The 129200-nt window shown below is 38.0% G+C and overlaps 1 protein-coding gene across 1 annotated transcript; it reads right to left on the bottom strand.

Moving 5' to 3' along the window:
• Window positions 1-36134: 36134 nt before the first annotated feature.
• On the bottom strand, window positions 36135-118933 carry SCIN (scinderin). Its single transcript, XM_047849898.1, has 16 exons — window positions 118652-118933; window positions 111018-111172; window positions 106650-106811; window positions 89741-89890; window positions 67477-67569; window positions 64338-64470; window positions 63284-63372; window positions 62226-62441; window positions 58567-58688; window positions 53178-53268; window positions 50326-50496; window positions 44042-44219; window positions 43663-43784; window positions 39599-39676; window positions 37588-37648; window positions 36135-36954 (listed from the first exon to the last, which is right to left on the bottom strand). Exons 1-16 carry the CDS (start codon window positions 118848-118850, stop codon window positions 36827-36829), a joined length of 2148 nt encoding a protein of 715 aa, XP_047705854.1. The 5' UTR covers window positions 118851-118933; the 3' UTR covers window positions 36135-36826.
• Between the last annotated feature and the right edge of the window lie 10267 nt (window positions 118934-129200).

The raw sequence follows: 129200 nt of genomic DNA, 5'->3' as shown, positions 1-129200 counted from the left end.
TTTGAGGCAGTAACTAATTATGATTTTGAGAATAATAATTTCCTCTACCTTCAAACCAAAAAAAACATATTTTTTTTACGTTTATTTATTTTTGAGAGACAAAGAGCATGAGCAGGTGGAGGGGCAGAGAGAGAAGGAGACACAGAATCCGAAGGAGGCTCCAGGCTCTGAGCTGTCAGCCCAGAGCCCAATGAGGGTCTCAAACCCACAAGCCATGACATCATGACCTGAGCCAAAGTCGGACACTTAACTGACTGAGCCACCCAGGTGCCCCTGTGGCAATCACTCTTAAAATGACTCTTTATTTTATTTAAAATATTTTCTTTTTTAATATTTATGTATTTTTGAGGGATGGGGAGGGGCAGAGAGACGGAGACAGAAGATCTAAAGCAGGATCCGTGCTCTCAGCACAGAGCCCAACATGGGGCCAAACTCATGAGCTGTGAGTACGTGATCTGATCCAAAGTCAGACACTTAGCCGACTGAGACACCCAGGCGCCCCTTGAAATGACTGTTTAGAACAACCATGTATAATTAAAGTGCTTCTCCTTTTGCCAAACACAGAATAAGGGATTTAGATAACTAATTTCAAATTCTCTAATCTAAACTGGACCTCTGTGTAGTTAGGAAAATTAGTTATTACCCAGAATAGAATTTATATCATAGCACTTTGGGGTATTTTAATTAAGACAAAACAACACTTTAATATCTAATGAAAGGATACATAGCAGAAATATTGCCTCATATCCTCCCCCATTATTGAAGAATTCCTAACAGTTTAAGATATCTTTAAATGAGTTTTATGAATATACATAAAACAAACAATAGATTAGTTCTCTTTGCAAGAAACCATCTAGTAAGTAATTTTATTAGGACAATTTAGAAAAACTATGGCCTAATATCTTAGAGAAAATGAGAAGAGAAAGTTCTGTTACATTACTCTTGAGCCCATTTTTATTTGTTTATTAATTCCCTTACTAAAACACCAATTTCATAAACAGTTTTTAGAGCAGTAGTCTAGTAATAGAATAGATATTTAGAAAACCACAGTTGATCTTTGCCCTAATGTGTATGTGCGAGTGTGTGTGTGTGTGTGTGTGTGTGTGTGCGCATGTGAGTATATCCGTGTGAGTGTGTGTGAGTGGGTATATGTGAGTTTGTATAACAGCATTAGAGTAGTTGACCGGGTGAGGCAAGTTATAATGTGGAAGGGAGGCAACGAAGAAGTCAAATAATCAAATATGATTTATAATCCTGAGGAAGGAATGACTTATTTACGATGCAACTTTTTCATTGTCTTACATTTAGCATTTAAGGGAAGATTGAAGTGTGGTTTATTTTAAAATTATAAGTCAAGTAGAATCTTTGCTTCCCTTCTTTGCATTCTCATGTACTAATGAAAAACAAAATGCTTTACTAGGAACTTTGTTGTTGACAGATGAAAATAAAATATTTTTTAATCAGGAAAAAGATAATGATTGGGGCACCTGGGTGGCTCAGTCAGTTGAGTGGCTGACTTCAGCTCAGGTCATGATCTCATGGGTCATGAGCTGAAGCCATGAGTTGGGCTCTGTGCTGACAACTTGGAGCCTGGAACCTGCTTCAGATTCTGTGTCTCCCTCTGTCTGTGCACCTCTCCCACCTCTGTCTGTCTCTTGAGAATAAAAATAAACATTAAAAACAATTAAATTTCTACTCCCTATTTTATTTTACATTCCAAGTTTACATTGAGGAAATCTTTGATCACATCTGAGATGTATATTGAATGCTTCCGTGCTACCCTATGTACATCAGTTATTTTACTTTGATGTTCACGTTGCTGAGCATAAAACTTTTTTATGGTTTAAAATATAAGTGATGAAAGTGTGCCTGGGTGGCTCAGTTGGTGAAGCGGCTGACTTTGGCTCAGGTCATGATCTCACAGTTCATGGGTTCGAGCCCCGCGTTGGGCTCTGTGCCAATGGCTCAGAGCCTGAAGCCTGCTTCATATTCTGTGTACCCCTCTCTCTCTGCCCCTCCACCACTCATGCTTTGTCTTTGGCTCTGTCTCTCTTTCAAAAATAAACAAACATTAACAAAAATGTAAACAATATAAGTGATGGCTGATAAAATGACATGTGTACAAAGTACCATGGTTAATCTTTTGAGATGGTATTTTAAGAATAAGTCAATGCAAAGTGATAAAATGATACACAATGGATATAAAATGAAGATAATAATCCAATGTAGAAAAAGATAAGGGCTATAGCAGGATACACACAATGTTGTGAAAACGTCTGAAGATGCGGACTTACCTGCAGTCGGGAAGAGCTGTCACCCACCGCTGAAAAGGTGTTGTTGAAGTGGAGTCCCACAAGAAGGCTTTGAGCCTGTGTGTGCTGGGTGAGGGCAGGACAGAGAAACAGACCAGGAGAAGGAGCTGTGCTCCCGGAAGAAGAAGGAACAGCAGGAGCAAAGGCACCAGAGAGAACTAGGGTGTGTTCCAAGGAAACAGCAAGTAATTTATCAGCTAAGAACAACATAGGGCTCTGTGGCATGAGGCAAATTCAGAAAGTAAAAAAAAAAAAAAAAAAAAGGGCCCTGATGGTGGATAGTCTTTACATCTTGGTAAAGGAAGTTGGACTTCAGCCATTGAGGACTCCTTAATATTATCATGCCGCACCCAGTCAGTTCCCAAATCTACATACAACACTTAGTAGAGTGAGTGCCTGGCCAGGGCAGTCACTCCTTAAAAGTAGACAATACTGTTCTATTTCTTCACAGTAGTTACATAGATGTGTTCACTTTCTTATAGGTTGACAAGCTGCACATTTATGATTTTTGTTTTTTCTTGTATGCATTTTATGCTTTTTTAAAAAGTAAGAATGAAAAAGAAAAATGAAGTATAAGGTGTTACAAAAGAATGATATTGGATTGGGGCAGAACTCAATTGGGGCAGGTACAAAAGTGCCTTTGTACTTTTTATACAATGCCCACAATGTCCCATATCCATCCCCTGCCCAGCCGTGCACTACCCCTTGTCGCCTTGGAGATCTATTTATTGTTCAATACAAGGTTCCAGAGCCTGCACTTTGGTGCGGCTTTCCTCAGTTTCCCAACCAGAGTAAGTTGCTGTTCTCTTTGCACCACTTCCATTTCATGTATCTACCCCTACTTAAGCGCCAATCCCTTTGAAATTCTGTTTTCGTGTCTAATTCTCCTGCTAGACTCTTTGATCTCCAATGTCTTGAGCAATGCCGGTACAGAATTTATCACAGCCAGGTGAGCTATTAGACTGATTATTTTTTAAATCCAGACACATCTGCCATATAAAAGTTGCCAGCTGCCTCTCTGACTGGGAGTGAGTGTAAGTCTCATTGAGGCATATCTTTGGTTGTAAAGAAGCAGCTTAAATGTCCTTTTTAGTTAAATAAATGCAAGGCAATTAGGTAAAGATTGACTGGGGAAGAAGACAGAATGGGCCCTATTTTTTGTAAACAGTACTGCCACCCCGAATGGAATTGCTAGCTAGGAAAAGGTACAAAACCTTGTCTAAAGCCAAGGAACATCTTGGTTGCAGAAGGAATAAAAGACATGTATCTGATTGAATCTTTTTTTTTTTTTTTAGATTGACATGGCCTCAGCTAAGGTCTATAGCAGGAAGAGGCTTCCAGTGGGAACTTGTGTAAGAGAAGTTAGGGGAAGGTCCGCCCTGGAGACCTGGTCTCAACAACAGGGTTTGAACAGTCATGGGAGAAAGGCCTGGTTCCGGTGTGCACCACGGATGAGTGCAACAGCCTGCCCTCATCCTGTCTTCCTAGCATGGTGGACTTCTGCCACAGGTAAGCTCACTCTTCCTTTATGTCAGAACTACTGCCGTCTTTGAAGAAATCTCAACCAATCATCGCATGATGATAGTAAGTCTTGTTCAGAACAACAACACTACAGCACAGACGGAGATAAAGTGGTTGAAAACCAGGCCACTAGGAGACTGGTCATATGGTCATATTATCCTCAACTCTATCGTCAAAAAGTATTTAAAAAGAAGGCTGCTTCTTTAAATTCAGTTCCTATGGTTATGAGATCCTTCACGGAAAGGTGAGAGGCCCCAAGAGGAAGATACCGGTCTTCCTGCTAACCTAATATTTGATTCTGAGGTGGCTTTATTTTGTGTATTTATTTTGAGAAAGAGAGAGAGAGAGAGACAAGGAGAGCGAAAGAATTCCAAGCAGGTTCCATGCTGCCAGCGCAGAGCCTGACATGGACCTCTAATCCATGAACCATGAGATCATGACCTGACACGAAGTTGGACGCTTAAGTGACTGAGCCACCCAGGTGACTCTGAGGTGGTTTTATTTTGAAAAATAGTTTTTGTGATCTTACTTGTATCCTCAGCTCTTGAGGTGGGTCCTACCAATTACAGAATAAATGGTCAAAGTTGTTTTTTTTATTTGTTTGTTTTTTCATTTGAAGATTGCCAATTTCAGATCTGTGGTTTAGAAAGATTACTCTGACAAAAACTGGTTAAGAACAGAGTGAGGAGGAGGGCTAGTCAGGCAGCTCCGTAAGACTCCTGCTTAGAGGCAATCGAAGTCCGAAGAAAGGTTAGTAACAGAGAGAATGGATTGATGGGAAAACGGAAGTTAAATAATTTGGAGAGAAGATTGACAGGTCCTAGAAACTGATACCCGAGGTGGGAATAGTGTCATATGGCTCCTGTGTATTAAGCAGAGTAACCAGAAAAATGTTGGAACCATTAACAAAAAATAGGAAGCACAAAGGTGAAATCAGCATGGGAGAATTTAACCGGTCTGAAATAAGAAAGCATGTGTCACTTGGTGGTGATGTGGGTATACACATACAGAGCAGTCTAGCCCAGCGGTTTTCAAAACTGTTACCAGAATCAGATGGTGAGGGGTGTTTGCTTCTTTACTGCAGAAAGTTCTGTCACAGTTGGAATTTTTAGATTGCAGTTCAATATGTCATGATGGATTAAGCAGGTAACACATTCTGGTTTCCTCACACTGCTACAAACTGCCATTGATTATAATATGACCATGAGCAGAAAGTAGCAGATAAATAATGATTGGAAAACAGCAGCAGACACTAAAATAAAAGATGTGTTCTTGGGCAACAGCCACTTCGTGTGGCTTTGTGCCTCCCATGTCAGTAACTTAAGTGCTAAGTTGTATCTAAGAATTCCTGTGCTAATAAGAGTTCTGGAAGGGCAGTAATAGGAAACTCTATATAAAATCCTATCCAGATTTGCTTGATTTTGTATCTATTATATAGCCATATTTATTAGCATTTTAAAAAAACATAGAAGAAAATGTTTTTCTATATGCCTAAAAATTTTTAGATTCTAATTCTCTTTTTTATTTTTCATTGAGGTATTTGCTTTAATACCACACTTTGTGATAATGCATGGTCTCTTAGGAATGTAACTCTAACGTATGGTCAAAAGATTTTACAATTTTCCCACCCAAATCCACCAAATCAGACCACCTAAGGCTAAGTTCTTAAACAACTTCTAGAATAAGAAGCAGCTGGCAACTACTGACCGAAGTTGAGGACAGAAGTCGGTATGGAATAAATTTCTAGAGTTACTGGCATAGATGCATGGTAGGTGTGATTACTAGAGACAAGGGGAGGACAGAAACTTGGAGGAAAGCCTGTGTGTTCACGTTCATAGAAATTTCTAAAAGTTGCACTACTTTGTACAATTGTTCAAACTGTCAGGAGGAGGTCAGACGAGATGGTGCCCGCGGGATGGGAGTCAGAACGGGTGTGTTTGCTCTGGCAGGGGAGCTTTTCCATCAAGCATAGGATCCAGGCCAGAATGTATGAATATTGTGATGTTTTGTGCTCGAACTGAAAGGGGGCGTGGGCAGAGGCCCAGGGGGGAGTTGCTACTGATCGGCTACATTTAATCAACAGTGTTAAGTACCGATGTTGGGTCTTCCTTTCAGAAGGGAATGTAGGTCATCCTCCACCCACAGGCCGTGCTGCCAAAGTAAAATCAAGTTAACAGCAGAGCCCTGAGACAGGAGTGAAAGGGCGCCCTCTGTAGGTGATACCAGATCAGGGGAAGACTCAAACAACCTTCGTTCTTACGGATTCTACTAGTCCCATACCTGCCAACTGATAGATTTAGAAAATATTCAGAGTGAATAAATAAACAAATTAAGTGTGCCTCAGGATCGAGTGCCTCGTTTCCTCCTCGGCTTGTTTTTGGGCACTGAATAAAGTTACTCTGCATAACGCCAACAATTGTTAGATAAAATAGTACTTTATGTGATTTCATAGCATAAAAACAGTATTTTATTTATGGTTACTTTTATTTTTTTCGCTTTCTGAAGAGCACAGAACTTATTAACTAAACAGCATTTTAGTTACAAGTAATTAAGATTTAAAGATTACTCTAGGGGCGCCTGAGTGGCTCAGTCAGTTAAGCAACCGACTTCGGCTCAGGTCATGATGTCACAGTTTTTGAGTTGGAGCCCTGTATTGGGCTCTGTGCTGACAGATCAGAGCATGGAGCCTGCTTCAGATTCTGTGTCTCCCTCGCTCTCTACCCCACCCCCTCCCCTGCTCATATTCCCTCTCTCTCAAAAATAAACATTAAAAAAAATTAAAGATTACTCTAAACTACTGACATTTTTGGCACTAAACAGACAAACTCAGCAAAGATGCAGCATCGTGCCTGATGCATTGAAAAGAAAAATAAAATTGTTGGCTATTTGCAAGTAATTTAATGAAGAAACTGGGTCCTAGATTTGATATCTGATAAATCATTAACATTTTACAAAAATCAATTTGTTAATGAATACATGAAGAGCAATTATAATTTACAGACTTATTTTGTTTTCTTAAAGTTTATTTATTTATTTTGAGAAAGAAAGAGGCAGTGCCAGTGGGGGAGGGGCAGAGAGAGGGGAGAAGACAGAATCCCAAGCAGACTATTCTCTGTCAGCTGCACAGAGCCTGATGCGGGGCTCGAACTCATGAACCCACGAGATCATGACCTCAGCCAAGATCAAGAGTCAGACACTTAATTGACTAAGCCACCCAGGTACCCTTACAAGCTTATTTTTAAAATAAGGAGGTTTTTTTTTTTTTGAAAAGGAGTTTTCCACATTTATCAATTATCCTCCAAACTGCCTTATAAGCAAGAGCTATGTGATTTATCCCAATTTTATAAGTGAAGAAACTGAGGCTCTGTGAGGTTAAGTCATTTATTGGCCAAGGATCACTAAGCCAGTGTTTTAGAGTTGTAATTTGGCTTAGTCCAGGTAAGAGCTCTATGACCATGTGCTGACTTACTTTGGGACGTGGAGAGCAAGGGAGGGAAGAAAGTTATTTCACAAAGTTTCCAGTATAACAGACTAGAGGAGCAAAAAAACAAGGAAGGTCAATAGGTTCTTGTATTGAAAGTACACTTTCTGGTTTTAGCTCATTAATTCGTCAGTATGCTGCGTTTATCATGAAGACATAGTATTTGAGGATAAGTAACTGTCAGTCTGGAATCTATTGAGAGTTGGTAGCAAATTTGTGATATTCTCAATCCAAAAGGACTGGCTGGTCTTAAGGCATATCCAGATGTAGTTTCAAAACAGGGGAATGAAATCAAGGTTGAAGCTTACCATTCAGAAACCACGAGCGCTGAGGGACTATCCTGCTTTTTTCTATTTAAAGATAACACTGCCTTTTAGTAGAAAATTGGGGCTTTTCTTGATGCCCCATGTGATCATCAGTTGGTCTTCATGTGTTCTTTAGAATAATAACTCTCTGTGATATAAATTGAAAGTATGCTGGATGACTTATTAAACAGAGCATCAATATGCTTCTTCAGAATCTAAAAATCATCCTAATTGACTGAGAAATCACTTCTGTTATAACTTATAGCTTAAGACATTGCATAGACATATGGTACCAAGCCAGGTTCTCATTATAATTTCTATGATGCTGAAATTAAACTTATCTCTGTGATATCTTCATACTAAGTAAGTATAATAAAGCAATGTTATGTTTCACAAAAAATCTGAAATTTAGGAAGCTGTGCGTGTGAATAATTACAAAGATAAAGAGTATTCAGTTTGAAATTCTGCTTGTAATATAGAACAAAATAGAACCCAATCCTACCTTTTTTGTCTCATACCGGAAAAAACAAAAACAAAAAAAAGATTCCATTCTAAAATAGAGGTAAGGGGAAAGTATAAATGATTCACCAAAATCTGTTAATGTCGGACTGTATTTGCTAAGCTATTAGCATCAAAAAGTCAGTTTAAAATGTAATGTTTTATATCTAGGAGTAGAATTATACTTAGTTCTGTTTATTCATATATATAAATGGTAAATATATCTGGAAAATAACTTTGTATATTCTATTTTAAAAAGGAAGTTATATGTGATGAGTGTGGTTAATATTTTCTACTTTTTGTCAGTAAATGGGATTTCCATTTATTTAGCCAGAGGTTAGTGTAGGGCATTCGATCAGCTTGTAATTCAGGAATGAAAAAGCAGAATGTCATTTGATCTTCTAAGGTTCCTATACAACTTGTAAAGTTATAAAGTATAATTATATGTAAAACAGCCAAAAAAATTGTTACTTTCTTTGAAGAAATGTATATTAAAATGAGGCTTCTAAAATTCAATTACCGTTTAATATTTTATATTCAAAACTCTAATTTCCAAAGAATTAAAAAATTCCATTTGTTTAGACTTTCCTCAAACATTGCAGATTATTATATTATTAGGTGCAGAGATTCAAACGTAATGAATTCCAAGAATATGTAAATATTTGGATATTCAAAATCATATGCAACTGCTGATGGGAATACACAATGGGGCAGCTGCTGTGGAAACTCTGGCATCTCCTCCAAAGGTTGAACAGCATTACCGTAGATGCAAGCAGTTCCACTCCGGGGCATATTCTCAAGAGAAACGAAAACATGTTCAAGCAAAAATTTGTATATGGATGTTCAGAGCAGCATTATTCATAATAGCCAAAAAGTGGAAACAACCCAAATGCCCATCAAATGATGAAATGGATAAACAAAATGTGGTGTATCCACACAAAGGAATACTATTTGGCAATAAGAATAAATGAAATATTGTCGCATGCGATGCATGAATGAACCCTGCAGACATGCCAGGGGAAAGAAGTGAGTCACAAAAACCACACATTATATGATTCCACTCACATGAAATATCCATTATGGGCAAATCTATAGAGACACAAAGTGTATTTATGGTTGCCTCAGGCTGGAAAGAGAGAGGGATGGGGAAAAAATAGTAAGTGGGTTTCTTTTTCATGGTGATAAAAATGTCCTAAAATTGATCTTGATGATGATTGTACCACTGTGAATATGCCAAAAACCATTTAATTGTTTTTTTTTAAAGGAAGGCAATAGTAATCTCTCAAAAACGAACCAGTTTTTCCAAGTAAATCATGTCTTTTAAAAAGACTTCCATGGGGGTGCCTGGGTGGCTCAGTCGGTTAAGCTTCCGACTTCGGCTCCGGTCATGATCTCACGGTTCGTGAGTTCGAGCCCCGCGTCGGGCTCTGTGGTGACAGCTCAGAGCCTGGAGCCTGTTTCCGATTCTGTGTCTCCCTCTCTCTCTCTCTCTCTGACCCTCCCCTGTTCATGCTCTGTCTCTCTCTGTCTCAAAAATAAATAAACGTTAAAAAAAAAATTAAAAAAAAAAGACTTCCATGCCTGTTCAGATACAAGGATATTTAAATCTAGCACAAAGCGGTAAAAAAATAAAATCAAAAAATACAATACTCCAATTTTTCGGGATGGATGTATAGGCTATCCTTCATGGTGTGTTCAGAAGAACAGACATATGATTGAATTCATTGCAGTTCTTTTACTTCAAAGGGCAAATAGTATCAGGCTTTCATAGATCTTGAGTCTTTGTATCAAAATGTCTGGTCATCTGAGGAGTGATTGGCTGACAAGGAAATAATTAACATGTACCAGTTTCAGTTACATATGCAAGCCTCCAAGAAACAACAGGATGCCTTGGAGGGGTTGAGTTTAGGATTGTGTCTGCTTTGTGTTTTCATCTCACAGATAATTCATTCCAAATAAAGTATAAAAACTACACTGCTACAACATCAAAGAGGACTAAACAAAGATTAAGCAAAGGTATTTGGCAATCCATTGTGCCAGGAGACGGAGACACAAATCTCAGTTTTGGCAGCTGTGTTTGTATACATTCTAATCCAGGCTGAACACTCGGACTCTTTACCAAGCTGAACACGCATGTGACTGGTAAAACTCTGGCATAAACACAGACAGTGTTATGTATATGAATTCCTTTTGCAGCCTGATATTTATCTCTTGGAAATTAAACATGCATGTGTGCAAAGGCAGAGTATAACCATACATATGTACAATATTTATAGTCTCTTCTTGCCAGCACGGTGCTAGGCTCTAGGGAAATAAGATGCATATTGATACCTATTTATGAAAAACATGCACAAAATACAAGATGTTCTTTAGCCACTTATAATAGGTCTCACCACATATTATCTTCCTTCATGATGTTAGTGCTAAACACATTATAAATTATTTGATCAAATACATAGAACACTAAAATTTAAATTTGCTTTGTTTCTCCCGTGCCTCTTCTATGTACATAACTTGTGACTAAGTGACTAAAAGGGACCAGGACAACAGATTTCCCTTTTTCCATCCTGAGGAGCTCTGACAACAAATCATTTCACCCATGGAAGAAAGAAACTTTTGGTTCTTTCTTAGATTTTAGAGATATCTGCAATTATCTACCAAAGCAACTCTGGGGATTCTCCTGAGATGATGGAGTTTTCTGCATTATCCGCTGATGTTCTGGAATCACAGCCCTCACTGAGGTAAGAATTAAAGGTGACTGCGTCAGAAAAAAAAAATTTTTTTTTTTCAGGAAACCCTTAACTCCAATACTTTGGTCTCTGTGTAGCAGTTGAGGTTCCAAGCTGCCAACAAATGAAATCAGTTCCAGTTAGTTAAGCAGAAAGGGAACATGTAAAAATGTCAGATAGTTCTTTGAATCTGTGGGAGAACCAGAGACCCTGGCTTAGGGGCTACACAGCCAAAACCCATGCCAAACTTCTCTTAAGAATTTTTTGTACAAGCTCTTTCAAGGATGTCACCTCACGCTCCCTCCTCAGCCCTTGAGCTCCCATGGTAACTGTTCTCACAGAAGTCAGGAAAGGCGATTAGAGCTGCAGCTGACAGACAACGCTTGCATTGTATCCTCCTTGATCGCTCAGCCCCTTTGACACCGTAGACACTTCTTTCCCCCAGATTTCTCGGCTATCATGGTCTTGTTTCCCTCTTCCTCTTTCTTTGGCCTCTTCTCTTGGTGTCCTTAGAAGTCTTCGTTTCCCTAATGTCTATTTTTAAATGGTATCATTTCCCAGCCTTTGACCTTGACCTCAACTTTTCCTTCTCCATGTGCCTCCTTGGGCTTCTGCATTTCCTCTCATGGTTCTGAATATCATCTAAATGATGACAACTCCCAAATCTATATCCTCTACCTAGAGATGTATCCCAAGTTCCTGATCTGTGCTTCCAACACTTTACCTCGCATGGTCTCATGGACATCACAGACTCTGAATGCTCCAATCCAAGCTCATCTTCCTCAAAGCTTGCCTGTTTCCACACTCGGTCTCTCTTTCATGAAATGATAACACCACCCTCTCAGCTGACTGAGTCAGAAAACTGCCATCACCTTTGCTCATCTATGTGTCTCACCCTTTATACCCAGCTATAGCTGCAACTGCAAAGTTCTTCCTACTGATTTACTACTTCAGTATCTCTCAGAACTTTTCACTTCTCTCCATCCCTGCAGCCACTACTCTAGTTTATACTATTACTATGTCAGGTCTGGATGGCTGCCCAGCTTCAGTGGTTTTCTGCCTCCTGTCTTGCCCCTTCCAGTACATTTGCCACACTGCAGCCAAGGGAACTTTCTATTATGCAAATTTTGTTACTGGCTTCTTTATCTAAAATCTTTTAGTGGTATCCCAAAGGCTCCAAGGATAAAGTCCAAACTCTTTAACATGTTTTAAGGTCTTTCATTGATCTTGTTCCTGCTCGCTTGTCAGCCTTAATCTTTTTCTTTTTTTCTTAAAGATTTTATTTTTCAGTAATCTCTACACCCAACGTGAGGCTTGAACTCACAACTCCGAGATCAAGAGTCGCATGCTCTTCTGATGATCCAGCCAGGCACCCATTGTCAGCCTTAATCTTCACACACAATGCAGCAGCTGAATGGACTACATGAGATTACATCCAGCTGTATGTAAATAGTGACCCAAGTCACTGAAATTGGGGGTGGGTTCATTATTATCATTTTTTAAATATCAAGAAGTTCAAGGGTAGACAGTTCAGGGCTAGGACACTGGCTCCATGATATCATCAACTGCCCAGTCTCCTTCTTACACCTTTCTACACCACAGCTCACAGCTCAGGCTTTTCTCCTTATGGTTCCTTCTTGGTTTCAAGATGGCTGCTCCACCTCCAGAGATACATCCATACTCCAGACAGGATATGAGGGAGGAAAAATAAGGAAGAAGAGACAGCATGCAGATCAGGAGAGAAATACCTACTCACAAATCCACTAAACATCTGTTTATGTCTCATTGGCCGGAACTCTGCCAAATGGCCCTTAACTATGAGTCAGAAATATGTTGTTTTTTGGGTTTGTTTTTATATCTTTTTAACCTACACGGTTTTCTCCATTGAACAAAATCTGAGTTCTGTTCATAAGAAAGAAGTAAAAGTTACATATGGGCTAAATAATAGCATTTACCACAGGAGCTTACTCTGAATTCCTGAAATACGAAACATTCTCTGGAAGATCCTTTTGTCATTGTCCCCGTTACTCTTTCCCCTGGAATAGTTTTTCAGAAAACTTATTTGCCTGGCTAACGTCTATTCTTCAGGTCTAGCTTAAATGTCACTCCTGGTAGAGGGTCTTCTTTGAGGTCCTCCTATCCTACCTTCCCTCAAATTCCAGACTACCATGATTGGGGTTTTTATGTACTCTCAGCATGATTGGGATTTTAAAATGTGATATAATTTTCTCTTTAATGGTCCAACTTTTCCACTAGACTGTGCCTATTTTGATTCCTGCTGCATGCTTGTAGCACACAGTATATGTACTCAATATAAATTGTTGAGTTGATATGAAATATACATGAATAGGATAATGATGGTAAGGATATATAGACTGTATATATTATAATATATATTTAACACAGTAGAAAGAGATCCACAAAATTAGAACATATTTGAAAATAAATATGGGGTGAATCGTATGAGGTGGATTAATTTTTTTTATAATTAGGAATATGCCCCTCTGCCCCCCATTATGGTACTGGAATTATCCTTCTCTGGGCTACTTGCTTATTTTTGTCAGAGTTTTCAGACTCCAGTGTTGGTATATTTAAAACAGTTCACTGAGATTTAAAGGAGCTAGTTACTTTGAAGAAATAAACAACTAGTATAAAGATCAAAATTTAAAAATATAGCAGGTAAGGGATCAAAGGAGAGATTCTAATACTTTTCTCACCTGGGCAATGAAAGCTTTCTAACTAGACAACATAGTTTTATTTCTACTTTATGAATTCACTCTTTTCTTTTCTTTTCTTCTTTTTTCTTTTCTTTTCTTTCCTTCCTTCCTTCCTTCCTTCCTTCCTTCCTTCCTTTCTTTCTTTCTATTTTTATTTGAGAGAGAGCACAAGTGGGGGCAAGGGGCAGAGGAGGAGAGAGAATCCCAAGCAGGCTCCATGCTCAGCACAGAGCCCAATGTGGGGCTCAATCCCACGACCCTGGGATCACGACCGCAACTGAAATCAAGAGTCGTTCAACCGACTGAGCCACCCAGGCATCCCTCCACTTTATGAATTCTTATGCATGTTTTAAACTATTAAAATCAACTTTCAAATGTCATTATGAATCTTTTCACACTTCCCAAAATCTTAGCAGATACTAAATAAATATTTGTTGGATGAAATATGTACCAGGAACATGGCATTTTCCTCATGTTAGGAGAAAAATAATGAAGATTTGGCAAGACTTAGGTTAGAAATTCCTGTCTAGGGATTTTCATGTTGTATTGTGCAGAAGGCTAAGACTCCATGCAGGTTCCTTAGGCCTAATTTTTTCCTAGGGCATAATTCTGTCCTTCTTTGCTCATCATTCTCTTATGACCTGTACTGATGATTTAATACAGGAATCCTCACGTTTGGCTAAACATGGGCTCAAAATCTAGATAAATTACTTATGAAATAATGCTTTCTGAAAATTAAAGAAAAATTAAAATATAAACTGAAAATTAAGACTCAGGATGTGTTTATATTAGCTAATGTCATTCTAAATGGAACAGCCACCAGAGAATATGTTTTGGGAAAACAAGCCTTAGCTCTGAATCAAATATAAAATTTAACTCTAAAGTTTTCACTAATATGAATAGGTGATGACATCTGAGGCAAAGCATTTGTATTTTCATGGAGTTATCATAAGGTTGTGAACACAGGATGAAAACAACTAAATAACAGGGAACTTGAAGGCATAAGCGAAGTCAAAAGTCAACTTGTAAATAAACCATTGCTTACGCATTCTATTTATCTTTATCTAAATTTCTCACATGCTGTTACATGAGGGGACTTGTGTATTTTTATGAGCAAATGTTTGCTCCAAAACCTAGAACCAGTGTTTCTCCAGTTCTTCTTATTTTCCCCGTAAATTTATTGAGGTATAATTGGCACATAATATCATGTAAGTTTAAGAGGTACATGTTAACATATTGCAAAATGATTACCACCTTTTTTGTGGTGAGAAAATTTAAGATCTGCTCTCCTAGCAATTTTCAAGTATATATGACAGTATTATTAGTTATAATAATGCTAAATATTAGGTCCTCCGAATTTTCCTTGCTGTTGAGTCCTTTCAGTAGGTTACTGCCAAATCAGCTCAGAGCCCTTACTGGCTCCACTGGCTATTAGGAAGCGTACCTCCATACCTGTCATTGCTTCCCCATAGAACTTGCCAGACTCTGCCAGGGGAATTATTTTTTTGTGCTTTTATTGTTTTTTAATCAACTCTTTGCTGTGGATTCTACTCTTTTTTCTTAGCTTGTTTTCTATAGCTTTAATTTTAATTTATCCTCTAAGATGCTTATGACACTTCCAACTCAACTTCCATGTTAGGCTGTGCTTCTCAGTTGCTACCAGTTTTCCACTAAGGCATGAAGAACTTCAACTTTAGTTTCCTGTCCTTACCCTATTATATTGCCTGGTATCTTAAAAAGGGTGCAAAGGCTAGCAGAACCTTGCTCTCTATTTAACAGGAGACCAAACTATTGGTACTTTTTCTCTCTCACTATCCAAAATGTTTTACTTCTTCCAGTCCAGATAACCCCCTTCCCTTATAACTGAATCTCCCTCAAAAAAAAAAAAAAATTGTCCCACTGATAACTGACCTTCTTCCCCCTTTAGATGTCCTTGCATGATAAATACATCACTCAGGCTTGTCTCTGGAGGAGTTGGCATGGTTTATGGTAGCCCTGCTTCCTCCAAGCTGATTACTGGCCTCTCAGACTCGCTGAGGCCACATTTGGGGAGACACGGACACCAAAGCACTAGATGATGCTGAGCCATACTCACTCCTCACCTTGTCCAGTATCTTTCCTAAGAAGGTTTCAAGCAACTTTTTTCATGTTCAACTGTTACAAGGTCATAGTCTTCTTCACTTATGAGAGATAAACATATAGATGGTCCATTGATGTCAGCAGGATTTCTCCATGTGTTTAAGCAAGTTCCCTCCTCTCCTGACAGACAGGGATGGGTAGTGATTCAAACTTTGCCCTGGCAGATAAAAACTATCTTGTTATAGAAAGACCCTCCCATCTTTCAGTTTCTGCTCTGAAATATATTCTCTTTTTCAACTCTAGAGAAGCTGCTCCAGGGGCACCTGGGTGGCTCCATCACTTAAGGGTCCAACTCTTGATTTTGGCTCAGGTCACAATCTCACAATTTGTGTGATCGAGCCCCATGTTGGGCTTTATGATGACAGTGTGGAGCCTGCTTGGGATTCTCTCTTTCCCTCTCTCTTGGTCCCTCCCCTGCTCGTGAGGCCTACTCTCTTGCTCTCTCTCAAAATAAATAAATAAACAATTTTTCTTAAAAAAAAAAAAAAAGAAAGAAAAGCTACTCTACGTTCTAGGGTAGGTCTGGGTAGTGGGAGTTTTCATTGCCAGGTAGACGCACTTAGACGTTGGCAAGTGTTGGCTAATAATGGGTCATAGAGGCCAAAAGTATATGCTCTGTGTTCAAATCACAGCTCGGCCAATTTTACCAGCTATACTCTGGACAATATCAGGGAAGACAACAGGGAAAGACAGATGTCCTTCTAGGCTTTTACTCTGTGCATAGTTAAACAAGGAAATGAGAGTTGTGGTGTTCATTTGTACCTGTGACTGTGACCTCATTTCGAAAATGGGTTCTTGCTCTAATTAAGGCTCTTGAAATTAGATCATCCTGTATTAACTGACTGGACCCTAAATCCAATGACAAGTGTCCTTATAGAAGGAGAAGACACAGTGAAGGAGGCCATCTGAAGGAGTCAGAGCTTGGAGCTGTGTGCAATGAGCCAAGAAACATCTGGAACCTCCTGAATCTAAAAAAGAAGATTCTTGATGATGAAGAGTCTTCATAGTGAACATGACCCAGAGGAAACCTTGATGTTGGATTTCTGGCTTCCAGAACTGTGAGAGAATAAATTTCTGTAGTTTTAAGCCACCAAGTTTGTGATAATTTGTGATGGCTGCCTTAGGAAACAAACAGTTTGTGACAATAATAAAATAAATACAATTAAATAAGATTTTTAATCCTCCTGACTTCCCTCCCTTCTAAGGAAACAAGCATTCTTGTGTCGGCTCAGCCCTCTAGTGTTTGTTTTTGTTGTTTTTGTGCTTGATCATGGTGAAGGGTGCAAAGGAGAATCACATTAAGAGCAGGAATCGGGCTGGAAGCTGAGGACAGGGAGGGTGGCAAGAGAATGAGAAAAGTGGGCAACACGAGCAGCTTCTATGAACAGATTCGGAAGGAGTCCTGCTCTATGTTCTAATATGTTAATTCCCTTTTGTAGCCTTCTCAAGAGAACTTCGACAAACACTGGAACTATTTCAGAGGCTTCCTGGAGCTGGGTCTTTGTTTCTTTAGGATGCATTGCTATGCTGAGATTAGCGTGGTGGTGAGGGGCACTTAAATTAGGTTACACTTTTATAATCAGAAATTTCTCTTTGACAAAACAAAAATGTGTGTGTGTGTGTGTGTGTGTGTGTGTGTGTGTGTACACACCAGGGTACTCTTGATACCTTGTATTCAGAGATGGCTACAGGTGTTCAGGAGAAGAAAAGATTCCTCTACTTCCGCCCGGACCAGGGGTGCCCTGACCCATCCAGACGGACACTCCCAGGACCTCTGCCTCCAATTGGACAACAGATGTTTTCTGCTACTCTTAGGAGCTTCCATCCCTGCATGATTTTCCTGGGAAACTGACCCCCAAAGTCCTATTCTCTTATCTAAAAATGGAAATTACTTGTCAAATCTGCCTTCTAGGCGCTGTAGCACTAATCTGATTATAATCCGCTGTGGCCTGGAGCAGTTGCACAGCCCCCAGACTCTCCCTCCTTAGGCCCCATAGCCTGCATATCCTAGCACTGCAAACGTGCCATAATCTCCATGCGGGGCATCCCCCCAAAACAACAAGAGCAGTACCAGTAGCAATATTATGGAACCCCTTGAACCCCAGCAGTCAATTTATAGACAAGGCACAAACATGAGAATACTTCTGCTCTGAAAACTTTGCTTTTGTTAATTCCCATTTGATACTAAAAGAGTGAAGCCACTGTGTGTATCGAATACATACAGCAGGCTATGTATATAAAAATTCCAAGGCTAAGTGTGATGTGATCTGTATAAAGTGGGGAACTGTATATTTGGCACAGGGCAGCCTATGGGCAGGATTTGCCACTGTGCCCTCTTAGCCGAGCACTGTATTAAACATTTTAAATATGTTTAGAATAGGGACAGCGTTTTGTATTATGTCTACTTGTGACATCTGTCTCCAGGTTAAGTAGTAGTAAAATGGATTGTTTAAACCATCTTCTTCTCCTGGATGACCATAGAGACACTTATTCTGGATTTTATCTCCTTCATTAATACAAAGCTATCATGGTGGTATTACGTACCCACACCAAAATGTCACATGGTCTCTAGTACACCTCTTATCTCCACTCCAAACATCACCAGCTCATCTCCTGACTCCATAGACAAGTCTACCTACCTGATGTATGGCTTCTAATTTTTAAAGATGGTGTTGAGATATAGTCAAATCAGTATTTACCTCTCCATCGTTTACAATCCATAAAGAAGTGGATTCAACCCACAGACAAACAGGTCAATAAATGTGCTTTCCAGAAAGCATATGCAGTGGTAGTGTTGTTGACATTCACCCCACTGAATTAAAAAATCTAACAGCTCCACCAGAATGGGTTATTCTCTGTAGCAATTACATTTTCTATTTCTCATATTCCACGAATTCCGCAACTTCGTTGTTACCCTGGAGGTAATCTGTATCTAAAAGAAATGATAAGATTGATATAAATACCTCCAGAGTTCCTTCCCATACACAAAGGGCAGTAAGAAGAGATTGTACCAGCTAGAGAGAGATCTTATGAATGAGCCTTGGTATTACCTCACATCACAAACACCCTTTCCAACATCTGGTTCCTTATAAAATGAGGGAGACAGTCAGCCTCACTTCAATTGCCTGCCTGCCTTTTTTCATCTTATTCCATGAACTCTGTCTGACATGAGCTTCATTATGCATAGCAAACACCTAAAATGTTAGTGAGACTCTATTCCAAAAGACATTGTTACTGAAGACTCCATATTCAGCTGTTATTTCCAGTTCATTGGAAAAGGAAGAGGTCAGGAGGGTTTCCACCTGTATGGCATCTTTGGTGGGTCAATGTTCCAGTGAAAACTTGTCCCCATTCGTCGCTTCGTTTGATCATTCTAAGGAGTTGAGGTCATCCCCTGTTGCTCCCTTCCAGCCAGAGATCATCAGTCCCCTGAGAGGAAAGACTTTATATACCCCGATAAAGATCTAGCACAAGGTAATGCCAATGTCAGATAATTAGGAAAATTTAAATTATCTCATTTTTGTTTATTTGTTTACTTAGGAGTTGACATTAGCCAGAATCATTTGGATAACATCAACATTAATCTTAATTCATGAATTATTAAAACCTTAGACTGTGTTATAGTAAATTTGCAGGAATAATATTTTAATTCAGTAGTGTTTGCAATCAGCATGGAAATGTATTTTATGATCAAGCATTTTTAATAAATGTATCATTTTTCTCATAATAACATTAAATATAATCCCTGTAAAGAAAATGGACTTTGTTCTATTAGCTAACTCAAAAGGTTACAAAAACCATTATGACTACTGAATTCTTATTCTGGCATCAGGAGAAAAAGTGTATTAGAGATCTCTCTGAAGAGATGGAGACCTGATGAAATAAATGCAAATGTTGTAGTCAATTAGATGCTGAAAATGACAGGACTGATGTCAAATAATAGTCAGCTGCTTTTCACATCGGCATGAAAGAGAAAAAAACAAAACAAGTTGCAAGCACAAGGGAAATAATACCTCTGATTTGCCTTCCACTGATTGCATTATACAAGGAAATTGCTATTCAGTATCTTCATTCCTTTGCCAATGCAAGACATAAATAAACAAATAAATTTATCGCTTATAAATTGGGCTGTATCCTTTGGTGCACTTCCGTATGCATTTCTGCTGGGTATGTACCACGGAGTGAAATTTCTGGGTCATAGGGTATATGGATGTTCATTTTAATAGAAAGTGAAAGTTTTTCAAAACGTGTCCATTCAAATTTGAACCAGCAGGGGATGAGAGTTCCAGATGCACCATATCCTCACTAGTGTTTTTACCGGTATTGTCAAGTAAAATACTTGATTTTGGCTATTCCCTAATGAGTAATCAAGTTGAACCACTTTTTATAGGTGTAATGGCTTTCTTTATATCGTTTTTCTTTTTTCTTTGTTTTTTTTTGGTGAAGGGCATTTATAAGCCTTTCTCCCCACCTCTCAGGCTGTTTTTCTTCCCCAGGGACAACAGCCAACTGGAATGAATGGTCATTCTACATATGCTGGGCATATGCAGACCTTTAAATTCAAACCCTGTTCAAATGCATCAGGCTTAAAATAAACGTTAGGGCTTTTTTTCTATTAATTCAAGGTAAGTTTCTAGTTACTATTTTTAGAAGAAGGGCCAGTTTTTCTGTTGCTTTGGGAAATTACTGGCATGAGAATTGTTGTGTGCCTGATTGATGAGCCTGGTGGATAGATGCTTAGTGTTCAAATCTATAGTGGGTTTCTAACCATTAGTGGAAGCCAAATGTTGCTAAAAATACAATGTGGAGGCAATGCTCTTTAGCAAGATTGTTAGAAGTGGGTGGTGTGAAGAATAATTTGATAAACTACTGAGATAGGAGATGGGAATAGTAAGCATTATGCTTGAGTAAATACAGATGATCTCTAAATGGCTCTCCAACACAGAGGGTAATGCAGGACTTCTGATTGGCTGTATTTCTTGTAGGAAAAGTTTGTTCTTTTATGCCTTCTGAGAGCATATGTTTTTGCTGTGATGCATTCAGAAATTATATAACTGTGCTTTCTTCTCTTCTCCTTCTTTTGGGTAGGTTAAAACTCGGCAACAGAACTGAATGATCATTTTAGGCTTTCCAACCATATCATCTTGCTGCCTATCCCACCCGAGACTGTCATTCAATATGTAGTAACTCAGACCCTACTATAGGCCTACAAATCAGAGATAAGAAAGAGCCACTAGAGAAACTACAGAACCATAGTCAAATACAATATACACTGAATCACTAACCTTACTCTTTATTAATTTTGCAGAAAAGTACTGTTTAAGTATTTCCTTCTCACCAGTCTTAAATAAGTATAATATTAAACTTGCCTCATAAGATGCTCATAAATATATTTTCATTGCTTTTCATTCCATTATTATTCCTAGAAATAGTTAAGTGCCTTCCTATCTCATTCTTGTTGAAAGCTCAAGTGCTATCTTTATTAGTATATGGGTCAATGTCTATTAGGTAAATGTCAGTACTGACTCATGTGGCCACAATGAGCTCCAAGGGAGGCTGAGAAATTTCAGTTCTACCTGGTCAGCCAAATATTTGCTAAAATTTTGGTTGGTTATATGATAAGAAGGAATTAAGGGATATTGAATACTAGGGGACCTAGTACTATGGCCTATTTGCAAGGTAGCTCAATTATCTCCTGTCTCTTTCATCCCACACTCTTCTTTTCTGAGGCCAAACAGTGTAGAGTTCAAACCAGTTTAGCTCAAAATCTAATCTCTACATGATGCAAAATTATTTCCATGAACTCTGATGAGGCTTCATCTGGTCCCGTGATCTACACCAGTGGATATTTTGACTGCCACACTCACAGCCCCCAAGTCCGCACACACAAGTACAAATACCCTGACATACAGGGATGAAATACAACCAGGAAAACTGCAAGAAAAATTTCTACTTGGACATACAAAGAATGGGAAACTTACAGAATCACTTATCTAGAGCAGTGCTGAGATCTTGCTGGGTGGAAATGGTGAAGCGTACCCTCGCCAGTGGTGGAGAAAATTCCTCAATTAAATTCTGCTCTGCTGTATGGAAAACTCCTTTGCCCGTTATCCTTTTGGTCTCCGGGCTTTGTTCTTTGGGAAACTCTCCTCTGTCCATAATCCCCAGCACAGCTACTGTGCATGTTGGAGACCATACCTTCTTTTCCACTTTAGGTGAGATGATAGACAAGGAGTTCTAGCTTTTGAGTAGAATGAAGCACAGGTTTCTGAACTCTTTGCTGAGGGGATCTCAGGAAGTGCTTTCTGATTAAATAATCACAGATATTTGTAGATTAGACTGTAAATTCTTCAGTGATACAATTTGCTCAAAACCAGAATTGACTCCCTGTCTACTTGGTTCCAGGAACTTGTATCTGAAAGAAACCACAATCTGAAGATTTATCTGGATATAACACTAACAACGATACCATCCCTCTCTCCCTTGAAATAAGAGCAGCTACACTGGGTAGCTTAATCTGATTTTGGATTGGCTCACATTCCTGGCTGAGAACACTTAAAGGAAGGCTCTTGAACAAACTCCTGAGTGACAACTTTATCTACTGTTATTTTGTTTATAGAAACAGTTGGCTTTTCCAAGTTACTAATCCCTTAGTCAATTTAGATTAAAGGCCACCTGCTGAGAATAGAGCAGATTTAGATCCCCTTTCATCCCTGCTTTAAACTGATTAATTCTTGCCTGACTTCATCTCTCTTACAGCACATTGCTAAAAGCTGCATGGAACAGCCAACACACATTAACATTCTGCATTTTCCCAACCTTAAGAGGCATCTGATCTGCCTTCTTAGTTACCACTGGTAACATTGTATTTAAGGTTTTACCATACGAAGGATTGACAGCATCTCCACCTACAATATGTATTTACTCGCTCTTAGCAAGTCTATCATTAAGGCAGGACGCCATACATTAGAACATATTTTATGAAAAACTCCACTTCTGATATCAGTTTTTATATTAATTAGGGTACAGGCTGACCTGCTCTAAAGAGATTCCACAATACAGTGGCTCAAATATGATAGAATGTTCTTTCTTTTTATTTATCCATCTTAAATTAAGCAGATCCAAGTCAAAGTAGAGATGATCTGTCATTTACTACTGTGGCATCAGTCTCTTGGCCCAGAGTAGGTATTCAAGCTCTCATCACTTTCCGGCTACTGGTAAAGAGAATAGAAAAATGGAAGACAAAGAACTTCCTTTTTAAGGAATTGACTAGAAACCTGCCCTTAAAACTCAAGGAACTTCTGCTCATTGGCCAGAATTTAGTCAGATGACCACACCTTGCTACTGGGAATGAGAAGAATGTGAACTATGAAGGCAAGTAGGTGAGTTTTTATTACTAAAAGGAAAAAGGGAAGAATGGATAAGAGAAATCAAGTAGCAAATACAGATATCACATTAATATGTGTTGTTCCTCCCTTGTTTGTTTGTTTGTATGACATCACTTTGAGGGAAAAACACACACATATTGAGAAACAATATTTTTTAGCTCCCAAGTTACATACAAAATTATTTCAATGTAGATTTCATATCTTTTGAATATTCAGACTATTTATCAGCACCAAGTCACTATCAATAAAAATATTTTTTATTTTCAATGCATTCTGCTTTTTTTTATTGTTCTTTGTCCTTCAGGATATTCTCATTTTTTTTCCAGAGCTAGAGAGAATGCCTCTCTAAACTTCTACCTTCTACCTTCTGAATGTTCAATATAATTGATGTGCTTGTCGGTAGAAGACTATACCTGGTAAATGCAAAAAGTGAGTGAATACGTCACATGTAGAACTTGAGAAACTTAACACATGATCATAAGGGAAGGGTAGGAAAATAAGATAAAAACAGAGAGGGAGGCAAACCATAAGAGACTCTTAAATTTTTTCTTTTAGTGTTTATGTATTTTTGAGACAGAGAGAGACAGAGCATGAGTGGGGGAGAGGCAGAGAGAAGGGAGGCACAAAATAGGAAACAGGCTCTGAGCTGTCAGCACAGAGCCCGACGTGGGGCTCAAACTCACACACCACGAGATCATGAGTTGAGCTTAAGTTGGACATTTAACTGACTGAGCCACCCAGGTGCCCCACAAGAGACTCTTCAATATGGAGAACAAACTGAGGGTTGCTGAAGTCAGTAGGGGAATGGGCTAAATGGGTGATGGGCATTAAGGAGGGCACCTGTTGAGATGAGCACTGGGTGGTATATGTAGGTGATGAATCACTGGATTCTACTCCCAAAGCCAAGACTACACTGTATGTTAACTAATTTGAGAATAATAACAAAAAAAATTAAGGGAGTGAATACATAAAATGTTTAATAGCATCCCTATAAGAGGTGGATTTTTTCTTCCAAAAAAAGAAGGACTTTTCCCTGCCTTCTGCATAAGTTTTGTTTATTTTATTTTTTTACACCTCACCTCTGCATATATAACAAATCTTGTCAAGCACAAAGTACTAGTAAATTTTCTGGCATTGAGTTTTATTCACTGTCACCCCACCCGCACCACCATTATTATTTTATTTATTCTGCTCAATCTTTGAGCTTCTTCCAACATCCCCTCCTTATCCCCAAGGTTTCCATGGATAGTGAGCAATTAATCATGCTTATAAATCCCTTCCGTAGCATATCCACTTTTTGACACATTTGTTTATTTTGGTTTGTTCAGACAGGTTTTCTTATCTTTTCATATTCTGTACATCCAAAGACTGGCCATGCTCTTGTTCATGGTCTCCTTCTCTTGTCATTTGGCCTAGCCTGGTGTGGCAGCTCAATGACCTGATTTCTGGCAGTCATGTTGTATTTTTTCCAAAATCCATGCTCATCAGTGAAGACCATCTTATATATGTGGATTGTAAGGTGAGTAGGCAAGCAAATGCATGCTCAACTGTTGGGCAAACTGAGGTTAAAAAGCAGTTAACTGATTCTGGGGCACCTGGGTGGCTCAGTCAGTTATGCAGCCCACTTAAGCTCATGTCATGATCTTGTGGTATGTGAGTTAGAGCCCTGTATTGCGTTCTGTGCTGACAGCTCAGAGCCTGGAGCCTGCTTCTGATTCTGTGTCTCCCTCTCTCTCCCCCTCCCCTGATCACACTCTGTGTCTGTCTTTCTCTCTCAAAAATAAATAAACATTAAAATTTTTTTTTTTAAAAAGCAATTAAGTGATTTAGCTAATACGTCGATCCCAACTAGTAATGATGGAGCCAGGATCCTTCCCAAGGTCGTTTAGCTAAAGGCCCTATCAAGACACCACATAGTGTTCTTTAGTGTTGTGTTCATATCCTAACCAACTACACTGCTTTCTGACAAAGCAAAACAAGTCCAACACATCAGTAATCTCTCCATTATATTTATATTAGGTGTTATCACAGGGACGTCCAGGAGGGAATCTGGTTCTGCTAAGATTGAGTAGTTTCCTTTCTGTGGCGAAAACCATGCCTGGAATGAAACCTTTTGGGTTTCACTTAATGATTATCCTAAAAATCAGCAAGTACTAAATACACTTAAAAAATAAAAACTCATAGAGCTAGACATTTTAGGAGCATAGAATATTTTAGCTGACTATAGGATACCTGTAATCCTTATGAGAAACTAGAACATAATAACTCTGTTTATTCATGTCTTTTCATTAAAAGCTGTGGAATCATTATTCTGTGGCTATTTTGGCCTATACAACATTCTGTCGAGCTTGTGACAGTTTGGTACTGGAATGAAGTGATTTGCACCTATGTGCCATTTGTACAATTCCCTGAGAAATATATTGTGTTGGGCAACAGCCTCTTTTCCTAAGGAATATCCTAAAGAAGAGGGTTGTGTGGATTCTATAGGGACAGGTAGACATTATATACATTTTCCGCTTTGAGTAACTGATGACCTCTTGGCGCCTAAAACATGACAAAGGCAAGAATCAAATGCAGCCTTAAATGAGCAGCCAATTCAAGGATTGTAAAACCAGATGTTCTCTGCAGTGCCTTCATAAAGGTTCATGTAAAATAATACTTGACCTGATAAAAACATGACCTTTTTTGAAGTACTTTTATATTCAGAAGTCAAAGTTTCCAATAACGATTCTTCTCATTCAAGCCTGGGTTGAATATTATGCACCATTAGAAGCCTGTTGGCTAACCTCACTGATGACCTGCTGAGAATATTATCATTCTAGCAATGTCTCTACTCTATCTTCAAATACAGGAAGTTCACAGACGTCTGTGCCTGAGAATAGAAAAGTGCCACTCTCAAAAACCAAAGCTCAAAATTATCGTATTAAATTAGATCCTTGGCTGTTCAAAATATTTTGGTTCTGGCTAAACCCAAATAAAATATTGCCCCACTCCCTTGTCTCCGTAATTGTCCCATATTTACTTTTGTCTTTCAAGTAGTGTTACTATAATTGTACACATAATAGCAACTGCCTTATCTAAGACCAGTATGAGCGATTTCGTTCTGCCTCCATTTATAAGATTCTCAGGTTGGAGCAAGAATAGCAACTTTGCAAGAATTAGGAAAGAGATGAAATGCCGAGTAAGTTTCCCCCCAGCTACAATTATATTTATTTTCTATTTCGGAAATGAGGGTCTAAGCTGAAGGCAGAGGTAGAAGAGAGTAGGAAAAATCTATCAGTTTCTCAGCTTTCACTCAATATGCCAACTGACTATTATACTGGTTTCTTTGTATACCTTTCTACCCAGTATGATAGATGGAATAACAAACCCTCAAAGATGACCACATCTTGTCTGGATGTGGCAAAGGGATACAGATGTGATTAAATTAAGGATCTTGAGATGGGGAGATTATCCAGTAGGATCCAATGTAATGGCAAAGTCCTTATAACTGAAGGAAGGAGAAGAGGTAGGAAAGTCAGAGTCAGAGTAGAAGACACTACTAATGGTCGCATAGCAAAGGCCAGCTAAGGAGAGAGAGAGAGATTTTTGAAGATGCTGCACCGTGAGCTTTGAAGATGGAAGAATGCAGGACGGTACTAGGAGTTGGAAAAGACAAGGAGAGGGATTCTTCCCCCACAGCCTCCAGAAGAAATGTAACAGTGATGACCCATTTTATGATTCCAAGCTCCAGAACTAGAAGACAATGTATTTGTGTTGTTTTAAGCCACTAAATTTGGGATAACTTGTTACATCAGCAATAGGAAATGAATATACCATGATTCAACAACATCTATTTTAAATATGGAGTATCAAAATTGTAGTGTTGAAAATTTAAAAAACTATACACGTACTTGTATATATTTTAATATCTGCTAAACAATTAAGTCTTAGGGTCTCTATTACATGCTGAGAAGGATATGGCAAATTTAGTTAATTAATTTGAAGATCTTTGTCCTTTATGTGAAACATCATGTTTTTGTTTTTGTTTTTTAAAGCAGCTGTCCTATTGTGTTATAATATCTCATTTTAGCTTATTTCCTTAAAATTTCCCTGTGGTAACACACTATTTTTTTTTTCTCCAATTGAAATGTAGTTGCTCTAGGTCAGGGATTCTCAGCCTTTTGGTCTAGATAATCCTTTGTTGTGAGGGGCTCTCCTGTGCTGTAGGATGGATAGTGACACCCCTGGGTTCAACCCACTAGATGCCAGTAGCGCTTGATGTTCCCCAGCTGTGACAACAAAAATGTCAGCAGACATTGCCATGTGTGCCCTGGGGAGCAAATTAGGTCTGTTTGAAAGTCACTGCTTTAGATAATGTACAATTTGGCGATAAGTACCCATTAAGCATCCACTACAACATTCACAAGAATATGGTGATATTATTGGAATATTATCAGAAAGGCACAGGTTGTTGTATGACTAAAGGAGGCTGACGTCCTCACTAAAACACTGGCATCATGGACTGCCTTGGATTTCTTCTTGCTTCACTGAGATCTTTTTCTCATCCTCTTTGCTGCTCCTCCCCACCTCTCCCGTCTCTCCGTCTCTCCGTGATGGAACATCCCGAGACTCAGTTATCATCTCAGATGCCTTCTTTATCTACACTCACACCCTTTGTCATCATGCCCACTCTCAGGTCTTTAAATCTATCTATGCACTGACTCATAGCAAATACACGTCCCTGGCCATGAATTCTCTATTGAACTTGAAGAGCCTACCCGACAACTTTCACTGTCCAGTAGGCTAAACATCTCAAAAATGAACATGTTCAACTCCCGTTTCCCAAACTTCTCCCCCACAGCGTTTCCCAGCTCAGTAAATGGCAACTCCTGCAACTCCTGTGAGAGTCAATTTCTCTCATTTTTCTCACACTCACTATCAAATCCATTATCTTCCTATTGGCTTCATATTCTGAACATGTCTGAATCTAGTCCCTCCTCACCACCACCATAGATCATAACCAGATGCCCTTCGTGGGTCTCTTAAGATCTGAGACAAATCATGTCATCCCACCATATCTCATCCAGAGGGAAAATGAAAATACCACAAGTTCTGTATGATTTTGCTTCTACTACCTTTCTGCCTCATCTCTCAGACTTCTCCACCCCCCTCAATCCTCTTTGGCCACACTAGCTTCCTCACAATGCCTTGAACAAGCCAGTTTCTTTTCCCTCTGCATGAAAAACTCTGCCGGATCCACCCAGAGATATGCCCAAGGTGTAAGTCATCAGTCGTGGTTCTCCAGGGAAACAAAACCAACAGATGTGTGTGTGTGTATGTGTGTGTGTGTGTCTGTCTGTGTGTGAAATGGGAATTACTTTTTTTTAATACTTTTTCTTAACGTTTATTCATTTTTGAGAGACAGAGACAGAGTGCAAGTGGGGGAGGGGCAGAGAGAGAGGGAGACACAGAATTTGAAGCAGGCTCCACGCTCTGAGCTGTCAGCACAGAGCCCGACGCAGGGCTCAAACCCACAGCTGAACCCGAGCTGAAGTCGGCCGCTCAACCGACTGAGCCACCCAGGCGCCCCAAATGAGAATTACTTTTAAGAAATTTGCTTACATGATTATGAAGACTGAGAAGTTCCACACTATGCTGTCTACAACCTGGGAACACAGGAAAGCAGGTGGTATAAATTCTAATCTGCGTACAAAGTCCTGAGAATTGAGAGAGTTGATGGTATAAATCACAGTCCTGGGATGAAAAACTGCCATCTGAGTTCAAAAAGTTAAAAAGAGCCGATTCAACATTCCACCACCATCTTGTTCTACTCAGGCCCTCCACAGAATGAATGATGCCCACCCATATTGGAGAAGGCCACTTGCTTTACTCAGTCTCCCAGTTCAAATGCTAATCTCTTTGAGAAACTCCACTACAGACACACCCAGAAACAATCTTTAACCAGATATCTGGGCATCCCATGGCCAGGTCAAGGTGACACATAAAATTAACCATCAGAGGATGATATCTTCACTTCCTTTTGTTCTCTGATGAAATGTCACCTTAGAGAGGGCTTTCCTATCCACTCTATCTAAAATAGAATTCTTCATCTCACAGATGCTATCCCTCTTTCTAGTCTTCTTTTTCTTTATAACACTTGTTGCTATACAACAGAATACATATTGAGTTTTGCTTCTTTTCTCTTTCTGCCTACTAAAATGTAGCTCCATTGAGGGCAGGGCATCCTTAACTATCTGCTCTCTGCTGTATCACCAGTTTATACACACACACACACACACACACACACACACACACACACCCACCCACACACACCAGGATATACACACCAGTATAGGCTGGCATATAGCAAATATATCATAAAATCATTGCACTCTGTTGAAGCTCAAATTTAGAAGATAGTATAAAATATTTTTAGACCAAGAACACAGCCACATTTGACCTGCCTAGAAGCACTATTCTTTTTCAATCTACAAAAAAAGTAAATACGAATGTTTCTCAGTGTTTTCACAAACTAGCCAAGACTATTAACATGGAGAAAGAGTGCCCTCTACTGTGCTGTTTAGATGTACACAGTTCTGAAGGTTTTTTTAAAGATGACTTAATTTTGGTTTTAATCAGACAGAACATTGTTTTACTGAATTTGAAGAGATTTCCAAATAGAAAATTTCCATTCTTATAGCTTTAAAGTGAAAATCTCTTTCTGGAATAAACGGAGTAAGTAAATCTTACACGTTGGCATGTAGATTTATTATAATGGAATTTTCAGTGCCTCAAATTCGATTTGAGGCTAGAGTAGGACATGGACAGAATTTTTAAGTCAAAAGGATGTTTGCCAGTAAAAAATACTGTGACTGAAAGATAAATAATTATAGTTTTTGAGAGCTGTATTCCATTCGCAGAAGGCTCTAGTAGGTCTCTAATTGTGCTGCATATTATAGTCACCTGGGAGCATTTAAAAATTATTAATGTCCAGATCACTTTCACCAGGAGCACTTCTTCTTTTCCAACCTTTGAGCCTTCTAGTTCTTTCTCATATCTTACAGAAGTGGTTCTCCGAGGAGGAACAATTTTGCTTCTCTGTGTCCCCAGGGACATTTGGAACTATCTGGAGGCATTTTCAGTGGAGGTAGAGGAGAGCACTACTGGTATCTGGTAAGCAGAGATGCTACTAAACATCCTGTAAAGCACAGGACAGCGCCCCCCCCCCCCCCGCCTCCCCGTCCCCAAGCAAAGAATTATCAAAATGTCAATAGTGCCAAGGTTTAGAAACCCTGCCTTATGAGGCTGCTTATAACCTCCAGTAAAATAAGGGATAGAAATGATGAGAACAAACAACTGTATCTTGTTCTAGATCTTAGTGGGAAATATTTGGTTTTCCTTTCTTAAATAGGATCTAAATTTTTTTGCAGATACCCTTTTCAAAATTGAGGAACTTCCATTCTATTCCTAGTTTGTATTATGAATGGTTATTGAATTTTATTAAATGCTTTTCTGCATCTATTCAGATTTTCGTATGGTTTTTCCCTTTAATTCTGATACTACGGAGAATTCTTGACTAATTTTTAAGCATTAAAATGGATTCCATGGATAAACTCCTTTGATTTTTACATATTGTTGGATTCAATTTGATCTATCTTAAAGGTTTTTATATCTGTGTTTTGAGAAATACTGGTATGTAGTTTTTCTTTCTTTATGATCTGTTTCTTTTTGATATCGGGGTAATACTGGCCTTATAAATGAATCAGGAAATGTCTTATTATTTTAATCATCATCTTCTATTATCTGGAAGAGTTCATATAGAACTGATTTTATTACTTTCTTAAATGATAGAAATCACCAGTGAAGTTCAGTTAGGCCTACGCTTTTCTCTGCTAGAAGGTGCAACTAAGAATTCAATTGCTTTAGTATACGTACACATTGCTATTTATGTGGCTCCACTCCTTGAGTTAGCTTTACTAGTTTCTGTCTCCTAAGGAATGTGCCTGGTCATCAATGTCAAATTTACAAGCATAAAATTATGTTTCTTATTTTCTTTTTAGTGTCCAAAGGTCCTGTGGCAATACCCCTCGTTTTCCCCTGATATTAGTAATTTATATATTTTTCCCTTTTTCTGTGTTAGTCTGTATTCATCATTCCCTTCTCCCTGCTTTCTTTGGATTTAGTCTGCTCTTCTTCTGGTTTCTTAAGGCAGAAGCTTACATCACTGACTCAAGGCCTTTCCATTTCTCTAATGTTAACATTTAATGCTATGTTTCCTTTTAAATACTGAGGCAGCCATATCCTACACCTTTTGATAGGCAGCATTTCAATTTTCACTGAGATAAAAATATTTCCTCATTTCTCTTGTGATTTCCTTTATCCAAGTATTTGGAGACTAGGCAGATATTTCCCTGTCGTTAATATCTAGTTTAATTCCACTGTGGTTAGAGAACATCGTTTATATGATTTTCCAATACCTTAAATTTGTGGAAATTTGTCTTCTGGCCCAGAAGGTATTATTTTCTCTCTTGGTGAATATTTTAAATGCCCTTAAAAAGCATAGAGTTATGTTGCTATTACTGGTGGAGTATTCAGTATATATCAGTGAGATTAAATTAGTTGAGAATGTTGTTTGAGACCCCTGTATCCTTACTGATTTTCTTCTCTTCTACCAGCTACTGAGAGATGATTTCCCTATTACGATGGAACTCTGTGTTTGCTTCACTATTTTCATAGTTTCATTTACACTTTAATTTCTGAACCACACGAAGCTGATCTAGGCACATACAGTAAAATGTGGATCCAACCTCCCCTTTTTCTTCTCCCAGCACCAAAGTAGTTCATCGTTAATATTTTTGGTAGTAGGGTAAGGATGGTATTTAAGAGAGAAAATTATTTTAGAGAATTTGTAAAATATATAGCATACTTTAAAAAATCTAATGTAAGCCTTTAAAACTAAAGAGAAGAAATCATAGTGGAAAAAAAAGTAAGATAGAGCAAGAAAAAGTTTCAAACATACACTTTTTGAAGTACGACATATGTATCCTCTCTCTCTCTCTCTCTCTATATATATATATATATATAATAAATACTATTATTCTTTCCTTTATTTTGACTAGAATTCCATCTCTCTGAATAACCTGTACAATACAGAAGTTATTTTGCTGAGGGTTGATGGGGGTGGGGAGAGGGGAAAATGGGTGATGGGCATGGAGGAGGGCACTTGTTGGGATGAGCACTAGATGTTGTATGGAAACCAATTTGACAATAAATTATATTTTAAAAAAAGAAATGGACAAAAAAAGTTTTTTTAAGCCGATTCTCTAATGGTCTGGCAAAATAAAACAAATACTAACAAAAAACAATAGTTGATATTCTATAGGTTCCTTGTTTCCTTTGTCTTTTGCTCAGTTAATACCACAATCTGAATTCTTATTTAAAACTGCTGAGAGGGGCACTTGGGTGGCTCACTCGGTTGAGTGTCCAACTCTTGATTTTAGCTCAGGTCATGATCTCGTGATTGGTGAGTTTGAGCCCTGCATTAGGTTCTACACTGACAGTGTGGAGCCTCCTTGGAATTCTTTCTCTCTCTCTCTCTCTCTCTCTCCCTGTCTCTCTGCCCCTCCCCCAGCTCACATGCACGTGTGTGTGCTCTCTCAAAATACACAAATAAACTTTAAACAAAAATAAAAAGTAAATAAATAAAATTCCTAAGAAATGCTACTTCTGGCTAGAATACTTATTTCTGGTTAGCACTTTGTTTTACTGCATTCACTAAATTTTGTTTTCTAGTCACATATTTCATACAAAAATGAGTGTGCTATAATATTTGATGCAAAGAAAGGTCTATAAAAGCACTAGTATCTGAGGGGTGCCTGGGTGGCTCAGTTGGTTAAGCATCCGACCTCAGCTCAGGTCATGATCTCAGGGTTTGTCAGTTCAAGCCCCACTTCAGGCTCTGTGCTGACAGCTTAGAGCCTGCAGCCTGTTGCTGATTCTGTGTTTCCCTCTCTCTCTGCCCCTCCCCCACTTGTGTTCTGTCCCTCTGTCTCTCAAAAATGAATAAATGTAAAAAAAAATTTTTTTTTAAAGCACTAGTAGCTGAGGAGTAACTTATATTTGTTTTGGTTTTTCATCCCAAAAATCTTTGAGGAAATTCAAAGAGAAGAAAGAAATCTAAGATTCATATTAAAACTTAATAATAAGTGGGGTGCCTGGGTGGCTCAATCGGTTAAGCGTCTGACTTCGGCTCAGGTCATGATCTCACAGTTCGTGGGTTGGAGCCCCGCATGGGGTTCTGTGCTGACAGCTCAGAGCCTGGAACCTACTTCTGATTCTGTGTCTCCCTCTCTCTGTCCTTCCCCTGCTTGTACTGTGTCTCTCAAAAAATGAATGTTAAAAAATTTTTTTAAACAAAAAAATAAAAATAAAAAAATTAATAATAAGCAATAGTTCAAGAGAGGCAGAAAATTATGAAACTTTTATAGCTATCAATTTAGGCTATATACAACTGTATTTTAAAGCCAGAAGACTAATTTCTACAGGGCTTTACACATAATTGGAGTTTTAAGACTACACAGCACCATAGATCGATGACCCTTTTATAATCCACCAATCATCTTTTTACGGGTGGACAGGTTCCCCTCCCCTCATAATGACTTTACATGATTTGCAGGTGTTTGTTCAAGCCATATCAGCTTTGGGTATGAAGCTAGAAAAAACAACTCCCTAGCTCAGTCTTTCCAGGTAATTTTTACAAATCCTCTTTTTCCTATCTCGCCACCAGGTGCCCTTCCCTTTACTAAATGCAGAGCTTATAAATCCTGATGTAGCAGCTGTAGTTGCTGGTAATTTCTGTGGCCGCCTCCAGTGTTTTAGCTGGGCACGCTGCTCAGTGGATCTAACCTCCCCATAGGGCTTGTGCTGATGACGTGTGGCTGTCTCCTTCACCCTCTCTGCCTCGGGTACGTGGGTTTAGGATTTAGGAAAGCAATGTTTTCACAGCTCAGGCTTAAAACAGCAGTTCAGCTTAAGATGTATTTGTTCTAGTCCAGTGTTGAAAGGAGAGAACCCTGAGGGCTCTCCCTGCTTCTTTAGAACTCAGGCATGAGACAATGCTCCCAGCTCTGCACCTGTGCACTTGGAATTCCTTGTCCCTGGGTGTGACCACAAGATTCATCCCTCCCCCTGTCTATTCCATGTTTGAATATCATCTACTTCACAGGGACTTCCGGAACCACCCTATTAAAATTGCACTCTTCCCCCCTCTCACCTAAGATCTCCTGTCCTCCTTCCCTATACATCTTCCCTCCACAGAATTTATATTCTAATATATTTTATAATATACAGTGGTCTCAACCTAGCCACAGGGAATATTCCGAGATCCCCGGTGGATGCCTGTAACTATGGTTAGTACAGAACCCTATATATACTGTTTTTTTCCTATACATACATAGCTCTGAAAAATTTTAATTTATAAATTAGTTCTTGCAAGAGCATACCAACAATAACAGTAAAATAGAACAATTATAACAAGATACTGTAATAAAAGTTATGTGAATATGGGCTTTCTTTCCCTCTCCCAAAATACCTCAATGCACTGTACTCACCCTTCATCCTGTGGTGATGTGAGATGATGAAATGCCTACGTGATGCAGTGAAGTGAAGTAAAAGGTGTAGCCACTGCGTCGTAGCGTTAGGCTACTATTGACCTCCCGCGTATGCACCAGAAGGAGAATCAGCTGCTTCCTGACCACAGCTGACCCCAGTTAACTGAAACCATGGAAAGCAAGACTGAGCCTCAGTGGGGACTCTGTATCTACTTGTTTTTGTTAGCTTCTTCCCTGGAATATAAACTCTGTGACAGTTTGGACTTTGTCTGTTTCATTCATGTTGGATCCAAATAGTGCCTAGAATAGTGCCTGACACCAAACAGACGCCTAATAAAATTATGTGCTGAATGAAGGAACAGTGCCTGGAAGCGTGGCTTCTCACTGCTTCCTTAGCACTCGCACAAGCTGCAGGTCCCCACAAGACTATTTACTTTTCAGCCATAATGGTACTGGGCTCACTTCTCCACGCCAAACCCACACCAGGACTCGGCCTGAAATGCGCACGCCATTCATTCCACACAGAGAGAATGTGAGAATTTCTTAGATCACTCCTTGGCTCTGATTCCCCTTTCCATGGAAATGTAGCTTCTGCTCCTCAATGAGCCACCTTCTAGCCTACTTCCAAAGTTGGCTTCTACTTTATTGGATCTCCACCTTCTACCCCAACTCCTTTTTTGGGGGTCTGTTAAATGATTTAAACAAGGAGGCCATTAGACTGATGTGGCTCTAATGCTGTGGAGACCTATGTAAGCAAACCCAAATCCAAGCCTGTAAATGCCTCAAGGTTACAAAATCAAAACCTGAGGACAACCAATCACAAACAGCCAACTGGACTTTAAGCCTAACCAGTCAGTAATATCCTTACTTTGTTTTACTCTTTCTCTATAAAAGTCTCTCCCTGAGTTCCTTCTGGTAGACTGCTCCTAACTGCTTCTAGTCTGGCACTGCCCAATCTGGATGGATTTTTTGCTCAAATAAACTCTTGAAATGTTTAATATGCCTCAATTTATCTTTTAACAGGGCCCAGGTTTCAGATGCACAATATATTTAAAATCTTTTTTAATTATGTAACTTTAGAAAGGTTGTTTAATTTTGACCACTTAATGAGGATGAATAAGAAATATTAAATTTGAGGAGTGCCTGGGTGGCTGAGTCAGTTAAGTGTCTGACTTCGGTTTAGGTCATGATCTCATGATTCGTGAATTCTAGCCCCGTGTCGGGCTCTGTGCAGACAGCTCAGAGCAAGGAGTCTGCTCTGGATTCTGTGTCCCCCTCTCTCTCTGCCCCTCCTTGCTTTGTCTCTCTCTCTCTCTCAAAAATAAATAAACATTAAAAATTTTTTTAAGAGAAAGATTAATTTGTATTTGTGAATAAAAGTATTTAACCTTAAAACTAATTGTGTAATTAATTTACACGTCATATTTGAATAAAATGTCACAAAAAAAAACCCTTTCAAAAAGAGATATATTTTAATGATGAAAGACAGCATGAATGAATTTTTTTGTACATAGCCTTTGTGGTATTAAACAAGCACTGTCAAATACGTATATCCAGGTAGACTATTTTGTCATGAAAAAGCTGTGATTTCAAAGTCTTTTAAAAAGGCAAACATGGTAAAGTTACTCTTAGGAAATGATACTTGGGAGTTAATGGTGTCAGAGTCATATTGGCTGAAGAAGCAAAATAACAACAAACTTTTAAACCCCCCCTTAACATCAACCTCACCACAAATATACTATCCTTTTGAACACAACACATAGGAGAATAGTCTCAAAGGCATTATGGCTTACTTCTCTGGCATATTAAAGAAAAAGTTTGGCTAATGGCTCCTGATTTATAAAATTCCCTGATAAACTCCCCTAGATTATGCACAAATTTCATATAAAAAGATATAAATCCCAGTTTCCAGCAGAGCTACTCTTGTTCCGTAACAAAAATTTACTTTAGGTTATTTTAAAATACTAACATAAGAAAATTCTAGTTAAAAAGAATTTCAAACCAATATTAGGCACAAAAACAATAGCCATACGGCTGAAGTTAACTTTCTAAAGTCCAACAAACAACAAAAACCTTCCTTCCCCCAAAACAGCAATGGGACAGTTGCGCCATAATATTTGTTTGGTTTTTCTTACAAAAACCAGTTTACCACCGGTGGGAATCCCAGCCCAGGAACCAGCCCGTGAATGTGGGTGGTTCATGGCCCTGTTTTACGATGACAATTGGTGTCCTCTTGTCTCTTCCAGAAGGGTCTGTCTCAAGGTACATTTTGGCTATAAAGAATTGCAGAGACATACACATCGGTTAGTTTTGATTAACCTAAAATAACAACGGAATGAAAAGTCTTCCAATTAAAGTAATGGATCAAATGCTCATTGACCCAAAGTAGCCAGATACTGTTCCACATGAACAATTCCTTATTGATTTCTCTCAACTGCTATGGATTGCACATGAGCATCTCATGACTGCCTAAAAATAAACCAAACTTTAAAGAATAATCCTTACGGCATAATTATTCTTATACTTTTCAATAATAAACAGCAGCTGTGCCTGAAAGAACAGCATTACTCAAAAGGAATTTTAAAAGATCTAGGTTATCACAGTTATAGAGGTTTCAATAGTAGTTCAGTGAATTTAAATAATAATAATGAAATATTATTTCAGTGAATTTAAATTTTTCAGCACAAATTGATGTAACCATATTCTACATTAGGTAACAAAACCTATTTTTCTCATTCTGAAATTCTTCAGTTTAAAAAATTTCCATTACTCTTTAGTTGTGAAAGTGAAAGCTTATTAGAGTCCCCTCAGTTTGAATGTGTAGTTTTGAAAACTGTGCTGAGAAGAGCAGTCAGGGACTTAGTCATAACCATTCGGGGTAACAGCCTCCATGGGATCTCACTTACCAGACTTCAGAGATTCTGTTCTCTCGACTTCATTGGCATCTTTGCCAACCCAAATAAAAATCTGAAAAATGGAACAATAATCATATGTAGTGTTTGGGGAGTACTCATTCGGCGCAAGCCCTCAGAAGAGTGCTTCTCACACACCATTCATTTATACTTTTCACCACAAGCCCTGGAGTTAAGGATGTGGACAAGGAGGTGAAGAGGAAGTTACACCACTTTCCCAGTGTTTTCCGTATTAGGAGACACCTAAATGGAGAGCCAGCCAGTTTGACTCCAGATTTCACATCCTGATATTCCGTGTTTACATAGTATTTTCTAGTTTATAGACCTTCTCAAAACAACATATTGCCCATCTTCTGTACCCACTCCTGGAGAATGTAAGGCAGCCATTATCTCCATTTTAGTATTATCCAGGGAGGACCAGGCTTAGTTTGTTTGTGGGGACCTCAGACTCCCTTTAGGAATAGTTGACATAAGCCTATAGTTTTCACCTATAAAACCGTAACACTTTGGTAAAAGTGCTATAATGTTTAGTATTTAAATACTGAGGGTTTTTTTTTTAACTGATGTAATTATATATTCCGTACATATTCTTCTTGTCAAATGTGTAGGTTGGGAACTTCAGTGCTGAAGCATTCTCTTGAACTACCTTATACTTAAGTCACTTTAGAATAACTTGTTGGCAGAGAAATTTTGGTCAAATTAGTTTTGGTTGTATTCTAATTCATACTGAAAGTACTGAAACATTTGCTTGCAGGGCACAGAACAAACCATCACATCATGGTAATATAAATGAAAAAGGTGATTAAAAAAATAAAATGTAGTAAGGGAAATATTCTAAAGTATCCATGACTATAGAATTGACTACAAATGGAGAGAATTAAATTCTTCTGAATAAGGAAATGTCATTCTCATTTTAATTCTTAATACACAAAGGTGTTTTGACATGCAGTTTTAAATTTCGTATCTAGAGCAACCTGGGTGGTTCAGTCGGTTAAATGTCCAACTTTGGCTCAGGTCACAATCTCGCAGCCGTGCCGGGCTCTGTGCTGACAGCTCAAAGCCTGGAGCCTGCTTCGGATTCTGTGTCTCCCTCTCTCTCTCTGTCCCTCCCCCGCTCATGCTCTGTCTCTCTCTGTCTCTCAAAACTAAATACACATTAACAAAAAAATTAAAAAAAATAAATTTCATATCTATAAATAAGTGATCCATTCACCTGGGGAGAATCTGTTGTTAGGTGCCAAATTCAAATATGATTATTTCTAGACCAAGAAGCTAAGGTGTAAAATAAACAAATGGCTTTAGCAATTAAGAACAGATCTGAACGTAACAATTAGCAGGGTTCACTCTAAGACTAGGCCTAATTCAGATGCGGGTTTCATAATTGCTGTATACACTTTAATTCCTAATATATTTATTTTTCCCTTTCACTATTTAATCAGTTTACATAAAGGTTTAAAAAAAAACCCACAAAACCCAACTCTCAGATATGGCATGCCAAATCCCCATTCGTTGTCTCCCAAATAAAGATATATATAACAATAATGTATTTTACTGTGTAGATTCAAAACTATCCTGCATCTGTTTCTTCCCCAGGGGAAAGGTCCCCTATGACTTCATGTCAGATTTCAAGAAAACTTCTGAATCTCTCAGTCTTCCTCTTGGCATTGCACCTCCAAGGCATTGTACCCACTAATGCATTTATTAGTTAAATGAAGAGATGAATGCATGAATAAGTTAGGAGTGAAATGAAAAATAGTAGTGGGTTTTTTTTTTCTTTTCCTAAAACTATACAGCCACAGATGGTAGCCATCGAATTATTTCCACATTAGGAAATAAATTTGCTACAAGTACCAGTTTTACCTTTTGCCAGACTGTGTTGGGTCTTTTTCAAACACAGCCTAAATCCATAGGTCCATTTATTATTAGACTTGCCATTTTTCAAAGCTGGTTTTGTGAGTTCCCAGCTATAAGCACACTCTCTTCTTACCATCAAATATAGTTTTACCTGTTCCCAAGCATCCAGTAACATGACATCATCTTCTGCCAAATCATCCTGGGTAAACTCTCCTGGAACTTCTTCAATCTGAAATGTATGAAGAAGCTTTATGATCCAACAGTAGAGCAGTAATTTTTCTAGTATATAGGATATGAATGTATTGTATTCTTTTGGAGCACCACAAAAATAAAGTTTTCTAGTTTTTTTTTTTTTGTTTTTTGGGGTAATAAAGATTATTTTTTTAATTTTTATTTTTTAATATGAAATTTATTGTCAAATTGGTTTCTATACAACACCCAGTGCTCATCCCAACAGGTGCCCTCCTCAATGCCCATCACCCACCCTCCCCTCCCTCCATGCCCCATCAACCTCAGTTTATTCTCAGTTTTTAAGAGTCTCTTATGGTTTGCCTCCCTCCCTCTTTAACTTTTTTCCCCCTTCTCCTCCCCCATGGTCTTCTGTTGTTTCTCAGGATCCACATAAGAGTGAAAACATATGGTATCTGTTTTTTCTGCATGACTTATGTCACTTAGAATAACGTTCTACAGTTCCATCCACATTGCTACAAAAGGCCGTATTTCATTCTTTCTCATGGCCACGTACTATTCCATTGTGTATATAAACCAAAATTCTTTATCCATTCATCAGTTGATGGACATTTAGGCTCTTTCCATAATTTGGCTATTGTTGAAAGTGCTGCTATAAACATTGGGGTGCAAGTGCCCTTATGCATCAGCACTCCTGTATCCCTTGGGTAAATTCCTAGCAGTGCTATTGCTGGGTCATAGGGTAGATCAATTTTTAGGTTTTTGAGGAAACTCCACACTGTTTTCCAGAGCAGCTGCACCAGTTTGCATTCCCACCAACAGTGCAAGAGGGTTCCCATTTCTCCACATCCTCTCCAGCATCTATAGTCTCCTGATTTGTTCATTTTAGCCACTCTGACTGGCATGATGTGATGTGGGTAATAAAGATTTAAAAAATTGTTTATCTGTTTACTCATATATCACAAACTGATGGAATCTTGTCTGGGAAGCACAGTACTTAATATCAACACTGCACCTGAATGTCCTAGGTAGGCTACAAACAGTCTGACCACAGCTCTATGACAACCTCTATGACAGTCCTTGTGACAAGCTGCTTCACGGATTTCTGTCACCTTTGTAGTCCCTAAAGGTATTTGAGTTTATGGTCTAAGTATTAAGCTGTCTTTTATATTGTAGGCCAAGATTATTTTAATAAGATCAGTAGGTCTGGTCATTTTTTAAGTTGACAATTTTTGACAAGATGATACAACATAATATTCTGTAAGCAAAGTTTTATTATTATTATTTTAAATGTGTTAAATTCTGTTCTCTATAGTTAACATCAAAGGATACTCGGGAGGGTTAGTTTAACGCACCCACTACCAGTGGGCAGGTATTAATCTGAAGTTCACAAAATTTAAAGGATTCTGGATAAAGAACCCTCTGATATTTAGGAAGGTGTGGCAGATTGGACTCTAGTCCCTCTGCTGTGTGACTTTGTGGTACAGTCCAGTAAGTGGAGGTAACCTTGTCTTTGGCCAAGTCAATTAGTAAATTTGACTCATCAAGGGCCCTCTTGTACTCCTGGGCTGAGTCATGGGAAAAACAGGCATCAATAGAACCACAGCCCAAAGGAGAATCTCCCAGCTGGGCCCAGCCTAAGTAAAGCTGGCCCCAGGCAACCTGGAGCTCTCTGAGCAGAATACACACTTGTCGTAATCTGATGAGATTCTGGACTGTCATATAAAAAACAAACAAACAAAAACTATTTACCAAAAGCAAAAAGTTAGTTTATATTGTTCTTACAGAATTTTTACCAACCACATAATGATTTATAAAAGCAAAAACCTAAAATATCATTTACTCCATGTCAGGCACTATTCTAATCCTTTATATGGAAGAACTGATTTACTATTCACAACAACACTATATAGTAGATACTAGGATTATCCCCATTTTATAGATGAGAAAACTACAGCACAGAGAAGGTAAATAACCAGCCTAAGGTCACACAGCCAGTAAGTACGTGACACTGTACCTGCAGACTGGTTCTAAAACTTGTTCTTTTAAGCAACATGCTCTGCTATTTTATGCAAATCTAGTCTAAAGCCAGCTTTCAGCTTGTGATGATAAGATCAAAAACTTGTTAGTGACACTATTTTCCTTAAATTGTGAAGAGAATAGCCAGAGTTCCAAAAATCAAATAAGAAAATGAGTAGGTGTAGAGAAAAAGTATATTTCCTTTAAATATGTTCATGACAAAAAAAAAAAACCCACAAAAACTAATAGATTTTTTCAAGACTGACTGAGAACAAAGCCTAGATATTATTTTTGTAAAATATATCTTCATTTAATTTTAGCAATGTGAGCATGTTAATTTTAGCTATGTGAGCAAACCATACTAAGAAATTATAGAAGCATTAGTTGAATAAGAAGTTAGTTGGATGCCACATAAAATTAACAGTCAAAAGAGTAAAATAGATTTTTTTCTAACAAGTTTCTAAAATACAGGGATTTCCTAGAAAGTAGGTGAGCAACTATGGTGCCCAACACCCAAATATTTATCAAAACTCTAATTTTTAATTTAAACCTTTAATATTTAGGTCAAATCACTTCACTGTTTCAAGTGAACATGAGCAGTTTCTTCTTCAAAGCACTCTTTCAATAATTTTTTTAATGTCTATTTATTTTTGAGAGAGAGACAGAGAGAGAGAGACAGAGAGAGACAGAGAGAGACAGAGAGAGAGAGAGAGAACAAGAGGGGGAGGGACAGAGAGTGGGAAACAGAATCCGAAGCAGGCTCTAGGTTCTAACTTGTCAGCACAGAGCCTGATGTGGGGCTCGAATTCATGAACTGTGAGATATGACTGGAGGATAAGTCAGACACTTAACCAACTGAGCCACCCAGGCGCCCCAAAACGTTTTATTTCTAGCAAGCAATGTACCTGGGAAAAGACTTAGGCAATTTTCGTGTGTGTGTGTGTGTGTGTGTGTGTGTGTGTGTGTATTGAAAAACAAAGCTTGTATTCACCAGGACATGGTGACCAAACCTTGAGATCAAATTTTATATAGGAAAGAAGTTTGTCCTTTAAATAAAAAAATTTACACGAAGCCCTCACATGTCAAACAGAGAAAACCAAATTTTTATGGTTGAAATGAGAGGAGGGGCTGCACTCCAAGATATTTTGGAGCCCGGTATAAAATCAGTCTTGTACACAAATACTTTTACTTTGAAACGTCTGGAACTCGAAGCCTGTGAATGAAATAAAACATTTTTTGCTGATTTCAGTTAATTTGCAGGTGCATGTATAGCTTTCTCTGATTCTGCTCAATGATCATAATATTTCCATAATATTTTTATTCAGTCAATGTGGTGAAACTTTTAATCCCTGGGAAATTGAAGTGCAAAACTGACATAGTCTGATCACAAACCACTATGGTTTCCCATAGAAAGTGTCAAATTATTAAATTAGTAAATCCAACCATATGCATATTCGTATCACAACAACCTCATGTTGACACAGGTGCAAAGCAGCTGATATTTTTATGAGCAGTTTGATTTATATAGTACTTTACAGTATTCCTATGCTTTCACATCCATTACATCATTGACTCTTTTTTTTAAGAATGTTTATTTAATAATTTTGAGAGAGAGTGTGTGTGCATGCATGCACATGGGGTAGGGGCAGAGATAGAGAGACAGAGACAGAGACAGAGACAGAGAGGGAGAGTGAGAATTCCACGCAGGCTCTGCACTGTCAGCGCAGAGCCCGACATGGGGCTCTTTCTCACAAACCATGAGATTGTGACCTGAGCCGAAATCAAGAGTCTGAGGCTTAACCAACTGAGCCACCCCAATGCCCCACATCACTGACTCATTGACTCTTAAAGCCACCCTGAATAGAGCTAAGATTATCACCTGTTTGCAGACAAGCAAGCTAAAACTGAGAATCAGAGCACTAACATGGCTAAAAAGTGTCAGAGCCACACCAGAATGCCTCTCCCAAGGTCGTTCAGTTCTACTCCCATGTTCTGCAAGACACTCACAATGAATCTTCCAGTTTTGTTAGAGCAGCCATAAAGCCGAGGCGGATGGTCTTCTGCCTGGGTTTCTAGCAGTGGAGAAGTCTGGTAGCCTTTTTTCCCTCCAAGGGAATTCCAAAACTCCTCTGTGAAAAATACAACGAGTTATTGAATGCTTTTCCAGGAGCATGGAGTTGGTATTGCTTTACATTAACCTTGACTTTAATGTTAAGAAATTACTTAAATATGACAGGTACCATCACCCACTTTTGCAACTAATGGAAGGATTTTTAATGCCCTGTAACTATTACAAAGGCCCTATTTATCAAAATAAATAAATACATAATTAGCAATGATACCAAATAGAAATGTTGGCTGCTGTCCTTCTCCCCACAGTACACACCTGGTTCCCTGCCTTCCCGAATCCTTGTGGTTCTGCATTTGAGGACACTCACAACATACTCTGCTCCTTTCTCCTCCTCCTGGCTAGCACCTCTTCCTATCCAGATGTAGCCATTGTTTTGCCGCAGTTTCAAGACAAAAACATCATTGGAATTCAAGGAATGTGCATCAACATCTACCTAGAGTATAAAGAAAAATAACACAGTGATTCAAATTCATTGCTGTTCCCTCAATAAACATGCCTGAGAAGCTGTGACAGGGACAAACCATCCTTTGCCTTTTGTCATGATCCCAGGGTGGCACTAGGACACCACTACGGTATTAGAAACATTGGGGGCAGCTGGGTGGCTTAGTTGCTTAAGTGTCCCATTTTTGGTTTCCACTCAGGGCATAATCTCACGGTTTGTGAGATCAAGCCCCATGTTGGGCTCTGTGCTGACAGTGAAGAGCCTGCCTGGGATTCTCTCTCTCTCTCTCTCTCTCTGTCTCTGTCTCTCTCTCTGTCTCTCTCCCTTTCTCTTTCCCCCTCTCTCGCTAGAGCTCTCTGTCTGCTTCAAAATATATAAACACTTTTTTAAAAAAAGAAACATTAGTAGCACTTTTCTCTGTGTCACTTTAGAATGCTTATCTGCCCCCAGACAAGCATAGGGCTCTACAAATAAAATTACCCAAATGTAAGTGATAAGTAACAAAAATGATATTCAAAGAAATCATAAGAACAAGTATAGGCTATAAATGATGGTTGGAAAGTGGGTGTAATGTACATAAATGACACACATAAAGCAAAAGATGTTCAGTTTTTCTTTCCCCAACTTAAAGGGGTTTTTCAAATAATCAAAAGGAAACCTTTCCAAAGCAGTCTACAGACTTAATGCAATCCCTATGAAAATACCAACAGCATTTTTCACAGAACTAAAACAGACAATCCTAAAGTTTGTACGGAACCACAAAAGACCCTGAAGAGCCAAAGCAATCTTGGAAAAGAAAAACAAAACTAGAGATATCACAATTCCAGACTTCAAGCTATATTACAAAGCTGTAGCAATCAAAACAGTATGGTACTGGCACATAAATAGACACCTAGATCAACTAACATGGAAAACCCAGAAATGAACCCACAATTATATGGTCACTTAATCTTTGAGAAAGGAGGCAAGAATATGCAACGGGAAAAAGACAGTCTCTTCAACAAATTGTGTTGGGAAAACTGGACAGCAACATGCAAATGATACAAAATAGAAGATGCAGAAATGCATCTAGAATGCAAAAGAATGCAAAATAATGAAACTGGACCACCTTCTTACACCATACACAAAAATTAACTCAAAATGGTTTAAGGATCCAAATGTAAGACCTGAAACTATACAAATCCCAGAAAAGAGCATAGGCAGTCATTTCTCTGACATTGGCAATAGCAACATCTTTCTACATATGTCTCTGAGGCAAGGGAAACAAAAGCAAAACTTTTGGCACTACATCAAAATAAAAACTTCCGCACAGCAGAGGACACGACCAACAAAATTAAGACAGCCGACTGAATGGGAGAAGATATTTGCAAGTGACATATCCAATAAAGAGTTAGTATCAAAAATACATAAAGAACTTATATAACCCAACACCAAAAAATACAAATAATCCAATTAAAAATGAGCAGAAGACATGAACAGACATTTTTCCAAAGAAGACATTTAGGTGGCCAACAGACACATGAAGGAATGCTCCACATCACTCATTATCAGGGAAATGCAAATCAAAACCACGATGAGGTATCACCTCACACCTATCAGAATGGCTAATATCAACAGCACAAGAAAGAACAAATAGTGGCAAGGATGTGGAGAAAGGGGAACCCTCCTGCACTGTTGGTGGGAATGCAAACTGGTGCAGCCACTGTGTAGACAGTATGGAGGTTCTTCAAAAACCTAAAAATAGAACTACACTATGATCCAGTAACTGTACTATTGGGTATTCACCCAAAGAACATGAGAAACACAAATTCAAAAGGATATATACATGCCTATATTTACTGAGGCAGCATTTACAATGGCCAAATTATGGAAGCAGCCCAAGTGTCCATCAATAGATGAATGGATAATAAAGAAGTGATTGTGTGTGTGTGTGTGTGTGTGTGTGTATAAAACTTCCAGCTATATATATTACTGAGTCTAAAAAGCAACGAAATCTTGTCATTTGCAACAACATAGATGGAGCTACAGAGTATACTACTAAGTGAAATAAGCCAGTGAGAGAAAGACAAACACCATATAATTCCATTCATAAGAGGATTAAAACAAATGAACAAAGGGAAAAAAAGAGACAAACCAAAAAAAAAAAAAAAAACAAAAAAAACAGACCTTTAACTACAGAGGACAAACTGATTATCACCAGAGGGAAGAGGGGAAGGATGGATAAAATATATAAAGGATATGAAGAGTACACTTATCTTGATGAGCCCTGAGTAATGTATGGAACTGGTGAATCACTATATTGTACACCTGGAATTAATATAACACTGTATGTTAATCATACTGAAATTAAAAAAAAAAAAAAAAAACACCAAAAACTTACAAAGGACACCTAGGAATCATAAAATCGGAACTGGAGTCCAATGTTGGCAAAGAGATAACAATGCAAATTCACTAAAAGGTTCTCCAGGCTCAGATAAATCATAAGTCAAATTATAAAAGACTATAGCAGATTAAAAACACAGCACTGACATGCCCCTTCCTTTCAACCACAAAGCCATGGCCACTCTCAGGGACTGGCCAGGTGAGCACAGTTGTGCTCCCTATGGCCACAGAGGAGTGAGAAGGACCCAGACGGGCCCAGACTCTCACCTGAGGGTGAGGCTGGACATGGAACCTCGGGGCAGGGCAAGCATGTGCAGTGTCGGGCCTGCTAGTGAGCCCAAGGGTCCCAGGATGGGTGTTTTCCTGCCTATGACCTTGTGATTCTGTGACTCTGTGTCAGACTCTGTGAGAACCTGTCTGAACGCATGACTGTGTCACTGACAGTATGACTTTCTGCACAACTGTGGGTCTCAATGTGATGAAGAAGAACCAGTGAGAAAGACTGAGATGGAACAACCATGAGAGAGGAAGAAAATCCAAGTGTGGTGTTCTCAAGGCCAAGTGCAGAGAGCGTTTCAAGAAGGAGGTGATGCTCAGCTGCCAAATGCTGGCACTTGGCCAACTGGGTTGAAGTGCCATCAACTAACATGGAGAGCTGGATTTCACCAGGTTTGCCAGGGCCCTATCCCCAGAGAGCGCCCCAGAGGAGGAAGGAATCACTGGAAGTTCTGTTTTTTATTTGTTTTTTTAATTAAAATATAGTTGACACACAATCTGTTGGAAATGTTAAAGATGCGTTCCAGGGGTTGGTAACATTCAGGGAAGTGGTTATCATCCTTTTTCAGTAGAAACAAGGTCTCTTGGACCAACAGTCAAAGGAATCTATCAGATGTGATGATGGAGATTGCTAGGAACCAGGACTTCCAATTTCTCATCCAAATGTCTCTTTATTGGTACAGAAGAAAGAGGTTGGATGATAGACAGGGGGCAACAGGCCCACACAGGGACTAGTGTGACATCAGGGAGGTAGTTCCAAAATAGAACATTATAAAGCATTAGCGTCCCAGGAGATGAAAACAGAAAGCCTCACAAACATGGTTTTGACTAGCACATTTCAGAGAGGCTAGGAATGTGAAGGCCAGTTTCAGAGGCTGAAAGGACACAAAGGAACCACATCACAGGGAGCTCGCATGTCTCATAAAGATGTGCAAGGAAGAGACCAGGAATGCAAGGATTCTTGTCAACTCTTCTATCTGACATCAGCTGAGTGTACCTGTAGATGAGAGCTTAATGGTTAATTTGATAGATTAAAAAAAATAATAATTAGTCATCATTGAACACATCAGAACCCGTGTACAGAATGTTCTGGATGAGATCAGTGTACATGATAGCATTTAAATGATATGACTGAATGCGATCGTCATGGAGAGGGCCAAGACTGAGCCTTAGGGGGCTTGGAGGACACACAGCAGAGGAGAAGCAGAAACTGGTTTAGTATGAGAAGTGGAACAAAAACACTCTTTAGAAGTTTGGAAGAAATCTTGTAAGTGGCTTCAGAGGCCTGGTGAAAAAAATAAAATAAAAATAATAGTGTTTCAAGAAGCCAGGGAAGGGCAACTGTCGCAAAGGCTAATGGAAGGTTAAGTAAAGGGGTCCGAAAAGATGGTGAATGGGGGGCACTGGCAACTAGATAACAGCATAGGCGTGGTGGGAATGGATGCCTGAGGAGAACGGCTTTACAGAGAAGAGGCTTACACGTGTACGGATAGGGAGTGAGCGAGGGCAATGTTTTTGAGGATCTGTGCTCTTAAGGAGGGCAGAGAAAGGATACGGTAGCTGGCAGGATCGGGGTCAAAAGATAGTTTTTAAAGGAAGATGGGAGTGTTTTGAAGGTATGCTTGTATTGTGAAGTAAATAATCCAGAAGAGAAGAATACACTGATGACAGAGAAAGGAGATTACCTCCAGCCATAATGATGAATGGGAAGTGAGATAAGAACATGGGACAGAGTGGAATCCAAGAAAGCCCGTAGGAAGGCAAGAGGGTGGGAGGTTCTGGACAGAAGTTGGTGGTGACAGGTGGTAAGAATTCAGCCTTAGGACAGAAGTCACATTTTGTTTGTTTATGTAATAAACATGTATTAATTTATTTACCAATATATTACTTTTTACAAACATTAATTTGCATTGTTAATTTATGGATATGGGTATATCAATATCAATTTATAAAATAATTTGGTATTTATATATAAGTAACTGTTATAAAATACCTATGAATTGTTAAATATAAATAAATGTATTCCACAAAACAGACAAGAAGGAGAATATATAAGAACAGATGCAGGTACAATGGTGAACTTGGGGAGTAGATAAGTAACTCTTGTGTGATTACGTTTATGTTCTCTGAAACTCTGACTCAGTTCTCAAAGGAGAGATCTGGAGAGTGGAGGATATGAAGGGTGTGATGGATGGAGGGGGTGCATGGATTCAGGTTTGAGATTGCTGGGATATGCATCCTAGAGTAAAGGGGCCAAATGACAACAGATGGTTGTCAGAGATTAGATGTCTGAAACAGATTTCTGAGGTGCTAAAGTGATTGTCAATGGCAAGGTTTAGTACAGGACCACATGAGTGTGAGATAAAAGGGGTCAACAATAAGACTGTTGGATGAGAGAAGCCAGAGTGATGGACATAGTCAAACAATGGCTGAAACCACCAAAGAATAAGAGGGGAAGGACTGGCAGCTCCATGGACAACAGCACAAGGAAGCTGAGGGAGGGAGAGTCTGATAAGAAGGACAAAAGTCAAACAGCCAAGGCTGAGCAAGGAGGATACTCCAGCGGCCCCCATGTCTGGTAAGAGGGCACTGGGGAAAAACACCTGCCACTTAAGAGGGCTGTATGGGCAATGTCCTCAGAGGACAGCCATAGTGCAAAAAGGGGGAGGGTGATAGAGGGAACAGATTGTAGTGGGGGGATGCTATGACCCACCTAGCTTCAACGGCTCAGCTGAATGGTTTGTGTGAAGGGGAAGGGTTCGCAGGTGGGTCCAGGTGTGGGGAGTACAGAATGTGCAGGGCAGTTTAGGGCTGACTGGGGAGACTTGGATTTCAATGGTGACTGAAGGGTCTGGATGATGAAAAGTGATGAAAACACCAGCCTAGAGGTGAAAACACCAGCCATGTAAACACCCATGCCTGCCAGCCTTGTCCATACCTGGAGGTCTTCTTGTCTTATGACCTGTGATATGGGGTTTGATTTCTTTCACAGTTGCTGTCAGAGACAGCTTATGTGGCTCGTTGAGTTATGGTTCTGGCCCCATGTGCGATGAAGCTTACCTTCCACAGCTGTTACACCTACACAAACACGGGCTCTCCCTCTTGGATTTCCCCACTATGACCACCTGGCCATTACATGCCATCCATCTTCCTCCAGGCCTTTCAAGACAGTTTCAGCTTCCTCGGGCCTTTGACCGTTTGATTTGTTACATTACTCTTAAAATGTATTTGTTTTGGTACAATGCAGACGAAAAGTGTGACAGGCCTGATATCTGGAGCTAACTTGGTTCTCCTGCTTTTAGCAATTTGTTATTGTGAACAATGGATTAACTATCGAAATAAAAGGAATTTGCCAATTTTTTGAAGACTACTATTTGTTGGTAGCTCAGGTCCACCGGGAAGTCTGTAAACAGGGCATGTTTCATTGAATGCACATTACCTCCATGATTCTGGTGATAGATGCCAGGTTTCTCCGGACTTGAAAGAGGCGTATAGGGGGAGCAGGTGCCTGACCTCCTTTCTTTGATGTTCCGTTCTTGTAAATAATGAGCGGTTTGTCTTTGAACAAACTCAGCAGGTGAGCAGGCTCTTTGCCTTGAGAGACTCGGATCTGGGGGGCAGGGGGGATAAAAGAAACATAATAAAGGGTGCAGTGAAAGAAGGCTGTATTTCCACATGTGTTATTTTCCTTTTTGAAAACAAAACAAAAAACAAATTAAAAATGAAGCGCAGAAGGCATGATGATTAACAGAAAATATAGGTTAATGCAAATCAAGCACAGTTTTCCTGCTGACTTAAGAATCTTTTTCTCCAGACACAGCACCCTGAGCAGTTTCTTCTCAGGGGAAACATCACCATACTGTACCACTCTCTGCTTCCAGAAAGTATAAACAGATAAGGCTGTTCATCTACATCTCCAAAAGAGAAAAACACAACAAAGTCCTTGTGTATGCCATCATTTATAAAAATTACTTTTTTCAAGAGCACCAACACTACAGATGTTTAGTGATATATTTGTTTCTGAAACGTTTTGGATCTTGTTCAGAAGGTGAAGAGATGTACATTTAAATGCTTCCCAAAATAAGGCAACGCCAAGGCATATTTATTATTTCTACATCTCTACAACTATGAGATGAAAACATTGTGATAATCTTCAGATGAATAGATTTCAATCCAAACATCAAAAGCTGGCAAAAACAAAAATTGAATATATTTTCTACTTCTTATCTATAGAAATGGTAATAGATTTGCTAAATATAACCACTTACAATATGTAATATAAGGACTCTTCAGGATAAAGAAATTGAAGAAAGTAAATAGTAAATCATTTAACTTCACCTAGTAGCTGAACACCAGATATTGGATTAGAAACAAATCTCCTGTTTCTTACATAAATTACTGATACAATTCCTTACACAAACAGCTCAAATTTTGTGTCAGTTCTCTATTTTCTTCATTTATTTTGCTCTATGCTAAAACTGAACTGTCTCAGTCACCCTGGTGTGTCTTTTGTTAGAAGCCAAATAAATGGGAATGCTGATGTACAAACCATAGCCCAGAGGCCCAGGGAGCACTAAAATAACTAACTTCACAGATATTTTTCTTTTTTTTTTCTTTTTTATTTACTTATTTATTTTTTAAAGTTAGTTCTACACCCACCATGGAGCTTGAACTCACAACCCTGAGATCAAGAGTTGCATGCTCTACTGACTGAGCCGGCCAGGCACACCCCACAGATATCTTTCAATTAGCAAACATGCAAATAAGCAAGTAGCAACTTATGCAAATGTCTTCTAAGTCACAACTTCAAACTTGGGGTGACATTGAGAAAACCTCAACGGCCAACACACAAAAAAGTGGGCCACTGAATAAGACTCATTTTCCACTGCTAAATTAAGATAAAAGAGATAAAAGGTAAATTGAAAAATCTTCACTACAGTTAATATACTCTGCAAAGGAATGTTTCAAACAGCAGTGCAGGACTGGAGTTGTTTATATATTATTGTAAACTACTGCCATCTAGTGGTTAAACTAAACATTACCATTTCATAGTGAATTTAGGATTCACACTGGCCAACAATGAATGCAAATTCGTTCATTGGGTATATCAAGTATTTTATTATGAAATATACAATTTATAAAGCACAATGCATATCTCCGAAGTTTTTGCATAACTTGGTAAGGAACACTTTAAACATCGAATTAAATGACTGATGTCAGTTCTTAGCCGGAAATGTTTCTTTCTTTTTTAAAAATGTTTGTTTATTTTTGAGAGAGAGAGAGAGAGGGCAGGGGAGGGGCAGAGAGAGAGAGAGAGAGAGAGAGAATCTCAAGCAGGCTCCTTGCTGTCAGTGCAGAGCCCGACTTGGTGCTTCACCTCATGAACCACGATCTCATGACCTGAGCTGAAATCAAGAGTCGGATGCTTAAATGACTGGGCCATCCAGGTGCCCCTAGAAGTATTTCATTCAAGAAGTGAATACAATAGTTCATGGGAAAGTAGAGTTAAGTGAATTTAAAGGATTCAGTCATCTTGCTAATTTGTAAAAAATTTAAAAATTGGGTCGCCTGGGTGGATCAGTCAGTTAAGTGTCTAACTCTTGATTTCAGCTCAGGTCATGATCTCACAGTTTGTGGGATGGAGCCCCGCATCGGGCTCTGTGCCGACAGCGGCGTCTTCTTGGGATTCTCTTTCTCCGTCTCTCTCTCACTCTTGCTCACTATCAAAAATGAATAAATAAACTTTAAAAAACTAAAAATAAAAACAAGTAAAAAGTTAACATGCACCTTTACATTTAGATTTAACTTGCTTTAAATTTAGGTCTAACTTCCAGGCAAAGATGGAAAAAAAAAACCAGCTGGAAAAACAAATTTGGCCTACACAGCTTAGATTGTCTGTACTAAAGTATCTGACTTACCTCTCTATTTAATTATTATTTTTTAAGAAGTAATGACACATTTACAAAGATTTGAAAGCTGGAAAGTGAGCTGCTATAAGTAATAACTTGGGTAGAACAGTTTCATGTCAAGTACCTGTCAGTTCATTTGGTTCCTTAGGTCTGTTAATACGTTTTTTTGGTTGTTGTTTTTTTCATTTTGTTTGCTCCTTTTCCAGAATCTGAGAGAACTACCATGGCATGAGAATAGGAACATTTAAATTCCAAAATGAAAAAAATGTAGTATTTAGAAAATGTTAAAATTCCCATCCCAACTTGAGACGAAAGCTTTAACTAGTTACTGAGCTAGCCAAACTTCAACTTGTATGGGTTCCGGGAGTAAAAATAGCCCAACCTGCACAGCCTGTCCTCCGAGTGACCTATCCAACTGAACAGTCAGGAATGCAGATGTAGTCAGCTCGTCTCTTGTGGCATTTGCTCCTTGCCTGGAGGAACCAAAGTAAAGTCATTTAGTTTGTATTTGAGTTCTAAGACTTTCTAATGTAGGCATTTCAGAGACTTAAGTCATCATGAAAGATCAAGATGAGACCAACTGTTTTGACGTGATATGGCCATAGAAGCCATCATTTTTTGAAAGTACGAACATTAGGTAATGAATTGCCCTGTGTATTGCCTAGAACTATACATGATAATTATTTTTTATCTCCATTTTATAGGAAAATAAATTAAGGCCTGCTTCCTTACATATAACTTAGCTAAGTAAAATATAACTTAGCTAAGTAATCAGGTCTGTCTGACTTCAGGTTGAAGCTACATATTTTGGGAATCCGTCTCTGCAGTAAAAATAACCCATTTGAGTAGAACATGAGCCTAACCTATTAGGCTGGCTATTAAAAGTATCCTATCTTTACATGAACATTTGATGACCATAGTAACAAATGTCTGGACCCAGGAAAATTAAGGAAACAATCATAAGAAGTAGGCAATCTTGTCTACAACGACAAGGAATTACTAATAAAACCATAAGCGAGGCTGAACTACCAGCGGCCCAGAAAGGGGTCAATAAATCAGTTCATCCAGTTCATTTGCAGTTTCTCTTCCTAAGGAGCTTGTGCCTAGAACCCCAATCACTAGCTTAACCTGTAAGGCAACCTTTGGGAGATCTGCTTATTTGATGAGTTTGTGAGGGGGAAAAACCAAAGCACTGAGCAATGGTTGTTTCTAGCCAATTCTCCCATCTCTGTCAGGAGATATACTAGTTAGAAATACTAATTCTGGAACTGGATTTCAGAAGTTAACCACACACTTCTGAAACTTTAAGAGTGACCTACCTGTCTCATACCCAGAACAGATTACCAATAACTTCCTATACTGGGCAACACACACACATGTACACATATACACACAGATATCCCAAAACACTGGGTACAGGAAACAAGTTTTGTTTATTTTAGAATGTTTCATGGCACCAGCAGAATCAAATGATATAAAAATATTCTACAAAGGGCAGCATGAAAGAAAAACAAGGACATGCTCATGTGAGGCACACATTTAAAAGAAAATAAAAAGGTATCCTTAATAAAGACATCATAAAAATGTAGTCCATAGTCTTTTAATGCTAATAGCCTAAATTTTCCAGGAGCCAATAATGTTAACAAAAGCTTCTGTGAGCTACTGACAGCACAGAGCAGGGAGTAGCACAGAGCTGAGGATAATAGCTGGCTCTCCTAACATCCGTCATTTCTCTGTCACATCTGCAGTTTCCTAATTATTTCTCCATTTCCTTTTTTTCCCCCCGCAGGAAAAAAACTTCAACTGACTATAGACAATATCACCAAACTTTTGTCTCAATTTCCTTTTTTTTCCCTGCAGTATTTCAACCAGCAAACCTGGAAAGCCTCGCCAAACTTTCACCTTCTGACACTCCCAATAAGTTTTTCACTACTTATCTCCAGCCCTTCTTCCACTTGCTGTCAAAGTGACCCATGCTCCCATCCACAGAGATTAACACTAATTTGTTTTATGGGTCTATGACCTAAGGGGTCAAATACTCCACTTGTACAACCAAGACATAATAAAGTTGCTCTTTTCCCTAGTTTTGAAATCCTTTGCTTGGGGGGTGGAAGGGGAGAGCAATCTCCCTGACATGATTTCTTGTTTATAAACCTTTGGCACTTGTTAGTTGTTGAAAATGAATGCTGCATGGAAATAGAATTTATTGCATCGAGAGATTCATCACTGCCATTGTTCAGTGTTTGTTCAATTTCAATTACCTGACATTCCAGAGAAAAAACCATTGGCAAAGTTATTTTTCTCCTATCATGTTAGAATATAAGTGGTTTTAGAAATTAAAAAGAAACAACAACTTTGTGTATTCAGTAGGTGACAATTCTAGTCCTTCACCTTTTACTGTGCCTCCTGAACTTAAACTACTTATACTCCTGTTTCAAAATGATCACATAAACTGGGAAGTTGTTAGTTTGAAAGCTAATCTTCAGGAGATCTGCTTGTTTTCTAAATGTCTCTTCACTACCACTATAGAAGCGCTTGAAGTCATGCAAACCATACATTAACACACTTATATTTAACATCTGTGGTATTAAATGGCAAAGACTCTCAAAATAAGGACTCTCAATACCTAATTTATAGTCTTGATATCTCAAAAATCGTAATTATCATCACAGAAACCTTGAACACATCAAATTGGAAAGAAGAAAATTAAATGACCACCCCTTCCATCCCAGTCCCATCCCAAAGAGAGGAACTATGAAGCGTGTGGCATCTTCTCACATTTTTCCCTTAGAATTTTTGAGAGCCAAACCTGTCTTCTTCTTAAGTTTCTTATCTCAGTGAATGAAACACCATGCCTTTGTGCATGGACCAGAAATCTGGGCGGGGGGCACCCTTTATTTGCTCATCTTCCCTACTTCCCCTAACTAGTCTTTCAGATGTCAACTCCTTAACACTGTACAAACTTACCTTATGCATTCCCTGTTGCCCTTATGCTGAGTTCTGGCCACATTATCATTCAACTGGGATTATTGCAACACATTCCCAGTGGCCTCCCTGCCACCAATCTCCTCCTATCAGTCCATTCTTTTAGATGTCAACCCAGAATATTTTCTTTAATATGAAAGCCAATCATGCTACTCCCCTAAGAAAACTCCTTGACTGACCTCTCCAAGGCCCTGACACTAAAGTCTATCCTCCCCAGCACGGTTACAAGGCTATTCACAATTTGACTCCTTATAATTTCTCTGATTTTATCTTTTGCTTCCTAACTTTGCTGCAGCCATATGTCATTACTAGTAGGTTAGAGCACCCTTACCTGCATTGCTTAGAACAACTTCTCTATTTGCTTGTCTGCCTAGCTGCTACTTCTGCTCCCACTAAGATGTCACTTCTTCTAGGAGCTCTTCCCCAGTAGCCTAGAAGGGGGTTTGGGTGTCGGTCTAGAACTCTCCAAAGATCACTCAGCTTGCTTTTCTCTTAAAATCCTCCATACTTCATTGAAATGCTTGTTAATAATCTGCTTCTTCTTTTTTTTTAAAGTTTATTTATTTTGAAAAAGAGAGAGAGAGAGGGCGCGTGCATGTGCGCATTTTCAGGAGAAGGGCAGAATGCCAGGGGTAGAGAATTCTCGCAGCGCAGAGCCCAGTGTGGGGCTCGATCCCACGAATCATGAGCTCAAACCTGAGCCGAAACCAAGAGCCAGATGTTTCACCAACTGAGACACCCAGGTGCCCCTCATCTGCTTCTTTTTAAAATAAAAATTCTTGGGACACGTTATATAATTTTCTCACCACTGTGTCTTTAGTATCTACCTAGCACAGTGCTTGGAATATAGAAAGTGCTCCGTGAATACTTTGAAATGATTTGAGAAATAATAACCGCAATGAATGTTTATAATCTGATTTAGTCTGTTTTAGTTATATTCACATTGTTATTTATGTAGATTGCAAATTGTTAACTTTTCAAAATATTCTCTTGAATTGCTTGTTTATTAGTCTTTCTTGATCTAAGCACCACAATCACATTTTTACATACAAAAGAGAATTAAGAGGCAGACCAAAAAACAATATAGAAGAAAAGCTGACTGGGAATGACTGGTTTATCCCTATAAATGCCATGCTTTGCACAAACACCGTTCTGAATTACAATTGTAGAAGAGGAAACTGCAAAAGAAGAACATAGCTTATACCAGGGGGTAGCCACACTCAGCTGGAGAATTAAAGAGAGCGGTAGATCAAGGTGTGAAATGTTGCTTCACTAGTTACAACAGTTGTGAATTGGGGTTAAGTTACTTTATCTGTTTGATTCACTCCTCCCTTTTTGTCTTTTGAAAATAACCTGGTTGTGAGGAAGAAACATAATATATGGAAACATCCAGCACTTTGCTGACACAAACATGCTGCTCAAAAAAAAGAAAAAAAAGTTGCTATGAAGATGACATCATAAACACTCAGTTAAACAGCTAATGTTAATCTTTAATGGGATATGATGTGACCCATTGCCTAAGGCAGTGACTGTTAATCATGAAAGGGCATATGAATCATCTGGGGTTCTCGTTAAAATGCAGGTTCTGCTTTAGTGGGCCAAAAGCAGGTGGTGGAATTCTCCATTTCCAACTAGCTCCCAGGTGATGCTGATGCTTCTGGTTCCTGGACCACCCTTTGGTACCAAAAGCCTATAGGATAAAGATAATCATCCGGTCTCCTGAACTTAGTTGGGCTCAATGCACTGGTCAGTGTATGTGGTAAGTGGTCACACTGTAGGGATGGATGTGACTCTCTCATCTGGTGGGACCCTCACCATAGAGAAATGTCACCATATCAGCAGAAACTTGTGTCCATGTATATTCAATACACCCGCTGAAGTTTGCCATCACCATGTAGGAACATGCTTCACCCTTGCACCGTACAGTTTTAAGATCTTTTTTTGAGAATTTTTTTCCCAGTCTTCTCAGAAATATTTTATCAGATTTCACTATATTAATAAAAAGTTTGAGAATCCCACATGATTATGATTTGTTATAGAATCCCCATCCCTTTGAAACAACTCAGCCATGGTATGTGCGTCTAACTTATCTGATTGGACACTCCCCATTGAACAGGGCCTTGGCATGTACTCTAAGTAAACTTAACCTTCAAATAACTCAAATCATTCTTCAAAACTGTATAAAGTATGGACACAATGGCATTTTTTTCTCTTTTACTGCCATGAATTTCATGGAGACCAAGAGTAAAACTGTATCAGTTTTTACTGGAGTATGAATCAGAATCATAAATTTTATATACATATATACATATATATATAATTATTATATTATATATTATAATTATATTATTATTATTATATAATATTATATATATAATATATATAAACCCTTCCTTAGAGGGTTTGCCTCACTGCAACTCTGCAGTTTCAATCAGGATGGGCCTCTGTGAATTTTAACAATAAGAACACCTGGTAGCCAGTGCTGGCCAGCTAGAGTGTTAGCTTGCACAGAAGATGAGACATTCAACTACATATCTACTAAAAGAACACTACCTCTGGATACCAAAACCTTTTTTCCTAGACTAGAAAGGATGATTTTTATCTAACCCCTACAAAATATAGTTAAAACCATATTGAAAGAAAATATCACATGCATGCTATACAAATCCCACTGGGGTAACTATAGGATAATTCTACCCCTCTCCCAAGAAATTTAATGAAATGCAACTTTGGAGCAAAATCTGTCCTCCTTGGAACTTGAGATCTTATGAAAGAGGGACACCTACCACGTGTAGATAATTTGTCCTCTGGGATAAGTGTAGAGTATAATGTAGCAGTCTCCACCATAGAATTCACCATACGAGTTCCGGTCGATTTCAATCCTACCATTATTTTCTACACGCCAAATCTGAAAGGAATCGAATGTGCATACCAAAATTAACATTTTCTTGATATAATAGTACTTATAAGTTAACAATTTTTTTTGGTTTAGATCTACCATTAAATAAGTTTATATATATATATAAATGTTTATTCATTTTTGAGAGAGAATGTGAACAGGGAAGGGCAGAGAGAGAGGGGGACAGAAGATCCAAACTGGGCACTGTGCTTACAGCAGTGAGCCAGATGTAGGGCTCAAACTCAGGAACTGTGAGATCATGACCTGAGCCAAAATTGGACTCTCAACTGACTTAGCCACCCAGATGCCCCAATAACTTTTTTAAAATTTATTTCTTATTTGAGAGAGACAGAAAGAGAAAACGTGTGCATTCAAGTGGGGGAAAATGGCAGAGGGAGACAAACAGAGAATCCTAAGCAGGCCTAAGGAGCCCTATGTAGGGTTTGATCTCATGACCACAATGTGAGCCAAAATCAAGAGTCAGACTCTTAACTGAGCCACCCAGGCGCCCCATTTTATTTTTTTTCTTTAGAGCCCAATAAAAAATTCATAAATTACTTCTCTAATTAGCTTACAAATTAAGCAATGAGACCAAATTTTACCTATTTGACAATTTGTTTACTGCATTTCTAAGCAATTATATAATTTTTTTGCATCCTCCATAGTACTTAGCTCAGTTCTGAGCCTATTGATTAATACATAACTATTGCTTGATTGACTAGTGAAAACAGCACTAGACTCCAGTGGAATAATGAACTAAAATATTCAGCTCAGAAATAAATATATCTCTTAGTTTGCATCACATTTCTCATCCATTGGGAGATATCTTGTTTGTTTATTTAAAAATATTTTTTTCCTGAATTTTAATGCATGAAACTATTATCTTCTCAGGCAAGAGTGGCAGATGGAGACCACATAATCAAGACACCGATTGCATGATTGTTTTTAAAAGGTGCCATGTAGCCCGAAGACCGAATGCACAAAAGTAGGAGAACCATTTTTTTTTTCTAGTTTCTCATCCTCATCACAGATTAAAGACACTCCAAGTTGGAGAAAGCAGAGCTGTAGATGAACCAGGAAAGTAACAGGAGAGAGCCCGCTAGGCACTGTGCACATGCCCGCCCTCCTGGGCAGGGGCAGGGTACACTCCTCGCTTCGAAATTTAGAGAGATGAGCAGGTGGCAGAGCTTGCAGACAGAAGCCTTCCAGTGCCATCCTGGTGAGCAGAGGAGAAACTCCAGCGCTGCCAGGCTAAGCCTGAAAGCCTAGAGAGAGCCCCAGATTTCAGCAGTCCTGGGGTGACTCAGGAGGACATCTCTGAGACACAGTGACCTGTGACAAATGGAGAATGCAGTGGGAACATAGTTGGTGCTGGGGAGCAAAGTCTGCCACGAGACCTGCTGGGCAGGAGACAGACCCAGACCAGAAGCTGAGACCCCTCTGCCATTTCTCCCTTCACTGTTCCCACAACCCTGGGCACCTTAGATTCTCACTTCATGCCTTTCAAAAAGAGGAAAAACTGCGTCTTAAATCTCTTTACCCTATACTTTGCTCCAAATATTGGTGGTAAGCCTTGAGAATATGAAGATAAAATATTCAATTCCTGCCGTCAAGGAACTAACAAGAGGTCTAGGAGGAGAACTTTCTTTTTTTTTAAATTTTTTTTTCAACATTTATTTATTTTTTGGGACAGAGAGAGACAGAGCATGAACGGGGGAGGGGCAGAGAGAGAGGGAGACACAGAATCGGAAACAGGCTCCAGGCTCTGAGCCATCAGCCCAGAGCCTGACGCGGGGCTCGAACTCACGGACCTCGAGATCGTGACCTGGCTGAAGTCAGACGCTTAACCAACTGCGCCACCCAGGCGCCCCTAGGAGGAGAACTTTCTAAGAAACTGAACAATTCTGCTTTGTAAGTTTGTAAGTTAATGAACAGTACGATGAGTTCTGTGAAAAATACTGGTTGGTTTGAGCACAGAGAAAGGCTGTTCCAGTATGGGAGGAAAGGCTTCTCCAAGAGATGCAGCTTGTGACTTAACTGAATTACAAAGGAGGATTGGGGATGTTAGCCCGAGGGAGGAGGGGAAGTGCCCTCAGGCAGTGCAAGGGTGAGGCAGAGAGGACGGCCAGGATCTAGGCACTGAAGGCCTTGTAGGCCCAGTTTAAGATGAATATTCTCAGGAAGACTATGCAGAGCCATTAAAGTATTTTTTTTTTATTATTTAAAAAAATTTTTTTTTCTTTTTTTTTCTTTTTTTTAAATTTTTTTTTTCAACGTTTTTTATTTATTTTTGGGACAGAGAGAGACAGAGCATGAACGGGGGAGGGGCAGAGAGAGAGGGAGTCACAGAATCGGAAACAGGCTCCAGGCTCTGAGCCATCAGCCCAGAGCCCGACGCGGGGCTCGAACTCCCGGACCGCGAGATCGTGACCTGGCTGAAGTCGGACACTTAACCGACTGCGCCACCCAGGCGCCCCCCAAAAAATTTTTTTAATGTTTATTTTTGAGACAGACAGAGCATGAGTGGGGGAGGGGTAGAGAGAAACAGAGAGAGAGAGAGAGAGACAAAGAATCCGAATGAGCCTCCAGGCTCTGAGCTGTCAGCACAGAGCCTGATGCAGGGCTTGAACTCACAGACCATGAGATGATGACCTGAGCTGAAGTCGGATGCTTAACCGACTGAGCCACCAAGGTGCCCCCTTTTTTTAATTATTTTTAAATTTTTTTTAACGTTTATTTATTTTTGAGAGATAGAGACAGAACACAAGTTGGGGGATGGGGGTGGGGCGAGAGAGAGAGAGAGAGAGAGAGAGAGAGAGAGAGAGAGAATCTGAAGCAGGTCCCAGGCTCCAAGCTGTCAGCACAGAGCCTGCTGCGGGGCTCCATCTCACAAACCATGAGATCATGATCTGAGCCAAAGTCGGAGCCATAACAGACTGAGCCACCCAGGCGCCCCACCATTAAAATATTTTGTAATAAGATGTGACATTACCCAGTTCTCATTAAGTGAAGTGACTCTAGAGTGTGGTGAGAGCTGAGTTAGGGAGAATTATTAGAGGGTTATTAGCATTTTTGTCAAAAAAAAAAAAAAGCACTATCAAACAATTTGAATGCTCTAAATATATCTGTGATTTTAGCACATGTCCAATTTGCTTTGGGAATGCCTGTAAGCTACAAGAAAGGACTAACTAATGATATTTGGTACAATATCACCGGACAATCCCAGTTCCAAGAGCTGGAGCGATTCTGGACCAGGAAAAGAGACGGCTGGGTTCCACGTCTCTAAGATGATAATTAGGTGATCTTGCACAGATCACCTAACTTCTTGGAATCTCAACATACACATTGTAAAACAGGATTGAAGGTCAGAGATCATCTCTTCCAGCTTTAAATTCCCTGACTTAATATATAGTCATGGGTCACCTTTATTCATAAATAAAATTCACATTTTACAAAGTTTGTAGTTTCCTGAAGTTACATCTCCAAGTGCACTGGCATAAATGGGCTTGGTGAAAACGAAAAACACAAGCAGAAATAGCCAAATACCTCCACTTTGCCAGAACCATCATCCACCATATTGTGCTGGGCTGCCATCTGCGGAGAACTATGTAGTTTTGAGGCATCGAAAGGAATTTGTTTTATTCGAGCCACTTTCTCGGTGACGTACACTTTCCCGAAGCCATCACTCTGATCTTTATCTCTCCAGTCCTTAAAGAACTGTTTGAAGATTGGTGTTTCCCCTCCTTCTGGAAGAACTTGAATCTAAAGTTAAAAAAAAAAAAGTAATAATTATGCAGAGGAAAATAAGAGACTGAGGAAAAACATTCAACCAGGAATGGAGAAAAAAAAAACTAAGGAAATGAAAAAGATTGTCTTGGCACCTGTGATGACAGATGTAAACTTAGAAGTTGGGATTCTTACCAGAATGTAAGATGGAAGGTGACCAAATATGAAGGTAAAACAATCCAATGCTTTTTGTCACAACTACAGTGACTGCCACTGAATTTGGATGTTTGAAATAAGAACACAGTTCTTTCCTATGTTACCATTATAGTCAAACACACTGGACTGTTTTTCTGCATTAGGTTTATAAGAGGTCTGTGACCTGGAAGAAACAATCTCATTGTGTTACTTGTGCTAGGATGCAAAAATGAAGAGAAAGGATGAGTCTGAAAGACTCAGAAAAGGAGGAGTAACTAACTAGCAGGTATCTAAGCTCATTTCAGTGAGGCCAAATATTGTCTGGCTATCAGCCCACGTCTGTACAACTTGCTCTAAGGACTAACTGAAAAGTGCTCTCAGTTAACTCAACTGTGGCTGATTATCTTGACTGAAATGCTGTGGAGGAAGCAGATAGGGTCTTATTTTCATCATACAGCCCCACAGAAGGGATGATCTTCAGTTTCTGCAAAATTCCATCTTCTACAAAGTTATGGGCCTAGCTTTGTAGGCCCAACAGGATACCATGTTGCACACACGTAAGTGAAGAGTGACTCCCATGCATATATTACTTTGAACCAAATTCTCTCATGAGTTTTGTGGCAATATGAGGAACTCCCATGTTCTTTTTTTTTTTTTTCTAGCCAGTTCATGTCCACACATACTTGGGTATTGGTGGAATAATTCATTTGCTTTAGAAATTCTTCAGCTGTCTTCATTGCGGCCTTTCTCTCCTGGGGATTAGCATCTTTACCTAAAATGGAAGATAAATTAAAAAGACAGAATCTCGGGGCACCAGGGTGGCTCAGTTGATTAAGCATCCAACTTTTGATTTTGGCTCAGGTCATGATCTTGCAGTTCATGGGTTTGAGCCCTGCATCGGCTCTGCTCTGACAGTGCAGAGCCTGCTTGGGATTCTCTCTCTCTCCCTCTCTCTCTGCCCCTTCCCTACTCTCATTCCCTCACTCTCTCACTCTCTCAAAATAAAAAAAAAAATAATTAAAAAAATAAAATATAGCATTAAAAAAAGAATCTCAGAGAGGGAAGATATTATATGATTAATAAATACTTGCACACCAAGCAGTGAACATAATTATAATTTAAATAGAATACTGAGAATGGTAAAAATTTCCTAGTATGTTAAACATATTTAGAAATATCATAATGATCACTATTTTATATATACATACATATATATATAAAGATATATATATGTGTGTGTGTATATATATATATATATATATATATATATATATACATATCTTTTCATGTTTCTCTAATGCTTTCTTTAACCCCATCATTTCTGGCAAATGATACCAGTAGGAAGAAAACATGGTGTCAATGTCTGCATTTTATATGAGCTGTTTACAGGTCAAGTCTCAAAAAGATAGACTTTTTTTAAAATCAGAAAAAGGGGCACCTGGGTGGCTCAGTCAGTTGAGTGTCTGACTTCAGCTCAGGTCGTGATCTCGCAATTAGAGGGTTTGAGTTCCATGTCAGGCTCCGTGCTGACAGCTCAGAGCCTGGAACCTGCTTCAGATTCTGTGTCTCCCCCTTTCTCTGCTCCTTCCCTGCTTGTGCTCTGTCTCTCTCTCTCTCTCTCAAAAATAAATAAATGTTAAAAAAATAAAATAAAATCAGAAAAGATGTTTTCTTTACGCTTCTACAGAAATAGCTGTATATCTGAAGCACAGCCACAATGTCAATGGCATTTTTTACCTTTCCATACGAAAATTTGTTTTGCAGCACCATGGTCCAAAATAAAACATTCTTCAGAAAGTAGCATTGCCATGGAGAAGGGGTTTTCTTCTGCCACCACAGTCACTCTCATGGATCCACTGGCATCTGAAACCTAATATAAAAACCATGAGCTTGTTTGTAGATAATAAAAAATGTTCTAAAATTACATTATGGTGATGGTTGTACAACTCTATAAATGTAATTAAAAACCATTGAACTGAATACCTTAAATGGGCAGGGAATGTAAATTATATCTCAACAAAGCCGTTTAAAAAACAAAAAAAAATCTGGGGCGCCTGGGTGGCGCAGTCGGTTAAGCGTCCGACTTCAGCCAGGTCACGATCTTGCGGTCCGTGAGTTCGAGCCCCGCGTCGGGCTCTGGGCTGATGGCTCAGAGCCTGGAGCCTGTTTCGATTCTGTGTCCCCCTCTCTCTCTGCCCTTCCCCTGTTCATGCTCTGTCTCTCTCTGTCCCAAAAATAAATAAATGTTGAAAAAAAATTAAAAAAAAAAAAATCCACGAGCTCAATTATACCCTAAAAGTCTTTTTAAAAGACTTTAACAAGACTAAAAGATAACCTACTGAATGGGAGAAGATTTTTTTGAATGACATATCTGATAAAGGGTTAGTATTCAAAATATATAAAGAACTTCTATAACTCAACACCAAAAAACTCCAAATAATTCAATTAAAAATGGGCAGAAGACATGAACAGACATTTCTCCAATGAAGACATCCAGATGGCCAACAGACACATGAAAAGATGCTCAACATCCCTCATCATCAGGGAAATTAGTAACGGGTCACCTGGGTGGCTCAGTCGATTGGCCATCTGACTCTTGATTTCAGCTCAGTTCTTGATCTCACAATCATGTGAGATCACGAGATCAAGCCCTGCATTGGGCTCTGCACTGACAGTGTAGAGCCTGCCTGGGATTCTCTCTCTCCCTCATTCTCTGCCCCTCTCCTAATTGCTCTGTCTCTGTCTCTGTCGCTCTCTCAAAAATAAACTTAAAAAAATAAATGAATAATACTTTAAAAATGTTTTAAAAGTCTTTTGCGGTAAAAAAAACACTAATAAAAAGCTAAGTTTTGACAGTGGACCTAAAGCATCAGAAAATGATAGTGATAATAATAATAGCTAAGGTTTGTTGAGATTTCTATATATTATAAGCACCAGGCCATGAAGTTTACATGATTAGTTCCTAAACTGCATAGCGATCATTTCAACTAGGTAATAATCTTACACATTGCACACATGCAAAAGCTAAAGCTTAAACATTCATTCATTTAACATTACTGAGCACCTGCCATATGCCAAGCATCGTGCTATGGAGGCGCTGGTATATCACAGTCTAAGCTCATAGATTTTTTTTCAAATTAGGTCCTGCAGTTTAAGCATACTTTGTGTAAACTGTCAAAGTAAATTTCCTCTATCACAAATACTTATTTACTTAGACTCTTGAAGTTTGGGAATAACCACAAAACATTGTGGGTTTTTTTATTTTTTTTTTTTTAAGGTGGAGGTGGTCTTGCAAAACTGAAAGTGATATCAATGCCCAGGTTGGAAGTCCCTGTTTTTCAAAGGCCAGCTAGTAGACTGTAAGGTAATCACCTGGGCACTGGATAAATATGCACATTCCAGGGACTTCCCTAGATCAGTGGTGGGGTTTTGCAGCATTGTGGTGGGGCTTGAATTCTGGGTTTTTTTTGTTTTTTTGTTTTTTGGAAGCTATCCAGGTGATTCTGCTTCCCAGCTTTGTTCTGCAATTCCAAATTAAAGTATTTTCAAAGAGACTTTGCGTTTTATATAAATGCAATACATTACAAATCCACTAGAGGGAGAAATGACACATTTTCACATTTTAAAATATTTCTTTAGTTTATTATAATGCTGTCCAAGAGGGAGAACAGTTTTATTTGATGATGTAGCATAAAAAGTATTTGTTAAGTTGTTGAAAATGGGTTTTAGAAACAGTAATGAAAAAACGCTGCCACGAAGTCCAGAATAACAATCTTTGTGTGGCTTATATTAAAATCATCAGTATTTAGCAGAAGTGGTAACCACATTTTCCTTTGCCTTCTAGGAAGAAAAGACTCCACTTCCCCTTTACAAAATGCAAGTTATAATACACAAGTTAGTAACTTGATCTTCATTCAAAATGAGATTCTGAGCTAGAAGTTCCCTTAAAGAAGAGCAAATGTAACTCTTTCCTGTGATGCCGGATGACTACTTAGCTCTGCAGAAAGATTAACCATCTGCTCCCAATCATGTGCTTGGAAAGTTATAAGGGGAGGGAACTCTTAAAGGATCCCACCTGAGCAATCTCCTCATCTGGTGCATTTGTGGCTTCTGTTGCCTTCACCAGCAATAAAATCATAAAATGATGGAATTGGAAAGAACCTGAATAATCTTCTAATGTAATCTGTCTTTTTTTTTTTTCAAGCTAAGAAAACTGAGGCCCACAATGGTCATATTTTGCCCAGGGCCACCCAGTGGGTTATCACCACAGAGGTGTCATGGAACTAGGTCTCAAATGCCCAGGACAGGGCTATGTTTACTCTGCTTCCTCCCAGCTGTTTGATTTGATACCTTTTCCCTCCTGCACCAAAGAAAGTTTTTATGATGGCTAAACAGGATATTTAAAGTGACATGAAGATTTTATAATTTATCAAGACTTTATAAGAAAAAGCTTATGACACTTGGTTCTACTCCTGAAACCAACACTACACTGTATGTTAACTAACTTGAATTTAAATAAATACATTTAAAAAAAAGAAAAAGCTTGCCAAGTATTTTTATCCCATGAAGGAAACATTTTATTAAATGTCATATATCAAAACATATTGTTGCAAACTAGCACAGCAACAATATATAATTTTATTTAAGTTATAGCAATTATTTCACTTATTATTTGGCATTTTTAATAAAAAAAACAAAAAGCAATAAAAAGAAGAATTTTAATAAGCATACTAGAGCAAAGAATGGATTCTACCTACACATTTCTCTTTCAGGGCAATGATAATTACCATCTATCCCAGAGAGTCCCTCCCAGAACAGGCCTCCTGGCTGCATCCAGTCCAGTAAAAATAATAGAACTCGCTAACAGTAAACTCACCATGTAGAGTTTAGCCATTTTCCTGTTGGTTATGTCTGCTATGGTGTCGTCATCATCGTCTCCATCCCTAAGCTCTGGCTTTGTCCCTAAAACCTGGAAAACAGTGAACAGATAAAAGATAAACACCTCTCATTAAAAGATGCAGAGGTAGGGGGCGCCTGGGTGGCGCAGTCGGTTAAGCGTCCGACTTCAGCCAGGTCACGATCTCACGGTCCGTGGGTTCGAGCCCCGCGTCGGGCTCTGGGCTGATGGCTCAGAGCCTGGAGCCTGTTTCCGATCTTGTCTCCCTCTCTCTCTGCCCCTCCCCTGTTCATGCTCTGTCTCTCTCTGTCCCAAAAATAAATAAACGTTGAAAAAAAAAAAATTAAAAAAAGATGCAGAGGTAAAAAAAGAAAAAAAAAAGTAAAACTTCTTAGATTTCTAAAAACAGAGATTATAAAATATTTGCCATTAAAACAACCAGGCTCAAACATTTCTCACCAATCATATTGCATTGGCCTTTTCCCATGGATCAAATAAATCAATCGCATTAAGTAAACCAACACTGAGTTTGCTCATCCTGGGAACTTCCAAGGAAATAAAATCCTACACTCGAAAGCGAAGATGTTCATATTATTGAAGACGAGCAGGAATCAATTAAAATATGAAGTCTAAATTCACTTCCATAGCAATTTCTTCTTGTGACCTCTGCTTCTAGAATCAATCTATAGGATTAATTACAAAGACTTGGATCAAATTACTGTTTGAGGGTGGAGTACCATTATCATTACTGACATATTATAGGGTAGATAAAGGACCAGTTCTTGACCACATGATACTATATTTCCTACTGTGTATTTGGCACTTAGAACAGTGTCTGGGGCATAAGAGATGTTCGATAAGTAGTTGTCAAATGAATAAATGAACGTATTTATTCTTTGCATATATAAAATAATCTAAAAATTCAAGGACATAAAACATTCAGCAGAAGGTACATTTGAATCTGCTTTGAGTTTCTACACACTTAAAATCACAAAAAATAGGTGTATAAAGCAACTTAATTAAACCAATCAACACAAATGTCATAGAATGTTAAGGACAGGATAAAAATATAAACTTTCTCTAAGCAACGTGACTTTTATAACAACATAAACATAAATTCAAGTTTAGAACATGCAAAGGAGGTATTCACTTAGATTCAGTAATATTTCATATGCAACGAAATTCCTTGCATACTGTGTTTTATATTCATTAAAAATACATTGCATGAAAATACCTAATGCCAAATACCAGGCAACAATAAAATGTACATAAATTCTAATCCTTGTTGGAGTATGGGCACTGCCTGGAGTTTAGAAATTCACTAGAGAACTTATTTTCTCTGGGAACGTGCTCATCTTTTTGTTGACACAATGATCAATAAAACACTTCAATTATTGTACATACTAAATGATTACAATACAGTTTTTAGTTTTTGTTAATAGTAGGATCAAAACAAAAATTACAACACTTGCAATCAAAGGCACTTTTTAAAAACGGCTTTACTGTGCTAGATGTTTGTACAGTTTATAAGAAAAAGAAAGGGCTCTTCAAATACCCTTTTGTGATTCTACTCCAACCAAGAGAGTGGTTTTGAACCAACAGTTTAAGTTGAGGACTTACTAATACTTGGAAGTTTCCCAGTGGGTGATGTGAGTCTGAGATTTAGAGTACACTCTAACTTTTAATTTTTAGACAACAATCCCCATATGAGCCAAGGATCTTAATTAGCTTCTCAAAGGACTGTAGCACATTTGGGAATTGAACTCACAGGATTTACCAGAAACAGGCTTAACTCCAGGGGTAGGCAGAGGCTGTACATTGTCAGGTATCCTCAGGAATCATTTTAAAATTCAGTTCAATAACTAAGCATTTACCAAATACCTCACTGGGATATACAAATGAGTTTCTAACCACCTTCCTAAATCTTAAGGGCTTTACATCTTGTCTAGAAAGAGGAAAATAATTAAACATGTTCACCTTCTCAACTATGCCTTAGGTTTTCATCTTTAAAGTAAACTATAAATACAGCTTTACTTTTTCTCTATAGATAGGATAATACATAAATTTGAAACACTCACAGGGATTAGCATTTAACTCACGAAATCCTTTGTGTGTGAAATAACATATATTTTGACAATTTAAAGAGGAAGGGAAACAGAGAAGACTTATCTGAAGATGTTCCTTAAAAATTTCATCTATTGTTCTAGCCAAGACCTGTCACTCAAGCTTGGAGTCTCCCCATCCCTCCCCTTCCTTCAATCATTTTCCATAAATTTCCACTTAAGAGTATCTTCATCCTTTTACATGCTCCAAACTGAACTTAGCTTTCCATGAAACTGACCATTCTCAATTCTCAATTTGTGTCAATGAATCTCTATTCTATTTACCTGGACTTAAAATCAAGTGGTCCATTTTGAATACTTGTGGTCCTCCATTTTGAATCTCCTACCAACTTAGTCATTAAAGTCTACTTCTTTATAATAATGTTTGGAGTCACTGATTCCTGTCTCTTCCTTAATTTCCACCTTAGTGCAATCCCTCATCACCTCAGGGATAGGTTCCACCTACACCTGCCAGTTCCCTCCCGCCTTCAGGCTCACCTCATCTTTTCATTCAGACATTATCCTGTACGTACACTGGCTGGAAGGTCCCTTACTTCACTTTACTCCTAAGTTTCAAGAATGACTCCAGATAAAGGTTTATATCTTATATTTGCATCAGTGATTCTTAAAGTTCCAATATGCTAAAACAACACTGGTAACTGGGTAACCTGATAAAATACACATTCTCAACTGCCAGCCATTAAGTCATTATGTCTGGGGTGAGGCCCAGGAATCTGCACTCCAGATGCTGCTTAAATGGCTGCTTACTGACGGCCAAAACTTCTGCCTGGATTCCAAAGCCTCTTCAGACACTGGATGCTACCTACACTGCGTTATTTGTCAGTATTCTCTACCAACCCCCCTCCCCATGCTGATGTTTTCAGTGTCCCCTGTGGGAGCCACACAATTTCCTTCCCCAGGGCTTTACCAAATACTGCACATAACTTCTACCTAGGCTGACTGCGTGTGGTAGAATCAAAAGTGAGCAATTATTCTTTGGTTGTTTCAGCTCATCATAATTAGCACAGTAATAGCTACTGCTTATTGAATATCTACTATGAGCCACACACTGTATTAGGATCTTTGGACACATATTGTTTCATTTTATAAGAGATTCCAGGAATGAGACACACTTATCCTCCTCTTACAGAAAAGGTCACTGATGCTCAAAGTCGTGAAGTGATTGTTTCACAGAACTGTTCAGTGCTTGAGGCTTCAATTCTGTCAAAGTCCCTTTAATGCCCTAATCTCAATAATTTTTAGAATAATTAGTTGCCTACTTCCCTAAATCAAGAGAAAATGGGAAAGTCTTTGAAATGGACCAAAAGATTTTTTCCAAGGATGGTGTCGAGGGGCTCCTGCTGGTGATCTGATACCATGATGTTATTTTCTTTCCTTTTCTTTGAGTGACCTTCCAATCCAGTAAAGACTGATAGCAGCAAATGATTTTGTCCACAGAGATGCACAGGAATTTTGTCTGGTGGAGACGAAAGTGATGTCTGCCCTGTGGAAGAGGCCAGCTTTGCATTTGTCAGCAAATTCGTCTCAACGGGGATCACCCATTCATTCACTTGTCTGTTCTTTGGATCCTTCTTTGAACTAATTATAATATCTTATTGTTCTCTTAAATGAATTAAAAAGCTCTTTGATATGGGTTATTTTATATTTGTATGAGGTTCATGATTTTAGTTGTTTGAAAACTATCCCTTAACACCCAGTACCCCTCTTGTCTAAACCACATGTACTGAAACCTGTTTGTCTATGTATTGCCTTTTATTGCATATTACATGTATTCAGCTAACACTTCTCAAGTGCTGCTATGGGCCATGCCAGGTTCTTTATAAATTTTGTTTACAAGACACTTACTTATCACTACTTACCAGACACCAGTCTAAGACTTTTAGGTCTATCAAGTCATTTCTCCTTTATGTCAACCTGTCACTGCTATTTTCCCATTTTATGCCTCAAGAAACAGATTAAGTAACTTGTCCACCGTCATGCAGCTTATGGTAAATGCCAAAGTCAGGGTTTGAACTCTGGCCCCAGAGTATGTGCTCATAACTAGTGTGCTGTGCTGCCTCTACAGGCATTTCAAAAAGGTTGACACTTAACTGTTTAGATCTTGTCTCTGAAGTAAGAAGCTATTTCATGGCAGAAACTGCACGGGGACCACTCTCCATTCTCTTGTTCCAGTTAGAGCCATAATAGCACATGTACAATGCAAAATACACACTAGTTATGAGGGGGATGGTTTCTGTCCTCCTCTCCCCACAGCTGTTTTCATTTCTCTCCAAAACCTCTGTCCACTACCCTTTCTTTCGATTCTGCCTATGAAGTGGGCATTAAAGGGAAGTTCTTCCTTCACATCAGAGTGTGATGTGAGCAAACAGCCCTTAAAACAAGATAGGACAGTGTTCAACAAACAAGAAAGAGCTACCAAAGAATGTAAAATAAAACAATAGTACTCTGTTACCCATAAAATTGTCAAAGGTTAGGAAGCAGCTGACAACATCAGATGCTGGGAAAGATTCTGTATTCTACCAAGCACTCTCTGGTGAGCAGGAAAATTCTTAGGAATTTTCTAGGAAGTGCCTAGAAGTAGGTAACAAAAACCCAAGAAACAGACCAATCATTTAACCGAATAATTCTATTCTAGTGGTTTATTATAAAGAAATAATTGAAATACATACAAACAATTCAACCTAATAAATATTCATAGCAGCATTTCACATATTAAAAAAACAAAAACCTCCTAGATGCCCAACACGAAAGTGATTAAACAAATTAGGCTGTATCTGTGGAATGGAAAACTATACAGACATTAACATATTATATAAACTGATGGTCAGGAAAATGTTCATAATGTTTTAAGTAAAAAAGTTATATTGCAAAGCATTGTCTGCAGTCTCAAGAAAGAGTTTCTTGAGAAACTCTTGTTTCTTGTTTCTTGTCTCAAGAAAGAGATCTTGAGAAAGCACAGGGATACACAGATGAAAAGAAAGATTACAAAGAATTTGGTTATTTTCTCCTCAAAGATGGGACTTGGGGATATATTTCTTCTCTATTATGACTATCTACATTTGCTAAAATTTCAGTAATAAACAGGTATTTTTCTTTAATAAAACTGTAAAAGCTTTTATTAAGCAAAAAATAATGACTTTTGTTCTGTATTTATTTTCTCTCCCTGTGGAATAAATAGTTGGCACTTCATTACTTCAAATGGAGTAATTATAACTTCCTTTTAACTTACAATCTACCTTAAGCTTCTACTTCAGTCTTTCTCAATCAATTCATCAAAGGATAGTAACTATTCTTGATGAATTCCTAAATGCTCTAGGTGTTTTGATCATAGAAACTTTTGTTAATGTAAAGACCTAGAAGGGGCCACCAGTGGCACAGGGGCCTTAATTTTTCAACTAGGAATTAAGTGGTTCCAAAGGTCACAGGTACCATTTGTGTTATAGATGTGATACAAATAGAAAAATGGGAATACCTCTATCTTCTCCTCTCTGTTTGTCAGTATCATAATGGAAATGTTTAACAATTTAAGACATGACTTTAAGTAGAGAGGTTGGAAATTTGTGGAAATACAATTTTGTTCTATGCCTAAGCAGACCTTCTGTTCTGCTGTTCACTCCTTACCTTCAACAGGAGTTGAATCCAAAATAAATCAGAAGATATTTACATTAAATCATGGCAGCAAATACACCATCTCGCTTTAAATTCACAATCTCCTAGCTTCAGATTTCCTGGGTTCTCATGACATGGGCCAAGACCTCCTCAGTGTCTTGTGTTTTTTCTCTATGACCCATTGTGACTTGTTATTTTAAACATAAACAGGCCTATGTGTAAATTTGTTTTAGAAAAGAAGGACCAGGAAGTTAAGAAAAATGTTTCTCTATCTTCATAATCTTTACTTAATTTTCACATTTACATCTGCCTTTGTTTATTTTGAATCTTTTAGCCAGCCCCACCTATTTGGGATATGAAATTCCAACATTTATGATCTTGCTCCCTTAGGATGTGCTTTCTCTGTCTTCTACAGAAAAGTCAGGATGTTTGGACAATGTGCAATAAGTATTTGGAGTGAATAGTAGGAAAAGAAGGGATAATGTGTGGTCTGGAGGAAGGACAATACCTAACTCAAGACTCTAAATCACTTTGGATGAAAATGTTCCAAGTTAGTGTCAAGACCTAAAAGCATTTAACATAGAGGGTCTTCTATTTTTCTTAACTCTGATTTCAGTTTGGCAGATTAGGGAAATGAGGATGAGAGAAGTTAGGAGTTTTGCCTTTGGTCCAAGTCTTATAAATAGTAAAGCAAAGGATGCAAACCAGACTTCGGGACTCCTTCCATAGTGCTCACCACAGCAAAGGAGGCATCATGGTCTTCGTAATCACTTTAGTACAAATGGCTGTTTCTACTCTCACCAAAAATGAAGGAGGCTCTCAGGTCCTAAGGGCTAACCTTTTAATTACCCAGAAATTCTCCTGTCTTATTTTCTTTCCCCAGCTGGAAAAAAAAAAAAAAAATCAATCGATTCCTAACCTATGGTAAATACAAATAAATTATAAAGATGAAATATAGCCTAGTTGTTATGGTATATTTACTTGCTTTGTGGCATTTTATGGCTTAAGTCAGATAAACATTTGATAACAGGGAAGACAGAGATATAAAATTACAGGCAATTCTGAGAAATGATGTGACCCCATTTAGCTGGCTCCACCTAATCTGATATGAGGTTCCAACATTTGCTGTTCCCAGTGATGTGTTTCTCTGCCCCTGAAATACCTTTATCCCTTTATGGAGAAATCAAATAAAAAGGGTAATTTAATATATCAAATAGTGGTTAAAGTTATTTTAAACTGAGATAAAGCATGTGAAGTACATGTTTGGATACAAGGATAAAGTAAATTGCAAGTCTGCAAGAGATGTCTGGTTATTTAATAATCTGGGCCAGGACCGCCCAGTGGAATTTTCTGTAATTGAAATATTCCATATCTGTGCTGTCCAATATGGTAGTCATTAGCTACATGCAGCTACCGACCACCTGAAATGTGGTTAGTATGACCATGTAACTGGGTTTTTAATTTCATTTAATCTTAATTAATTTAAATCAGAACTGTAATAGCCATATGTGTCAATGCTGTATTTGACAGTGTAGTTCTAGAGAAGTCAGGAAATCCTGTGGCCTTGGGGAACTCACCCCGATACAGGTCTGATTCTCAGTGTTACAGTAACATCACCAGATTAGATATTAGATTTAGAAGGTCCAACTCACAAGAAAGTTAACTCGTAAGTTATAATGTAGAGAGCAAATTCACAAGTTACCATACTATGGAAACCAACTTACAAGACACTATCATGGAAAGCTAACTCACAAATTATTAAAATACATAAGCCAGAATGCCAACTGATTAAATTAGAGCAGTTGTTTTAACTGGCTACATTCTAGAACCATCTGGGTAGTTATGATAAACAGTACAAAAGTATGAATCTGAGCCCAAGATTCTGATTGAAGCCTGGTACTGTTGCGGATTTTCAAAGCCCTCTGGGCCTGTTTCTATGGTATACTCAAGGGTTTAGTGACATCAGCTCTGTTAACTTGGTTCATCCATCTCAACCATCAGGACAGGTCTGCCAAGCATTCCTGATATTAAAATAGCTTCCCAGGGAACTCCTCCCCTGGACAAATTACCATGGCCTGGCAGTCAGGAAGCTGTCCTGGAGCAAATCTCAGGTAAAGATGTTTAGTCCTTCTGCCCTTTCTGGGAATCATTAAACTTTTTTTTCTTTGGGTAAAACCTCAAACTCATTTGGGCATTTCTACCTGATTAGTGCTTGAATAGAAACTTCCATTGTTTGCCTCTGGCATTCCTTATTTATATGTTTCACAATGAGCATTCCCCCTTGTCTTCTTGACAATCCCTTCACCTGGCAGGCTCTGGCACTCTGAGCTGGGAGGACCCACTACTGAGTGACTCTGCGATTCTGTTTCCACACTTCAAATGGTCTGATAATTAATACCACTCATAATCATCACGATGAAATAATGTATGTGAAGTGACTGTCGCCATACTTGGCACATAGTGAGAATGCCACAAAAGTCAGATCTTGCATCCTTTATCCACCCTTACATACACTGAATCAAATTTGCCTTGGTCAAAGGGTCATTCTCTCTCTTTGGTTATGACCTTGCATACCACCACTTTGATTCTTTGCGCGATGATTTTCACCACTGAACTTCTTGCTACACATCTCCCTGCGACTTACATTTATTCACTTATTACTTGTTTATGTCTTAATCTAATGATGTCACTAAGTATTACTTGTTTATGTCTTAATCTAATGATGTCACTAAGTAGTCTAGGTCTTGACAGCATACCTTTGTCAAAGTCTTACATTTTAGATTTAAAATTATAACCAGTAGATCTAAATATCCCTCTTCAAGCAAAACCTAAAGAATAGTCTCCTGTGCATCAGCAAATGAATAGTTAATAATGCTGAGAAAGAAAATAAGACCTAGTAATCCTTGGTTATAAAACTGATTCTCTGATCTTCCCATGTGGTTCAATCGTACCTCCCCATTTTATTTAGTCCTGTACATATGACCTTATTTTGGTGAGTCAGAATACATCAGTTACAGTTTATTTGTCAGTAAGGCTTATTTGTGGAGTGTCTATGATATATCAGCACCAAAGGAAAGGGCTGTGGCTATAACGGCTAATACGTTAGCTGTGGTCCCTTGTCAGTGAGCTGACTTTCAGCACAGGGATGCTACATAGGTTTCATCTGGCTAACCCTCACTACAGACACCGGCTGCAGGAGCAGTCTGCAGAGAAAGATTCTGAGGTTGCTTCCAAATTTAGTGAGAAGATTTAACATGATCCACCAGTCATTTCCCTCCTGGAAAGGCAGGAGAAGTGGCAGCACACATTCCACTTGTTTTTAACCCTAAATATATGAAAATAGCCTGTAAGGATTCTCAAATTCAGAAATGTTTAGGAAGTAAATCTAGTCCAGAGAGGATCACTTTCCTCCTCTCAAGGTTGGCTCTCTATCATAATGCCTCTGAGCTTCTCCCCTCGTAACTTATTGCTTATTTTCACCAACTTTGGAGATTATCAGAGGAAAAACTATCGGTTGGATGAAGGGTGGAATGGAGAAGAAGAAAGTGCATTTCTTCTCCACTTTCTTCTTTTGGGGCAGACAAGGAGACAAAGAGCTACACAGGGCATCCCAGTATGATAGCATGAGCTCAATAAACCTCTAGGAGCACTGTTTTCACTGTTCCTTTTCACCACATACACATATGCACATATTGACATAAATTTATTTTGTTTTACCTCCTTCTATCCCCTTAGGAAGAGGTCAATAAATATGATTTACATATTATATTTGATCAGATTAAGTCACGTTTTATGGCAAGAGTGTTGTGAATGCTTCCTCTCTAGCTCCATAATTCAGAAAATTTCCAAGCACTGAAATTTAACTGAGCAAACTCAAAATGGCTTTCATATACTCTGAGGTACCTGAAAAAATGTTTCCATGCTTTTCATATTACATTAAAAAAATGTATTTTCTTTCCAAGAAAATGTCTACCCCAATTATCCTGTATGACCCTCCATAGTAAAGATGAAAGGTTTTATGCTGACAGTAAGAGATATGAAACAAATGTACTGAGTACAAACATTATGTTACCAGAGGTATTACTTATGATATGGAATACATAAAATAGGTATGACTGTCAAAAGTGTGTGGCAGGGGCCCCTGGGTGTCTCATTGGGTTGACAGACCGCCTCTTGATTTCAGCTCAGGTCATGATCTCACGATTTGTGTGTTTGAACCCCATGTTGAGTTCTGTGATGAAAGTTTGGAGCCTGCTTGGGATTTTCTGTCTCCTTCTTTCTCCGATCCTCTCCCTCTCTCTCTCTCAAACATAATAAACATTTTTTTTTAATGTGTGTGGCATAATTTTTGGAAGTTATGAAAGAACTTGGCGGCAGATGGGATTCCCGTCTGTCCGTATGTTTAAGACCATTGCTCTGGGGGTGCCTGGGTGGCTCAGTCTGTTAAGCAACCAACTTTGGCTCAGATCATGATCTCGCGGTTTGTGAGTTACAGCCCCGCATAGGGCTCTGTGCTGACAGCTCAGAGCCTGGAGCCTGCTTCGGGTTCTGTGTCTCCCCGTCTTCAACTTGTGCTCTCTCTCTCTCTAAAATAAACATTAATATATTTTTTTAATAAAAAGGAAAAAAAAAACATTGTTCTGCAATGAAGACTGTCTGCATGTGAGTTGCAGCTCTCCCATTCCCATTCTCACTTGGACAAGTTAGGCAGCCTCTCTATGACTTCCTTCCTTCACCTGTCAAGTAAGGGTATAGAGAGATGCCCTTGGTGCTCTGCCCATCTCACTTTGGTCTACTTTGGAGGTCATTTGTAGGTGATTTCTTAAAGGTCAAAGCCTTCTGCTCTCTGTCTCATGGGATTATCTGGCCATCGAGCTGTACTGTATCCATACGCAAGGCAGGATGGAGTTCTGGGGAGTTAACACCCAGAGTGACCCTCAACTAATGAAGGATGGGAATTACTACCTAAATCCTACAGCCTCCTCAGCCTCCTGTGGGCTGATTCCAAAGTGTGTTCCATACAATTTCTCATAGGGTCCCTCTGGGACTAAGCCCTAGTTCCCCGTAGCAGTAAACCACATACTCACAAAGTATTGCCTTCCTTTACTCCTCCTTGGTGTTTCCAGGATCATCTTCAGATAACTACCTGCCCCCAAGTCCTTGTATAGAGTTGTTTTTTTGGAGGAACACAAACCAAGACAGTGGATAAGAAATATATCCACTTTCTAGGGCCATTGTAAGAATTAAATGAGTTCATCCTTGTAACGCCCATAGAAGGATTGTAGGCTCTGGATGTTTGCCGTGATGGTGGCTGTTGTTACCTCCTCTGCAGCAAAAATAAATCCATCACAAATTTGTTTCTTAGATTATGGAATTTCTGTGTTAATATTAAGTAGTACTTGTATGATATAAAGAAAAGCACAACTTGAAAGATTAAGGAACACATAACAAAATTGAGTTTGTCCGTGAGCCACTTGCCCTTACCCCCACAGCACAACAAGATGAGAGAAATTATGCCATCACATAGCAATAAAACTCCATGATGGTGAATATCACAAAAACGGATATGTAATTGTAGTACATTTGCTGCTTAGTTTGAAATAGTGTTTAATTAATGTATTTGTCTTGTCCACATGCACTTTGTCAGACTTCATTAAAATCTATTTTCAGTTTTGGTTTGTTTTTTAGTTGCTGGAATTCATTGAAATCGGGCATTGATATTTCATTTCTCCATTATGCATGGCATAGGACTTCATTTCCCAGTATATATTTTGCATAGCTCTTGTTTGTTTGCATTAAGGTACTCATATATTTTAATATTTTTTAACAATGTGTTGGTAACTCTTTCCTGATTTGTAAAATGTTATGAAATACCCAGAACTGAGGATTGCCTCTTGGTTTCCACTAAAAATATACCATATTTACGTGAACAAACCATGCTTTCCTGAAAAAGTCACTTTAAAATCCTTTTTAGGGGTGCCTGGGTGGCTCAGTCAGTTGAGCGTCCGACTTCGGCTCAGGTCATGATCTCGCGGTCCGTGAGTTCAAGCCCCGCATCGGGCTCTGTGCTGACAGCTCAGAGCCTGGAGCCTGTTTCAGATTCTGTGTCTCCCTCTCTCTCTCTGACCCTCCCCCATTCATGCTCTGTCTCTCTCTCTCTCTCTCTCAAAAATAAATAAAAAATTTATAAAAAATAAAATAAAATCCTTTTTAATATATATAAAATATAAATAATATATAAAAATTAAAAATAAACAATAAGTATATTTTAAAAATATATATTATATATAATAAATAATAAATAAAATATAAAATATAAATATATAATATATAAATAAATATAAATTATATATATGTATACATATAATGATTGGATATATATGTATATGTATATATCCACAATAATATAACTGTAGAATTGTACTGGATACCCTTGCAAACACAATAGCATTTCTAATAGCAATTACTGGTTTTTCATTTGCCTAAGGACTGCCAATATAACACAGTTCCACCACAGTGTGATCCTTGGCTTTCGATAACAGGATTTAGAAACACAATTTAAATGGGTCTCCATTTTAGGGAGTTCTTTCCAATACGTGAATACATTTCCTCACAATATTAAACAAATATCCACTACAAAATAAATACTGGGGAATTATGAATTGCTGAATCTTGGAGAGTCAACTTTTAATGTCTGGACTTAGCCCATTCTTAGCACAAGATATAAGAGGAAACTGATATAAAATTAATAATACTGTGGCACCTGGTTGGCTCAGTTGGTTAAGCATCTGACTTGATTTCAGCTCAGGTCATGCATGATCTCACAGTTCATGAGTTTGAGCCCCATATCGAGCTCTGTGCTGGCAGTATATAGCCTGCTTAAGATTCTCTCTCTCTCTCTCTCTCTCTCTCTCTCTGCCCCTCCCTGCTTGCTCTCTCTTTCTCAAAATAAATAAAATAAACATTGGGGCGCCTGGGTGCTCACTCAGTTAAGCACAGGACTCTTGATTTCAACTCAAGTCATGATCTCATGGTTCGTGAGTTCGAGCCCCACATGAGGCTTTGTGCTGGCACTGCAGAGCTTGCTTGAGATTCTCTCTCCCTCTCTTTTATGCCCCTCCCTGCTTTTGCTCTCAAAATAAATAAATAAACTTCAAAAAAATTTAAAAAAGTAAAATAAACATTTAAAAAATTAGTATTACTGTTAATAAATATTAATAAATAATTGAAAAACAAATTTATAAAATGAATGCCAAGGAATTATGAATCGCTGAATCTTAGAGATCTGGTTCTTTGATATCTGAGTTTGGTTCATTCTTAGCACAAGGAATAAGATGAAATTGACCTAAAACTGCTGAAAGAAAATAGTCTTACTGTTAGTTTTATAAAATTATATACCATCACTAATATTATAACAAACACGAGGAATGATATAAATAAAGAAAATGAAACCTGCCATTATAGTTCAATATCTATATTGGTTTATTGATGCAGATATAGACTTTGTAGGGGAAAGGATCTATTCTTCTATATAGCCCATCTGTCCTAGAATCACACTATCTTATTTACAGGTCCTATCACACACTAGATCCCACTTCAGCTGCAAACTAAATGAAACGTTACCTCCTTCAAAAATGATTGCCAAATAGTATTAATTTGGGTTCATTATACAAAAGTGACACCTGATCAATAAGGTCATAAGCCTTCATTTGACCTTTAGTGTGACAAAGTGGAAGATTATTTGAACTATTATATTGCAGCATATGGTTAACTACATTATTGCTGTATTTCTTAATGACTCAGCTGCCCAGGTGTCCAGTGCGCTGTATTTCTTATCTTTGATCAGAATATTTCAACTTCCCACACTGGATAATTGAGTACCTAAATTAAATGAGTACCTGAATTCAATATTAGAAATACAAATAAAAGACTCATTAAAATATTTTTTTTTTACATTTTTTTTTCAACGTTTTTTATTTATTTTTGGGACAGAGAGAGACAGAGCATGAACGGGGGAGGGGCAGAGAGAGAGGGAGACACAGAATCAGAAACAGGCTCCAGGCTCTGAGCCATCAGCCCAGAGCCCGACGCGGGGCTCGAACTCACGGACCGCGAGATCGTGACCTGGCTGAAGTCGGACGCCTAACCGACTGCGCCACCCAGGCGCCCCAAGACTCATTAAAATAAATAGCAACAATGAATGGTGACTTGAACAGTGCCTGACACATAGTGAACCATCAATAAATGGTAGATAAAAATAGCTATAGCAAAAAAAAAAAAAATCTATAGCAACCGCAGTGTTCCTGAAAGCATTACAACTCTGCAGCATGTGCTACTTGTCACTATAATTCACATACATATGATTATATATGAATATATATGAATATATATTCATATTCATGTGAATGCCCAGAAAATAGTTTCTCCCACTCTCTATAGCAAAATTTATTGTCAAGTTGGCTAACATACAATGTATACACTGTGTTCTTGGTTTTGGGGGTAGATTCCCATGATTCATTGCTTACATATAACACCCAGTGGTCATCCCAACAAGTGCCCTCCTCAACGCCCATCACCCATTTTGGGATTTGAGTATGTACTGAGTATCGTGGCTATAAAGCAAAATGGAAAAAATGATTTAATTATAATGCAACAGAGAGAAGAAAAGGAAAGATTCCCATTTCAGGGTACCTCTGATGCTTTCTTTCTACTCAGGACTAAACTAGAGAGGTTGGCAAATACTTTGGATCCTGGCAAGTTAAAAATCTTTGAATGGTTAAGGCCATAAACGGGGCTCCTCTTTCCACACGGCTCTCTTAATAATATTATTTCAGGCAATGAATACTGATGAACACCTATGTGCCAGACAACGTGCTACAAGAATGGGAAATTACAAAACATTTAAGACAATGTTCAATTTCCCAAGAATTTACAAGACCCTGGAAAATAATGGAGGGATAAATAAGGAAGCTAAAGCTACTTGCACAGCACTCATGAAGTGTTGATCTGACGAAACTTTTGTCTCCTACTGTCTAAGTGTTTACTGTGTCCACTGACCAAATTATTATCTCAGGCAGCTCAAATTTCCACCCTTACAAAGTACACAGTTGTGACTAACAATGAAATCAGTAAGAAGGCAACAGAAAATAGTTTACTGAGTGATGGGTGGGGGGTGCTATTATATACCCAAAAAACAACTTTAAGTCTTACATTTAAGGAGCTCAAAATACCCATGTTTGTTCCCAGATGCTGAAAAGCAATGTGATTTTTATTTTTATATTACTTTTCTATAAATCTTTAGAACCTTTAAAAAAATACTATATACTCATGGTTCCAAAATGGTCATGAGGGGCTTTTCAAAACAGCTCCCTATTTCTTTCTTTCTTTTTTTAATGTTTATTTATTTATTTTGAGAAAGAGAGAGAAAGGGGTGGGGGGGGGGGGTGGAGAGGGAGACAAAGAATTCCAAGCAGGCTCCACACTGTCAGCACAAAGCCTGACATGGGGCTCGATCTCATGAACCAGGAGATCCTGACCCGAGCCAAAATCAAGAGTCGGATGCTCAACCGACTGAGCCACCCAGGCACCCCTAGCTCCCTATTTCTATTTTTGGTATCATTTGATACTATTCTACAAAGATAAATGGGGACTGATCTATCTAACCAAAGGTCATCCCCAAAAAATAGTCTGTCCCACTCTCTATATAGCAACATTTTCAAAATGATCATACTTAATTTAAACATACAATATTTTAGTTGAATGATTGAATTGTGATCCCATGGAAATTCAATAAGCCCAACATTATGTTATGAAACAAACATTTCCACAGAGAAACTTTGACAGAATTATAAGTTTCCAAATTTCCAAGTATTTCCAACTTTTTCTTTCTTAATCTTCTACTTTGCATGCTAAATAAAATATATTACTATTCCAATATCCAGGTTACTAGCTGTTCAAAATCACTCCAAGTTTTACTTCTCTGTAAATTTAGATTATATAAGAACTTAGGAAGCATTAATAATATGCAATGCCTTTTGATGTTAACTTTGGGGGAAGAATAACACAAATATATCAGGTGATTTTAAAAATATAGCTCTACACTTGTATAGTTCCTTGGAGTTCATGGGGTATATTCATTTTTAATCTAGCGATGACAAGAGGCAGCACCAGCACTGTGGGCCACAGCCAAGCAAAGTAGTCAAGGTCAGTGGACAGCAGTGTTGTGTGCTAGAGAGAGAGAGAAGTGGGTTTTTGTGGTAGCTGGACGCTAAGTGGGGAGGTGAGCTGACCGGGAAGGAAGCACTCTACAGATAAGAGTATCCAACTACAGCTCCTGGAAACATGGATTTTTATCATAGGATGAAAAGTTTTAGATACCAGCTACTTGTTCCTTTTTTTTTTTTTTTTTAATTTTTTTAATGTTTATTTATTTTTGAGAGAGAGAGGACAGAATGAGAGCGAGAGCGGGGAAGGGGCAGGCAGAGATGGAGAATCTGAAGCAGACTCCAGGCTCTGAGCTGAGAGCACAGGGCCCAAGGTGGGGATTGAACCCATGAGCCATGAGACCATGACCTGAGCTGAAGTCAGAGTTTAACCAACTGAGCCATCCAGGTGTCCCGATATACCAGTTACTCTTTAAAAAAAAAAAAAAATTATTGTTTTATTTATTTTTGAGACGGAGAAAGACAGAGAATGAGCAGGGGAGGGGCAGAGAGAGAGGGAGACACAGAATCTGAAGCAGGCTCCCGGCTCTGAGCTGTCAGCACAGAAGCCAATGCGGGGCTCGAACTCACAAACCGCGAGATCATGACCTGAGCCAAAGTCAGATGCCAAACCGACTGAGCCACCCAGGCGCCCCTTCCAGTTACTTATTTTTAATGTGCTACATGCTTTCACCTGAAGTACATGCTGCCTAACACATGGGAAGGTATTGTAGTCAATATAAACAAGCCCAAGACTCAGCTATTACTTTCCAAAAGGTTAGTTGTTAACTATCTACCTGCAGATAGAAGACTAGTAGAATATATGAATTGTACTTATCTAAATTTCAACTGCTCTTTTGTAAATGCAGTTGATTTTAAAACAATCAACAGTACGTCTTTTTCATATCTTCACCAACACTATTATCTAAAACATAGAAGAGTTTTTTTAAGAGATACTACTATCCTTTAGAAAATAGAAAAACAAATGTAACGGGTGTCTGGTACCATGTAGTTCACAGTTAATTGTATTAATTATCCAAATATGAATGATCAAGGAGTTAGAGCAATAAAGGCAACACAGATCTAAAGGCAGTTTAGTGTCTTCCCTCAAGGAACTTAGCCTGGCAAATGATAACACATAAATTTTATTTGGCAAAATACTTGGGAAAAATAGAACTAAATTTTTTATTCTTAGCTTAAACAGACATCTCTAAAGAGTAATTTAAGAAATACTTACACTATTTAACTCTAGATTTTACTCACAAGATACCCAGATGAGCACATCATACATATCCAACCAACTTGCCAAGAGAATGACTGAAAACGCTATTTTATTTTCAAGTTGTCAACTATGACTTAGAATAAGATGAACACAAGTCCTATATTGGGAGATCCTTCGGAGGTTAATTTAGCCTATATGCTATTATCATATAGCCTAAAATACACGAATTTCATTATGAGAAGGCTTCCAATCATGGTGGTATGCTTTCTGGTATTTGTGGACCCTCACAATCTGCTCCCATTTTCTGACTCTGTCTTAGATCTAGTGTGTGTTTTTCTTCTCAGACAATAAAATAAGTAATTTCTGATCTTCATTGGGAATGAACACAGGGCTCAATAAATACTTATTAACTGACACATAACATGATATGCCAATTTTCTTTCTTGTCCAGAACCTGAAAAATGATTGCACTGACTTCCCAGGGAGCCTTAGTATTTTTATAAAAGCAAGAAATCTAACGGTTCAGCAACATAGCACTTGCTTACAATTTCCTTATAGCATGGTTACTGCCAGTATTCTTCAGCTAGCATTTACAATGATGATAGACTTAATAAGCTCATTAAATTATATTGAAAAGAAGTCTTTTGAGGTTAAGGCAAATTAGTTGATTTCTGTTATTTTAAAAAATTTTGCCCCTTCTACATTCTATTTTTGATATCTACCAGATGGTGCTTTTTAAAAAATGAGTCTATAAAACTGATAAATTATCAACCTTGCAATTTTTCCTCAGGGCACTCTTTTAGCTTCCCTCCTAACGTTTAGAGGATGAATAGGACCAATGAAGAAAGTTTTGAACCTTAGGGTTAGTGGCATATTTAATTTTCCTTCACATTCATTGATTGTTTCTTGTAAATAGGAAAAGAAGAAAGAGCAAGAAAAAAGCTTTCCATAATTTATGGGCAGTTTTTCCTGGTAAATACATTTACAGTGATGAAAAAATATGGGTGAGATGTGACTTTACCTACAGGCTTTACTTTAGTTCCATGGACAGAATAATTTTCATATTTAGGCAGATGAGTTTTTAAAAGTGCTAAAGATACAAGAAAGAAGCTGAACATATACACTATTTCCCCAGACAGTCTTGTTAATACATGTTGTCTCTTAGTGCTGTCTAATGTGGACCCCCCTTAATTACTCCCCCAAGTATTTTGGTTTGAAGGGTAAATTTATGATCATCATAGAATTAAATCATATTAAAATTATATGAATGGTATGGTATGAACAGATAGCAGAAATCTCTAAAAATAAAGATGAATTCTTTAAAAAACTCTCAAAGTTTTTTTCACTATTTATTGTGTTTAGCACTTTGATGTGTTTTCACTATTTATTGTGTTTAGCACTTTGATATTCCAAATACTCAGCATCCAATATAGAGTAATGATAACAGAATCATTTAAATAGCTTAGAAGTCTTTGATTTTAAGTCATTACTAATCATATACTTTCAAAGTTTCTGAAGACAAATAACTTTAAAAGAGTATCATTAAAAACGAATCATAGGAGCACCTGGGTGGCGCAGTCGGTTAAGCGTCCGACTTCAGCCAGGTCACAATCTCGCGGTCCGTGAGTTCGAGCCCCGCGTCAGGCTCTGGGCTGATGGCTCGGAGCCTGGAGCCTGTTTCCAATTCTGTGTCTCCTTCTCTTTCTGCCCCTCCCCCGTTCATGCTCTGTCTCTCTCTGTCCCAAAAATAAATTAAAAAAAAAAAAAAAAAAGTTGGAAAAAAAAATAAAAACGAATCATTTAAAAGGACCATTTTAAAAGACATTTTGAAAGATTTTTAGATTTTTAGAATCCTTTTCTAGCAATATCAGTAGTTGCATTAGAGTCTCAGAAAAAGAAATGACATTCCATTGTCTTCAACAAGGAAACCTTTTGTGTGTGTGTGTGTGTGTGTGTGTGTGTGTGTGTGTGTGCGCGCGCGCGCACGCGTGCGCTATAAACCACTTTAGATAACTTCTGAATCCTATAACCCTGTTCTAAGAAAAAAAACTTTTTAATCACATAAAATAGAATACAAAGTACTACAATGAAACCTATTATATTGGGATACAACTATCAAAATGTATTTTCTAAATGTGATAAAGTAATATATAAGAGTTTTCATTTACTCATTGAATAACAATATTGAACAGCAGGTCTAATAACTATCATAATTACCAAGAAGTGACCAACAGCAATGATATTTTAAAGTTATCTGCAATAACATGACCTGAAAAGTCACAGATGCTGCTTATGCTACTGTTTCGTCAACTATATTCACACTTGGAGAAGGTTTTCATGAAAAGGTTAGTAGAAATAAGGTAATTTTCTCCTAACCTAGTTAATGAGCTCTTTGAATTTTATCATTGTGAGTACAATATTAAGAAAGCCTAGAAAGTCAAACTAGTTTATTATAGGTGCATGATTTATTCATCAAACAACTATTTACCCTTGTAATCAGGCTACAAAACAACATTTATGAAAACAAAAAGCCCAACAAATTCTTTTAAAATGAAAATTCATTGTGTAACTGAGACCTATGAAATATAATGCAGTATATACTGAATGAACTGAATAGAAAGCAAAGTAGATGTTTTCTAGAATATTTTAAAAACCAAAAAATGAAAATCTCCTTTAAAAAAGACATCACATTTTATATTAAGCATTATGTCCTTTATCTCTATCATTAATATTTTAAAATCAAAGTTATATTTTTACAATTTTTTTCTTCAGGTTTGCACTTCCTTTACAAATTTAACAGTGTAATGTTTACGCTTTTTTTCTCTCAAAACTCTGAAAGAAATCCAATAAACAAGTGTATCAAATGTATATATGCATAATTCAGGCCCTCAACCTCAGTGGTTTCACTTCCTGGAAGAGAGTAGAAATGATTTGGTAATTAAACACAGAAACTGCCTAAGAGACAAGGTGGAATGACAGACACTGGACCTTAAAGGGACCAGAAGCCACCCTGTCCAACCCTTTACTTCACAAATGAGGAACCAGAGACAACAGAAGCTAAGGGACTTGGCTTGGGACCCAAGATGACAGTAGAAAAGCTCATCAGATAGTTAACACAGCCCCTCCTCCACTACTCCACTGGGGCAAATTTTGGACCTGGGTCCACACCTACCAAAGCATAGTTACTGAAACAAAAGGTTACAATCAAGTAGAAGTACATCCTACTTATAAATTTTTGCTTCCAAATACGAAACTTGGAAGACTTAAGTGGTGATTACATTTTACAACAGAGGCCTTTAAAGAATATTAAAATTTCAAGAAGTTGTTTTGAATAGCTTCCAAAGTCTAATTTATTAGCCATGTTATTATGACTATTGAAAAGCCAGTTAACCTCTAATTTTACTTTGTTTTGTTGGATATCCTTTTTTCCCTGATTATAAAATGAAAACACACATCTATTACACTATTACAATAAACTTTGAAAATACAAAGACAAAAACAGAAAAAAAGTAACAAGCAGCCAAGAGCCAAAGGCAAAATTAGTAATATTGCCAATATTTCAGCATATTTCTTTCCAGATATATATGTATATATGAATATATAGCTATATACCTACATATAAACTTACATATAATTATTATATGTAAAATTTTATATCCTGCCTTTTCTCTTAGCATTTAACCATGAACATTTTCCCAGTGAATAAAAGTCACTTCTCAAAAATCACTAACATGAATATCTGTGTTTGGTGGTTATTAAAATAGTAAAGTTTAAAGATATTACAATAAAAGGGGTGCTTGGGTGGCTCAGTCGGTTGAGCATCCAACTTCGGCTCAGGTCACGATCTAGTGGTTGGTGAGTTCGAACCCCACATCAGCCTTTGTGCCGACAGCTCGGAGCCTGCAGCCTGCTTCAGATTCTTTCACTCCCTCTCTCTCTGCCCTTTCCCTGCTCACATTCTGTCTGTCTGTCTCTCTCTCTCTCTCTCAAAGATAAATAAACATTAAAAAAAAAAAGACATTACAATAATAAAATTATCTCACAGTTAATTTTTGATCAGCGGATTATGGAGGCTATTGCTACATCAAGTGACTCTCATGTATAAAAATGCTGTAAATCAAAATTGTTAAAAATGTGTACAAGATAGTCATTAGAAAAATTTAAGTGAAAATAGCTAAAATCATTGAGGAAAATGTGTAATATCCCAGGAAATGAGAAAAATGAAAACTCAAAGAGATATCACCTTTATATGCAGGAGGTTTCAAGACAATATAATTATATCAGTAAATTTTGATGGGGTTCTGTAAAGTCAAGAGGGAACAAACATTGGTACAAACATTTTAGTGCTTGACATACCACAGGGGTTCAATAAATAGTTTATTGAACAAATGGGAATCAATGTAGCAATATATATCAAGAAACATGAATATGATTATACCCTTGACCCATAATTGTAAGGGAAAATATAAAATATATACACTTTGGCACTCACTGCAGTTTTCTTTAAGGAGTAACATTGTTCACAACTAAACCTCTAAGACTGCTAAAATCGTTAAGTAAATAACGTAGGTATAAAGAGCCATGGAGATAATTTTCAAACTAATTTAACCACTATACTATAATCATAAGTGTCTTGCCTATAATTCGTGGTTTAAAATGATTGAAGTATTTAAAATATTGGTATATGTAATCTTTTGGAATAAGATTTTATTTCAGTCTTTTAGTATAAGAATTAACTTTAAAATTGAAAAATATCCCTGCATTAAAAATACATATATTTTACTTCCAAAACATATTACTATGGCCAATCTCAGAACTGTTCCCTGTTTGTCCTGTGTGACAGACGATGAAGTCAGAGCCTCCTCTGGTGGTCATACCAAGGGTGAAAGAAAACAGTCATGACTTTCTATTTTCTCTATACCATCACTTAGACAACCTTGATGTTGTCTCTTACCTAATCTTGGCCTAGACTTAGTTTTAGAGAATTTAGAGAATTAGCTTAAATTAACACACACACACACACACACACACACACACACACACACACGACTTAGAGTGGTAAACCTTTAAAAAACAAGTCACAACACCTTTGTGAGTACTGATGGTTCACTTCCGTCTTCCACCACAATTAGTTGTGATCTTCCTTTCCTTTCATTGTCCCGAATGCCAATGGCAACTTGGCTTGCCTTCAGACGCTCGTATTTGTTACATGAGGAACCACACCACTGGTAAATTTCCTAAAAGAAAGAGACAGATCCTTTGACCACAGAAATACGTGGAGGACATTCAGCCCTGTTGCTATACTCACTGTGATTAATTAGGAAAAAAATAAAAAGATATAAAAAATGAAATTAAAGTTATCTACTGTTGAGGTATATACATGATTTTATACTTCATTCTGTATCCTGTTGCTTTGAGTTAGTATCATAACATAACCACTTTTTAAACATGGGAAACATAAATATTTACTCACCATTCTTTTTATATATCCACTAATTACAATTTATGAAAGAAGAGTTGTATATACTACTCAAATTTAAAATAAAAATTTACCATATTTCAGAAAGGTAGTCAAGAGTCTGTTGTAGTAATGTGTTCTTGATTTATAAAAATTGATCTAACACTTTTCTAAAGCAACCTAATGAATCTTACCAAGAGCCATAAGAATAATTAAAACCTTTGACCCAGTCATAACACTACCTGGAATTCATTTTAATAAATTATTCATAAAGATTAGGAAAAACCATGTGTACAAGGGTTTTCATTGCCATATAACTAGTAAGGCATTGGGAAGACATTAAACTCAATAATAAGATAACAGTTATATATAACTATGATCCATAGAAAAAACAGATACTTAATATCAAAGTTATATTTTAACACAGAAATTTATAAAAATAAAAATAGAATGACAGTTTTGATGTATTATACAGTAAGTAGATTATATTAGCTGCCATTTAGATTAAAACATTGTATGATTTTGACTCAGGTACAGTGTTTAGAAGGTATAGATACAAATGTAAAATAGCCAAATAAAATTTTCTCCATTAAATGTGGTTTAATGAAAGAAAGAAAAATATAATGGTACCTAGGTTTGGTGGGGGTGTGGGAATGGGCATTATCACTCTCTATTTGGATTGTATAAACTGACACAATCATTTTATGAGGGAAGTTTGACATTGTATCAAAAAATTATACGTGTTTTTAGAATCAGGAAATTCCATTTCTAGTTATATTACAGAAATATTCGGACATGGCTTACAGCAAAACAAAACAAAAAAGCCACAAATGCCCATCAATAGGGAGATGGCTGTATAAATGTTGTTCTATGGATATTATAGACTATTCCTCAATGGCTTAAAACTGAGGAAAATGTTTAAATACTGACATAGACAATTATTCAAGTTATACCATCCAAAATAAAATAAAGACACAGAATAATATAGTTCTATTTAAGTGGAAACAAAATCATAAGCTCTGTTTCTGGGTTTGCAGAAAAATACTTCTATTTTTTTAAAATTTTTTTAATGTTTATTTATTTTTGAGAGAGAGAGAGACAGGGTGTGAGTAGGGAAGGGGCAGAGAGAGAGGGAGATACAGAATTGGAAGTAGGCTCCAGGATCTGAGCTATCAGCACAGAGCCTGACGCGGGGCTTGAACTCACGAACCGCGAGATCATGACCTGAGCCGAAGTCGGACACCCAACCGACTGAGCCACCCAGGCGCCCCAGAAAAATACTTTTAAAGATACGCAGTTTTACCAGATGGATAGAGGCATGTATACACAGAAAGAAAGCCTTCAACTTTCACTGTATCTAAGTTAAAAGGTTTTTGTTTTGTTTTTTCTTTTTTAAAGTCATTCACATTTATTAGGTGCCTATTATGAGCTAGAGGTTGGGGATAGAGAGAAGAATGAGAAAGCTAGCAAGGAGGGATTGATATGTAAACAACGAATGCTAATATATTTGCACTACACTCGGGTTTCAAAAGGGTTCCACACAGGGTTCTTCTAGTTAGTCTTAGAGAGCTGGTTACCACAGTGGTTAGTGTGCAGGAGACAGATCCCAGTGGCAACTTACCATCTATATGACCTTGGGTTTACAATTTTCAAAAGAGCACATCAATTAACAACAACATCAAAGAGCGCCCAAGCATTCAGAGAGATTGGCTCTTTTCTCTGATGATAAGACATTTCCAGCTCAGAGTCTTTTCTTTATTTAAAATTAGTTTACTGATTGGCTAAAATAGGCAAGCTGTCTTCTGGAACCTAGGGGCCCAACTTTGAATCGCAAAGGCCTGGGACAGTCTCTCTGATCCCTCACCCAACCATGTTCCAGATGCACCTATTCCATATTCCTCTTCAAGAATAAAATACACGTTTTAGGAATTCAAGCCTTTATAAGAAGTAAAATAAAAAAGACTATGTCTTGCAACTCCTTTCACTCTAGAATCTGAACTAGTCTACGTGGTCAAGGGGCATTTCTTTTCTGTTTTTAAAAAAAATGGTACACTGCTATTGTTTCCTGTCTATTTTCTTTTCTACATCTAGGCATCTGAATATAGAGAATCACACTTGGAGTCAATTTGAATACTATGCCCAGGTCAGCAGTTAACAGAGTATAAACAAATGGTCGCCAACAATTAGTCAGTGCCTATCACTGAGCATTAAAATCAGGTGAGGGGGTAGGAAAGGTGATTTTGAAAAATACAGATACTTGAGCGATACCTTAGGGACTCTCAGGTGTGTTCTGGGCAGCCCTGTTTTTTGAACGCACCTTAGATGGTTCTAGCATTCAACAAGTGCTGAGAACCCCTCAGCCCTGCTGGTGCCCTAGCACATTGCACCTGGCAGGCTTTTACAAAGAATCTGTAACATCTAATTACTCAATGCAGCCAAGCAGGCTTCTCTGCGAAGTACATCTAGCCTCTTGGCTCAGATTTCTTTCCTATGCTATTCCATGAGACTTTGTAAATGATTCTTTTCTCAGTATGTTTGAGAAAACAAACTTCTAATATTTACATTATGGGGAAATATAGGGCATAGATCAGAAGATCAGATCTCTAGATTTATCAGACTTATTAGCAACTTTCACTACTGACTTGTATTTATATAATTGTCCAACAGGTGTTTATTTTCTCCCTACCTTACTTCAAAGAGATGATATAAATCATGCTAAATTTCATTAGCTTCTGTAAAGCATTATGGAAGCTTGGCAAAATGTGTTTAGAAAAGAATTGTAGATAATAATTTAATATAATTATTACTTAATGTAGAATTTTACCACGTTCCATGAAACCCAATATATTTTCTATGATATTACCTTGGGCTGGGAGTTTCTATGTGTAGTATCAGTTCACAGATAAATTTAGTTATAGAAAATATTCCTCACCATTACTGATAGGCCTCAGTTTCCACTTTGAAAATAGCAAAAAGAAAAAAGCTGGAGATATCACAATCCATGATGTCAAGATATACTACAAAGCTACAGTGATCAAAACAATATGGTACAAGTGCAAAAGCAGACACTTAGAATAGAGAACCCAGAAATACACCCATTCCTATATAATCACTTAATCTATGACAAAGGGTGCAAGCATTTGTAATGAGGAAAAAACAGTCTTTTCAATATATGGTGTTGGGAAAACTGGACAGCTACATGAAAATGAGGGAAACTAGAACACTTTCTTTCACCACACACAAAAATAAACCCAAAATAGATTAAATACCTAAATGTAAGACCTGAAACCATAAATGCCTAAAGGAAATTATAGACAGTAATCTCCTGGACATTAGCCCTAGCAACATTTTTCTGGATGTGTCTCCTCAGGCAAGAGAAATAAAAATGGAAATGAACAATTGAGACTACGTCAAAGTAAAAAGCTTCTGTGCAGTGAAGGAAACTATCAACATAATGAAAAGGCAAACTACTGAATAGGAGAAAATATTTGCACATGATATATCCAATAAGGAGTTAATATCCAAAATATATAAAGAACTCATACAACTCAACACCAAAAAAAAAATCTGATTTTAAAAAATGGGCAGAGCACCCGAATAGACATGTTTTCAAAGAAGACATACAGACAGATGGCCAACAGACACAGGAAAACATGCTCAACATCACTCATCATCAGAGAAGTCCAGACCAAAACCACAATGAGATATCATCTTACCCCTGTCAGAATGGCTAGAATCAAAAGGACAAGAGATCACAAGTGTTGGTGAGGATGTGGCAAAAAGAGAACCCTTATGCACTGTGGATGGGGACGTAACTTGGTGCAACCACCGTGGAAAACAGTATGGATGTTCTCAAAAATTAAAAATAGAACTACCCTATGATCCACTAATTCCGCTCTTGGAATAAGGAAAATGAAAACACTAACTTGAAAAAGTATACACACTCCATGTTCACTGCAGCATTATTTATAATAGCCAAGCTGTGTAAGCAACCTATACATCCACCTGATAAATGAATGGATAAAGAAGACACACACATACACACACCTGATATTACTCAGGCATAAGAAAGAATAGGATTATATCATTTGTGACAACACGGATAGACCTAAAGGGTAATATGGTAAGTAAAATAAGTCATACAGAGAAAGACAAATATCAAGATTTCACTTAAATGTGGAATCTAAAAAATAAAACAGACAAAAACCAGAAACAGAATCATAAATACAGAGAACAAACTAGTGGTTGCCAGAAAGGAGAAGGGTGGATGAAATAGGTTACTGCGATTAAGAGATACAAACTTCTAGTTATAAGATAAATGAGTCACAGGGATGAAAAGTACAGCATAAGAAATATAATCAACAACACTGTAATAACATTATATGGTGACAGATGGTGACCACACTTATCGTGGTGAATGCTGTGTAATGTATGGAACTGTCAAATCCCTATGTTGTACACCTGAAACTAATACAACATTGTATGGCAACTATATTTCAATAAAAAAAATTTTAAATAGTGAAATCTTATGTAGGAAATGCTCATAAAAATAACAAAACTTTTAAAAGTAGAATTTTCCTTTTAACTCAAGATGACCAAATCACTAAAGAAAGAGTGACAAAATTTCTAATTGGACATGAAAATGAATGCTTTGTATTATGCTTACTCTTTTGTCATTTATTTTGTGCTGCTATTTCTATAAAAGCAACAGATTATCTTATTTACTAGACTTAATTTTCCATGGTTAATTCAGACATGAAATACAATGAAATATACACTGCACTTATAAACTGCCAAAAGCCAGAATTGTTTAAAGAGTTATATTAATTAAAAAACCCTTTTCTTTCAAAGTTGCTTAAGTTTTTCTGAAAAATATATTTCATTTGATCATGGCAGCAATGCATTAAAACATGCTCTACATTTTAAACAGAAAAATCTATTTAAATTTTAAACGGAATCTTAGCAATCCATTAAATTTGAGCAATTTAAATTCTATCACGGGTGGATGATGTGTTTAGGACATCACATTTTAACAAAGCTCTACTGTACTGAAATAAATGTGTGCAGTACTATTAATAAGTTGTGCTGACAACACTTACTTTATTCAGAGGTAGCTGGTTAAGACCACTTCACCACTCTGTGCACAAGGAAACTCTGTACTCAATTGGCCTTGTGCTTGTAATTTAACTCACCCTATTTTTTGGAAAAAGTGAGCTAAAGAAAAAAAAAACCCAAAAATGCTACACAGAGCTAAAAAATCCCTGAACTGATGTAATAGGTTGATATGTATTACTACAACAAAAAGTTTTCATTGTAATTTAAATTGTTTTATTTATAATACTTTAATGGGATTTATTTAAAAATCCTGTTGTAAATCTGATTTAAGTAGACTCAACATTGAAAATTACAAAGCAAACATGGTTTCAGGGGTAACTATTTACCCTCTAGGATCCTAAGGAATTTGACAACTCAACACTAAATGTTTTACTTCTTTGGGAGAAGGGACATAAAACCCTTTGTCAATATGGAAGCATCCATTTGCTTCAGAATGAAATGCACTTAAATTCTGGCAAATATTTGCTGATGTACATATTGCTTCTGGACACCCTACAGTTGAAGTTTGTGAAATTACAATTAACTCTTAATATACAAACTATTAAAGGAAAACAAAATTACTCTGGATAACTGGAAAAGTACATAAGACAGTAAATATAAATCTGTTATAGGCAATTCATTTGGACCACCAATAATAAGAAATAAAAGCAAGTGAGTGAAATTTATGGAAACAACCACACCAAGGACAAAGTAGACATTTCCAAAATTTCCTTTAAACTACGTGGTCAGAGTTAACAAAACATAAAAGTGCAGTCAAACCTCATTTGAGGACAGGAAATAAGAGCAGAAATAAAACAATGCTCAGTGATGTCCTTGAAGCGAAACAAGATATTAGAAGCTGAGTTTAAGGAGCACCCACAACTGCCCATGTGATGTTGACTCATAACATGCAAGGAATTCATCACAGACTCATTATTCTTTTGTCTTTTACTGAGTTTTTTTATTCTAAATACATCTATAATTTTATAAAAGGAAAAGAGGGGCCAGACCTCTTCCTTTCCCTTGCCTCTACTGGCTTTATTTTTACTGTGTGTAGTTTTCCCTTAGATCTAGTTAATTAAATATAAAAGTTTATTCAGATATCCCTTTCTGCTGGAGGCTCTCTAAGCATAACTTAAACATGGTAATGACTTGTGAGATACCTCCTGTTTCTATTTCAAAACTTTAAACCATGACTTTATTTTTTTTTTTAGCTTTTAGACGAACAAGTATTTATTTACATCCTATTTTGTTGTTCAAACCCAAACAAGGCCAATATCATTCACTGACCCATATGTGTATTTTTAAAAACACCTCTGATTGAAGAATGGAAGATGAATGGCCACTAAAGGCTTGGTGACAAGAAAGGAAGGGACTGAAGTATGAACTAGGGCACAGCAATGGTGATGGAGAAGAGAAGAATGGAGCAATAGCTAAAAGGTTAAAGCCTACAGGATTGGTCTACAATGCCCTTTGGATGTATCCTGTAAGACCGGGAGAGGGGGATATGACTTGCGCCCTTCTAGACTGGCTGCTGGTAGTGATGTCACGAGGTGACAGCTTTGGGATCATTCCTTTCACAACGATAGTGGGAGGTGGTGAAATTATGTTCTTTATACTCTTCAGACTACTTGGAAAATCAAACAAGTTTTATCGTCACTTTTCATCAAAATAACTTCTGCCAGCCATGTAAGTTGGTGACTTAACTATTTTTAATTCTGTTTACTGGTTTTTCAGACACATAACCCTGAATTTTCCAGCACCTTTAGATGTTTGCCATATTGAAATGGTTTTCAATGTTAACTGTACAATAAAATGACCCAGGTTGAGGCCCAAAAACTACTTACACCGAAGTCCCATCCCAAACCATTAAAATCAGAATCTTTAGGGGTCAAATCATATAGGCATCAGTATTTTAAAAAACTTTTCCTAGTGATGGGGCAACTGGGTGGCTCAGTCAGTTAAGGGTCCGACTTTGGCTCAGGTCATGACGTCATGGCTAGTGAGTTCAAGTCTGGCCATCCGGCTCTGTGCTCAGAGCTCAGAGCCTGGAGCCTGCTAAGGATTCTGTGTCTCCCCCTCTCTCTGCCCCTCACCTGCTCACAGTCTCTCTCTCTTTCAAAAATAAATAAACATTAAAAAAAATGATTCAAATCTCTTCCTAGTGATTCTAATGTGAAACTGAGAATTAAAACATGAATCATATTACCTTGGGAGCTGTCTTTCCTAGGGCCCTTGTAATGTGTCTGTGTCTGCATTCTAGAACTTCTCACCTTCTACCTTGTCATACCCCAAGGCTTGTATGTGTCTGTGCCTCTCACCATTTGAGAGCACCTGGAGGCAAAAGGTTAGCTGGTTTCCATCGTTATACTCAGGTACCCAGTGCACACTAAGTGCACAATAACTATCATTCATCCCTACTTTTGTTGCAGGGTAAATTTTAGAAATTTAACAATAGGTTTATCTTTCCCATTATCTTCTCTTGCTGCCTCAAGGCTTTCCCCTTATCAGTCTAGTGGAATGCATTATTTTTGAGTAATGACAAATTTATTCAGAACAAAGATTTTGTCCATTTTTTTGTTCTAAGGTAAACATTTTTAAGTGATAGCAGACACAAAGTCTGAAAGCCAACATAGGTTTCATTTAAAAGAGCTTTGATTTTGTTAAAGTTCTCTGAGGGAAGGAGTGAGGATGCAACCAATAGAAATTTGGTTTTGCACAGCAAGAACTAGAGTCTTGGCCTTAGGGGCTAGAGTGTATTGCAGGAACCAGGGAGCAGGCAGCGCTGTGAAATGGTGTAAGGCTGACTTGTCAGGTCCAGGGAGAGAAAAGTAGATTACAGGAGAACTAGAATCAGATGCAATGAATCTTTGAGAAGAGCTCAGTACATTCCCCTCCAACATATTTGTCATATATTCATCCATGACCCTGAGCATTAGAGTAGGAACACCTGTGGGCAGTGTCCAGGCAATCAGACCAATGTCTACTGGTACAATGTGGGTACAGTGTCCCCACAACTGCATGTGGCAAAAATAAGGGAAAAATATGTATGGGAAAAATAAGGCAGAATTCCTGAGGGGCTACCGGAATGACTGACAAAACCAGAAAGGGTCTTGCGGTGGATATGTGGACATATCAGATCAAATAAGGCCATAGATATTTTTCCAGCAAAAATCTTGGGACAGAGACCAAAGCCCAAAGCTTAAAACCCAAAGCTCAAGAATGAATGAAAGGGCCAAGACTCAATGAATGATAGAGAGGAGTGAGGGCTAAAGCCTGCAAACCAGATTCACTTCCGATGTCAATCTCGTCCCCCATCCCCAGTCCATAATATTACACAAACATCCCCTGTACCTGATGAATGGAAAAGAGAATTGGTGAGATAAGTATGATTTGCTTTAATGATAAACAAAGCTCGCCTTAATAGGGCAAGATTATTTATTTTTAACCCTTCTGTAGCAATAGAAGCTTAACCATAAAGTCAAGCTGAACTGTAGATGAAAAAAGAGATTTACATCTCTATATACATGACTGCATAAGACTATACGCTTTATGTTGGACAGATGTACATTTGTTGAAACATTTCTTGAGTGACTGTACTTTCTGGGCCTTATATCATAGACAAAGTGAGTGAGTGAGGCTAATAAGTGAGTGGAGAGGCAATATGAAAAACGCTCAAAGTAAGTGCGCATGGTAACAGGAAATATGAGATAAAGGATTGCCTAATTTTACAGGAGCGTGATGTGGGACAGGGGAAGAAGGGAGGAAGAGGTCAAGGAGTACATTATAAAGAAGCAATATCACAGTTGAATATTAAGGATGAGATGATAATGGGATGCTTACCAAAGAAAAGTGTTGCAGAGGAAAAGTGGATTCTAGGCAAAGGAAATAATGTGTGTAAAAGCAAAAACATGGTGACTTGAGGGGAAGTCTCATGCCCAGCACAATGAGATAGTACCATGGTGATGAAGAACACGGGAAGGATTCAGGAGACACTCAGGAAGTAGAAGAGAGCAGACCTAGTGACTGAATGAATGTGCAGCCCCTGGGAGAAGTCATCTAGATGACTTCTGGATTTGGGGTTGGAGGTCTAAATGACTGGTAGCTTCATTCAACTCATAAGAACAAGAAGATACGAAATCATTTTGGAATCAGAGGGTGAGGTTATAGGTTCCATTTTTAGACTTATCCAGTGAGGTTCATGTGATATACACAAGAAATATCTGGGAGGTAGTGTGAAATACTGACACAGAGCTCAGGCAGATTTACCAGTGGCTGAGTAGTTGAAGCTTTGGGTGAGGATATGTTTGCTCAGTAAGAATGAGTAAAGAGACAATGATAAAAGTGGAATCCTTTAAGGTCAGGAACAAGACAGGGATGTCCACTCTAGCCACTGTTATTCAACATAGTATTGGAAGTCTTAGCCTCTGCAATCAGACAACACAAAGAAATAAAAGGCATCCAAATCGGCCAGGAGGAGGTCAAACTTTCACTCTTCGCAGATGACATGATACTCTATATGGAAAACCCAAAAGATTCCACCAAAAAACTGCTAGAATTGATTCATGCATTCAGTAAAGTTGCAGGATATAAAATCAATGCACAGAAATTGGTTGCATTCCTATACACCAACAATGGAGTGACAGAGAAATCAAGGAATTGATCCCATATACAGTTGCACAAAAAACCATAAGATACCTAGGAATAAATCTAAACAAAGGGGTGAAAAATCTATACACTGAAAATTATAGAAAGCTTATGAAAGAAACTGAAGAAGACACACACACACACACACACACACACACACACACACACAAAAATAGAAAAAGATTCCATGCTCCTGGATAGGAAGAACAAATATTGTTAAAATGCCAATACTACCCAAAGCAATCTACATATTCAATGCAATCTCCATCAAAGTAACACCAGCATTCTTCACAGAGCTAGAACAAACAATCCTAAAATTTGTATGGAACCAGAAAAGACCCCGAATAGCCAAAGCAATCTTGAAAAAGAAATCCAAAGCAGGAGGCATCACAATCCCAGACTTTAAGCTATACTACAAAGCTGTAATCATCAAGTCAGTGTGGTACTGGCACAAGAAGAGACACTCAGATCAATGGAACAGAATAGAGAACCCAGAAATGGACCCACAAATGTATGGCCAACTAATCTTTGACAAAGCAGGAAAGAATATCCAGTGGAATAAAGACAGTCTCTTCAGAAGTGGTGCTGGGAAAACTGGACAGAGACATGCAGAAGAATGAACCTGGACCACTTTCTTACACCATACACAAAAATAAACTCAAAATGGATGAAAGACCTCAATGTAAGACAGGAAGCCATCAAAATCCTCGAAGAGAAAGCAGGCAAAAACCTCTTTGATCTTGCCCGCAGCAACTGCTTACTCAACACATCTCTGGAGGCAAGAGAAACAAAAGCAAAAATGAACTACTGGGACCTCATCAAAACAAAAAGCTTCTGCACAGCGAAGGAAACAATCAGCAAAACTAAAAGGCAACTGACAGAATGGGAGAAGATATTTGCAAACGACATATCAGATAAAGGGTTAGTATCCAAAATCTATACAGAACTTATCAAACTCCACACCCAAAAAACAATCCAGTGAAGAAATGGGCAAAAGACATGAATAGACACTTCTCCAAGGAAGACATCCAGATGGCCAACTGACACATGAAAAAATGCTCCACATCACTCATCATCAGGGAAATACAAATCAAACCACAATACCACCTTACACCTGTCACAATGGCTAACATGAACAACTCAGGCAACAACAGATGTTGGCGAGCATAAGGAGAGAGAGGATCTCTTTTGCGTTGTTGGTGGCAATGCAAGCTGGTGCAGCCACTCTGGAAAACAGTATGGAGGTTCCTCAAAAAACTAAAAATAGAACTACCCAACGACCCAGCAATTGCACTACTAGGCATTTATCCACAGGATACAGGTGTGCTGTTTCGAAGGGATACGTGCACTGCCATGTTTATAGCAGCACTATTAACAATAGCCAAAGTATGGAAAGAGCCCAAATGTCCATGGAGGGATGAATGGATAAAGAAGATGTGGTATATATACATATATATATATATATATATAAAAAGGAGTATTATTCGGCAATCAAAAAGAATGAAATCTTGCCATTTGCAACTATGTGGATGGAACTGGAGGGTATTATGCTAAGTGCAATTACTCAGAGAAAGACAAAAATCATATGACTTCACTCATATGAGGACTTTAAGAGACAAAACAGATGAACATAAGGGAAGATGAACAAAAATAATATAAAAACAGGATGGGGACAAAACAGAAGAGACTCAAAAATATGGAGAACAAACAGGGTTGCTGGAGGGATTGCGGGGGGGGGGGGAATGGGCTAAATGGGTAAGGGGAATTAAGGAATCTACTCCTGAAATCATTATTTCACTATATGCTAACTAATTTGGATATAAATTTTAAAAAATTAAAAATTAAATTAAAAAAAAAACAAAGACTCATGGGGGTGGGCAGACCAGGCAAAGAAGAATGAGAAAGAATGGCTTGAAAGGGAACAGCAGCAGGGAGCCAGGGGAGGGGTGATGCTGAAGTAAAAGGAGGTGATCAACAGTGTCAACTGCGGCCCAGGAACGGAGTGGGTACTGTGCAAAATGTCCATTGGATTTAGCAGAAGGCATTGTTGATCATAAGATGAACAGATTCAAAGAAATGGTGGGAGTGAAAGTCAGGAAGCGTGGGTTGCAGACTGACTGGTAAATGAGGAAGTGAAGACTGATGTTTCAAAGCAGCAGGAGGGAACAATGAGAGAGGGGTGATAGGTTATAAATAGCAAGGCGAGTGGGACAAAACTGACCAAACAAGTTAACAAGGAAACAGAACATGCCCAACAGCACAATTAGTAACTCACCACAGAAATTCCTCCTCCTATGAAATCCAACTCTCCCCTAGTGGCTGATGCTGACACATATTTCTGAAAGAATTAGAGCCAGATCCCAAACTTTGGGAATATGGACTTTTTTCATTATCACTTACCTTCTGTAGTTGCTGATGGCTTTGTTGCAATATATTTAGGTGTGATTTTGTTAGTCATCTACAAGTACCTCAACTACCTCATAGCTTTAAAAACAGTGGGGAAATGATGATTAATAAATTCACCAACATTAAAATACAGTTCAAAAGCCCTTCTCCAAAGATTCAGTACATTCCAGGTTCCTAAGATCTAGCCATGTTCATATTATTTTCTGAAAATACATTAAATATAAGATAGCTATTCTAAATCATCTTCTAAAATGCTGATGATTTTCTTAACTTTCAAAGTGATTAAATTGATTGAGGTGGTTACACTGTCATATCTAGGAAATATTTACTGTAGTCTCATATCCTATAACAGCAAATATATGGCATATCATATTAATGATAGTGATTGTTTATCAAAAAGGTTGGTTTCCCTCAAACACAATCAAAATATAGGATTTAGATAATATCCATAACCTTAGTCTTGGCCAGCTGGCTCTAGTTAGATGAGAGCTTTAGATGTCTAACCTACTTTTTTCATACCTGTATAATAAAACAAACTTGAAGAAATTGCACTGGCTTCTTTTTGTACTCTCTAATGCAGAAAGTGGCTATGAAATTGTGAACTCAGTTACTCCTATTAAAATATTATAATAGAGAAAATTTTGTTCTGATGTCCTTCTTTGTTGACTGTGACACACCTCAAAACTAAAGTCCCCAAGGTAATTGCAAGATCTTATCACCGTTTAGAAATTATTGGCAACATACCAACTGGTTAAAGGTTAGTAACATAAAAAGAGATCATGTGAGTAAAAGAGAATGTATGTAGTACTCCAATGCTTGATTCTTATGAGGGTATCCCTTTGGGATGTAGAATACTTCTACAAATAAGAGATAATCCAACCCAATGACCTCCACAACAAAATTACTCCAAACGTCTCTAACCAGGCATGAAAGCAGGAGACAACTTGGAAGTCATTACAGGTAATTAACTATACAAATGAAATGTAATTTACTAATAAATGAATAACACCAATGTCCTTGAATCTCATAATACAGGCTCTGCCCCTATTTTATGAGCCTATATTTATGGGTCATACTCTTCCATGGCAGATATTACCCATGGGAAGAGAAAATATGTCATTGGAACTACAATCTTCCTACCACAGCACCCACCTATCTACCCACTGTGGAAGCTCAATACTTGCTCAAGAAAATAAAAGGGGCGCCTGGGTGGCGCAGTCGGTTAAGTGTCCGACTTCAGCCAGGTCACAATCTCGCGGTCCGTGAGTTCGAGCCCCGCGTGGGGCTCTGGGCTGATGGCTCAGAGCCTGGAGCCTGTTTCCGATTCTGTGTCTCCCTCTCTCTCTGCCCCTCCCCCGTTCATGCTCTGTCTCTCTCTGTCCCAAAAATAAATAAACGTTGAAAAAAAAATTTTTTTTAAATAAAAAAAAAATTTTTTTTTTAAATTAAAAAAAAAGAAAATAATAGATGATTTCATTAACAACACTACTTTCAGTAGATTTTAAGGTAGATTAGACATAATTCTGAATTCAGCAGATTCTGTTATAGAGCCACACCATCTTATATCCTACCAAGTTAGCTTAGTATAGTGAAAAGAATATAAATTAAGACTAGAAAACCCCAGGTCACACCCAGGTCACCACCCAACCTGTATCAATGCAAGTGACTTGCTCACACCCTGTATGACTTTTTTTCTCTAGTGAAACCACAAGGACAGCTGTCATTTCCAGATGTGACTCTGTGTCAGAGGAGACTGAATCATAGTCAGCAAAGGTTAGACGTACCATCAGAAACCAGAGTCGAGACAGAAACAATAAATGAAGAAGTTAGGGCTTGAAGAGGTTAACGACTTGCTCTAGATGAAAGAGTAGGTAGTTGGAAAGCTGAACTGGAAGCCGTTCATGGTAATTAAACAGATTACTGCATGTATGGAGCAATTACATTACACATACAAAGTTATGTTAAGAAAAATATTTTCAAGTAATGGCAGTAATGAATTACATTATCAACGGGAAATGCTCTTCCGTTTAGGGGCCCCAAAGATTATCTAATCAAATACCCAGCTTTTATCAATGAATCTGAGGTTAAAGTCAATTTGGACGAAGACTGAAGTCTTTTTTTTCTATGAAAAATAGTATCTTTTTTTTAAACATTTATTTATTTTGAGAAAGAGAGAACACACGCAAGCAGGGGAGGGGCAGAGAGAAAGGGAGAGCGCGAATACCATGCAGGCTTCTTGCTGTCACTGTGGAGTCCGATGTAGGGCTCGATCCAATGAACGGTGAAATCATGACATGAGCCGAAATCAAGAGTCGGACGCTTAACTGACTGAATTACCCAGATGCCCCGAAAAATACTATCTTATATGTTAAAACACTTCATGAATTATTAGAAGATAAAGGGCTAGAAAATGTAAGTGGTGAGATGAATGTTGAGGTAGACAATTTATTATGTATAGGCTTGAGAGACTCTGAATGTTTTAACTGGCTTTGGAACTGTGTGGCTTGATGATACATGTGGGCATACATTTGTGTAAGTTATGGTGTTGGCCTCAGAGAAACAGAGGGATGCAACAGTGTCTGTTTTCTGCCTCGACCCAAGGGTCAGGACTTGAGGTGGTTAGAATGGGTTAGCATTTAAAGTTGAAAAGGACTTTTCCAAGAAATTCATGGTGCAATTCAGGGAAGCAGTACTGCCATTTTGGGTGCATATGTCTAAGTGTGACACTGAGAATTGTACTTTGGGCATTAATATTATGATCTCAACTGTGTACACAGCTGGTGTGATCGAAGGCAGTTGAATTACACACTAGCAGTAAAACAAAACAAAACAAAACAAAAAAACAACTATAGGTGTCTCCTAACTTAGAGAAACCCATGAAGTTCATAGCTTGGGGCCATTTTCCAAACAATTTATAACCTTAGCACACTTAATCTCTGTGCTGTCACCAAATTAATACTGCTTAAACAGAACCTTGACTTTGTAGCTCTATTTTCAAAATCCTTAGTGTCCCTTCTCTGTGCATGTGGAATAAACACTTTGGGCTTTTGTCTGATGCTTTCAACACCACCCCCCCCCCAAAATACTGCCCAAGGAGAGGTAAAATAAAACATGCAGGTGGGAATCTGACATCCTGAGGGTCCAATCTTGGCTTCACCATTCCCTGGCTGTACAATCTTGAGCAAATTCCACAGCCAGTGCAAGCCTCAGGCTAACCGAAGCAGTACAGGTCAGAGCCAGTCTCTGTACAATGCTCGGCCCAGAAATGTTAGGAACAGTGAGTAGGATGCTGATGTCCATGGTGTAGTGAGAATTATGATCATGAGGAGGACACGAAGGGCATCATAAATGTGCTCGTGTCTTCCCGCCTTCTCAACTTTGCCCATGGGTTTTCAATGGTAGGGAATGCCTTTTATTTCTACCTTATTGTATTTCCACCTTACAAAGTTTAAAAGCTCCAACTTCAATCCCACCTCCTAGAGGCCACACAAGACCCTGCAATACTACTTCTTTTCAAGGTAACAATGATTAATAAGTATACCTGAACTTAGAGGGGCCTCTCTTCCTGGAAGAAAAAATAAGTCAGATGTTGCCCATCCCATTAAGATGATACTTGATATTTTACTTGTGCCTTTTAATTTAAAATAATAAAAAAGTATGAAATAATATAGTGTAGGGTACGAGTGATATATATACTAAAATACCTCCTAAAACCCCTCAGGCAGGCTGTTTAGACTCATCCTGTATCCATTTGAAATTCTAGGGGCGCCTGGGTGGCGCAGTCGGTTAAGCGTCCAACTTCAGCCAGGTCACGATCTCACGGTCCGTGAGTTCGAGCCCCGCGTCGGGCTCTGGGCTGATGGCTCGGAGCCTGGAGCCTGTTTCCGATTCTGTGTCTCCCTCTCTCTCTGCCCCTCCCCCGTTCATGCTCTGTCTCTCTCTGTCCCAAAAATAAATAAAAAACGTTGAAAAAAAAATTTTAAATTTAAAAAAAAAAAAAAGAAATTCTAGAAACTTTGCTTTCTGGGGAGATCAATTTTCCCCTCACATAATGTTTTCCCACACCCAGTTAAGGACAAAAATAATTAGCGGAAGCTCTGTTCAGACAGAAGGGTAAATATATTAAAAATTATTCAATGTGTGTTCTATGGTAGGAAGAACTAAATCACTACTCCATTCTAAACCTATCAGAGAAAATAAAAACTTTGAAGTCCCACTTTGTGTTATTTAAATACTTGCCAATTTGTCATATGATATGATTGCCTCTCACATAAACATGACCTCTTTCTAGTGTGTAGAAAAGGGGATTATCCTCCATGGCAGGTACATTGGATTTGATCTGATGACAATTCACTTTCCTTTAGATGTCTGCATGTATATATAAGACTTACCGTGCCAAGGTCAATGATGAAGCAGTCACCCTTGTTGAAACTGTCCCAGCTAAGAGGAACTTCTGTGGCCCTGACCACTCTTCGACCCTTCACATGCAGGAGCCTCTTAGCGGTCAAGTCATTCGTGAGAACATGATTTAGCCCAGATGCCACACCTCCAGCCTGATCAGTGGGAGGAAGAGAGAAAACAAAACAAAAACAGATGAGGCTTCTAACTAAATACAAAAACATATAAAACCAAGGTGTACAAGTCAAAACTGCCTGTCAGACCAAAATAAAACTGCACCTAAGAACATGTGAAAAATTAAGTATGCAGAGGAGAATGACACTTTTTTTTTTTTACTTTTTTTTGTTTAAGGCCTTTTGTCTTTCCTGTTTTAACCATTCAATTTAACATTGCAAGTTTTTACTTTAGTGCATAAAACCTGGTATATAAATGAGAGGAAGCAGTAGCTCTTACCCTTTGGGAACTAATGATTCTCAAGTCACTGAGTGAGGAGGCAAATAAATTTCAGGGAAGAAGGAGACAGGCAGATGGGGAAGACTCACAGGTAACAAGAACAAGAGAGGAGAGAACTAGACACCCCCAAATTCCCATGACACACACAGTGATAGGACAGAGAAGGGGGGATGAATACTGGCTAGGTATATAAGTGGATCCTATTTATGGTCTCTGTTATAACATTATTAAAAAATCTTTCTTCCTTTTGTTTCTTAATATGCAGGCCTGAGTATTTATACCCTAAATTTGGTTGCACATCCCAAAACAAAACAAAATGAAACTATGTTCAATCAAAAAAATGTTAAAAGACAGGGTCACCTGGGTGGCTCAGTCAGTTAAGCGTCCAACCTCAGCTCAGGTCATGATCTCACAGTTCGTGAGTTCGAGCCCCGTATCAGGCTCTGTGGGGCTCCAGCTCAGAGCCTGGAGCCTGTTTCTGATTCTGTGTCTCCCTCTCTCTCTGCCCCTCCCCTCCTTGCATTCGGTCTCGCTCTCTCAAAAATAAATAAACATTAAAAAAATGTGTTTAAATAAAAATTGTTAAAGAAAATAATCAGATCAAGCACATCTTCTTACCCTATTTGAAATCAGGCTTTACCTTTTCATTGTTTTCTACAATTAAATGTTAGCAGCAATAATATTTATTTATTTCCATAATTAATTATGAGGCAATATGCATAATAAATATGTAGTGTAAGCAAATCACTTTTATTGCTCAAGCCTCCTACAATAATATGGTAAGAAAATCAGCAGTATAGGAAACCTGTAAAATAATCTAATTTTCAACTTTATTACATAAACATACACAGTAAATCCAAAGAAAGAAGTTAAGTTGCCTATGTAACCGTCAGCACATTCTTGAAATTTCCATTGACTTTAAATTTCCACCATTCTCCAAGAAAGGACCCTCATAAATAGAAAGGTTTTATTAGTATAGGCTAAATGTTGACTTTGAGACAATTGTAACCACATATTTTAAGAAATACCTAATAATTCCTCAGCCCATAATTTTACAAAGAATGCCATAAATGAACAAACTAGGTATTATACAATAAAAATAAATATGTTTTCATCTATATACTACTGCTCTTGGCCATTTCACTTTTTAAAAAATAAGTACATTATCACCTGATAAACAGTGTAAGAACACTGTTATTTGAAAAAAGTTATAAAATACAAAACAGACTTAGACCAAGGATACTTACATAACATTTAACCTAATGTCATATAGTGAACCATCAGAGTGATAACCAGTCTGAACATTTAACAGTATTTTAAAAATTAATTTTGTCTTTAATATTTGATGTGAGAAAGGCACAAAAGAAAAACTGTAAGCTTCTATATGTTTGTATTTGATAGTAAGTAGTTCTGTAATAATGTTTGAATTAACCCTAGAAACTCCCAGTCTCTTTCTGTTTTCACAAGGCAGAATGAAAGCAAGGTACGTGATCCTCTAAATCAGTGGCACCATAAAGTTTTGCTGACTGATGGATGTTTCAAGGTTGCTATTACAATCACGGCTGAGAGCTGGGTCTTGAGCTTGGGAAAGGTGTGATTAACCAGAGGTTTAATATAAGGGAGTAGTGACAAATAATAGTCAACTATAACCCCCTAACCCCCTTAAAAACCTCATTAAAAAAAAAAACACCCCACATCATTTAAATGACATGAGGAGATGGTCTTAATGTTGCCTAGCTGAATCTTTACATTATACATGGTAACTAAACATGGCTGTTGTTGGCTTGGTAATGGTAGGCTTTGCCAAATTGTGTCCGTTCCAAACAGACACAATCCCGTTTCATAGGGTAATCTTAAGTAAGAAATTCATGCCGATATTTGAACCATTTATTTATGTTTAGAGCATCATAGTATAATGATTACCAGCTTAGGCACTGAAGTCAGATGGGGCCCTAGTCACTTAACAGCTATTAGATCTTGGCAAGTTACATAGTTCCTCAACGAGTTTGCTTAGTTACCTTAATAGGGTGGCAATTCTGGAAACTGCAGCATGGGGCACTACTTGGATTACATGAGATAACACCCACGAAGGGCTTAGCACATTCTTCGAAGCATAAAATTAAGTATAACATAATAGTCTTTGTTATTCTGGGTAGCAAGTTATCTTTGCTTCCACGTTTCCTATCAAGTACTTTGCAACTGTACGCATTGCCATCTGCTCAATGTCACTGATGATAAGACAGTGAATTGATTTTTTTCCTGATAAATTTGACCTCCATTGGCAAATATCTTATTTCTAAAATATGCTGATTTGTGGCAGTTTTGACATTGATAATTAGAAGATAATTATCTTATAACTGTAAAACTGCTTTTTCATGTCCACTTTTAAATATGTATCCAGAAGTTTGATTTCAGTAGTCCTGCTAATAGCCAGAAGGATTAATAATACCACAAGTTCTTACTGATTGCATACAACTATATATGTATTTTATTATTTAATTTAATATTTAATCCTTACAACACCTATTTGAGGAAGCTTTTTTTATACCCATTATATATTTGGGGAAACTGAGCACAGGTGCCCTGAGGCAAACAAGTTATATGTAGCAGAAATGGGTTTATCACCAAGATGATGTCACAGTAAATGTTTTCAGTAACTGTAAGACTCAGCTTATTCAAAATGTTGAGCTCACTGACAAAGGAAGCTTCAGGATCATTTGACAAAAACTGTCGGAACTCATGTGAATTAAATAAAATTGGAGGCAATGGTTTCATATTTAGGGTTGTTCACATCCTAGAGTGAAAAGAAAGATTTTAAGAGAGAAGAGAACTTATTAAGTATTTATTCTCATCTCCATGGCATAACAAAATATTCATTAAGGCTCTGACCAGGTAAAAGTAGAAACAAACCCCGTCACTGTAGTAGACAAATTTAATATATATTCAGAATTCTGGTTTAGCTCTGAGGTTTTAGGTCTTCAATAGGCTAATATGCTCAAAGGGTGAGGGTCAGCAGAACACCTGTTAGAGCAGGTTTGATTTTGAATAAGATTGCTTCCAAACTGTTTGTCTAGGGAGGTATTTCTCACACTTTCACTGAACACTCTTGGGGGAAGGGGGAATTGTGAAGGGTGGCCGGTCTGTAAGAGTCATGGAGAGAATTCCTGAAAAAAGGTCCTTCATTAAAGGTTGCCTTAAAAGGAGAAAACCATTTGACTTGTTTTTGTTTTTGTTTTCCCCCAAAACAAAGCCAGTTGATGCTTAGTGTTTCAGGCCAAAACACATAAATGGGGCACATATGTGTGTGTGGTAGTATATGTATACTTGACTTTGTGAGGCTGAACCACACATATATTCAACTCAGTGTTGTTTCATTTGTATCATTTCCAAGATCAAACCACACTATTTGGGAAATGTGTGTATAGCTCTTGCTATTAACTGGAATATTAACTGTTATAAATATTGTATTAACCTGTTCCAGAAAAACTGAGATTCCCAAGTCCTGGGTTATTTGCAGTAAATACAGATGTTCTCTAGAATAGCTTTAAAAAAAAAAAATGTTAATACCTAAGTTGCCAACACTTAATTTTTGAAGTAACTCCACAAAATTTTTAAGGGTTTTCCTGTGACAACATGCCTGAGAGCTCTTAACTTCATTAAAAATTGACCTGTTAAATGAAATTAAGTCAGAATTTTTCCCATATTATACCCACATTCCACAAGCGTTTAATGAGCACCTACTGTGTGTCCAGCAGGCACTGGTATAAATCAGTAAACAAAACAGACTGAAGCAAAAGCAAAGCAAAAACCCTGTCCTTCATGAACATTCATCCTGTGAAGACATGAGGTGTGAATGCATGGAAAGAGAAAGGGGGTCATAATGGAAACAATTCGAGAGAACTGCTTACCTTGTATTTCAGACCTCCTTTGAAGTAGCCAACAAAGTCAGTAGATTCATGGCCTTGAAGTTCTCTACTCTGTACCGGCTTGCCACCCAAATAGTCATCCATCTGAACAGTGAAGATGGCAGCAGCTGTGCCTTCATCCTGAGTACACTCCTTTCCTGAAATTGCACAGGACAGCACGTCACTACTCGAGCAAGGCAAAGGACTAAGGCAGAACTTCTGATAAGAAAAAGCTCAGATATTTTCTTTGAGTTACACAGCAATATAATAAATGGTCTTGGGCGGAACAGTCTTTTAGCAGAAATGGTGTCATATAAAAATACTATTTTGCTAATATCTAAAAGAATTGTTTCGCTCTTGCTTTCCACTTCTCTTTAAAAATTTTTCTAAAAGAAATACTGACGTCTGTATACGCTTAAGAAGATATAACACTATATTCTAGTAGGATTCAGATTCATTTGGTAACCAGATCAGACTATGAGAATGTTTTCCAATTGTTTCAGCCTTTATTACCGTCGATCTTCAGGCTTCCAATAACTCACTATGTTAATATTTGTAAGGAATATGAACATCATAGGCCATAGATAAATAGCTTTAAAAAAGCAAGTGGTTTGTAGAATGGGAAAATGAGTGTAACTTGACCTTACCCCTCTTTTCAAGTACCACAGTCCGCACTTCATTATCTTATTGGTGTAAGATCCTATTCTCTGAGGGGAAAGGAAGAGTAAAGGAAATAGACGCTAACATCTGTTGAATGTGAATGTATGTACTATTATCCCAGGAATTTAACACACAACACACACTTAGTTTTCACAATTCTAGTACAGATCCCATCTAGCCAACCTCACTGAGGTCAAAACACTAATTCACATCCTTCAGTGTACACAAGGACCAGAGCTGGGACAGTCCTGAGAGGAACTCAAATTTTATAAAAGACATTCCAAAACCCTTGCTATATTTGAGCTGTGTGCAAGTCATAAATGATTTCAGAAATAACAATAGCTAACATGTATACATTTATAGTATCCTTGCACTGGGCCAGATACTGTGCTAGTGCTTTACATGGATGATCTCATTTAATCTTCAAGCAACTGCATGCAGCAGAAATATTTCCCACCATGTCACAACAAAAGAAATGGAGGCTTAGAAAGGCCAAGTAGCTTTCCTGAGGTCATAAAGTTGACCTTTGGTAGAACACAACCCAGAAGCGGGTTTCCGTGATTCTGAGGCACAGGATTTTAGAAACCACAACACCAATAGAGAGTTTTTATACTCAGATTCTCACAGCAGAAACATTCTGTGATATCTGGGGTAGTTATTTTCCTCCAGGTATAACTGATGTAGAAAAGTGTAGAAGTTATAACAATACTATAGTTCACCTGAAACCCCCATATGGTGAGTATTCACTAAAATTGAAGAAAGGAAAACAGTCAGCTATATTAATTTAAGAAGTGTATTTATTTACATTCCTCCCTTACTCTCAAAGGGGACCTGTATAGCTAGTTACCTTCTCAGGAAAAAAAAAAATCCACTAGCTAGAAGAATATTTGCCATGGTATCAATTTTGTGAACTTCTTGTGGTCAAAGGAAAAAAACACATGAAATTTTACAGTCCAAAAGAATACTAGTATCATTCTTCTGCCCACTTTCCCATCCATAAATGAGAATACTAATAAAGGCAAAGATGTAGATTTGCACTGAGATGTTTTAAGAGGGAAGCTTAAATCAAGGTTAATATCAGAAGTGTTAAGGATAATGTGTTTTACATAAAACATTCTTTTTTTTTTTTTCAACGTTTATTTATTTTTGGGACAGAGAGAGACAGAGCATGAATGGGGGAGGGGCAGAGAGAGAGGGAGACACAGAATCGGAAACAGGCTCCAGGCTCTGAGCCATCAGCCCAGAGCCTGACGCGGGGCCCGAACTCACGGACCGCAAGATCGTGACCTGGCTGAAGTCGGACGCTTAACCGACTGCGCCACCCAGGCGCCCCTACATAAAACATTCTTAATGAGTACAAGTTGAAACACAAATTTCTTTAGACAGATGTAAATAGACAGGCATGCAATTAATGAATGAACTGGAAGTAAGTTAATTAAATTATGCTATCATTTGTCGATGCTTGTGTACTGTGCTAGGTCAAGAGATATCAGTATTAATAAACTAGAGGGTTTGCTATAAAGAAGTTGAAAGGTCCTAAAGAAACCAATACCAGCCTTTGAATGTGAAAACTAGAATCCAATTCAATGATACCATGATGCAATTCTAGCAAGTGTTCAGAAACGTATGTACTTGCTCTATGAATTTTGCTTATAACTTCATTTATTTTCCCTTTTCTGATTTAACCAGTGTCTTTCAAGTTCTGTTACGTTCTTTTGTGTTATGTCCTTTTATATTATGTTACATTGTACTTGTACATAGGCTGCAAACTTGCTAAAACTCTTTTGGGAATGTGATGATTTTATATATAAAACAGATTAAAAGGGAGGTTTAATAACTAGGTTAATCAAATAGCCATTCGTGATAAAAACTCTTCCAAAGTTAGGAATACAAGGGAATATCCTCAACTGAATAAACAGAATCTACAAAAAACACACAGCTAATACAATTCTTAATAGTGAAAGACTGAATGTTTTCTCCCTACGTTGGAACATGGGAGGTCCACTCTTACTACTCTTAATTAACATAACATGGGAAGTTCTAACCACTGCAATCAGGTAAGAAAAGGAAATAAAAACATACATTGGAAAAGAGGAAATAAAATGTCCCTATTTAGAGATGACAGGATTGTCCATATAGAAAATATGAAGGAATCCACAAAAACAACCCCCAAAACTCCCAGAATAAATGCATTCAGCAAGATAGGAGGATAAAGATTAATCAATAACAAAAACCAGTCACATTTTTTTTGTACGGAAACAATGAACATGCAGAAATTGAAATTAAAAACACTACCATTTACAATCACTCCAAAGAAACAGGTATATATTTAATAAAACAGGTATACGATCTGTATGCTAAAAATGATAAAATGTTGATAAAAATGTCAAAGACTGGGGTGCCTGGGTGGCTCAGTTGGTTAAGCATCTGACTTTGGGTCAGGCCGTGATCTCAAAGCTCATGAGTTCGAGCCCCTCATTGGGCTCTGTGCTGACAGCTCAGAGCCTGGAGCCTGTTTCAGATCCTGTATTTCCCTCTCTCTCTGCCCCTCCCGTGCTCACTCTCTGTCTCTCAAAAGTGAATAAACATTAAATTTTAAAAAAAATCAAAGACCTTAACAAATATAGAGGCATAATAAGATTATATGACCCAATATAATTAAGATTTTAATTTTCCCCAAGTTAATCTACAAGTTTAATGCTATTCCTATCAAAATTACAGAAAGGTTTATCATAGATTACACAATTTTATTGTGAAATTTATATGAAAAGGCCCAGGCCATGGAAGAGCTAAAACACTTTTGACAACGAAAAAGAAGATTGGAAGAATAACTCCATCTGATATTAGGATTTACTATACAACTACAGTAATTAAGACAGTGTGGTACTGGTGGAAGGAGAGACCCATAGATCAACAGACGAAATTTGCCCCAGTGGTAACATTTTTCAAACTATAGTATAGGTTGGTATAGTACAGTATATTAAAGCACAAATACAGGGGCGCCTGGGTGGCTCCACTGGTTAAGCGTCCAACTTCGGCTCAGGTCATGATCTCACGGCCTGTGAGTTTGAGCCCCGCGTCAGGCTCTGTGCTGGCAGCTCAGAGCCTGGAGCCTGCTTCGGATTCTGTGTGTGTCTCTCTCTCTGCCCCTCCCCCACTCATGCTGGCTCTCTCTGTCTTTCAATAATAAATGTTAAAAAATTTAAAAAAAAAAAAGCACAAATACATAAGTACAGCACAGCACAGAATGCAGACACCAGGATACAGACATTGATACAACCCACTTATCTTTGTCATATTTCCCCAATTTCACTTGTGCTGATCTGTGTGTTTGTACATCCAGTTCTCTAAAATTTGATCACATGTGCAAATTCATGTATTCGTCATCCCAGTAAAAAAAAACTGTGCAGTTATATCACCAAAAAATCCCTTAAATGTTGCCCTTTCATAACTACCACCACCTCCCACCTGCACCACCCCCTTCCCACCCCATCCCTAACCCCTGATAACAACGAATGTAAAATTCTGTAATTTCAAGAATGTTTTATGTACACGGAATCATACACCAGGGAACCTTTTGTCATTGCTTTTTCTTTCACTCAGCAAAATTTCCCAAGGATTCATCTGAGTTGTTGTGCGTATTGATAGTTTTGTTCCTTTTTATTGCTCCGTAGTGTTCTCTGGTATAGATATACCACAGTTTGTTTAACCAGTCACCTGTGGAAGGATATCTGGGCTAATTCAAGTGTTTGTCTATCCAAATAAAGCTGCTATGGACATCTGTGCATAGGTTTTTACATGAATCTAAATTTTCATTCCTCTGGAAGAAATACCCATGAATGCAATTTCTGGGTCATATGGCAGCTGCAAGTTTAGTTTTATAAGAAAGTGTCAAACTCTTCTTCATAATGGTTGCACCATTTTATACTCCCCCCTGGCAATGTATAAAAATCCAGTTTCTCAGCATCCTCACCAGCCCTTGTATAGTCTAAGTTCCTTGTATTGTACACTGCATACTGCAATCCAATTCTTTGGATTTTCTGTGCCTCGCAGACAGCCAAGCACAGACTAGATATACCATACATGTTTGCTACTCTCAAATACATTTATGTAAAGTTTAGAACTGGAAAGAGAAAGGATCGGGGTGAGCGGATGTTTGTAGTGTAGGCCCAAGATGTGACAGAGTAGCTTTATTACCCAGTCATGCCCATAGTCATGATGCTCTAAGGAATTAGAAGCAGAAGGTGGATGCATTTAAACTGCTAGGTGCAAAGCTAAAAATATTTTTTAGGAAGGACCAATGCAACAACTTTTAAGTTATAGGCAACAAATTATTACTTTGTAAAGTAAATAAAGAAACAATAATAAAAGGGAATAATCTAAGATATGCAGGGGCATCGCAGAAAGCCAATGAGGGAGACAGCAGGGAAGAGGGCTCTTCCTCTATTCTTCCATTCTGGGTCCTGCTTCTCCTTGTTTCCCCTTTCCTCCTCTCACTTGGCCTGTTTCTTTTTTCTCTCCAATGCACCTTTTCCATCCCAACCTGGTTCTAATTTCAGTGCCTTTCATCCTCCTTCCAAACGATTTATAGTCAAAACCTCCTTTCCCCCCGAACTTTCAGCTCTCCCTCTTGGAACTTTTTCTCAGTCTGTCTCTCTGATTAACCCTCATGAACTCATACAAATTCAGGTCCTGGGTAGAATATTTTGGATGAAATACAGCTAGCTTCAGGGAACTAAAGTAGGAAGAACTGCTAAACAATTCCATCTAAAGGCCCTGGTTACTATTTTACTCTAAACTTTTCCATGCTCCTCATGATTTTCTCTTGGAGTCGATCCCTCCCAATTATCCTCATTTTCCTTTTTTCCGTCAAAGCTTCTCTACTTCCCTGTGTCCCAGAAATACAGACACTCTCTTTTTCATGGTGTTTAGCACATTTTATCTGTGTTGTATCACTGTTCATCTTATTGTATCTTTGAGATTATAAACTTTAAGGGAAGGCTCATAAATTATTCACATGCAAAAATGCCTTACACAATGTTGGGCATACTGAGTAATTACTGAATTCACTTATTACTTAACATACTATTAACTTCAGCTTTAGCAAGTCTTTAAAATCATGAAGTGTTTCTGCCCAAGGCATTTTCTATTACAATTTTTGAAATTGGTGACACCTAAATGAATAATGTGAATAATGAGTTAATATGAATCTGTAAACCCTAAAAAACAATTTGCTTAATGAGCTTCTTTGGATAAGAAAGAATCTATAAAATAAGAAAAACAAAAACCAAAAAAAATTAAAAAAAAAAAACCAAACACCTGTATTCACAGCCCTCTTACAGTCTCCCAACAAAGTCAAACTTAACTGTTGTCTACAGCAGGATACAAAGTCCTTTCACACCTTAATTGACCAAAATTTCATTCAGACACTCTTATTCATTCCAGATCCAAGTTCTGAATACATAAACCAAGATGAGAACATTACTATTCTCTCTGGCATCATTCATTCGTGAACATGGTTTTATATTAAAGTTTCAGTGACTTCTGGTGTAAAATTTAAATCAATCAATGTCTAATATGATAGGAATAGTGACACTACACTAGGAAACCACAATGTGCTTGGAACTCAGCTTGCACTCCACCAAGTAAGCACAAAATTGTAATATTGAATGCTATAATAAAAACAGCCCTTTTCCCTCACTATAGTTCTCATTTGGAGCGTCTGCTGAGGTGTTCACTACCACTGACAGCATCCTTTCTCAGTGTTTTCTGCCATTCTATTTCTTAAAAGCTTCAAACGTTAGAAATAAAAATGATGGTTTTTCAAGGACTTCAAAGTGTGTGTGTGGTTTCGTGTTCTCCCACAGGCTCAGGAATAAAGCTAAAAATATAGAAACAGAAGTCTAGGGGAGGCAATCTAGTCTAAAAAGAAGGCAGTAAGTCTCAGATAATCGGCACGTTGTTAGAAGGGGTGTGCCCACTGGCACAGGATCTTACGGGGAGAGGTTGGACATTCAGGATGTTTACGAGTAAAAGTAGAAGGTGGAAAAAGTAGAACACACAAGGCCCAGTATTCTGACATCCTGGCACGAATGCAGCCCAAAATAATTACTACTACTGAAGGAGCTGTTTTGTTTCGCACGGTGCCCTTGTTCAAGTAGATAAATAATAATATTTTTAAAAATAATTATCATAATAGAGCAACTCATCTATATGCCATATAAAGCTATTTATTTATATTGACGATATCTGTATTTTTTTTTTTCCTCTCTTCCATCCAGGGTCGCCAACACCTGATCAACAAGAATTTCTGTTAGCAGAACGCGTGAGCAAGTTGGTCTTGATTTAAAGCCACCCAGAGCATTAACCGCCGAAATTTGTGGACAAACAGAAGCTGGGGCCTAAAGGCAAAAACTAAAAATAAATTAATTAGAGAAAAGGGAGGGGGGGGGCGGTTAGTTCTCGCCAGCTGCGGCGGATGCCTGCGAACTTGTTTGACTGCATCTCCTCCCGGACAGGGAAACCAGGACTGAACTTGTCGCAAGGAGAGCGGGACTTGGCCAGAGCCGGGGTGCGCTAAGCAGCGGCCCTGGGCGGGCGCGGGTTTGCAGAATGGAAGGTGAAAGGGGGAGAATCTGGGGGAACCAGTCTCCAAGCCCGGGTGATGCGCCTGACAAAGGTCAAAGTCCATGGGATAAGATTGCTCCCGACCTCGCCGCGCCCCGCGTTTCCTGCCGCGTTCGAACGAGCGGGCTCTAGCGGGGAGAAGGCGGCCAGTCCAAAGGGGGCGGTCGGGAGGGGGCGCGACAGGCGCGACGGGTCTCCGGGCCCGCCCGGTTTGCGACTCCCCTCTCCCCCAACTTCAACTGCACCTCACCCGCCCCCCCCCCCAACCTCCAGCCTGAAAATCTCAGCTTAGCCGCCTCGCCCCACCCCGACCTGGGCGCATCGTGGTCTCGCAGCCTGCACCCCCTTACCTAGCCAGAAGTGCAGGCGGTAGGAGAAGCCCCGGCTCGCCCTGGCCGTGTGCAGCACCAGGTACGCATCCCCGACGTAGAAGTCGCCGTAAGCGCTCTCGGGCACCGGCACGAGCTCCAGCTTCTCGACCCTCCAGACCTGCAGCCCCGCCTGCTGGCCCGCTCGGGCGAACTCCTCGTGGTACAGCCCGTGGGCCATTGCTCCTGCAGGCAGCGCTCTGGGCAAGGGGCGGGGCACCTCGTCGGTCTTGGAGTCGGACTAATCCGAGATGGGCAGAAGAGACTGTGCTCCGCGACTTTATAGAGCTCGCCCGGCGGGGAGGCGGGGCTCGGAAGCGGGAGGGGCTAAATACCCTAGGCGGGATTGCTCGGGTAGCAGGGGATCCCGTCTCAATCGGAGCGATGCGCCTAGCACCCACCGCCTCCGCCCTACTCTGAGTTAGCAGCAGATTCACAATCTCAGAAATCGTGAGATCCGAGAGGAATTTACAGACACTCCTGGAAATGCCTCCTAGTCTAAGGAAGGACATTTTTTTCGATATCAGATGGAGGAGATTAACAATTGAAACTCTGACGGGCGCAACGTTCTTTTAAAAAGAAAAATGACTATCCAGGTAACACTCATAATCACCAACTCCATCATTTCACTTGCCAGTCGCTCCATCTCTGATAGCCGAAATTTCCGTCTTGATCTTTCCAGTTCGAAAGTGCCGTGAAAACAAAAATGTCAGGTTTCTTGGCAAGGACGAAAACCTAGTAGGCTGGTGGTCCTACGCAGAAGACAGAGCTCTCTGTAAATCCCCCGGGGTTCAGAAGCAGTGGTTAAGCTCTTTGCTTTTTTTGTCCAGGAAATTTGTTGGAAAGAGAGCAGCCCTCCTCCTGGGGTGTTCTCAAGACTGGGTTCTTTGTGGTGTTATGCGCAGCTTGCCTTGTGAGTTACCTGTTATCTGGCTTCAAGGGATTGATTTCTCATTGTTTACCCTATAGTTTTTGCTTTTGCAGCACTGTAAGACGAGTGTGTGGAAGTTTACGTTTTATTGTGCATTCTTTTAACAGAAGCGGGTATGGCAAAGGCTTTTGTTCTGAAAAAGCCAGTCACTAGGGATCTAAAGATTTAGAAAAGTGATGTTTATGCAGGTGCATTTTCTTTCACTGTTTCCCAAATTACAAGAGTCCCCAGAGGATCACTAATAATATGCAATTCGATTTTTCCTTAATTAATTTATGTTTTTAAACAGGTATTTCATGACTATGGGAAAAATTCAAAAGTACAAATGAGATGACACAAGGAAATCATTTGTGTCTGTTACATAGAAAATATTCACTAATTAGCTATTATTTTGTGACAGACTTGATTTTGCTCCTCTAATTACCTTCTCCATCCTTCTGCATCCTGTGGTCTTCCCTTAGGGCTGACTTGCATGGACTAAAGCAACTGGTCTTTGATGATCTCTAGCTTAGGGTTGGTTGGAAATCAGAGAGAGAGAGGAGAGAGAGGTCAGAATATTTATTTACTTGGTCCCTTCTACCAAAAGTCACTGTACCTTTAAAGACAAATAACTCTATGTTGCTTTTTCTGTTTTGGGGGGGGGGTTGCATATGTGTGTGTTTGGTTTTTTTCTTTTTTCTTTTTTCAGTTTCTAGGAAATACCCCTTGGATGCATTTTCCTTCTCGGCTTTTCTGTCCTTCAACTTCTGTATATAGCCTATTAAAAAAAAAAAAAACTCTAGGAATTTTCCTATTTTGTGAATGTCATGTATTTATAGGTTGAGATACTGATTGATAAATATTATTATCTATATTCTTTTTCTTTCCTCCTCCTAACCAAAACAATAAAAAGTGGATATAATGAGGCTCATTTTACAGATGAGAAAACTGAGGCTTTCCAACTGTGCATGGCCAAGGAGAAATTCAAGCCCACTGAGTCTCATTCAGAAACACATGATGTTTACCAAAACTTGTTCTTTCAGTCCAATTATTTGGCTAATATTTGCTCACATAAATATACCTTATATTTTTATTTCTTCTAACTTATCCCCAGAGAAGCTTCCGCTCTAGCATGTCCCATGCAACACCAGGAAGTTTAGTTTTAACATTGTCACCGAGGCATTATATGTCTTAGTTTCCTTAATCTGTAAAGTAGAAATCATTTGTTATCTTCCATCTTCTAGTGAAAAATTATAAGAACCAGTGATCTGGACACAAGATCACTTAAAAATCAGAGTGATCACTTAAACTTAGTTTCAGTTTTAGCAATAATTTCTTTCCTGTTAGTGAAGAAATATTAGTGAAGAAATAAAAATAAAAGGAAATAATTTCCTTCTAGTTGAAGAAGTAAGAAAGAACTTTGATATGGACAAGTGGAATTTCCTCTTGCTTAGGCCAGGACATTTATCCGCTTTCTTTTGTCTATAATAATGAAATAATGCATTTAAAAATACATTTGTTTAGGGGCACTGGAGTGGTTTAGTCAGTTGAACATCCGACTTCAGCTCAGGTCATGATCTCAGGGTTCATGGGTTTGAGCCCTACATTGGGCTCTGTGCTGACAGCTCAGAGCCTAGAGCCTGCTTCAGATTCTGTGTCTCCCTCTCTCTCTGCCCTTCCTCTGTTCACACTCTGACTCTCTCTCTCTCTCAAAAATAAATAAACATTAAAAACAATTTTATAAATACATTTGCTTTACTGGTAGTCCTGCTAAATAGTAATAACTCTTGTTTGATTTCCCCAATGATTTGAGGGTGTACACATGGAGCCTGGATTCAGGAGACCTGCGTGTCATGAGGATCAAAAGAGATAATTGTTCCAGAGCTGTGAGAACCAATCAATAAACACAGTTAATAATTAGCAAGGGCCCTTAGCCCTAGTACCTATCAAAGCTGTGTGATTAGTGAAAGTGAAAATGCACTTTCTAGGGAAGTGTATTTAAATTCTTCTTGACCATACTAGACAAACTAGAACTTAAAAAAAAAAAAAATTCACCTCTTTTTTTTTTTTTTAATTTCAGTCAGGATCTATGACTTTCCCTTTCATTAATTTAAAATTACACATAATACTATAAAGACATGGTCATGGCCCAATACTATGGTGAAGGTTTTATTGGTCTTGAATGTGTGCTATTTTGATAAATAATTCATTTCTTGTAAACCTACTTGACATAGTGGGTTGATTCAGCAACTTTCTTCGTAATATTTTCATTGTATATAAAACTCATTTATTATTTTTATTACATAGTAAATAGTAAACCCCTGCAAGATTATTGAGAGAAAACACCATCATTATTTTAGGCCTTTACATATTAAAGAATGCTTATGACAGAAGGAAAGGTTGAGGATCCAAAGTCTCATGGAGATTTCTGATTTGAAATGATAAATTTTGCTTTAAGCTTGTGCTGATGCAAATAGAGATCTGAAGATGATTCTGGTTTTAAAATATGATAAAATTGAGGCTAAAGCCCTGAGACTGTAGGAACTTTTTCTCTTTGCCTAGTTTTTCTAAATGTATCTATTTACTAATTATCCCAGTTAACATTCCATTCAGTTTTGTGTGTTTGTAGCCCTGACTTTACCAGCCTGTGAGAAATAACTTCAGATTTTTCAAGGACTATGTCAACAACTACTTACAATATTTGAATGTCAGAACTGTATGACCATAGAGAATGATGGAAATCAGACATGATCAGATCATCATTTTGTGTGCAGGTACTTAACAAAAATAAGGTTAATTAATTCACCTAAACCCAATGGCAACTTGTTTAAACAACCTAAGGACTTGAAGATAGGCTTCTCACTGATCAAAAATCACTTCCTTTAACAAATTCTCTTCTTGACCCAACATCTTTTTTTATGAGTCTAAATTAAGCAATTTGGTATTCCTTTTACTCTTAGCTTCCTCTTGTCTTGATATTTTGAGGTTTCCCTAAAATCACAGGCTTCTATAGACTATTTAAATTGACTGGAAGAATTTTTGAAATATTTTTTTTTAAACGTATTTCAGAGGACACTGTTCTGAATCTGGCATGATCACTCCCATGTCTACTCAGTCCCTCTCCTGAAATGACAAGGATTAAAAATAAGCTGTTCAGCAATAGCACTGCTAGGAATTTACCCAAGGGATACAGGAGTACTGATGCATAGGGCCACTTGTACCCCAATGTTCATAGCAGCACTCTCAACAATAGCCAAATTATGGAAAGAGCCTAAATGTCCATCAACTGATGAATGGATAAAGAAATTGTGGTTTATATACACAATGGAATATTACGTGGCAATGAGAAAAAATGAAATATGGCCTTTTGTAGCAACGTGGATGGAACTGGAAAGTGTGATGCTAAGTGAAATAAGCCATACAGAGAAAGACAGATACCATATGGTTTCACTCTTATGTGGATCCTGAGAAACTTAACAGGAACCCATGGGGGAGGGGAAGGAAAAAAAAAAAAAAGAGGTTAGAATGGGAGAGAGCCAAAGCATAAGAGACTGTTAAAAACTGAGAACAAACTGAGGGTTGATGGGGCGTGGGAGGGAGGAGAGGGTGGGTGGTGGGTATTGAGGAGGGCACCTTTTGGGATGAGCACTGGGTGTTGTATGGAAACCAATTTGTCAATAAATTTCATAAAAAAAAAAAGAAAATATAAAAAAAATAAAAAAAAAATAAGCTGTTCAATGACTATCGTCTGGACCCTTGGTATTCATGCTTCCAGCTGAGGCCCACTGAAGAAAAATGGAAGGCAGTTTATTTCACCAAAGAAAGTGTGGAGCCCTGGCGTACTTGGGAGACTTTTCAAAAGCAAGACCCTTTTGACTTTTTCCCACGATTTTTTATGTTAATATTTATCATGAATATTTCTGATTACAATAGTTACAATCACTAAAGACAATTTTGGAAGTCTTTATAATTAAGACTATGAATAAGATTCAATTTATGACACAACCTATAGATCAGTTCTGATAGCATTTTAAACAAAATTAAGATCATGATATGAAACTCTATCTTCTGATTTGTAATTTGTTTTGTCACCTATAGTACACAGGTCTTTTCACTGAGTAGGTACGGCTGTAAACAATGTAGAATTTACAAAAGTTCCACCCTACCCACCAAATCCTGAAATCCTGATTTGCTGGGCATGAAAAAATCCCAAGTCCCATACTTTGAAAGTATGTCATAATTTTAACTTTTATTTTTATTTGAAAAATTATAAAGGAATCATACACATAACCACATCTTTCTTGCTCTCCATTTTGACAAAAATGTTATTATTCAAGAAGTGAATACCTGTCTTTGGTCCATTGAAGTCTATCTTTTAGAGGGTGCAACATTTTACCAAAGGTGCATATCCTTTCCAAATGTTTTAGTTGATACAGACATATTCATGCATCTTCTTTCTGTCTTTCCCTCTGTCTATCTCTGTGTATCCATCCATCCACCTCTATCCACAGTGGTGGTAAAGAACACAGGCATTGGAGCCAACTGTCCTGGGATCACTTTCCTGCTCTGCCAGTTCTAGCTGTGCAGCCTGCGGTGGGTTACTCGGAAGCTCAGTTTTCTTGTCTCTGAAGTGGAGATATTTGGGGTGCGTGGATGGCTAAGTCGTTAAACATCCGACTTCCACTCAGGTCATGATCTCACAGTTCGTGAGTTCAAGCCTGGATTGGGTGAACACAAGCCCCACTTCTCTCTCTCTCTCTCTCTCTCTCTGCCCCCCTGGGATTCTCTCTGTCTCTCTCTCTCTCTGTCTTTCTCTCTGCCCCTTGTTCACTTGTGCCCTCTCTCTCTCTAAAAAAAAAAAAAAAAAAAAAAACAAGAAAGTGGAGACATTTGATATGATATGATTGTTGTTGATTAAATGAGTTAACACAGATAAAGTGCTTGAAAGAATCTTGCCAGAGATTAAGATTCTCAATAAATGAACATTATTATTCACACACAAATACATACATAAGCACACACATTTCAACCTAAATGGAGTGCACATTCATAGGTGGCTTGCTTTTAAAAAATTAATAGATTATGAATACTTTTCATGTAAGTATATGTAGATTTACCTCATTAAAAATAATAACTCATGGGGCGCCTGGGTGGCGCAGTCGGTTAAGCGTCCAACTTCAGCCAGGTCACAATCTCGCGGTCCGTGAGTTCGAGCCCTGCGTCGGGCTCTGGGCTGGTGGCTCAGAGCCTGGAGCCTGTTTCCGATTCTGTGTCTCCCTCTCTCTCTGCCCCTCGCCCGTTCGTGCTCTGTCTCTCTCTGTCCCAAAAATAAATAAACGTTGAAAAAAAAAATTAAAAAAAATTTAAAATTAGAATTTCTGGGTCCAATGATTTCTACATTTTAAAAAATGTTAAGATGTTAAGATATTATCAAATTATATTCTCTAAAATAGTGTATAAAAATATCCATTTTCCCATACCTTTGCATTAAATGTTAATCTTTCATTAAAAAACAAATTGCTTCCAATCTGATGTGTGAAAATTTTATCTCATTTTTTGAAAATTTGTATTCCTGTGATATGAATGCGGTTAAGCCCATTTGCAGTATTTATAACATACTTGTATATCTTATGAGAATTGCATATTCATATTATTTGCATATGTATCTTCTGAATTACACATTTTCAATAGTTTGTAAGTAAAGAACATTTTTCCTCTCACATGCGTTACAAATATATCATTTATTTCCCTCCTTTATTTTCTCCTTAAGAAGTCCTTTCTAACCTGATGTTAAATACCGCATAATATGCTATACTGTAATAACTTGGAAGCTTTGTATTTCCTCTTTACCTCTTCTTAGTTCGTGTGAAATATACTTTGTGTTATCATATAATGTAGAAATGTAAATTTTTTCTTCATAAGTGATATCCACATTTCTGAAAATGATTTGTTTTCTAACAAATAGTAGGTATTGATTCAAAATATATTTATCATACATAAAATTATTATTTCTTAGGTTTCTACTTAATCTACTTATTTATTCATTTATCTGTAGCATACTTCTTTTATCATGATAGTTTTTCCTTTTAATTTCTGCTATGGCAGATCTTCACTAAATATTTTTTTTTCAAAATTTTCTTACCAATTCTTACATGCTTTTCCATGTGAAATTAAAAATAAGTTGAACATTAGAAAATTTTTTTAATGTTTATTTATTTTTGAGACCGAGAGAGACAGAGCTCAAGCAGGGGAGGGACAGAGAGAGAGGAAGACAGAATCCAAAGGAGGTTTCCAGGCTCCAGCTGTCAACACAGAGCCCCATGTGGGGCTCAAACTCATGAGCCATGAGATCATGACCTGAGCCGAAGTAGGACGCTCAACCGACTGAGCCACCCAGGAGCCCCAAAACATTAGTTGAGCATTAAATTGTAACATAAGGTTAGTCTACTATTCTGGGACTTGATATAATCTTGGCATTTGGTCATGTCTTGGTTTATGTAAGTCAATAATATTTCAGAATTAAAAAAATTATTATTCATTGACTTTTTATAATTGACTATATGATACATTTGTGTCTCCCCATGTGTGCTTGTGTGTATATAACTGTAACTGTATATATATATACATATGTATATATATATAAATGTATTCTTGTATATTGCTATTCCAATAATAAGCTCTTCTTCAAAATTAAAGGAGTACAAACTACACAATTACATCAATGGATCGTACAAAAAGGTTTGATAATGTTTGGAAGTTACTAAACATTATATTTTAGAAAAATATGGAGTTATTGGAAAATTTCGCATAATAACATTGAATGAAAGAAAAAATGGAAGATAGAAACTGGTATATTCATGTTTGGTTAAATTATAAATACATATAGATTACTTTTGAATATCTTGTGTGTGCTATATGCTGTGTTTTCATAGGTATTACCAGTTTAATCACACAAAAATCATACAATGTGGACAGTGCTATTATCATCTCCATTTTCAAGAAAGGAAAACTGAAGTACAGATCAGATAAGAAACTTCACAAAGTTATGTTTGTACTCAGTGCTGAGCTGGTATCTGAATCCAGGTAATCTGAGTCATGAGCTCACCATCTAAACCATAGGGAACATCCAAACATCTACATGCCTCAGTAGGAACGTAGCTAGGCCCTAAGTAGGTGAGGTGGCCTGATTTATGAGGAATAGTAAATTGATTTGACATGAATTTAGATTTATCTCAGCGAGACTGTTGTTCTTTAAATTCGAAACCAAAGACAGAAGTTGAGAGATAATGGGACCCTAAGGAATATATAGTTCTTGATTCCAGCAAGTACATAAATATTTTAAAAATCAAAAATAATATTCTAAATAAATAAATGCCAGCAAATTTGATATTGAAAGCAAAATGCCAAAATTAACACAAGAAATAGAAAATATTAATTGAACAATGTATTTTAAATAAACAACATTGCTCTAAAACATTTTTTTCTAGGAAGTTTTACATGTGAGTTTTGCCATGTATGTAATTATTTTATAGTAGTTTGTCTAGACAACAGAAAAAACAGCTGCTAAAATTATTTTAATGATGCTATGATAGCATTCTAATTCCAATATAGGTAGTTCAAGAAAATACAAATATGGTTCACTTTCATTTATGAACATCAATACTAATATTATAAATAAAATTTTATCCAACCGAAAACTATTTTCTTTAAAATAATAGTAATAATAATAATAATCTCAATATATTAGTAAGAAATAAAATCTCCTCCTGTTTACCATTCTTAGAAAACTAAGCAAAAGGGGACTTTCTTACTTTAATGACAAAATAATAAACTATAGCAATAACATATCAAATGAAAAAAATTTAGAAGGATTTCATTTAACTTTGGAAAAAAATAGAAGACCAGCTATTTCACTGCTATTCAACAGGACACGGAGTCTTAGACAATACAAGAAGACTGGGAAAGGAAATAAAATGTATTAGGAGCTGCTAGGAAGAATCAAAACTAATTACTTGCAGTTAATAATACGAAAATCCCTAAAAATCTAAAAGAATCTACTGGGGAGCCTGGGTGGCTCAGTTGGTTGAGCATCCGACTCTTGATTTCGGCTCAGGTCATGATCTTAGGGTTGAGGGATTGAGCCCCCAGTCAGGCTCCATGCTGGAGCCTGGTATCCAGCATGGAGCCTGCTTGGAATTCTCTCTCTCTGCCCCCACCCCAGTTCGTGTGCACAGGCATGTACATTCTATCTCTCTCTCAAAATAAATAAATATTTTTTTATAAAAAGAATCTAATGACAGACTAGAAGTAGTAAGAAAATTCAACAAGATTATAAAATGATTAGAAGAATGTGAATGATATAAATGATATAAAATGACATAATGACATAAAACTAAATACAAATTCAAAAGAATTAAAATAATATAATTATTATAAATAATTTTAATAAATATTTCTATAAATTTTATAAGTGTAAAATTGGATATGTCTATGATTTCAGAATAGAAAGAGACTTTTTAAACAATACTAAAAATAACATGAAATATAAAGGGAAAAACTGATAGCTTTACTACATTGAACAAAGATGTGCCCTCAAAATAGGACAGCAAATAGAAGATTAAATCATCAACAGTAGATTGTGTGAAAATCCTTTCAATTTCTATAAAAAATTAAGGATGTTGAGAGCATATGCAAAGAAAAGGAACACAGAAAGAATAATGTCAAACAACCTTATAGAAAAGTAATATAAAGCTGTGGAGTAATTTGAATGGCTACTAAATATATGAAGAATGCTCATTGACTTGAGCCCTATGTTCATTGGAGGAACCACATAAACTGACAATATTTGAGTGCTTACTATGGTCAGGCACTATTCTAAGGGCTTTTAAAATATAAGTGTCCTGATTCACACACCTAATCTCTACAACCACTATGATTCTACTACTGCTGTCATACAATGTTAGAGTCGTCAGGTTGCTAAAAATTTGAGAGAGAATGGCAAAGTCTGGTGAAGATGTGGGGAAATGTGAAATCTCACATAATAGTGAGAGACACAGCTCTAACACAATGTAGCCATTTAGAAAACACTCTGGCAATATTTAGTGAAAATTGTAGGCGCGTACTTTGTGCCCCCAAATCTCACTCTTGGTCCTACACTCCAGAGATGCTCTTTGCAGATGCACCAGAAGACATGTACAATGATGTACCCTTTAGCATATGGTGGTAGAAAGCAGTTGAAGGCAACCTAGGAATTCAAAAATAGGCATCTGCAGACACACATAAAATGTGGCATATGGATAAGCATGTGAGGAATACTGTACAGTGTCAGAGCCAATGAGTCACATGGAAAAAACAGCTGTGTGACTACATTGTAAAACTAAACAACTGAATAAAACAGTAAGAAATAGGATGTGACACCTTTTATACCATGAAAGGCATACCTATGTTAGAAATAAATTTCATGGACGTGTGTATTTGCAAATGACCATGAACTATAAGGAACGTCGATTGAAAGAGTGCAAGCCTGTGAGTGGGTGCTAGGTGGGTGTGGGAAGGGGCTAGATGATGGCAGAATGAATGGGAAGGATCATGAAATAAAACACTGGTTGGCAATAAAAATTT

Source organism: Prionailurus viverrinus, chromosome A2, assembly GCF_022837055.1.
Source record: "Prionailurus viverrinus isolate Anna chromosome A2, UM_Priviv_1.0, whole genome shotgun sequence".
NCBI lineage: Eukaryota > Metazoa > Chordata > Mammalia > Carnivora > Felidae > Prionailurus > Prionailurus viverrinus.
The sequence above is the reverse complement of the archived record's forward strand: the minus strand, read 5'-3'. Positions and strand labels throughout refer to the sequence as shown.

Excerpts from the sequence above, each read along its gene's own strand:
- SCIN (XM_047849898.1), bottom strand. The coding sequence starts at position 118,850 with ATGGCCCACGGGCTGTACCACGAGGAGTTCGCCCGAGCGGGCCAGCAG. Across the intron at positions 106,812-111,017 it reads AAGGAGGTCTGAAATACAAG|GCTGGAGGTGTGGCATCTGG; the intron begins GTAAGCAGTTCT and ends CCCACTGATCAG. Across the intron at positions 58,689-62,225 it reads ATGGTTCTGGCAAAGTGGAG|ATTTGGCGTGTAGAAAATAA; the intron begins GTATTTGGCTAT and ends GATTCCTTTCAG.